General features: G+C 36.8%; 3 protein-coding genes, 3 long non-coding RNA genes and 1 other non-coding gene across 7 annotated transcripts; 2 read left to right on the top strand and 5 right to left on the bottom strand.

The window, feature by feature from the left end:
- Positions 1–7,849: 7,849 nt before the first annotated feature.
- On the bottom strand, positions 7,850–27,766 carry LOC110383688 (atrial natriuretic peptide receptor 2). Its single transcript, XM_021344494.3, has 10 exons — positions 27,646–27,766; positions 24,608–24,736; positions 19,149–19,278; positions 17,191–17,313; positions 11,728–11,817; positions 10,786–10,909; positions 10,399–10,487; positions 9,627–9,756; positions 8,989–9,080; positions 7,850–8,097 (listed from the first exon to the last, which is right to left on the bottom strand). The coding sequence occupies exons 1-10, from the start codon at positions 27,756–27,758 to the stop codon at positions 7,939–7,941; spliced, it is 1,179 nt and encodes a 392-aa protein (XP_021200169.3). The 5' UTR covers positions 27,759–27,766; the 3' UTR covers positions 7,850–7,938.
- Positions 27,767–27,944: 178 nt separating this feature from the next.
- On the bottom strand, positions 27,945–58,646 carry LOC135117201 (uncharacterized). The gene is made up of 7 exons (XM_064035796.1): positions 58,507–58,646; positions 45,388–45,584; positions 43,356–43,453; positions 42,744–42,878; positions 35,417–35,539; positions 28,207–28,320; positions 27,945–28,023 (listed from the first exon to the last, which is right to left on the bottom strand). The coding sequence occupies exons 1-7, from the start codon at positions 58,514–58,516 to the stop codon at positions 27,945–27,947; spliced, it is 756 nt and encodes a 251-aa protein (XP_063891866.1). The 5' UTR covers positions 58,517–58,646.
- Positions 58,647–66,206: 7,560 nt separating this feature from the next.
- Positions 66,207–90,682, bottom strand: LOC110383724 (alkaline phosphatase, tissue-nonspecific isozyme). Its single transcript, XM_021344540.3, has 9 exons — positions 90,432–90,682; positions 72,263–72,342; positions 71,081–71,254; positions 70,488–70,680; positions 69,758–69,921; positions 69,070–69,403; positions 68,442–68,647; positions 67,491–67,602; positions 66,207–66,521 (listed from the first exon to the last, which is right to left on the bottom strand). Exons 1-9 carry the CDS (start codon positions 90,505–90,507, stop codon positions 66,334–66,336), a joined length of 1,527 nt encoding a protein of 508 aa, XP_021200215.1. The 5' UTR covers positions 90,508–90,682; the 3' UTR covers positions 66,207–66,333.
- A 21,129-nt stretch (positions 90,683–111,811) lies between these two features.
- On the top strand, positions 111,812–113,427 carry LOC135117261 (uncharacterized). The gene is made up of 3 exons (XR_010276751.1): positions 111,812–112,134; positions 112,430–112,683; positions 113,265–113,427. It is a non-coding gene; the product is annotated as an uncharacterized LOC135117261 (long non-coding RNA).
- Positions 113,428–118,139: 4,712 nt separating this feature from the next.
- On the top strand, positions 118,140–120,880 carry LOC110383675 (uncharacterized). Its single transcript, XR_010276741.1, has 4 exons — positions 118,140–118,351; positions 118,815–118,980; positions 119,650–119,844; positions 120,321–120,880. It is a non-coding gene; the product is annotated as an uncharacterized LOC110383675 (transcript).
- A 3,651-nt stretch (positions 120,881–124,531) lies between these two features.
- Positions 124,532–131,591, bottom strand: LOC135117259 (uncharacterized). Its single transcript, XR_010276749.1, has 2 exons — positions 131,283–131,591; positions 124,532–125,068 (listed from the first exon to the last, which is right to left on the bottom strand). It is a non-coding gene; the product is annotated as an uncharacterized LOC135117259 (long non-coding RNA).
- Positions 131,592–139,882: 8,291 nt separating this feature from the next.
- LOC110383723 (uncharacterized) lies at positions 139,883–143,754 on the bottom strand. Its single transcript, XR_010276687.1, has 2 exons — positions 140,778–143,754; positions 139,883–140,150 (listed from the first exon to the last, which is right to left on the bottom strand). It is a non-coding gene; the product is annotated as an uncharacterized LOC110383723 (long non-coding RNA).
- Positions 143,755–144,179: the final 425 nt, after the last annotated feature.

Raw genomic sequence — 144,179 nt, 5'->3', positions numbered from 1 at the left:
AAATAATATTTTTTTCCATAAAATATTGATCCTACTATTTCTATTATCGTGATGTCAAAACAAAAAAATACAGTCATCCGAATTCAGAATCTTTTTGGGAAGTCGGTAAAAAATAAAATGGGTATATTTAATGCACTTTTATGCTTTTCTTTGCACTTATAAGAATAGATTATATTTTGGGTTTTATTTTAATCAATTAACTGTGTTTTATTGAACCAATTATAAACAATTAGTAGTCTACGAAAAAAACAAAATTCCCCTCCGGTTTAGTCCCTAAAAAGTCCCTCAGTGCGTAACTATATATGTAGGTATTATATATAAAGCTAGTGAGTAATGGAGACCAAATTGCTTTGTCGAACGTGACGTTGCACTTACGACCTTGAAGCCCATCGAAACATTTTGATGAACACACCCTGATTTCTATAAATCGATTCAATAACATCAATTCCTTCTCCATGAGAATTATAAGAAATATGTAAATTGTCATACTGAAATTGGCTAGAGAAATATTTATCTGTACGATCTATATCTATAAAATAAAAGTTGAAACTATCATTCCTCTATCTATAGATTAGACAAGGAAAAGAATAACTAAGTACAATGAAAAGAACTAATACAATGAAAAGAAAACCTACTCTAAAGGCTCCGAAACTACGAAACCAATTTAAAAAAATCTTCTATTGTATTCAAGCTATCTCTTCCGAACTATAGGGCTATATTTTATTCCAATACAGGCACTAATTCCCACGGGACGCGAGTGAAACCGCGAGAAAACAACTAGTTCAAAATACTTTAAGTGCGGATTTCCTTAAACTGGTTTTTATTAATGATGATTATCTAATTATTGTTGAAGTGTTGTTAAAGGTTTACATAATAGCCTTAGGCGTCAGATTAATTGCTTAATACATTAACTACAATGATTGCCTCTAATAGCTTCTATTCTGTGATTACAGTTATCTTGTCTATTAAATGGTTACCTGTGTACTTGGATTAATTATATACACAGTTTGTGCGAGCAGTGGATGGATCCGGGCTGCTCAGGACCAATGATGAATGGTTTCCGTTCCTTGGGTAGCCTAAGTTCAGCAGTGGACTCTCCACTGCTGAACTTAGCCCACAACCGCATTTCTTGAGCTGCCTTCTCGAATTCTCGTGCATTTGCGCAAACCTTATCAAGAAGTTTTGCTTTGGCGAAAACTATTGCTATTAAATTATATTATGAATTTATCTTACCGAACAAGAGTTAGAAGACAAGCTGGCTCCCAAAATATAGCGATAAAACTTATCCTACCATAAAAATTCAACTCCTATGTACTATCCCTATACGTGAATAGTAAGTATCTCCTACGTGCAAAATAAAAACTATTTATGAATATAAAGGGTCCTCAAGAGTACCTAATATTTAAGGTCAGATCGCTTACAGTTAGTTGAGTAACGTATGGCGTCAGTAGCCCAATAACATCCGGTGAGGAACCGTCACCAAATCACATCTATTGCGATTCTTCAAAGAATGTGTGACAAATAGGACTAATACTTTCATGGTTTTAAATTGGAGCTCAGACACTCTAAAATTGATCATAAGAATGCATAAAACCGTCGTGGCCTAGGGTGCAAAGAACCAACCTCTCAAGAGTATGAGTGTAGGTTCGATTCCAGGTCAGGCAAGCACGAACCCAACTCTTTTAAGTTTGTATGTCTTGGACACCAACGACCGTGTTTCGGAGGGCACAATAAACTTAGGTCCCGGCTGTCATTGAACATCTTTGGCGGTCGTTACGGTTAGGCAGAAGCCAGTAAGTCTGACAATCTGACTTGCCTAGGGGCGTGTTGTATCGGTAACTAGATTGAGCATGAGCAGGTCAGATAGGCAGTCGGTCCTTGCAGGACACTGGTACTCAGCTGTATCCGTCATCATCCATCGTCATCATAGTTGGGAAAAGACTAGGCCGATGATGAGGAAAATATAAAAAATGCTACGATTGATGAATCATGTTTAAGATCCAAGTTCAGTTTTCCTAAAGTCAAAATTCTTAAGAAATTGAACGTAAAACAGTTGTTTTGGGAAAACTGACCTTAACAAAGTTCGTCCGTTGGTCCTTAAGAAACTGTCATGAACTATAAATATGACATGACATATTTGGACACACCACGAGATAAGGAAAGAGTTTGGTTACTTACTAGAACGCGTAGTTTATTTATCAAGAAAGGCTATAAAGCAACTTTTACTGTAGTTTTACATATAGTGTATCCTTACCTTAATTAATTATGTATTAAGAAATGGCTTAAAGTATTAACCACATTGCTTTAGCCGACTATAATGTTGCTAACTTTATTTATATTTTCAACGAAGAAACGGCTGTAAATGTAAACAAGTTGCTATTACGTCGAGATGAGGAAAACATTTCATAAGTATACATAATTATTAACTGCAGATGTAAATAAATACAGTGAACACGCGACCAGTGTGGTATTCCCCTAGAATTTAATCTAATTCAATATAAAACAAAGGGGCAATTTGTAAGTTTGTATATAGTCACGGTACCTTTGGTCCCGGCTGTCATTTGGACATTTTTTGGCAGTCGTTACGGGTGTTCAAAAGCCAGAAAGTCTAACAACCAGTCTTGCCAAGGGTATTGGGTTGCTCGGGTAACTGAGTTGAGGAGGTAAGGTAGGCAGTCGCTCTTTTATAACTCTGTACTTAGCTGCATGCGGTGAGACTGGAAGTCGGCCTCAAAATAGTTGGGAAAAGGCTAGGCAGATTTTTGTAACTGCTGGATCGGTTTTCAAAAGGAAAGTTAGCAAACAGCGAAAATGTTGTCCTCATCACAGTTATCGATATAAGAGAGATGCAATCGAATCAGCTTCATGGTAAATCTTGATACTAATAGGTATTCGATTCATGCTATTTCCTTGAAGTAAGCAGTAAAGACGAGATTGCAGTGGACACGCGACTCATGCATGGTATTCCCCGAACCTAATCATACAATCATCTTACATTATTTTTTTTATTTTTTTTATGTTTTTTTTAGAACACACTCAATATTGAAACACGACAGGAAAGAAAGAATTTTATTTGCAAAGGTAGATTTGCGCTTATTTCTAATGAAATCTCTTCTCTAGTAACCGGTTAAAATACTCTACTTTCTCAGGCTCTATGACAATTATTCTTAGAGTATCGTGGTGAGGAACGTATTATGTCACTTTACCAGCCCCTTGTCATTGCAGAATTCTGGTCTGGTATTAGTAAAATATGACATGTCTTTTCATTTTACTCAAATCTTATAATTTGCAATTTATTCCCACATATACCTGTATGTATACATATATGTGTACATGCCTCTGTGAATATGCGAAATATTTTTTCAAATCGGTCAAGAAGTTTCGAAGTCTATTCTGATCAAACAAATATTCAGTCATTTTATCCGCATACATTCTTGTTTATTTTCTGAACATCTCACAGTTCTCATTATTTACCTACAATGACTAATAAGGAAGCTGTACCTACTTACTATTGAATGAATAAAGTCGTGTCAGGAAAAACTTATAGGAAGTCTATAAATAACTTCATGAATTGATGTATGGGAAGCTGTTCCTATTAATTGTGCTCATGAAGTCACGACTTGGGGTCAAGTTCATAGAAACTTTACTCATGATATGCTTAACCCGTTGTATCTGCGCAAATGCTTGTGCACTATAAAATGTCCTGCGCAGTTGGCTTATCTCCTTACATGAGAACAGCCGCCATAACCAATATTCGGCTAGGAGGACATCATCATCATCAACCCTTTGTACACCGGAGCGCGGATATACGCGAGACATAATTGATTTTCCATTGTTTTATAATTAGCAGTAGGTATACAAGCAGTTAGGCTGCTTTCAAACCAAACTGACAGTCAGCCACCGAATGTCAGCGTATATGCATAATGTATCGTCGGTTAGATGTGAACGAAAAAGTGAATATGTATAATGATATGTATGGAAATACAATAAACTGCGTAACATTTCGCTCACATTTGGCAGCTGACAGTCAGTTTGGTTTGAAATTGAATACAGCCTTTGTAGCTAAGTCACAGCCATACAAGTCAATCAATCATTAGATTAAGCAACGCTTGTCTCGTGGAAGCCATTGATTGAGGGATGGGTGACCATCTTGTCATGGCAAGCACTTCTGTCTTTGAAAGAGCACGTTATGATTCATAATATTATATGGGCTGATTCATAATATTGTAATTAACTTGTCTAGCTAAAAAATCCGGGCACGAGCCAACTGGCTTCTGAGACCACCAGAGGGTATTCCCAATAGCAATGATTGAAAATAAGTTGTGTGTCATGTCAGTTGAGGTGCCCTATTGGGTAAAGAACCAACCTCTCAAGTTTGAATGTGTGGTTCCCATTCCAGGTGGGGCAAGTACCAATGCAACATTTCTAAGTTTGTATGTACTTTCTAAGAATATTTCAGACACCAATGGCTGTGTTTCGGAGGGCACGTTAAACTGCAACTCCCAGCTGTTATTTATACATCCTTGGCAGTTGTTACAGATAGTCAAAAGCCAGAAAGTCTGACAACGAGTCATACAAGAAGATAAAATAAAAAATTATTGGGTTGCCAAATAACATGTGGATTCAGATAAGCAGTTGATCCATGTAAAGCGCCGATAGCCCATGTATATTTTAGGACAAACCAGTTTTGCCTAGGCTCAACTAGTTCTTCTTATAGGCGTTAGGATTAACTAGTATAGCCTAGCCCAAACTAATTTGTCCTAAGCCCGATAGGACGGACCAGTTTAGGCTAGGCAAAACTAGTTGATCCTGATATAAGTACGCACACTCTAGGATAAACTGGTATGGCCTAGTCTAAACAACAATATAACAATAGGAAGAACTAGTTGAGCCTAGGCAAAACTGGTTTGTCCTAAAACCGGGTTCGGCCGGTAACATATACATATAATTTGTAAATACCTAATAGCACCAATCAAATTTTCGGTTGTGATTCACTATTTTGTTTTGCTCAATTCGGTTGCAAAGGCCAATTGATTGACCTCAATTGATTGGCCATATATTCCTATTGGCAGCCATGAGAATTTTTTTGCATATTCCCAGTAAGTTCCCAGAAATGGAGTATTTATGACTGAGTACTTCGAAGAGTACCTAAGTGCACACTGCACCAAATAGTCAGCCGAAAGTTTATCAAGAGTGTGTCAAAAATATTTATTGAAGAAAATCTTGATTCTAATCATGTTTTCAGTCGGTCTAATACCGGCTAAATACTACCATTCATCTTCATGCTGATTTATGAATCCAAACAAACTATCGGCCAACTAAATGTTTAAAGTGTGCTCTTACAGCTATTTTAATATTGGCTGGTTACTGTTATTGGTCAATATATCTATTAACACTATGGGAATGAAATGATCTGTTTATTTCTTCTTTCCCTTAAAATATTCATGGATGCGACAGATTTGGTTTTTCCACTTGCACTATGTCATTGATGATTCAAATAAATTCGTAAAGGTGTACTACTGGAATTCCTATTGGAGACGTTTCACCAACATCCCGAGTTCTGAACGTGCATTTTCCTTTTAATGCATCCTTCAATTTAAAACGTGTTCGTGAATGAATTAAAACCCAAGTTTATGACGCAAACGAGACGTTGTAATAGAGGTAATTTTTTATAAGCTGCCTAGCCTTTTCCTAATTAAGGATATTGGCTAGTTGATAACCTATCTATATGCTGTATAAAATTCATTTAAAATCTTAAGCGGTTTTAGTGAGAAAGCTCGGTAAACAAACAAATATTCTGACTTCTGATTTACCTAATTAAATTAGTTATTTAATAACTATGAAGACATAATTATTACGATACAAATACGTTAATCAAATATGTACGTATTAGGTAATATGAAGGTACCCAGTCCAATTAAATACATTCACATAATTTGTTCATTGACTCAATATAAAACCTTATTAAAATTCATCAAGGTATTTAAATATTGAATAATATTATACATAATTACGTGGAAATACCAAATGTTTTATTTACCTATTGTAGGTAATTATACCACAATAATATCGTAAAAATGTATTTTATTAGTTGGGGCCCAGTGGTAAAGCTCAAGTATTATTGTAGGTTCGATTTCAGATCAGGGAAGTGTCAATGCAATCTTTCTAAGTATGTATGTACTTTCTAAGTATATCCTGAACACCAATGAACTGGAGGGCACAAACTGTAGGTGCCGGTTTTTTTACGAGTAGTCAGAAGCACTGTTTGAAAACCAAGGGGCATTGGGTTGCCCGGGTAACTGGATTGAGGAGGTCAGATAGGTAGTCGCTCCGTGTAAAAACGCTCAGCTGCATTCGGTTAGACTGGAAGCCGACTCCAACATAGCTGAGAAAAGTCTAGGCAGATTATGATAGAGTTCTGTAGAAGACTAGCTAAGACGTTCAGTTTGATCCATCGTCAAAAAATGTTCACGATTTTTATGTTTCCTTAATCCTTCAACTCAACATTATGTTATGAAACAGAAAAACCCGACGTAAGTTAATACAAAAATAAATTCCAAGAGAAGGTAATGCGATTCACCAAAATATGTAATTATAAGTTTAAGTTTGTAAAGTGTTAATCGACATATATTAAACAGCACATTAATGTATTTAATTTAATGTGATTAGGTATGACACACCCGATATACCTTAGTAGTATTCTGTCTTTGTACACATCTTTTATTTTATTTTCGAGATTTGGTTAAGCGGTCTAATCTACTAGGTTTATTGTTCATGTTGTACATTTAAATATGCTTGCAACAGACAGGCTCATTTAGATATCCTATTATAGTTATAAAAAATTGGAGGCAATTATCATAATATGAAAAAAATATCGTAATATTGAATACCTTGAGTTAGAAAGGTGTGTTAGTTATAAGGGCGTTTCCTCGCCAGCTAGTGATGTATATGAAAACATTTTTGGAAGTTTATCCCAGCCTGCAGACGGATATGTGTTGCTCGGGACTTCGTCGTGCCAAAAAAAATACATAGGAAGTGGTGAAGAGTGCACGTTTTGACTTTTGTTTTTGACGTTCAAAAAGCGCTGTTTAGCAGTCAAGTTGCAATAAATGAGTTTGAGTAGACAGTTTGAAATATTGTTCCAATTAACTACGAAAATCTGTGAAAGTCTACGACCATTTAGTATCGACGGTATCAGACACTGAGTCATTATTATGACGTAGGAGCGCACGCGCTTCGTACATATGAATGGAATTCCAACTCACCGTGTTCGTCTCGTGCGACCGGCAATTTATTACCCGGCTCCGTTTAATAGTCTTCAATACCCCTCAAATGAAATATAATGCATAACGCGTTATCATTGAAGACTGTGACAACTTGATTTTAAATATTTTCTTATCCTGTCTGTCAAACAGTTTCCATACTGTTAATCTGCACAGCTATCTCGGTTGATCTGTATATACTACTAGCCGTTTCACCCGCGTCCTATGGGAGCAACTGCCTAAAATACAGACTATTTTATTCAGGAAGAGTGTAGACTTTACAACAGTGAAAGGATTTTCAAATCAGTTCAGAAGTTTCTGCGCTTTTGCATCCAAACAAGTTGTTTTTCCTCTTTATTATATAGAATGGATTGCCGCATACCTGTCGGTAATTAGTCGCACGCGCACACGAGAAACACGTGGTTAGGAATGTCATCTTTAGCCTCTACAACTGCCACTAGAATTTTATACTTAATACTTTTATAAATAGTATGCCTTATATAATAGGCCGATGGCCGTGGTTCCGTTTGCACTCATTTGAGGTAAATAGGATTCAATAGTGTAAAAGAAAATAAAGCCATTGATATACATTGTATTTAAAACGTCACAAGTGCACATTAAGACAATTAAACATAGGACTTATTTGTATGGTAACAAAAGTGATTTTTCTATGACATTAGTGTTTCCGTGGTTTTTCCGTGTGGTATCTGGGTGATCTTTGGGAGTGGATCCTGGCTAGGAAACTCGGAGTACAGTCCAGAGATGAGACAGTAGGCCTTTCGGGGGAAGGCCCAATCCTGCCTTCTAGCCAATGGGTCGTCATCTCGCCTTTGCCCTGTAATAATAAATGTCTTATAATTATATTGATAGGTACTACCTAAATGAAAACCCCCATTGTGCTAAGATAGGGTTTTTCGACTTTAAACAAATGTGTTTGTTATTTGTACAGTTTTGGTAGTTGTTCCTTGTAGTTGCCAGAAACTCTGGCTCCCAGCGTCACCTAATGGTCTCAAAAATCTGATAGATTACTCGATTAACTGTATTTAGAAGGTTAGACCGGCAGTCACTTCATGAAAAACACTGGTACTCAGTAGGTACTCTAAATGGGGTAGAAATTTAACTGGCTTGAAAGTGCCAATTGCGACTTTTTAAAAATGATGAATGACTACACATTTTTGAATGGGTTGATTCGCCCATAGTTAATTTAGTACCGAAAAGTGCCAAAACTGTGTGCGTCATTGTATTTAAATTGAGCAGTGTTGAAGACATAAATGAAGACAGTTAATTGCGGCGCTAGACGGATACGAGAGATTGGCATTTCATTCAATCCAAGCGTGTGCGCTACTACGTCAAAACAATGACTCAGTGTCTGACTCGTGCACGAAGTAAGAAAAGAATAAGCGGAGATCCCATAATGCAGGTGGTCAGGCGCCTTCTTGTAGGTCAAATTCGCACGATGGGCTTGACTAAAATGATTAGTTTAAGTGTGAACTAATGAGGCGTTCGGGTTCTTTGAGGTATCTGTTGACGATTTTTGGTAATACAAAAAATGTTTGGGTCCAAATAAGGCGTAGATATAAAGCCGAGAATAGTAAAATTCTTATGGCACAAGTTGCATACACAAAAAAGTATTATTTTTAAGTCACGAATGGCACTTTCGAGGCTTTTAAATTCGGACAAATTGACTACTAAACCCAAAAGATGTAGTTTGTTAAAGGAAACTTACCTTGACGTCAACAACCCCTCGAGGAGCTGTCAGGAAGAGGCCTGTCTTGTCCAGAGCACGCTTCACATCATCAGATATTTGAATCTTCATCGCTGTAAAAATTTCATCATTATACATTACATTTATCTAGGTACCTATATACTAATATCTAACAGGAAAGATTTGATTGCTTCTTTGTATGTTTGCATAGACAAATCTAGGGTTCTACAGGATTGACTTGAATCATTTTTTGACTTTTAGGAAACTGTACTCTCTGCGCTCAATGTGAGGCTATGTGTGCTCTGTGTTTTATCCGGGAAGAAGTTCCCCCGAGAAGCAAGTGATTAATCAAATGTATCATCTTTAGGTTCTAAATTACTTACATAATCTTTATAGAGTTAGAACAAATAACTATTTTTGAAGCCTTTTTAGATATGTCTTTTAAGAGATAGGTAGTCAGAGAGAGAGTCAGCTAGACTGATAACCTGTTTTACCTATGGACAGTAGGATACCCGGATAACTGGATTGAAGAGGTCAGATAAGCAGTCGCTCCTTGTAAAACACTGGTACTCAGCTGCATCCGGTTAGACTGGAAGCCCACCCCAACTAAATTGGGAAAAGGCTATAGGCAGTTGATGATTAAGATATGGCTAACTTACGTTCTCCCGTACTCTCCATTCTACTGGCTGTGTTGATCGTGTCCCCAAATAGGCAATACCTAGGCATTTTGCTTCCCACAATTCCTGCTACGCAAGGCCCGGTATGGATGCCACTTCTCATGCAAAGAGTCTGAAAAAAACAAAATAGGTTGGTGGCTTTTTGACAACAACTGGCAGGCAATCATGTGACTACAGAAGGGGAAGAGAAAAGAGGAGGAAGAGATGAACGGAGAAGCCATAAGGCAGGTAGATCTGACGCCTTCTTGTAGGTCAAGTAACGTACGGTTTTGATCAGTTAATAGAACAAACGAGGCGTTCTGGTTCCTTGTCAAATCAAGACGAAACAGTCAAAGTTTAGACTCCGCTAGTCATTTTGCCTTTCGTTAAGTGACATTAACGCTTGTCAGGTGATTAAACCTTCAACTTACTATAAGAAGAAGATATAATAACATATTCTAAAAAAACAGCATTACATTGTGACACTGATGATGAAAAATTCAATCACCCAATGTAGGTACTAAGTGTTCGAAGTTACTAAGTATTCAAACTTGAAACTGACCCCATAAGAAAAGGCTAGCCAGATTATGATGATACTTTATGTCTGATTACAAGGGATATGAATTCTTTGAAACTCATTCAAGTTTTAAAAAGAGAACAACGAATAAAGTAAACATGGATATACAAACAAATAGAAGCGCTTAAGCAAGATAAAAGCTGGCTTAATATAGAGCATTGAAGCAAAGACACAGACATATTATTACCTAGAAAGTACCTGATCTGGTCGGTGTGGCAGTCTGCACATTGATGTAGCTTCCAGTAATTCTAGAGCCATACTTGCTATTTCTGTTGCGTGTTTGTTACCTTAAAAAAACATTATAATTACTCAGCTTAACGATTTTTGTTAGATAATTTGTACGGATGGGGTATTAATATTGATTTGCGAGGTCATAAGCAGATGCAAAGTTCTCAGTGAACCAGGGTTTTGGAAAACTATTTCTGGTAATAGTTACAGCCTTTTTATCATCTCACTGCTGGGTACAGGATTCAATTACGATAATACATGAAAAATAAGTATGTCATAAAGACCTAATCCAAAAAATATTGACAAACAAGCAAGGTTTATCTCTGCTAAAAATTTAGTAATATAATCAATACATACCATTTCTTACTGGTAACCCCGAGGCCACCATGTAAGAATCTCCAATGGTTTCAATTTTATAAACGTCATAACATTCGATTTTCTCATCAAATAACTTGTACACTGAATTTAGAAAGCTTATCACCTGAAAGAAAATATTATATTTTAATCAATTTACGGATAGAAATGAAGTGACAAAAAATTCTAATCGCTGTCAGCGGGGATCACACAAAAGGCTAGCGGCATTGCTACGCGGGTTTCAACCCCAAGGGGCTCAAACATGTAATTAATTGCCCATATTTCCTTTCCATCTTCTACAGCATTACAATGCAGATCGTCTGGTCTCTAGCCATCGTCACATGCAAGGTCCTTAATATTTAAATTGGAAAAAGTCTCCGAAATAAGAAAATTATTGAGTTCGAGCTTCCACCTGCTACTTACGAACGCTTTAAGGGGGAGGTAATAAGTGGGTGAAACCGCTGATAGAAGCTAGTCTTAAGGTGAATGATAAATAGATGCATGACTATACTCACTAAATATGAGGCCAAGCACCGTTCAGGGAAAAAATGATGTTATTTATGTCAATGTACAATTGTATTGTTTTATTACGGATTTGACGTAATTATTTCTTGAGAACTTGACGTATGTAGGTATTATTTATTTAGGTGCATTTGTTAAAATTGCACAACAATGCGGTCTTAGTTAATAATTTTATTGTGAACACTATTCCAAGAAACTGCATTCATGTAACTGTCTGGTAGGATATTTGATAAACGCTAAACGTTTTCCCGCAGTTTCGTCCGCATCCCGTGGGGATACAATTTAGCCTATATTAGGTACCTACCTACTCGCAGACAATGGGTTTTTTGTTTGTGAAAGAATTTTAGTTGCTGAGATTAGAGCGTTCAAGCAAGCAAACTGTTTGGCTTTATTATAATATATCTAGATTGTAGATCGATTTACCTGATAAGGCGTAGACACAGCAGCTATAGCTGTAAATCCAACAATATCGCTGAAATACACGGTTACGCTTGCGAAGAATTCCGCTGGCACCTGGAAAAAGAAAACAACTAAATTAGTAAAAAAGATTATCATAATCATTCGGCTCTTCATCATATTTAGCCTAAGTAGTTTAATTAGTATCTAGTGCAGATTATGAGTCTGTAGTTGCAGTCGGCAATTGGCATTCAAAACGTACCAATATCCATGAAATGATTCATGAATAAGTGGCATGCCATATGTTAATAGGGATAGTCTAGAATTTACTGTACACTACGCTAGAAAATTACACTTGATAGCGATAACATGGTTCCATAAGAGGAAGTCAATAATTTAGATTTCTCATACGTAACAAATTGAAGTGTTTTGGTCATGCGTGCCGAGCGAGATGACTCAATCACAAACTATGTATTGCTACCGAATTTGTTAACCACCCAATAATTTGTACTACGAGTATGAATAATATTCATAACCTTCGTCCCTCATCATCTGCGTAGCCTTTCCCTAACTATTCCTGTATTCTTCGGCTTCCAGTCCAAGATGTAACTGAGTACCAGTGTTTTACATTTAACGACCTATTTGCCCAGGTAACTGGGTCGAGGAGGTCAGATAGGTAGTCGCTCGTTATAAAACAGTGGTACTCAGCTGCATCTTGTTACACTAGAAGCCGACCCCAACATAGGAAAAGACTAGGCAGATGATGAATCGCGCCGATTTAAACCTATTTTCAAAATAAATATCACTTATAGATACACCAAATCATTCCAAATCGAAGTGTTACGTGTAATAAATACATAACCTACAAACGGCCTTGATAGCCACTCGTTTGAACTCGACTGAGTTCATTGCGATAACGCATACAGCTGGTGATTTATAAATAGCTCGTTAATCATTGTGTGTGCTTTACAAGCCGCCTCAAGTGTCTTATGAATACTCCGAGTGATGATTTAATCGCTATTAAATTGTTTTATCGTTCAATTGATTGTAGATTTTTTTGTGGTTGATTTCTGAGCTTAATTGGTGGTTTATCTTATGTATTTTTGAGTATATCTTGGATAACAGTGATTGTGTTTCGGAGGGCACGATAAACTGTAGGTCCCGGTTGACATTTGAACATCGTTGGCAGTTGCCAGTCATTTCCAGTTGCCATCGTTGGCAGTTGGCAGTCATTTGACGGTCATCCGGTTAGACTGGAAGCCGACCCCAACATAGTTGGGTAAACGCTCGGCAAATGATAGCTGTATCTAGCTTAAATATCCAGTTCAAATGCCAATAAAACAGTTGAACTGGTACTGAACTTGGCCTATAAACTTGACGTAATAATAATCAAATGTATATAAATAGGCACAACTGGGGCGTGGACCTGATAAATATGGCATGAAACGATAAAGTGTCACGCATTACGTATTGGTTAGATAAGGCAAATATGTATTATTATAGCATTTACATAACAGTACAAATTATGACGATAAACAGACTGGCTGTTTTTCCGCAGTTTCACCCACGGCTCGTGGGAACTACTGCCCGTATCGGGATAAAATATATGCCTATGTTACTTGGGAAGAGTGTAGCTTTCCAACAGTGAAAGAATTGTTCAAATCCGTTTAGTAGTTTCGGAGCCTTAGGGGTACAAACAAAAGAACACATATTAGCATAGTATTATAATAGTCATACATAGAGGTATAGATACCCATAGTTAAAGAGTCAAATGGGTGACGTGGGTGAAACCACGGGCGGAAGCTAGTAATCGTATCAGAGTACAATTTATGACGGTACTTTAAAAGCAGACGTGAGGCAGACATTCATTGATAACATTATACAACATGACTATATTATCACTACAATGAATGAATATTGTACGAGCAAGTTTTGTTTTGAAATTCATATAGCGTACCTACGGACAATAATTTAAACATACGTCTTACATTTGTTTATATGCAAATTCACACGTGTAATACAACTTTTCAAGTTTAAAGTCATCTGAATAATGTATTATTAATAATAAACTATAAGTAATAAAAATAAAGTGATATTATATTTTGATCAAAAGACCTAAAAATCAACAACATATATTTTATTTGCAGGCTATATTGACCCATAGACCCGTTTCTACCTACCTACTGCCCGCACCTGGATAAAATGTAGCGGAATAATGAAGCTTCCCAACAGTAAAAGAATATTTCAAATCGGTTCAGTATTTTCGGATCGTTTAGAGTACAAACAAACAAATCTTTCCTCTGTGTAGTATATTATATTATAGTATTAGATGTTAATGGTGTTTTTTCTAAGCAGTAATGCGCCAACTTATAAAGGCTGATTCATAATATTATTAAAAGACTTCTAGCTAAATAATACAGGGCACGAGCCATACTACTTCTGAGACCATCAGCGGGTATTTCCAATAATAAATATTGAAATTAAATCATGTGTCAGAAACGAATTATTCAAATGTCATAGACGCCACTCTATAAATAGAAAACAATTACAGATTGACAATGATATCACTGTTTGAGTACCAATTAATTATCCTACTAACAGCTAGTTTCTTCATCAAAAGTAAAAGTCAAAGTAATGTCTAAAGTAAAGTAACGGTCAAATTCGTTTTTTCTATTAGTTTTGCTGTCACCAGACTTGAAAAAACGAATTTGACCGTTACTTTTACTTTAGACATTACTTTGACTTTTACTTTTGATGAAGAAACTGGCCGTAAGTGCGTTGTATTTTAGACTTGATCTTTACTAATCATTTATTCAAAGTTGGCTGCCAAACGGCACTTTTTGAATGTCAATTTAAACTGCCCACCCTTCGCCACTTCCTATGTGTTTTGTTGAGAAGAAGAAGTGGCGCAACAAACTCCCCAGCAACACATGTTACAAAGCTGAATAATTTGTCTGGTTGCTTGTTTGATCGCGGTTATCTCTGGAGCTACTACTACGATTTGAAAAATTCTTTAAGTTTTATAAAGTTCAACATTTAGAGGAAGGCTGTAATGCTACTTTTTACCCAGGTGCTTGAAGTAGGTTTACATCAATTTTGATTTAGAGTGAAAAAAAAATAAAATTATTTTCTAAACTTTTTCCTTCATCAATCTTCAAAGTTTTGATGAGTTTGTAAGGTTTCTCTTTTGAAGTACTTAAGTAATTAGTTTTACTGTTCTTACTTCCGCGTGTCGCAATTAAGTTTATTACGAGTTTTTTTTTCAATTTATTCAGACAATTTCAAATAAAATTAAAAGTGACGAGATAAATTATTTAGTCGATTTGATAAAATCTGATTGTCTTTGGTATACAAAGATACACAGATGTTCTACAGCCTGAGAAAAAATATAGGCTGCTTTTTATCCAAATGCGGGAAGTGGTTTATTTTCAGTATCCGGTAATCACGGTGAAAACCTAGTATCATTACTAATTAAGCATAAAATGCATTACATCTCTAAATAGAGTGAAGAGATATAAAAATCACTTGGCTAAAAGGATATGTTTTTGTACGGAATGCGAGGTCAACATATGAATCAATGTCGTTCAATTCAAATCGTTCAGATATACATAACATAATATGATATTAGCAAGATCCATTAAGAATATGTAAGTTATGCCCATTTTCACCAACAAATCCCTTTTAGGGATCCCCTAAGAGCATTTAGGGAACACTTAATACGAATTTCGTTTTCACTAAAGTTAAAGTGTCCCTGATTGTTATGCCTTTAAGTATTGGGGGAGCCCTTATTCTAGGTCACACTTAGTTAAGGAAACGTTAAGAGATTGTTGGTGAAAACGGGCATATAAGTGTTTTATATTTTGAAACGATTTGAAACTTCACAATATTTATGGATCCATTTGGGTGGTCATTGACTAATAATGATTATTCTAATCAGTTTAAGAATTAATATCGATGCAAGGTCAGTCTACAAGATTTTCTTAACATATTTATCTTAAAGGATGTAAAATCGAAAGTTAAATGTCCGGCCAACGATCTCCTGACAACTATGATTCATACATTGAATGAACACGCGTCCAAGACTTTATATGGTCACGGCGCATGACCTTACTCGGCCAACCTGTTTCGTTCTAACCTGCGTTGTTGCCATGGAGACAAAATGACAAGCGGAGGTGCCATAACGGAGAATCGTCTAAGAAAATAGCTCGCCAAAATGTGGGTGAGCCAGGGCGAGGAATGATACTGTTTTCGTTCTTATACGCCTTCTTTGGACCCGACCATTTAATAAATTTAAATGTCTCAAAGAATCGGAACGTGCTATCGTAACTGATCGTTTTGGACATAGTTACAGTACGAATATGACCTAGGACCTAGAAGAAGACGCCTGACCTACTTGTAGGTATTATGGTATCTCCGCTGACCTTTCCTTATTCCGCGGTTGTTAAGAGGTTCCTCCAATGAGGTTCGCTCGGCTTGAGGCGCCACTGTGGTTTCGACAATCTGTTTTATGTACTGTCCATTCATATATATTGAATACCAAAAGCGCTGTAAGTAGCTGATTCATAATATCATTGCTAAATTGTTCCGTTTGTATTTTATCAATGTCAAACAATATGTCCCGTATGCATTACGAGTAGTACAACTGATTCATTCATCTTTAGTCTAAATATGTAGTAGCGCCTTTTACAATTGAAAACAGACTCATTTTGTTCCTGTGTGCTTAAATTGGAAGAGTCCAATTAAGACGTATTATTCATCATAATAATGTGCATCGGATCAAAGCATGGCACGCGACCTGACAAATAGGTAACATGTAGTTCCCAAGACCTTACAGGTGAACATTGAGAGGTTAATTGAGTAGACAATAAAAAAAATACTATTCCATTTTACAAATCTGACGTTTAGGTTACTTGTTTTCACGTCAAATCCAAGTTATCGTTATTTATCCAAGAATTGATGTCGCGAACATTACTAAGAGTGACACGGCTATAAACATTTTCAAACCAAAAACAAAAGTATATCGGAGTGGATGACTCGGCAACTATTGTAGCTACCACATATAGAAACTCACACATACCCACACATGCACACACATGGGTGCACCACGTCGCTTTGCATCGGGAATTAAAAAGTTAATCATTCCCTTTTGATCCCAGTTTGTAATCCAACTTTTGTAGGTACTGTAGGACCGGGAGAGAATTAAGTATCTTGCTCAAAATGAAAAACTGATTCGATATCACGACGTTTATTGTTTGGGCTCGAGAGGTGAAGTGACATACTTCAATATAAAAATTCTAATCTACTATTTTCCATAGAACGCATTTAAAATGATTGTCCGGACAGTATCAAAATAATGAATAAAACCTTACAAATGAAAAAGTTTCTAACTACACTACAGCTGTCAATATACAAAAGTCCTGTAAAACTAACGAGATTTTCGAAGCTTTATTTTTACCCGACTGCCCAAAAAGAGTTACGTTGTGTTCTTACCTGTTGAGTCTGTTTGAGTTGTTTCGCAATACTAGGAGGCAGCATCTGGTACAGCAAGGAATCGCTCAGTTCTTTTTCATACTCCAGTTCACGAGCCTTCTCTGCTAAATTACTGGCGTATACCTGAAAATACACATTAACACTAAGTCAGAAAAAAGCTGTCTAAAACTCATCATCTGCCTAGCCTTTTCCCAACAATGGGGGGATTGGCTGCCAGTCTAATCGGATGCAGCTGAGTACCAGTCTTTTACAAGATCTGACCTCCTCAACCCAGCACTCAGACAATCCGATACCCCTTAGTAACGTCCCCACTCAGAGACATTTAATGATTACGTCATAATGTTAGTAATGTCATACAAATCCTTCACTAAGGAATGGCTTAAGTAACCATTAAATGTCTCTGAATGGGGACGGAAGACTGGTTGTCAAACTTTCTGGCTTCCAACTACTCGTAACTGATCTGATGATTTCCCAGCAAAAAAAAATAAATTCTATCTATTCTTGTGAACATAAGTAACAGAAATACCTCTGTAGGCAAAGACCATAAAATACTTAAGCTGTCATGAAAACGTTTAACTAATAATCATCCTTAATTACTGTTTAATTACGAGAAATTCGCCTTAATACCGCTTTCAGTTAATAGCAAACGAAATTGCACGTTAAAGTTCAAAATAGCGAACATAACAATTTAAATAATTTTCCATTCATGTTTATTGTGAAAGAACGATTTAGTTTTCAGTTTTTCTTCAATACTGGACTCTTAGGACGTTTAACCAGATATGGAATATGGATGGTGACACACTGGTGTAGCCGGGTAATATATATTTATAAAATAACTAGCGACCCGCCCCGGCTTCGCACTTGATAACAGTTTCCCCACTATTTACTGTATATTATTATACATAAAAAAAATCCTCTTGAAACAGTCTATCTGATAAAAAAAAACTGCATGAAAATCCGCTGCGTAGTTTTGAAGATTTAAGCCTACAAAGGGGCATAGGGACAGAAAAAGCGACTTTGTTTTATACTATGTAGTGAAGTCGTATTAAATGCACTATTAGATAAACAATTTATCCGAAAAATGATATTAGAGGCAACTAGCAGGTAGACTTAGGTACACAGAATACATATATTTTGTCTCCTTCCGATCAAATCATCAGGTTTTTCCGAACCCTGAACCCAATAAAAAGATTGCCTACAGATTACAAATTTGAATAGATTGAGCTGTTATATAGCTATCATTAATTCAATTCGCGCCCGTACATTGGCCGCAAACGCGAGACATTGACTTTGGCCGACATAATAATAATATTACTGTTGCAAAATACACGCCAACGATTGTATATTTATCTCACGTCCATTGAGTGGGTATTCTTGGCTCAAGAATTTGTTTGTTTTAGTGTCTGTCGGGACGCGAATATTTCCGGAGTTTCCCGATCCAGAAATAATTTGGTGATCTTCAATTGTTGTTCCTAAACTTGTAATGAGTACATCGGTTGAATTGTTATTATTTAATCTATCTGTAGTATCTGGGGTTACATATGAGCTTTTGGTTTTAACAGCTTCTATAGCTTTAACCGTATTGAGTGCCGCATCAAAATATTCGAAGATTCATGACTTTGGAGTACACTGCAGGCTAAACAATCGGCCAGTTGACAAAAGATTGTTTTAAAGAAAATCTCAATTCCAATCAAATTTTTCAGTCGGTCAAATAACGGCTAAAGACCTGATCTTTGTAATGTGCTTACTACCATTTGTCCTCATGCTGATTTATGAGCCCAAACAAACTATCAACTGACTAAAAGTGTACAATATGCTTTGCACTCTTAGGAGTGCCATATATATCGCGTGTGTAAGCGCGTATCTCTGTCAAAACGAAGTCATGCAGCAGATAAAAACGCTCGGCTATGGCTCTGCTGAAATTAATCAAAACATTAAAAGAATCATTATTTTATTACCTGTATCGTATTGACAGCATTTCGGACTAAAGCTATGATGATGGGCGACACAACGCAGACGAGTATCAAAATTCCTGCGCATACGACCTCCGACCTCCTTGCTTCTGTCAAACTGACTGTCACTCCATCTCTGTAACAATACATTGTAGTTTAGAAAGCAAAATAGCACGCGCTAAGTTAAAGGGCCAACGCATTTGCAGGGAAAGAATATATCATCGACTAGCTTCTGCCAGCGGTTTCACCCGCATCCCGTGGGAACTACATCCCGTACCGGGATAAAAAGCCTATAGCCTATAGCCTTCCTTGATAAATAGGCTATCTAACACTGAAAGAAATATTCAAATCGGACCAGTAGTTCCTGAGATTAGCGCGTTCAAACAAATATAGATAGTTAGTATAGATATAAATAAATTAGCCATGTGAAGCCAGTACAAGTAGGCTTTTAATTATTAATTTCACAATATTCATAAAAACCTAAACAGTGAGTGTAGAGCATATTACAAAACATGGTGTAATTTTCTGCAATAAAATACCGTTGCATACTTCAAACCTACGTAACAGTCTATACTTAACATAATAACGAGGAAAAAAATATTTGTTTGTTTGTATCCTAAAGGCTCCAAAACTACTAAACCGATTTGTAAAATGCTTTAACTGTTGGCAAGCACACTCTTCTCGAGTAACATAGGCTATATTTTATTTCAGTAGAGCAGTAGTTTCCACGGGGAGCGGGTGAAACCGCAGCTAGTAGTGTTATAAATAGAAATCATTTTTTGTTTGTTTATTTGAACCCTAAAAGCCCCAAAACAACTGAACCGATATGAAAAATTATTTCACAGCCGAAAAGCTACACTCTTCTCGAGTAACAAAGGCTATATGATATCCCGGACAAAAGTTGCAAACATAAATGTTGCTAACCAACACAACTTAGGTAGAATTGCATAACTTATATTGCAATAAAATAATTATATTGTTTAATAATTACGTAGTTATTATAAACTGTCACGGTTTTGCGGTCACTAAGTTCATTCAAAGTATTGTTATTTGCGTCATCTGTTTCGTGGTCAAGTGACATCACAAACCCTAGTTAATACCTAGAATGTAGACTTAGCAACTATCCAAGTACCAGTCTAACCAAGTACCAGTCTAACCAAGGGGTATCGGGTTGCCCGGGTAACTGGGTTGAGGAGGTCAGATAGGCAGTCGCTTCTTGTAAAGCACTGGTACAGTCAACTTCAGGTCAGTGGTAACAGTTTTATAGGAAAATCGTACTTATTACTATTGAGTTAAGGTGCATGACAGTTACCACTGATGTGCGGTCTACCGTACTCAGCTGAATCTGGTTAGACTGGAAGCCGACCCCAACATAGTTTGGGAAAAAGGCTCGGAAGATGATGATGATACAGACTTAGCAACTATAGGTCAGCTTACTATGAAGTCATCTGCCTAGCCATTTCTCTGAATAAATATGTATCTAATTCATTCCTGTTTAAGCCTCTATCAATTATTCAATCCCGATCCTCGATTTAATCATTTTCGTTTTTCTTATGTTTCTTATTATTATCAAATTTTCGTTCTATTCATAGAATTTTCTAATATAAGTATTTTTCATTATGCGATATGGCATTAAAACCAGAAGTCGTGTTGAACTTTAAAGGCAATGAAGGCAAAGAAGTGTGAAGATAAGTTGGCCTGGAATTTATAGTTTTCCGTCTTACTAGCACGTGAATGAACATGAACTGAATAAACTATACGTAAATCTATATTTCTATACTAGTAGACTATTATAATAAAGAAGATATTTTTTTGTTTGTTTATACGCAAAAAGCGCCAAAATTACTGAACAGATTTCAACGAATCGTTGGAAAGTTACACTAACAACGAGTAATATGGCTATATTTTCTTTCGATTTTATGGCCAAACTGATAACACAAAGGCATTCTGTAAACAATGGCAAGTTGGACCATAACTGGTTAAATGACACTGCAAACTTTATGTTGGTTTATGTTGTTCTTTAATCAGTACGAACGTGAATGATAGTAAACATGTGATTAGATATTTGTCCGAAATCAGACCGACTGACAACTTTGATTGGAATCGAGAAATTCTTCTTTGGGTACTCTCAATGAACACACATATGAGAATTTAACTATCAACACTGACTGAATAATCCAGTTACACTTCGTTAATCTCAACAAAAAAAAAAAATAGTTATTAGTCACAAGGAACTAAAAAATTAAATCAATCCTCATTCGATCGGATTTTTCTACAACTTTGTCACGGAGTGATTCGTCATACGTTACACAAGAAATCTAAGTCACTATGTTACGTCCGTCTTAGTATATGACGAAGCAAAGCGTGGGTTATCTTACTCTTAGCTTTACTAGATCATTCAAGTTTGTGTGGGAGGAACGTAAGTAGTAAAAGACCTCGTGGTTAAGCTAAAGCCACGCGGATCAATCGATCGTAAAAGTAGAACTAGAAGTCCGTAGATGGTTGACATTCTTGTCATAACTGGCATTGGTATATAAGCACAATTATCTCAAAATTCAGGCTTCTAGAACGTTTCTATGTGTACAGGTTCTCGCAAACTTACCTAATAGATCATTCCGCAAATTAATTCGTTCATGTGTTTAGAGAATGTAATAAAGTCTTTGACTATTATGACTTTACAGCGCTTTGTCACTGTCGTCGCGCGCCTATCAATCCATCAAAAAGCATTATGTTCAAAGTTGAAAACGGCACTTTTCGAACATCAAAATTACATGAGACAGCCCCCAATAACGGCCTCATTTCCTGTGTATTATTAATGGGAAGAAGTTTGCGTGTACGAGGGACGGCAAACAGTTGTCAACTTATACCGGTATGAAACATTATCCCGTGGAGAAAAAAATGACTAGTGGAGGCGCCATAACGAAAAATCGCCTAAGAAAGTAGCGCGCCAAAATACGGGTGTGCGGAGACCGAGGATCGCTACTGTCTTCGCCCTTATACACTTTCTTTAGACCCGACCATTTGTTGTAATACCAAAACTCGTTAAAAATTTTCTTAAAGAACCATCACTCATAATTGATTGTATAGGTGATGCTCGCTCACCATGCGAATTTGACCCAGAAGAAGGTGCCTGACCTACATACACCTACCTACCTACATTATGGCATCTCCGCTCATCTTCCTTACTCCGTCATTTAATCGCACAAAAGCTTGGAATGTGTCATGCGTTTACGCTCGGTGCTTCTTATGCTACATGAGACGAAATTCGCAAGTGTGAAAGCGCCGAAGTGATGTAGCGGCGCCGAACCATATTTCTAATTATAGCAATTACGTAAATTTGACAAATACATGCTTTACTGAATGTATTCACACTTAGAGTTATTTATGGGACATTATTTGTGGCAATTGTGGCATATTCTCTTTGAAGTTTATTACGAAAGGGAAAGTGACTTTGTTTGAGAGTAGCGTAGCAATGCTTCCACTGTAAAACGTCTGATACAATTCATACAATTAAGGAAACTGCTACGCCATTTATGGTAAAGGTCCGGATAATCATCTGCCTAGCCTTTTCCCAGGTATACTAGGTCAGCGTCCACTCTAACCTGATGCAGCCAAATAGGACTAGCTAGCGTGACTCCCGAAAGGACTGCGAAAAGTGTTCTAATGACTGGTGAGATTCGATCCGATTTGATCCGTTAATCGGAGGTTTAATCTCTTGAATGCCGCTAATTAGAGGACAATAGAAAATCAATTATGTCTCGCGTATATACACACCGGCATACAAGGGGATAATTATTCAATTAAACTTTTATGGTTAAAATATATATGAAAGATATATATTAACGTATCACAATTTCTTCAGTAATAACATGGAATATCTTCTGTCTTGGCCATGTTGGTAATTATCAGGTTACACTATTAAGAGCAGTAATTACAGTTTTATCGTGTCTTGTGACGGCGCCAAGCTTGGCTAGACTGCAGTTGCAACCAGATAAAAAGTCGTGGTGGCCTAGTGGGTAAAGAACCAACCTCTCAAGTATGAGTGTGTGTGTTCCGTTCCTAGACAAGCAAGTTCCAATGCAACTTTTCTAAGTTTGTATGTACTTTCTAAGTATATCTTGGACACCATGACTGGTTAAAAAAAGGTGAAGGAAAACAGCTTGAAGAAACCTGGACTATAAAGTTTGAAATCACCAATCTGCATTGAGTAATCGTGGTGGTTAACGACCAATCCTTCTCCGTGTGAGAGGAGGCCTGTGCCTAGCAGTGGGACGATAAAAAGGCTAATAATGATAATGAAGCTTCCATCTGCGATTTTACCCGCATCTCTACTATTCCTTGCACTTGAATAAAAAGAGTACCTAGATTTATACGACATGTAACACTGAAGAAATTTTTCAAATCGGTCCGGTAGTTTCTGAGTTCAGAGCGTTCTAGGAAATAAACTCGTCAGTTTTATAATATTACTAGCTTTTGCCCGCGGCTTCGCTCCCGTCAACTGACTTCTCTACTTTACCCTATTTTTTCTTTCATAAGAACCTTCTCCTGACAATAAAAAACACAACAAAAAAAAGAATTAGCCAAATTGGTCCAGGCGTTGTTGACTTATGCGCTTACCAACACATTTTGCGATTCATTTTTATATTATAGATTATAGAGTCAATTAATTGGGCTTCTTTTCGATTTGTAAATTGAAATAAATACATTATAATTGCACTCTGTTGCGACTTCATTGCAAAAATGAATTGTCTCAATCATCACAAATTTAATTATATAGTAACTGGCATCAATCTTTTAAAGTATCGCATTTTAGCTCTCATATCTGAACAGTTAGAGTTCATTTTTGTTTGCATTGTAATTTTAAATATAAAATGTTAAAGGATTTGACTGAGAATTTGCAGTTCTATTTTGGAAGAAAATAAATAACTATAAAAGCACACTTTTATAAATGTACGTAAAAACCGGTTTCATCATTAGACCTTGAAACCATGGTCGATGTTCATCACAAGACTTTTCTAACAAGTCCAAACGCAGCTATGATACGATGTTCCATCATGAAGTTTCAGTATATAATATTTCGGCCCCATTATCAGATCAGTTCCACAATACCTTGTTATTATACTATCATCTGAATCAGATCTACATACAACTGATCTGTAGATTGTAACTGAATCTATTTTGACCACTCCTACTGCTAAAGTGACTATCTATGGAGAACATTTGAACCGGTTTTTCAACTGGACCTCTGGGACCAATTTCAAAAATATTTAGATTTCGTTTTCAGAGTTCACTACGGAACCCCCTGAAACCCACCGATGGAACTTTAAGTCTAGATCCTAAGAGTGTCCTTGAAATTACTTTAGATTTTATTCCATAGACGTCGACATAATAAAAGCGTTTGAAAGATTAGTGCGTTCAACCAAATCTTTTGTTTTACAATATAGCTTAAATGTAATTTAGCTTACCTAATATATTCTCTTAATTGCTTCTGTACAGCCCGTAGTTTGTCGAGAAAGGTAGCAGTCTGGTCGAAATACTCGATCGCGTCAGCTACGCTCCCATCCTGGTGTTTGTTATCCACAATCTGCTGGTTCCTGATGAAAATCCATTTAAAAACCTATCTTCAAAAGTCAAGTACTAGAAGTAGGAACAAGTACCAGAGAGTCTGCCATTGATAAAGCCTGCCCGGGCTACGGGATTGTTCGAAAGAGTAATCGCAACCCTGGTACATAAAAGGCTTAAGAAAGAAAATGGTGGGTTTTAGTCAGTAAGAGTCTGATACTCCATCACGCTGCAACCACAGCGGGAGGGGTCATTTGATTATTTATTATCCAAAAAAATATTATCAAACCTACCTATATTGTTGAAGAAAATTTCACTTGTGGGATGACATGATGCATTGAATCCAAATAAAATGTTAATAAGGGCAAGATTGAATATTGATAGATAGAAAATTGTAAGAAGGGATGATGACCTTCCCCAAAATAGTCATCTTTCTCTTATAATGTTTCTTGTCAATGTTGTCAACATAAGTATTATATATCGTTTCTAGTGCCATTAACAAACACACAAAAGAAATAAAAATCTCGAGAAAACTAGCCAATATCCAACCGTGGGTCACACCCGGCTTAATTAGATGCATGAGACACCGTGACAAACTACACCTAGAGTGCAAAGCCAACCCTAATGATGCCACCAAACACTTAATTTACACCCGATACAGAAACCACGTATATTTGTTGCTACGAAATCTCAAAACTTTACACAACAAGAAGGAAATAGACGGAAATAAAAACAATCCCAAAAGGCTTTGGACTGCTATAAAAGACATATGTGGAAATAAAAACACCCAAAACAATGCTAGAGAGCTAATTGCATCCAGTTCTTCCCCCGTACAAGCACTTGACAGTTGCAATCAACATTTTGTTAATGTGGGAGAGGAACACGCAGCCAAAATTCTTAATAAACTTGGAATTACACAAAACTTTTTAATAGATTCTTACCGACCTTCACAAACCATCTCACAATCATTTTTCATGAATCCGACTGACGAACAAGAAATCACCGACATTATACGTAATCTGAAAATTGACAGTGCACCTGGTCCCGATCAACTCACGGTACTCCTACTCTCAAAATGTCTAAACAGCTTCATAAAACCTCTAACCCACATTTTCAATTTAAGTTTAGAAAGCGGTGTCTTTCCTGACTCCTGGAAGACGGCATCTGTTACTCCTATTTACAAAACTGGTCCTAAAGACGATCCTAAAAACTACAGACCTATAGCTCTCTTAAGCATAGTTTCAAAAACACTAGAGAAAATTGTTAACAAAAGACTTATAGACTATGTCGACAAAAACCAAATCATTTCAGATCGGCAGTTTGGCTTTCGTCAAGGTAGATCCACTGAAGACGCTGTGGCACTCCTGACAGATCGAGTTTCTCACTATATCGAACACGGAGAATGCTGTATTGGTGTATTCCTCGATCTCGCAAAGGCGTTCGACACAGTATCGACGGGGTTACTACTAAAAAAATTAGAGTTTATAGGCATTAGGGCAACTCTCTGGAATGGTTCCGCAGCTACCTTACATTCCGAAAGCAATATGTTAAAATAGGCTTCCAAAGAAGCAAACTCCTCCCAATCAACTACGGCGTTCCTCAAGGTAGTACCCTCGGTCCTACCTTGTTCACATTGTACATAAATGATATAGTAAGTTTACCCATCAACGGTGCGGAAGTAATTACTTACGCCGACGACACAGCCATTGTCTTCCATGGCAATACTTGGGACGGTGTACGTAACATAGCAGAACGTGGTCTCTCCGAGATTGCGATATCTCTAGACCTTAATCTATTGACACTCAATATTACCAAGAGCAAATTCATTACCTTCTGTAAAACGAATCATACCTGCCCTCCTCGCTCATTTACTATAAAAATACACACATGCACACAAGTAAATAATAATGACCCCCAACAAAGTTGCGCCTGTGATACCCTTGCACGTACTGAAACAATTAAATACCTAGGGATAATCATAGACCACCATCTGAATTACAAAGCACACATCTTCTCACTGTCTGCTAGAGTCCGCAAATTAATACACGTAATGAAAAAACTTAGGGACTGCTCTCCATTAGACGTACTGAGAACTGTTTACTACGCGCTTTGCCAATCCGTCATACAATACTGCATACGTATATGGGGGAGTGCTGGAAAGAGCACCTTCATTATTTTGGAAAGAGCACAACGAGCCTTGATCAAGGTAGCTTTAAAATTGCCTTTCATATTTCCCACGAACTCAGTATATGAAAAGTTTCAAGTACTAAGGGTCCGCCAACTGTACATACTTAAGGCAACGCTCGTCACCCACACACTTGTCAGAAAACGCGCAGACTATCAAGAAATACTCAGGAAACGGGTATTTAGGATTCCTATTCCAACTGCCAACTCCGAACTAGCCAGACGTTGTATAACATTCTCGCATCCAAACACATACAACAAAGTCAACAGGATTTGTAACCTAAGGGACTGTACATTTAAAATGTGTAAAAAGAAATTAACAGCAGCCCTCCTAAAACTCTCATACACGGAAACTGAAGCTCTGTTGTAGCATAAACTCACCCTCACCATCAACACTGACACTCTCACACTGACTTAACACGCCACACACTCTCACCACACACACACACACACACTACATCACACACTCTAAACTAGCAAATAAGCCCGAATACTTTACCCAGTTTTATTTAATTTCGATATGTACCTAAATTTAAGTCCTTCCCTAAAACTCCAAAGATACTATGTAACTTTATACTATTAAGACTAATTATCGCACTCGGAGCCACAAGATACAAGCTGCGCTTAGTTTGTGGCTCAACGACAATGTCAGAGCTATGTAAGGTTACTTATGTCAATAAACATTATTTTATTTTATTTTATTTATTTTATTATTATATTAATCTTCTTGTAAATAAAATAATGTTGTTCTACTTACTTCTTCTCTAGATCCTGATACTCAAAGCTGTCTTCTTTGATGTCTTTATGCAGGGGTATCAACGATGGTACCAAGTTCAAAGTATTGTCCAGCAAATCACGCCCCAAGACCATATGAGCTATATACCTGCGAAAAGTATGAAATCCAAATTAAATTTGAAATCAATCCTTCATAAAAATTACCATTTTTGCTGGCAATTGAAACGTTAGGCAAGAGAAAACACTTACTCGTCAAATGTATGTGGGGAGGAATTATTAAGACATATTATGGCATACCTAGATAATACAATAATTAAATAGCTAACTAGGCACATATAGTCTGACCGTTTTTGTGCCCCTATACTGTAGCGTATATCTGTCTCTCACAGATATATTATACCTGGTAGGAAAAATTTATACACCATTACTTTGACACGGATTTGCCTTTCATCTGTCTGCCCGCCACCCTGACTGGTGAGTGAATCCATGGTTTCACGGTATCCAGCAAATTCCCCCTCATGTGCATGGCAGACTGTTATGAGGACATGATCCGTTTCCTCATTATCATAAATAATAAGCTTACCGTTCATAAGCTCGGGGTTGTAGATAGCCCCTGGCGAAGTAGTTGATGCCCAGTACAGAGCCGATTCCTTTACATTCGATGCTGCGTAACAGATTTTTGAAACCAACGAGATACCTGGAATAAGAAATGACCAATGTAGCATGAAAGACAGTAAAAAATGTATGTAGATGCGTAGCCTATTTCCAACTTTGATGGGGCTTCTTGTCTTAGCGAATACGGGGTGACTACTTATTTGACAGCCAGCACTCTCAGCCGTCTTACCTAGGCCACCTGATACCCTTAAGTATGACTTTTTGTTATACTTTCTGGCTACTGTATCAACTGCCAAAGATGTCAGTCAAATGCATAGGTCTCCCCATGGATAGTCACCATCCATGGGGAGACCTCGCCAAGTTTTGCTTTACTTTATGATTGACCGATCTGATCGGATTACTCATCCATGAGCAGCATTTTCGCAATAAATAGTTAAAATAACCATGAAAAGTTTTCGTATACCTACAGTCATATTGTAGACATTGTCTCTAATCCTCTTTGTACCTCTAGGTGCCTTTTTGAAGTTTAAATAAAAAGGATTTAACTATTCAAGGAGCAACAATGTTGCAAATACGTTTGTTTTCAAGTCTGTATAACAATCAGGGGCACGATTCTCCTAATTTTACTTAAAAACATTCGATTTACGTTCGACTGCGATCCAATCCCGACTCGATTACGATTGAAACGTAAGTGGCATTCCGCTATTTTTTCTTTGAAATAAACGTTTTTATCCTTTTCTGTCATTCAATAATGAATCAATTTGTCTGCAAATGATTAACTATTGCAATATGATTGTAGAGCAAACTACCGTATAAACCAAAATCACCAAAATAGCAGACCAATCGCAAACCAATCAAATGTCAATCGAATACGATTGGTCTTTTATTAGTAGCAGAATGCCCAATATGGTTAAAACTGCTATTACGATCATATTGCGATTCGATTTCTATTAGATTTTGACATTATTAACTTAGGAGAATCGGGCCCCTGAAATTGAACGCGATCGTTACACATGATTTAGATATATGAATATTGTCATTGACTACACTTTTGTAAAAAAACAAATGCATTCGTTGTAAACAATAAGCAATTTAAAATCATTCATTCATCATATACAACGATAGTAATACAAATCTTTTTTCCTCGAAAAATAAACATGACTAATAAGTCAAGAGGAAAAAAAATATTTTCTTTACTTTAATTTTCTGGCCTGTTAACACTAATTACTGTTACAGCCTTTTTATCGTCCCACTGCTGGGCTCAGGCCTCCTCTCACACGGTGAAGGATTGAGCATTAATCACCACGCTTGCTCAATGCGGGTTGGTGATTTCAGACTTTATAGTCCAGGTTTCCTCAAGATGAATTCCGTCATCTTTTTATCAGCCATTGGTGAAACTGCTAAATTGCTAAACCAATATGCTAAAACTGCTAAATTGGTTTAGCAATTTAGCAGTTTGACTTTTGAAAGTTGGCAAATAAAAGACATCTCAATCATTCGTTGTTTACATTTCACTCATCGCAAGGAAAAAAGTATGGATACATGAGTGAGTCACGTTATCATTCAGTAAAATAACGAAAAGATACTGTAATTCAGAGCATTTGTCATCAGACATCATGGTGTTTCATGGTGTTCGATGAATCATCTTTAATTGGTTTCTTAGTCAGCTCTAGTGTTTCCTCAATGTAAGATAACTCTGTTACAGGATAAAATAGTAAAATTGATGACTGTCTCTAACGTAAGAGGATAAAATAAAATATATTTGTTACGTATGACATCACTAAGATTTTTTTTGATTATTAAATTATTTAATTGATTGTTATAGTGGATTTTTGTTGATAAGAAAGACATGATTCATTCGTCAGCGTCATCTGCCTAGACTTTTCCCAAAGTATGGTGGAGTCAGCTTCCAGTCTAAACAGGTGCATCAGAGTATTTTACATGGAGTGACTGACCATCTAATTTCCTCGACACAGTTTTCATACAACTAGATATCCTTTATTTCTTTAAATTTTAGGATTCCGTACCCAAAAGGTAAAACGGAATCCTATTGTTTTCGGTCCTCTGTCCGTCCGTCCGTCTGTCACCAGGCTGTAACTCATGAACCGTGATAGTTAGAGAGCTGAAATTTTCACAGATGATGTATTTCCGTTGCCACTATAACAAAAAAAAACTAAAAACTAGAATTCAATGAATATTTTGAGGGGCTCTCATACAACAAACGTGTTTTTGTCCGTTTTATAAATAATGCTACGGAACCCTTCGTGCGCGAGTCCAACTCGCACTTGGCCGGTTTTTTAAGACTGGTTATCTGATTGCTAAAGAAATTCATAAAAGATAGATAGACAAAAAGTTATCTTTTTCACATACAAACATGAATTACAAAAGCCCGTATTGAACAGGATAAGTCATAAATGAACAAAATAAACTTAATTAAGTTTACCAATAGACTATAACTATAGACTATAGCCGATCGTAACCAAAGGGTTAATCTCTGCTGTTGAACGTTTGCTGTTGGCAAACATAGAAGGGTTAAATGTTATTTCTAACTACGTATTCTATTTAGAACTCTATAGTTGGGACGTCATTAGACTGTAAAATTAACTCGTAAACACTGATTTATTTATAGGTACGAAACTGGCAGTTTCTCCCCACGTAGGTATTCCCTACTTCCCGGCCCTGGATAAAAGTGTAATGATAGTTTAAATAAATTGTTATCTCGGGATATGGGTGAAAGTATAGGGAACAACACATGTTAATAATATCTGATAATGTTATAAGATAAGAATTATAACAAAACTATTGAAATACTTCTAATATTTTTTGTCACGTGCCAAGTTTTTAGCACCACTCAACTTAAAAATTTAAAGAATGCACTGACTCAGTCAAAAAGTATTTAATGTAGAGAACACAAACAAATATTGACTAATACCTCAATAATTTAAAGAAGAAACAATTAACCTTGTAAAGAATTCCAAACTGCAGGAAAAATACTTACCTTATTCAAAGTATCTAGAGGTCAAGAAATTTTTTTCTCGGGATGTGGGTGAAAGTATATAGGGAAAACTAGTGTACGTTATCTATATATATAGTGTAACTATAGAACTTATGTCTGATAAGGTTTTGAGCACTAGAAAGACCAAGGCAGACAAATTGGCGGCAAGATAATTTCAACAATTGTTTCTTTTCATATGTTATGAATTTTCTTAATTTGCTATTGTTAAGCTAAAAATATATTTAACAACAAAAATAACAATACCTACATTGTATATGAATTGAACGCTACGGTCTTTGAAGGTATAGCATGAATCCCGGCCCTTCTAATGTTAAGATAAGAATTGTAACAAAAACTATTGCTAAAATTCTTTTAATTTTTTTTTGTCACGTGCGAAGGTTTTTTTAGGACCTCATTAAACTTATTTATTAATTTTTTTTTTTAAATAATTGCCATTGAAGAATGCACTGACTCAGACGAAGAGTATTTTAATTAGAGAACACAAACAAATATTGACTAATACCTTAATCATTTAAAAAAAGAAACATATAACCTTGAAAAGAATTCCAAAACCACATGAAAAAAAAACAAAAAAATCGAAGTATCTCGAGGTTATAACTGTTAATTTGTCCGGATTTATTTTATTACCTACTACAATTTTTTTCTTTGTTCGTAAAGGAAACTTCTCAACCACTGAGAAATCTTTCATTGTTGGAAAGCTACTATCAATGGGTTCATCTACACGGTGGAAGTAGCTTGCGCATGTTGAGGCACATGCGCAGGTTACATGCATTGAAAAAAAATGCCGGTCTAGCGACTCGCGGATGTACCAAAGCAAAATACCCACCCGCGTGCTCTTATCACTTGCGCATGTTAACTTGCTCCAGCTACATGCACCGTGTAGATGCACCCTAAACTACATTTTTTGAAACCCGATGTGAACCCGATGGCGAAAGCTAGTAGGATGCGCAATAATCGAATTTAGAGCCTCCTTTCTGAACTTGGTTTATGAATCACTCAATGATTCATTGAAGGGATAATTGCGGTTTGTTTAAGATATTTTAAGATTTGACAAAATGCATCACAAATTTGGTATTTCTGAGGTTTAAGTGATAGAAATTCTCTTTGAACATGTCATAATGTGGCATGGTATTTGTATGAGATCATTAGCAGTTTTGTCCAATCAAAAGGACAAAATGTTTACAATAATTTTAGTAGGTACTTTTATGGAATTCAGTCCTACATAAAAAGTTAAAAACATTTTGAATTCTCCCCATTGGCTAACCCGCATAGTACAGTTTCAACACTGGGCCGACAATTGGCTTGACAAAGCATATCTCTTTAGAAATCGTGAATTCATAAAGTTTTCAGTCTAACACTGGCCAAATACCTACCTTTGAATTTTTACTATCATTCAATCTCATAGATAGTGATTTATGAGCCTAAACAAACTATCGATCGACTAAAATGAAAATGGTCGTATGCAGCATGCGTACCACCTACTCTTAGAATTACCGTAAATTAAACGGCTGACAACATAGAAGTACATTGTCATATACATATAATATATTATATATCATGTATCATCTCTCATTAGTCATCTTGACCACATACATAGTTAGTGGAAACGCGTTGATGCAAATGAGTGGCGCGCGCGCAGCGCTTGTGCCGTTAATTTAATGTGGTCGGAGGTGGCTTAGCGGCCTTGTCGTGTGTCCGTCTGAGTCACTCTTTCTCGGGAAATACCTCTGCATTATAGGGCTGGCTCTAAGATAATTTTAATTTTTAATTTCTAATGATAGAAGAGATAAATTGACACACTATTGTAGCATAGTGTCAGCATAGTATTGAACGCAGCTTCATCTCAGTTCCGTGAGCATTACTTCACGCATCAAAAAGATTATAGACCTCCTCCATGAATCGGCTAGTTAATAACTTCAGAATTATTTACTGAAAACGTTAAACTTTCAAAAACCTAAACAAACAGTTTTTACTTTATAATGTTAGGTAACAATATACATATATAGGTACTCAGATTTAAACATTATTTTTAAGTTTGAGGGCTTGAGGAGATCAAATGGGCAGTCGCTCCTTGTAAAACACTGGTACTCAGCTACATCTTGTTATACTAGAAGCCTACCATTGCATCCGATAAGACAGGAAACCATGCCTAACATAGTTAGGAAAAGGCTAGCCAGATGATGATGATGATGCGTTATGTTCTACGTTAATATGTGACTTTTTTTCAGACTTTTATTATAATTAACTTTTATGATATTTTACTAAATTGTTTTAGTTAGCTGCCCTACGTGAAGGATCTTAATTGATGAATCATACGATCCGCATTCCGTTAAGATGTGAAGTGTCGATTTTGAAAACCTTAGGTGGATTCATACTTCTTTATTCTTATAATTCTAATAAATTGCTCGCTCCTGTTTTACTTACTATAGTTCGGCCGTTCAGAGAATGCGTTCCTGACACCTATCAGTTAGTCAGGACTAGTGATGGGCACAACATAACACTGAGTTCGTTACCGTTCCCCCAAAATAAACCGCCGCATTATTTTAAGATTATTTTCTATTTAAATTGGCGGAATCATTTAAAATTTATATTTTAGTTATTTAAGTGGAAACCAAAAAAAGGTAATATTCATATAATAAAATCGTTTTATTTATTCTTTGTTACAAAGTTACAATCTGTATTTCTATGCAATAAAGTAAGTACATTGAATTGAATGTGCGTACAGAATGTTAATCAGACTCCGATTCGCTTGAGGAGGTGGTGTCTTCATCATCATCTTCGCCTACGTGTATATTACGTGTATATTAGGTATTATCAATAACAGAATCAATCCTGATATCTCGGTCAAAATCTTCCAAAATCAGGTTTTTAGAGCTCTACCTCACTGGGACGCCATGGCGACGTCGCCAGCGGCACAGGTCTGGCTACTTCTGGCATCCAAATGTCGCCAAGTCGAGTGGCCATGGCGTCTCGACAGTCAATTGTTTACGTCGTCGCTCAAGATATTGCAAGCTGACTGGCGACCACATTGGCGACTGTGTGAGGGAGGTGCGCTTTACCGTGTACATTATAGTGGCTACTGTGGCCACGTCGCCAAGTTGCCACGGTAGCCAGAAGCCACATAGGGAACTGTAGCTCGTGGCCACGCCTCCAATTTGGCGACGTTACCAAACCGTCGCCAAGTGAGTTAGGTTCCATACATTTCAATACTAACTGCTTGGATACGTAGCCGGCGACGTCGCCATTGGCGTCCTAATGAGGCAGGGCACTTAGTCTTAGCGCACGAAACGACAACAAATGACTATTTAGCGCCACAAAATGACGGCCCATGATGCCATTTGGGGTTACCATTTTCAACCTAAATATAAAAATGCTACTTTCTTTCGCGCGTTCAGTTTGATCATAGTTTTATTTTTATATTTCATAAAAGTTATCCTATAGTCCATTATTTTCAAATTCTTAAAAAGAAAAACAAAACGTATTATTTTATATTATAAGTATAACTGTATAAGAACCATCAACCAGAACAGATTACGATACTTGCCTGTTATTTTTAGCACAGCACTACAAATATAAAGCGCTGACATAACCTTGTAATAGCGCAGTATAGATTTAGAAAAATATTGTTTACCAAGTTATTTGACACTCAATTTGGCACAAAATTACAACATTCATTGATTATTATTGATATAATAATGTTGTTTTAATGCTCAACAATTGTTAAAACGATAAACAACCAGCAAAAATATTTTTATCGTACTGCAACGCCATTACAAAGTTACGTCGTCAGTTCAATCGCGATGTGTCAGAAACGCATTCTCTGAGCGGCCGAACTATAATTAACTACTGACCATCCTGTCATAACGAGTTCTTCCGAGTTTCAGAAGGCACCATAAACTGTAGGTCCCAGCTGCCATTTGAACATCTTTGGCGGTCGTTACGGATAGTCAGAAGCCAGTAAGTCTGACCACCAGTTTTACCAAGTGGTATTGGGTTACCCGGGTAACTGGGTTGAGGAGGTCAGGTAAGCAGTCGCTCCTTGTAAAACACTGGTACTCAGCTGAATCCGGTTAGACTGGAAGCCGACCCCAACATGATTGGGAAAAAGGCTCGGAGGATGAGGATAATGATTAATGTGATAATACGACATAGACGAACATACCTCCATATTGTGCTGCTGTCTGTATCCTTGATTTCCTTGGTGAGATGGCTGAGCAGCGCAGCATTTGCATTGGTGTACCACTCGACAGCTTCAGTCATAGATGTACCAGCGTTTATACCAGCTCTGTGGACAAACAAATATCTATAGTAATATAATAAAGAGGTGAACATTTTTTTGTTTGTAAAGGCTCCGAAATTACAGAAGCGACTTTGAAAAATTATTTCACTGTGTTCAGCATTTTTCTTCTTGCATAATCTTCTATTTGCCGCCCTCTTCCAAGTACCTACCTAACATTATTTCTAGCCATCTCAACTTTCTTACAATAATTCATCTAACGTTCCTTTGGTCGTCCTCTCCAATTATATCCATCCAGATCTGATCTTACTCAATAAATAAATAAATAAAAAAGTCTCCTTAATACAACACCAAAATAAATTAATTTCATCGCTTTTGAATTGTTTATAAACTTAAACTGTGTGTTAATTGTAAACATAATACAAATACTATTCGATCATTGAACTTCTAAGTCAATACATCGAAATCCTGACTCACTATTCCACGCACGGAACAGAGCGTAAATTACATTCTAAATTAAGTTCGGGCCAACATTTGCTTAACAAACATTGGGGCCAACTAACAAGTGCCAATTTTGGCACCAATAAATATTTGGTAAAGCTTCACTGAAACTGTGAAACATATTGGTTTGAAAAGGTAAAAGTTTACGCTATGACAGTCGACGAATGCTTGTAAAGTGCACATTCCCTGTTTTGATTTTATTTTTTTAACACTAACTGTATTTCCTTCAGTTACTATACCTATGTTTTCTAAATCTGATACAAAAATCTATAAAACTAAAGAGTTTATTTGCTCGGACGCGCTAATCTCCAGATCTAGTGTAGCGATTTGAAAAAAATATTTTAGTGTTCGATACTTTATTTGTTGACCGAGCTTGAAAATTTCTAGGTATTATTATAAAATATCGAACTGGGGTTGAAATTCTTGGGTTATGGGATCTGGGAACTCTTTTCGTCGCTTAAGCAATTCAAAGTACCTTGTTAACCTTCTCGTGACCCAAAAGCTGGCTTTTAATTTGTTCAGCAATTATATAAGAATTGTCATCCAACGTGGCAATGCCACCAGCCGACTTCATTTATTAGTTTTAAGTTATGTAATTTTAAGTAAATATAGATTTAGCTTTATTGAAGGTGAAGGAGGTATGTGAATATAAATCAAACTTCCCTCAAGAATTACGTTTCTATCGGTAAGGAAATCCATTGTTTGATAGTAAATATTACCTACGTGCACAGTTTTGGCTTCATAAAAACTTACTAGACTAACAAAAACAAACACTCAGAATTATTTTGGATCAGACACATGCCCGTTGCCCGTGATTCCGCATTGACAAAAATACCAACTTTTTATTTTCATCACCGTGGGATGTCTTTTGGCTGCTCAAAAATAATTTTCTAAATGTACAATATGTAGGTACATAGTTGTTTATTTTTGTACGAAAATCTGGCTCACTTTGAAAGAAAATAGGTTTGTAGTATTTTTCTCCTACATTTTCTCTAGGTAAAAAGTTTACTGCAATTATTCTCAATTAGATTTCCTACCACTTTTCGCTGCAAGATCTCCAGTATGACAGCTTTTCTAAAGGCGTCGAACCGTCATGCAATCGTCATTTGTCTCACTTGCAGTCACCATGAACAGTTTATACTTGATTCCTTTTATTTGATTCTTCATTTTGAATTCAAGGAACGAAAAAACAATGATGCAACACGAGTAATTCGTTGTGAATTATAGCAAGAAAACTATCGTCACTCTTATTTCTGATTGACTCACCTATACGTTTCTGTAATATATATTACTATTTCAATTTTAAAACTGAAGTGTCAGAATACCCAAAGGATCAAAGACAAAGAGGTGGAGCAAAACTCAGGTGGGTGACTATCATAAGGGGCTGCGGGATTGTTCGAAAGAGTTACCGCGGCCCTGGTACATAAAAGGCCTACGACAGAACAGGACGGTTTTTAGTCCGTAAGAGTCTGACACTCCCTCACCGCTGCTAACCCACAGCGGAAGAATTTTGATGATTTTAACGTCGTTAAAAAATTGAGTATCATAAAGAATGATATGGAAAGCTGCGAACTTATAGATGTCTGGATACGGAAAGCTGACACCGTCACAAGTCTTCAAAAGCTGACACCGTCAAAAATCATCGAAATCTAGATGCTAGAAAAACATTTATAAATAGGTATTTCAACCACATGGGAGTGCACCTGTGTCTAGACAAATGCTTGTGCACTATAATATGTCCAGTGCAGTTGGCCGATTTTCAAGAAAAACCGATGTCGCCGACATGTAATCAATTTGATCGCCCTCATGATATGATCGTTATTTAATATCGATATGTATGTACATCATCTATGCCAACTTTCTTCTTTTCCTAAAAAACTATAGGTACATAGGTAATTTTTTCACGTAGAGCATCAATATACCTACGTACCAATTTATTTTCGTTTCGCAGAAATTCATTCGTGGAAAAAAAAAGATGATAGGCAATAGTTTATTCGGAATTGTAACTGCGTCAAAAACATATGTACTTATGTCATACGCCTGCTATTAAATTAGGTACCAACTGTTATTTCTTAGAATACTATACTTAAGCCATTTGAATGGTTTGCGTAAAATACGTCTATTTGTAAATTAACAATGTAAAGTTCTATTAATATAAGTTGGGTAAAACACATCACATTTACGGAAAACGATGACGTTTACTATAATAATACGTTTAATTAATTATATACATTAATTTTATAGTATTTTCTTATTAATAACTAGCCATTTCTCTCCGGTTCACAGGAGTCCTCTCTCACAGAGAAGAATCATCACGCTTGAACAATGCAGTTGAGTGACTTCAGACTTAACGAGTACAGTCCGGGTTTTCACGAGACGTTTTCCTTCGTCTTTAGTCAGTCATTGGTGTCTAAGATAAATCAGGAAAGTACATACTAACTTAGAAAAGTTGCATTGGTACCTGCCTGACCTGGAATCGAACCTACACACTCATACTTGAGAGGTCGGGTCTTCATCCATTAGGCCACCACGACTTTTACTAATATGAATTTATAACTATTTTCTATGTGCATGATCCATTATAGACTATCAGTGGGAAATCCCCTGAAGGTAAAATCGGCTGAAAAACAAATCAAATCGTATGAATAAGCCTAAATTACTAGTAATACTAGTAGAATGATCTAAAACTCCTTATATGTAGGCGTATGATCTCATTTGGTGACTCTACTTTCATACAACCTTGATGTTACTGGTAAACTATGAGCTACGGTAAATCTTAGTATTTCCAGGTAAACCTAAGTTTCACTAAATCATTTAGGTTCAATTCCCACTGAAAAAGCAGCGGCCGGCAGCGGCCGTAAATGCAAGTGATTGAGCGAGGACAATGTAAGAGCGCGAGCGCGGCGCGGCGCCGCGCTCGCGCTCTTACATTGTCCGTGCTCTTACGGCCGCTGCCGGCCGCTTCTCTTTCAGTGGTAATTAACCCTTAATCATAAAACTAACCTCCTAAACTGCCTCCTTTTATAAATAAAAAAAAAATGCTTTTAGAGTTTCATGTCCAAAGGATTAATCCCTATTACTAAGACTTCACAGTCCATCTGTCACTAAGTCATGATAGCAAGACACACACACACGGATGCTGTAACAACGAATACTGATAAATAGTTTTAAATAAGTATTTGAGTATAGTAGATATAGACAAAATATAACAAAACATAGGTTTTTGCAAGTGTTTTAGATAATATTACGGATACCTTTATGCGCGAGTCCGACTCACACTTGGACTGTTTTTTTTTAATTAATCAGCTCAGTAAATTATCAGATCTACCAATATTCGGTCTATTACAGTAACATTATACATACAACGTTTATTTACCTATCACTGACAGTTTTTATGATTCCTTCAATGAATTGCCTATAAAAATTTTACGTTCATTTTATAGTGAAGGTAGGTACATTAATAGCGAATAAAAATCTAGACATTTTGTAATATCGTTCATTATGTCTTTCATAAATATGTTGGCATGTTTTTATGTTTTATCGCAGTAAAACAGTTGAATATTCTGTTTAATTTGGACTTATTATTTTTGCATGTAGAAAGATATAAAAATCTCGAGGTTTTTCTTTGGTTCCGTACTTTATTTGTTGGTACCTACCCTCAACATTCCGAAACGATGACGAACGATATATCTTTTTTTCATTTTTGGGAAACTAGACTATCCTCGAGTACTAATTTACAATATATTTTGTCCGAGTCCAGGAAGAAACCTGTAGCTTTCCAAACGTGAAAGAATTTTTCAAACCAGATCAGTAGTTTCGGAGCCTTTAGGGTACAAATAAAAAAAACCTCTGTATTATATGTAGGTCTGTATAGATCTTCATAAATATAAAATTGTCTACTAACTTTTTCTATAAATACAATAGAATCACCCCTTCGCGATAGCTGTGACAAACACAATATTTGCTAACGATTAGCCCATCTAAAAGAGTGGCAGTTCATGGGTTTTTAACGACCAAACAAACACATTACTAGTAGGAGTGCCAACGATTATAATATCCATTATGGTGTATTAGAAACACCATTAGGACACCATGGTATATTATGGTGCATGTTGCATGCTTGCTGATGTATTACTATGATTATAAAGAGCTTGTTAATTAATTGGAAGAGAAGGCTGTTAGAAACAATTCCATGAAGTTGCATACATTATATATTGAAGGTCATACATTTTTTTCTTCATTTCATGCTTTCGAAGAATACAGGTATGTCATTTTATAGCGAGGCTCACCAGTGCCAAAGCCTGCCGGGGCTGTGGGATTGTTCGAAAGAGTTACCGCGGCCCTGGTACATTAAGGCTTAAGAAGGGACCTGGTGGGTTTTAGTCAGTAAGAGTACGACACTCCCTCACGCTGCACCAATAGCGGGAGTCATTTGATGATTACCCATTAAAAAGGCATGTCAGTTTCGAACCCATATTTAATACTAGCTTCTGCCAGCGGTTTCACCCGCATCCCGTGGGAACCTCGGCACGAACCCGGCTAAAAAGTAGCCTATAGCCTTCCTCGATAAATGGGCTATCTAACACTGAAACTTTTTCAAATCGGGCTAGTGTTCCTGAGATTACCGCGTTCAAGCAAACAAACAAACTCTTCAGCTTTATAATATTAGTATAGATAATAGCAATTTTTGAGAAACAAAAGCAGTATTCGACAAGATAAAATAAAATGCTCTTAGTTAAAGTAGATTGAGTATCTACTTATACAAGAGTAAATAACCTGAGCCAATATAAAGTTTTAAAGTGGTCCATTTGATCGATCGACGCTCAACTTCTGTTCAAGAACATAACTTAGTCTCTGTAGCTTAATTACTTTAGATTTTAGATGCTATAGAAACTATATGAGACTTTACTAATATTATAAATGCTAAAGTAACTCTGTCGGTTTGTCTGTCAAGCTTTTACACCTTAACTACTGAAATGTTTTAAATGGGTACACAGTATGCAGTTCCTCTGGAGTCTGAGAAAGATTTTTAATTTTTAACCACTTGCAAAAACTAGTTCCCACGGGACGAGGTTAGGAGGGGATTCAGCTAGTATGGATATCTTCTATCTATATGTATAAATTAATGTCACTTTTCGTTGTAATTTAAAAACTCAATAACGGGCTTATCCAAACCAAATGTTTAGGCTTTGTTCGGACTATTTACCTAAAGATGGTTTATGTGAAGTTCTCCGTTTATACGTACCGAAGCACTTTCATATTCATATTATTTATTTGCATTCCACAATGTATAGAGTAGATGTTACAATTTGACTTAGAGCTAGGCACAATTGTGGACCCTGATCCTAAAATAATAATTACATACACGTATTAGTTTCCGTAGGAGCTGGATGCGAGAAGCCGAAAATCGATCTCAGTGGCGTGCCTATGTCCAGCAGTGGACTGCGATAGGCTGATGATGATTATATTATAGTTTCCGGCCCACTAGTTTAAATATAAAATATGCGACAAAAAACATATTGTAACAATAATTGGCAGTATGCCCGTTAACTACTGTTTTAATTCAATTTTTTTTTTTCAAATTTTCCCGGAATAACGCGTAGGAAGTAACAAATATATCTTTTGTAAAATTGACCTTCAAAAGTGCAGATTTTTAGCCTACATACATTAAATAAATAGTTTACATACATAAGTATATAATAGACGCCAGTAGTTCATCTTACGAAAATCTGTAAATTTTTACCAACAGGATGAAATTATGTGAAGAGAAAAGATTGTCAATTTCGAAGAAATTTAACAGATTGAAGAATGTTGATGTGAAATTGTCGATACATAAATAAATACATACACTTAGATATTGATTGTTTTCCCTTACTCTCTTTCCAATGAAACGAATTTGGTATTCAAGTGAGTAAGTGAATTATTTAGAAATCTGGTTGAAAAAAAATTGAGAAACATTCAAGATAGCTTTTTTACCATCAACCAAGTCAATGACCTTTCTAAACTTTATTGAAAAGTGTTTATTGGCACACGTAGGGCTCTTAAGCTTCTTTATTTATTTGTAGACACCAAATTGGTTTCATTATTAACGATAAATCGTTTTCAGGTAAACACGGCTACCTCATTGCGTACCGATCACGAGTAATCGAGACAAATTACTATCGATACAGAGAACTTTATTAGTTTTTAATGAAAATCTAGTGCACATTATTTCTGTACAACTAGTTAAATTTATAGAATTCGATTGTTTTCCTATCTTTATTTTTTATTTTAATTAGTTCTCATAATCCTTACTTTCATTCATCCAGTCGCTTCTAGTAAAGCACTGGTACTCAGCTGAATCCGGTTAGACTGGAAACCGACCCCAACATGATTGGGAAAAAGGCTCGGAGGATGGAATCCTTACTTTCATTGTCCTTCTCTGTCCTTATACTCAAATATGAGGACGCCGCAGGATATTTTTTTTCTATACACACAAAATAGGCAACGCTCTTACAATTCAACACAAAACTTGAATCACTTTACTGCCCACGATGCAGGCATAATAGTTATAATTTTAAACCATTAGATTTTTATGAAATCTTTTATATCTCAACACCATTCTAGAGCTTAACAAAAATGCTATAATAAATAAAAATCTGATTATATCCTTAATGAAAGATTTCTTAACTTACGAACGACGTTTCTTCAAATAGTGCAAGAAGAAGATAGTAAAACAAATTTTACTTCACTTAAAACAAGAACAACTTACCTTAACTCTTCAAGCTCAACTCTAAATGCATCACCATCAACAGGTTTCGACCTGTTCTTGAAGACCAGCATCGGTAGGGACCCCATTTGGTCTATAGCTCTGTTGGTCCCCGCGAAACGTTGCGATAAATTTGATCTGAAATATCGAAAAATTGTTAAGAGTTTCAACAGGTCAGATTGGACTTTAAAGGCCGAAATTGCCAATCTACCGTGATAAGCACATTCCTTTTTTGTATCAATTGATGATTTTGGTCTATGCATGCAGCGGGACGATAACAAGACTCAAATACCTACGAACTCAAAAAATATTTATTTAAACTTGGCTGCAACAACAGTTTTTGATCGTCAAGATTTACAAAAGACAGCCCCTAAAGCTCTCACTTTACCACTTTGTATGTGTTTTTGCTGGGAAGAAGAAGAGGCGAGAACAAATTCCACAGCTACACATGTCTATCTGTAGGTTAGAACTGATAATGATGACTGGAAATATTGACAGACTTGGTGTTCAATGGTGCTCTGTACTCGACCATACATTATTTTATATAAATTACAGCAGACATCCAAAGGAATATTCAGTGAATGTTATAATTAATTTGTAGAACGAGGATCTTACCTCAAAGTGCTGCCATTGGTAAATATAAAGAAAGCCACTTCGGATCGTTCTTGCTGCAGTCTCGTCACTAGCTTGCCTAACTCTGTAGCTCTGCTTACCTGGTAACATTCATATTTTATACATATGTAGTTATAGAAAACATTTCAATGCATCAAAATGTATCACCCACATATATACGTAACTAGACTCATTGCCTTCAAAAGTTAAGTAGGTTATACATATTTCCAAACGATTTAATCCAAAATAGTATTGCAAATTTTTCATTTCCACTAAATACCTTTCAGTGATAAACGTATCAAGAAATACCATCAAATAAATTAAGCTAACCAGCGTTACTTTCATAAATATCTATTACCTACAATTTCTTTGCACTTAAGTGTACCAAGAAATTATCAAGACGTAATTGAAGTGACAGCCATCTTCGATAGTACGCAAATCCATAAAAGCAATGAATAAATACGTCTAATAAATGATAACGCTCATTGCACTTTCAAACTTATTGACATATCCATAAGTTTGAAAGTCTAATGAGGAAAACAGATCGATACAAACGTTCAGGACTTGCAGGGATACCGGGTGACCGTTATTTGCACTTCGAGAACCTACCATTTAGTGGGAAAGCACGTAACGCTGGGGTTATGAAAACAGAACCCTAACACTTCGGAAAAATACAGATTCTATCTAAATGTTTCTAAATATACGAGATTTTTTATAGAACTCCAATTTTGTAGGGTGTTTTTTTATCTTTAGCTTAGTGTTTGAAGTAAAAAATTGACTGTCTCCCAGATCGATCAAAGTTGAGATGAAACTGCAGGTCATACAATTATGCACAAATGTTCCGTAGCACTACGAATCTATCGGCCGATGGTTGGCCGACAGTGTAGTTTGATGTTAAACTAGACCCATTATCAGACTGTTTAGTCGACCTGTACCAGAACGTTTTAATGTACATAGCTAATGTGTGTAAATTCTATCCTTAGTATGCAAACCAACAGAAATAGAGTATTGGGAATTACCGTTTCAGTCTGCGGTGGTCATAACACAACAACTGCTTAGAAACATCAGAGTAAACTCCATTCTCAATAATGTGCGAATAAATAAAGAAATGTAATTTATTTCACGTCAAAACCGATAAACTAGCAATTGACTGACAAGCTCATGAAAATGTATGAGTTCGTAGATATTCATATACAACCCTTTAGCCGTCAATGGCTGGTTCTATTTTAAATTATTGTTAGAGAAAATAAATTGCTGCTTAGAGCAAACACTGCAAACTTTTAGTCGGCCGATAGTTTGATTGAGCTCATAAATCTGTATTAAGGTGAAAGAGTTCACATATTACATAGATCAGGTGTTCAGATCAACTGAAAAAGATAGGGAAGCAGATTTAAAAAAAAAAAATTGCCAACTATCGGGTCAAATATCGGTAGACTGTTTAATCTGCAGTCTGCGGGTACTCATTTTTAAATTGACATGGGAAATATCAAGGAAAAAATTTTATCTAGATTACTTAGAAGATTTTTTCATAGATGTCTGTCTGCATTGAAATTGCGTTTAATTTGAATATAATATAGACTGCTAGATAGTTATCAAAAAATGAATCGATTGGGTATTTTTAGTCTACGTCCACAAAGCTTATTTGCAAACAAAACGGTACATTATTGGCATGGGTCTTTGGGCTTTCGATTTATTTTTGACTAAATACAAATTATCTAAATCTATTATAAAAATCAAAGCCGAAGATCGAAAGTCACCACCCTCAAATGTTTAGTCGTTTTTCTTTAGGCCCAGTATTTCACTACGGCATTATCAATTATTTACGAATCTCCTTTTTAAGCAAACTCCATGATTGAGTTCCCAAAGTTTAAATTGGATTATTTATAACCTTGTCTTCAAAATCAGTAAAATCTCTGCCATTGGTAATGCTTCTCTTCAAAGACAATGTGGTCTGGTCTCTAAGCACCAGTATCTAAAGAATGTTCAAAGCAAAAAAGACTCTATAACTGAACCCTCCAAGTCCAAAATGGCTTACCTGTTCTTCAACATCAGCCACATCTCTGCCGTTAGTAATGCTACTCTTCAGAGACAATGTGGTCTGAACAATAAGTGCCAGGATAGGTATGAAGGGTAGAAGCAGTAGTCTCCAAAGTTGGCAGCGTCGACTCCTGCACCATTTCTGCAGCTTTGGGGCACAGCTGGACTGGTCTTCTACTTTGATATTTTCGGGAGCTGCAACAAAAGATAAGTCTGTTTGATAGTTGATAGAATCTTTAGCCAGGGCTGCGGGATTGTTCGAAAGAGTTACCGCGGCCCTGGTACATAAAAGGCCTACGACGGAACACGACGGTTTTAAGTCAGTAAGAGTCTGACACTCCCTCACCGCTGCTAACCCACAGCGGGAAAAGTTGATGATTTTTGCGATCGTTAAAAAAAGGGTTGATAGAGAATCTTCTTTGACTTAGAGACACTGTAAACTTTTTAGTCGGTAGTATCGAGATATAAGGAAGTGAAACACAACAACGATCAGGGTTTCCTCGGCTATCAGAAAAAATTGCTGACGGCCAACTTCTTAGATAGTCGGTTGTGTTTTCAATATTATTGAATCAGAAAGAGTTCTAAATATTTTCATGAAGCTATGTATGCTAACGCTTCATGATAAGGGTTCTTCACTTTTTTTAATCCCTGTTCACATCCATTTCCTGGCTATTTCTGGGAACCAATTCCACTGGTTTTTATAAGGATTATTCTACCTATTGCGTATGATTTATACAAAATCAAAAAGAGCAAACAATAGTAGTGAAATTCGTATTGCAAATACCTTTTCATGGACTCGCCAATATTTTGTTGGCCATTTGTTTTTTTTGATATCACTTAAAACAATGCCTGGGAGTAACAATTAATTTTATTTGCAAACAAAAGGAAAAATAAATTCGTTATCCTGAAAAAGCGTCCACTTAATTTTAATTCGATACAATTTTGTGCAACATCCAATACAATCCATTATTTTAAGTGTACCTTCCAGTAAAAAAATATTTCCACATTTTAAAAAAATATTTCTGACATAACAATAAAACAATAATTGGGATCAGTGCGAAGTTTTTAACATAAAACCCATCATGTCATCATCTGTCTAGTCTTTTCCAACTATGTCGAGGTTGGCTTCTAGCTTCTCCTGATACAGCTAAGTATCAGTGTTTTATATTGAGCGACTGCCTAGCTGAACATAAAACACATAATGAGGAATTCCTCGACGACCTCGTTGACACAATAATGGTCACTATGCCAGACTGCCGAAAAGATGTTCCCAGATTCGAAATATGTATCTAAATATTTACAGATATAATATGATATGTAACTTTATGTAGTATGATATTAACATGTATAAGTATGATACTAACATAAGCCAACAAATAGCATACCCACTAACCGACAGTATGTGAAGGTGTCGCTATATTTATTTATTTTATATTCCACCACCTCTATATATTTTCTTCTTTCTCAGTACACCTAGCTAAAGGAATTCATACATTGAATAAAGGTGAAGGCAATGAGAAACGTGAGCAAGCGATAGCACTTCGCTGCTCGCGTGAAAACATTTAGGCTCTTCACACACGAACGACTGCCCGTAACGTGAGTAGCGAAGAACAAGATGGCGATTCGTCACTGTATTGTCATCAATGCTAGAAGAACTAGGTTTATATAAAGCTTCGCGTAGACATATTGTTTTGGTAAATTATTGTTTTTATAATATCTTGCTTTATTATGACCAGTATATTAGTCAGTGCATTTGTTTCCAACTTTTCTTTAAGTATAAGATCTTAACTTGAAAGTTTACTTACTAAAAATAATTGTATTGACATTTTTGACATCGCTATGTATATTTTTACTATGTATTTTTTGAAAATAAAGATTTTATAGAACGTGGGGCGAAAAAGGTTCATATTTAAACTTTAAATGATCCCGTGATGCCGTGTGCGGAAAGCCTTAATTCCACGCGGCTCATATGAAAACATAGAAATGCATTTCATTTGGATCGACGCTTGACTATTTCCTTTTGGTTAAGTTTTTCCAGCGTTTTAAAGACTGAGTAGTTCTTAAGTTTTTGTTTGAATTAAAAAAAAATGTCCACACCCTATTTAAAGATCTATCTAGGCGGCTAGTTGACGCTTTTCGCGACCAAAAGGCTATATGTATTAGGTACCTCGGACATAGGATTAGCACGGCGTTTTTAGTTTTATTTATTTTTACTAAGATATTTTTTTTATCATATAACAATAATGTAAATATATTTCCTTTAATTGAATAAGAATGACTTTACTACTGAATATTTATTTGTAAAAAAAATCTTTGGTAAAATACTAAGTTTATTTTCGAGGCTTTTGATACCAGAGCGGTCGACAAGTCAACAATCTACGTATATGTTGAAGATGCCCTGTGGAGAGGCGAAATACATGTCGAGCACCAAAAGCCTCCATTAACTGTCACACAGAAATAAACGCTACATATTTTTAGAAACATATTTATTTCTGCTTTACACACGATGTTGTAAATTATGAAAACGAAAAGTGACTCCCGTGGCTAAACTACTGAATGGATTAGGTTATTTATAATATATTATTTTGTGATACGATTTAATGTGATTAGGTACGACACACCTGATGTATTCTACACTAGTCGTTTTCCCTCGGTTTCAACCGCGTCCTGTGGAACCTCCGCCCTTACCTAGATAAGATATAGCCTATATTTCTCGGGAAGAGTGTAGCTTCACAACAGTGAAAGAATTTTTCATATCAGTTTAGTCGTTTCGAAGTCCATCAATAAAAAAACATTTCCTCTTTATTATATTAGCATTATTTAGTATAGATTATTATATAAGTATAGACGAGAATTCCTCGAAGAAAATTGACATATGAATCGTGAAATGTGAGCTGAAGGATCCTTTGGGTCAAAGAAGCGTTTGCGATTTCACATCTGTGTAAAATTACTAAAAAGGATTTTCTGTCAGAGAGGTAATTCTACATCTTGCTATCGTCTATACATATACAGAGCTGTATAGTTTGTTTGTTTTTTTGAACTTGCTAATTTCAGGAACTACAGGACAGGATTTGTTGTGTTTTGAACTAGCCTATTCATCAAAGAAGGCTTTTTTTGCGGTAGCCAATATCCGTGGGTTGAAACCAGTTTGGCAGAATATTACTATTTCATGATTTTGAAATGACATTTATAGGTAACTTTGATGTATTATGAAAGCGTGCCCGAGAGATGAAGAAAATGCGGGGGTGACTTTGTGACAGCAATTTTGATGCACTCCATAAAATCTGTCTATATATATTTTATGTAGCAAGTATAAGTATCTAAAGTAAATATTGGAAAGCACAGTAACCCAGATAATCGAGTATTTCTCTGATATTAATTTTTCTAATTTATAAACCCTCATTCAAATGAACGAGTAACATGATAAAAACATTTGACAGTCAATTATAATCCGGGCGTTCCAAAAGGTTTCATATAAAACCACAACGAGCGTCGTGCCAAAAATTTTAAGTGATGCATATGTAATGTTCTACATAATCATATATACTAGATATGTTGGTTTGTGGTTTCATCGTAAAACTGATACATTAATTCATTACATTAATAAAAGTTGTGGTCTGAGGTTTTTCTTCTTAAAATGTTATTCACCAGTACGCGCACACTACAATATTTTAGTCGACCGAAATCAATATGAAGATGAATAAAAGTAAACACGTAACAACGACCAGGTATTTTTCGGTGTCAGACCAACTAAAAACTTTGATTGGATTCACAATAAAAAACAACCACTGGGTCAAAGTTGTCCGACTGTTTAGTCTGCAGTGTATGCGTAAGCTTAGTATATGAAAGAAAGTCGTGTTCTTGACACTACTTCTGTTTTAAGAACGGTTGAACCGACTTGGCTGAAAATTAGCAAGAAGGTAGCTTAGAACCAGGAGGTGGACAATGGCCTCCAAATGATTCTATTCTAATGATCTAATGGACTTTAATCCCCATTCGGGAACTTTTTCCCTCAGGATGCGGGTTAAAATCGCATAATTAATAGCGTAGTCTGATGAACAGACAACAAAGTATTAGTAATAAGATCCCGTTTCTACCCTTTGATTGCAGATCCTTTGAAATATTACTAACTTGCATATAATTTTTGCTACAAAACGTAACTTGAGTGAAAATAAAAATGACCTGAACCAGACGTGACCTGAACCTTTTTTTAGATTAATTGGTTGTATCATATTATTTTGGGACGTAAGTTGAGCAATTTTTATTGCGATTTACATGCATACAAATGATTATCAGTTTAAAATGAGGGTCAGCAGAAAATATGAGCATGTTTGTTGACTATTAAAATATGTAACTATGTATAAATATAAATGTAACCATATGAAATTTATCAGTTGTGTTAGCATCCATTTCACATAAATAGCTTACCATGGGGCTTATCAATCGTGTGTGATATTCAAAAAAGGTGTATTTTGATAAAGACTGTTTGGTATGCATTTCCAATAAAAATATATTGGTCACAGGAGTGTTTTCGAAATAAAGAAACTGCAACTTGTTATGGGTAGACAAGTGCAATACTTAAAAGTTTTTAAAACCACCAGACCATTTTCAATCAAAACAATAATACTTAGTAATCATATAAATTTCCTCTATAAGAAAATATTCAATCTTCATAACCGTCAGTAAGTTTATTTGTCCCACAGATAAGCTAAGCTATTAGACTAATAACTCGAGGGGAGGTTGCAACACGCTTTGCAAATAAAACGATAGACTGTTTACTTCCTAAGTAAGGCAAGGAAACTCGATTGAAATATTCGCAAAAAAAAATGTGGAAAATAGAAATATTGATTGAAAACTTTTCTAGAATACAGTGTAAGTACATATGTTTTCGCAATATTCGTATATTTGTTTTACCAGTGAAACTGAATCAAGCCTGTAGCCTCCATCAGCAAATTGTCATACTGGAATTTTTTTTCAAATTGGACCAGCAATTCCTGAGATTTGTGCATGTAAGCAAACAAAAAAATATATAAACGATCTAACGTTTCATTATATTAAAAACCAATTCGTAGTTATATTTACTTTAGGGTTATCATTAATTTATCAATTACTAGCCGCTTTTCCGCGGTTTCACTCGCGTCCCAGGGGAACTACTGTCCTTACTAGATTATGTTACTCAAGAAAAGTGTAGCGTTCCAACAGTGAAAGTACACACGGTGTACAGTTTTTCAAATAGATTCAGTAGTTTCGGTGCCTTTAGGATAGAAAGAAACAAACAAAAGATGTTTCTACTTTATTATATTAGTTTAGTTAGATAACTGTAGTTCATGTGGATTCTTCATCTACATTGTCCCTCTTTGCAAATTTACATATCTACACACTATTATAAGCTTCAGGCTGAAAGTGTAAAAGCTAGACTCTGCGGAATATTGAATAGTAATGAGGTTACACTCACAGGCAGGTACTTTAAGTTATCCAGGAGCAAAAGGATCCATTTTATATTAAAGCACACGAAGAAGCCTTATGACATTTTAAAATTGGATGAAATATTAGCTTTAAAAGGTATTCAATGCCTTTGGCAGCATATTTCTTGATCTTTCCTCACGTCGTATGTTAGTATTAATACTTCAATTTTAATAGAATATTTTTAGTATTTTATTTCAATGTATCTTTCTACCTCTGGCATTGGGTACAGCGTAAGGGAGTGTCAGACTCTTACTGCCTAAAACCCGCCATGTTCCTTGTTAAGCCTTTTATGTACCAGGGCCGCAGTAACTCTTTTGAACAATAGCGCAGCCTCAGCAGGCTTTGGCCCTGGTGCGGCAAACCAGTCAATCAAAACCCCAGCGGGGTTTGCTGACACAATGAGTAGTGAAAAAAAAAAACCAGAGGTACATTGAATACTCAATTATAATATACGGCTTCATTGAAGTGAGAGATATTGTAGTCATTAAAACAAACAATAAAATCTCGAACAGAATGTGTCGTATACGAGACAAATGCCGTAAAAATGTTTTCCGTAAGCTCGTAAAGTTACCTTTTTCGTGTATATAGGTAGCTGTGAGAGAAATTAGGTTAGTATGTCTATTACTTATGTTTTTATTTTACTGTTACGGCCGATTTTGGCGGCATTGGCAGCTGCGCAGAACATATTATAGTGCATAAGAATTTGCGCAGACACAGGTGCACTCACTATTCCTTCACTCTCATAGCCCGATGGGACGGCAATCCGACACCACCGGAGAGAGATCAGGGAGAGATTTTAATATTAAATATATTTAGTTATGTTCAGATGATGATGATGATGATGATGATGATGATGATGATGATGATATTTAGTTATGGTTTTCGTCATAGACCGTCCACATTGTTTAGCAAACTGAAGAATTTGTTTGATAACTTATTTTATCGTGGAAGGAAGGATGTAAGCTATTTTTATCCGAGTAGTTTCCATGGGGTTCAGGGTGAACATTTAGGGTTCTCGATGACACATATACTACCTCGTCATAATATATCAAACTTTACATTATCTTGTCTGTACAAATTAAATAAAAATAGAAAAAAACAAAAGAAACTCTTTTATTACGAGCACAATAACTCATAAAATGTCAACCTCATTGTAAAAAAGACCGGCCAAGTGCGAGTCGGACTCGCGCACGAATTGTTCCGTACCATTATTTATAAAACGGACAACAAAATTACGTTTGGTTGTATGGGAGCCCCCCAATATATCTAGTTTTTAGTATTTGTTGTTATAGCGGCAACAGAAATAAATCATCTGTGAAAATTTCAGCTCTCTAATTATCACGGTTCATGAGATACAGCCTGGTGACAGACGGACGGAGGGACGGACGGACAGAGGAGCGAAAACAACAGGGTCCCGTTTTACCCTTTAGATACGGAACCCTAAATCACGTATAAATAAGTACCAGTTTCAGTATTCAGGGAAAACGGCTCGTTCAAGTAAGTAAGTAATAAAAATGTCCGTTCTGAAGTTCCCTCGTACGTAAACTTCCTTAATGAGCTAATTAACAATTTGAGACGAAAATCTAGAGCGAAAATGTACGAAGAAGACTCTTTGCGAATAAGTTAATTTATTTAAAAGCTGAAGCTACTTATTTGACTTGGTCTATTTCAGGACATAATTTATTACTATGTGTGTACATGAAAATTAACTCTTACATACATACTACTTAGAGTACCATACTGCAAAGTTTAGTCAGCCGTATAAAAAGTTTGGATTCAAGATTGCCTTCACAATTAAATGTCAATCAATACACCAACGACTTTCTATTTTTATTTAATTTGTACAGACAAGATAATGTAAAGTTTGATATATTATGACGAGGTAGTATATGTGTCATCGAGAACCCTAAATGTTCACCCTGAACCCCATGGAAACTACTCGGATAAAAATAGCTTACATCCTTCCTTCCACGATAAAATAAGTTATCAAACAAATTCTTCAGTTTGCTAAACAATGTGGACGGTCTATGACGAAAACCATAACTAAATATCATCATCATCATCATCATCATCATCATCATCATCATCATCTGAACATAACTAAATATATTTAATATTAAAATCTCTCCCTGATCTCTCTCCGGTGGTGTCGGATTGCCGTCCCATCGGGCTATGAGAGTGAAGGAATAGTGAGTGCACCTGTGTCTGCGCAAATTAATAGAATCATACTTAAGTAATAGGCTTCAATGCACAGAAATTTCAAGAATTTGCCCAAAAGACAAATCTGAAAAAGTTTATGTATCAGAAGCTAGGTATGTAAAATACGGCGTCCCGCAAGGTAGCGTACTAGGACCGCTACTTTTCCTAGTATACATCAACGATCTTCCAAAAATAACAAAAAACAAAATGATTCTTTTTGCAGACGACAGTACGGCCGTAGTAAAGTGTACAAACAAAATTATTTATGAGCATGACATAAATACTTGTCTGCATGAAATTATAAATTGGCTACATAATAATAATTTAGTAATTAACCTAAATAAGACCAAAGTTATGCACTTTCATCAGCGCAACAAACACCCAGACGTAAGCATTGCCCACCAAGGTTCCTCTATTGAAGAGGCTAATACAGCTAAGTTTTTGGGTATACTTATTGATAATAAACTCTCATGGAAACCTCACATTGAAGAACTATGTAAGAGACTTAGTAAGTCCGCATATGCACTTTTTCAACTATCCAAAAAAGTGAACAGGCAGGCTTTATTAACGGCGTACTATGGTTTGGTTGACTCTGTTTTGCGGTATGGTATTATTTTCTGGGGGCAGTCTACTGATAGGGAGCTGGTATTTAGAATGCAAAAAAGGTGTATAAGGTCGATGTGTGGTATTAAGACAACAGATAGCTGTCTTCCTATTTTAAATCATTACAAATTTTAACATTTCCATCTTTGTATATTTTAGAAACAGCTTTATTTGTTAAAAATAATCCAAACTTATTTCAGAAATTGTCAGAAACTAGAAAAAATCCAACACGATCTCAGTATGTCGATAAATTATGTCAACCGAAATGTAATACTGCACTAATGAAAAAAAGCTTTTTTGGAATTGCCCCACGCATTTATAATAAAATACCTAATGCTATAAAACAATTACCTGTATTAAAATTTAAAAAGATGTTAAAAAATATTCTGATTGAAAAATGTTACTACGCAATTGACGACTTCCTGAATGATAAATCATTGACTAATTAACGTTACCTATATTTTGACATTTAATTCCATTTGACATTATAATTTGTAATTATTTCTCTTTTTATTATTATTTCTGCAGTATGTTGTCAATTATTTATCACTCTATTAATTTTTATTATTACTTTATTTGAATGATATGTTTCTATTTTTTTTTCCTATTAATTCTGAAACTGTTTTATATAATTTGCATGCCCATGTGACGGTAGAATATGGAGAACTTTTAAAAACCTAACACCTGTACCTGTACCCATGTTTGCAAATAATAAATGACTTTGACTTTGACTTTGACTTTGATTTATTGCACGATAGTGTATTCAATTTCGCTCATGGAATAGTTACTTTGAACAGCCTTAACATATCATATAGGTTTATTTATATGATAGCTGTTACCCGCAGTTTAACTCGCATTTAGGGTTCTAATGATACAACCATAGATAGACATGGTTGAGGACGTGGTATTATAATATAGTGGTAGCAATTATTAAAATATGCAAATGCTTACCTAAAACGGTTGCCCATCTATGTATTGATCCATAGAGCTGTTTAAGAGATAGCCCACTCAACTAAAATAACTGTACTACCAAAGAAACAAGAGAAAATAGTTTAAGTCAACCATTTGGCCTTACTCCAAAGGATAAAAAGGACTACTTTAAGTTGACCCCTAAGTTTAAAAAAATCGGTGTAAATGTGAGGTCATGAAAAATTGGTTATTCTAGTGATGAATGTGCTGTCGATCGGGATTTTCTTAATATTGTACAAAAAAGGCAATGTAAACAGCCCTCTTTTTGTGCCTTTGGGGTTATTTGGTCAGAAGGGCTTATATCAATTTATGGCAAGCGTAATATTATGAAGGGATCCCATATTATATCATCTATAGATGAATATCTATTAATAGATAAATACCAATTAATCTTCTCTGCAATATTGCATACAGTGAATATCAAAGGGGTTTAAGGGGGAAAACTAACATCGTTCTGCCCCAATCGCCAACTTCACCAGCCCGGGGCCTTGGTGTGACTAGTGGTGGTATAAACACCACACAATACCAGGTGGGATATTGAATGATTTGCTTGGATATGGGCAGCAGTATCTCCGAAGCTAAAAACACGCATGCCCAGCGCGGTGAGTAGGAGCAAATCCGAGCTTAATGTAGGCTTTTGTCCACCTGTGGCCGTTCCTAGACTGTGATGAATGCCAATAAAATAAGCTATAGTAGGTACATACCTTCAAACAAATAATATACCCAAGAAATTTTCCAAATTATGTCGTTACGAGAGTAATCAAAAATTAATTGTAGGGTTAGATAATATTTGAAAGTGTCGACCTAAAATAACAGTGGATATTTTTATAGGCAAAATGAAGTGCCATAATAATTCATTTTGTCGTGTTTTCAGTAAACATTTTCAAGGAAACGGTACTTTATTTGGTTCGAAAAAATAGACAAAAAATCTAAATATATTTGGTTCTAGGAATTGGGCCAGTTAATGCTTCATTGGTCTTTTCAAGTATCCTCCGGTTGTCCTTGAGCCAAAAAAACTTACTAGCTTTCGCCCATGGTTTCACCCACGTCTGGGAACTACTCCCATCACCCAAATGGAAAGTAGCCTATGTAACCAGGGTAACACCCATCTATGTGCCCTTACCTCAAATGTAACTACCCACTTAAGTTTGGTTTAAGCATGACGGTAAGTTTATGCTACAGTGGCTTAACCAGCTACACACAGAAATATTTTGAATATTAGTATGGATTTCGAGTTTTTTGCCTGATTCCCAGGATACTTCATTCATTGCTATTTTGATTACAACTTTATCCACTAGTAAACTCCGTAAGGTCAGGCAAGTACCAATGCAACTTTTCTAAGTTTGTATGTACTTTCTAAGTATATCTTAGACACCATTGGCTGTGTTTCGGATGGCACGTTAAACTGTAGGTCCCGGCTGTCATTGAACATCCTTGGCAGTCGTTACGGGTAGTCAGAAGCCAGTAAGTCTGACACCAGTCTAACCAAGGGGTATCGGGTTGCCCGCGTTACTGGGTTGAGGAGGTCAGATAGGCAGTCGCTTCTTGTAAAGCACTGGTACTCAGCTGAATCCGGTTAGACTGGAAGCCGACCCCAACATGATTGGGAAAAAGGCTCGGAGGATGATGAGTATGGATTTCGAGTTTTTTGCCTGATTCCCAGGATACTTCATTCATTGCTATTTTGATTACAACTTTATCCACTAGTAAACTCCGTGGTTATTTTTTGTTTTTGTATTTGGGTCATCAAAAATGCCAATACACATACCATGACCCTTTTTGGTACAGTTGACAATTTCGCCAGTCAATACAAAAATGACAGCTGTCAACTGTACAAAACGTTCGTTACGTTACCCCTATAAAATAAACTGGCATGTGCGGCAGTCACTTAACAAGTAACTTAGCATCTACAATTATTACTTGAAATCATTACTTGAAAGTTTTATTTGACAAGTCAGATAGAAGTTACGAATGTGATTGAGTTGTTACAATTGGCTGAACTAATTTCGAAAAAGTACCTATGTTTTTGTTCAAGTGTAGTGCACGTAGTATATACTATGTAAGAAGATAATTTTATATAAAAACTTAGTTCAAGATAGTAGGACTTGTATCTCTTTTAGTCCATGCACTTTCGTGACTTTGAGAAACTTTAGAATTTATGTAGTTTTTTACTTTATCTTTGATACTGACTGAAGGAGAATTTTGAGATGAAATATTAAAAGCTGAACTATGATAGCTGTATTTTCGTTAGCATGTTGAAAAAATTTATGCATCGGAGAAAAAGGAATAAAACTATTTTCCAAAACGCAATTAATGTATACTAATATTATAAAGAGGAAAACTTTGTTTGTTTGGTTGTAATGGATAAACTCAAAAACTACTGGACCGATTTTAAATATTTTTTCACCATTAGAAAACCATATTATCTGCGAGTAACATAGGCTATATTTTAGCAGTAGCTCCCACGGACGCGGGTGAGACCGCGGGAAAATGGCTAGTACCAATATAAAGAGGTTATATTTTTTAGTTTGTTTACACCCTAAAGGCTTCTTCCCAACACTACACTTCTCCCGAGTGACATAGGCTATATGAGGCGAAACTGCACGAAAGCTGCTAGAACTAATTTGCAAGCGCTGTAATATTTTTGATAAAACTTTGCTGTAATACATGCTTATATTATGTACACCATAATAATACACAGGCTTTATAGATAAAACTAGTGCGACATACTTGCGAAGTCTTTCTGTCTGTGTGAAGTTATCCCACGAATTTTAATATGAATGTCACACACATCATGTTTATTACATCTTTTATCCTTTTGAGTAATGTAATTTCATGTCTGAGTGGAGAAATGAGAAACTTTGACTTATAAAGTACTCTGAGATTATTATCGATAGAGAGCCGTTTCAAGTATGGTCTAAATTGCTATTAGATACTGTATTATTTATTAGTACGAGAAAAAATTTTTTTTCAAGTATTTTCAGTTGATATACTCATATTTACTACGTTTCATCCCGACTTCGCTTGTCTTGTGGTAGCTACTACATATACTGCATGTACCCAACGTAGCCTATACCTTCTCAATTATATTCTTCAATAAATGGGCCAATGAGCTTCAATGAAAATAAGAACCATCCGGACTAGTGCTTCCCGAGAATATACGATTTACTAATCAAACGAACAAACTAACTTTATGATATTGATATTAATAAGTAGGTAGCTATTGGAAAGATAACTGCCTTATCAAACTAATTTTGTCTGCTTGATTCGTCTCATTTGCGAAATAACCAGCATTCAAATAGGGCATTTTCTCAAGACTTATTAGTTATCTACCAATATTAAGGAATAATGTAGGTAATACAAAAGTCCAGAATAAATTCTTGTAGCTTTTCGGCTAATACGAGATTTTGGATTTTCAAAAGCGAACGTCATAAGTAAAATTATCTCAATACCGCACTTATCTTACTAAAACTATTTTGATGTACCTAATTAAATTAAAAATATAGGTAACACTGGTAATTCGTTGGAAAAAGAAACCAATACTTGTTACAGTATCATTTCACGTTCATTTAACCTCTCTCAGAATGCAAATAAAAATCGCGGGGAAAAAGCTATTGCCATAAAAAAAACTTGACCTTATTTACTGCACTTCCGATCATTGCACAGGTACCCAATAATCTGCATTACGGTGCAACGAACCTTACATAAGCCGAAAACCTCGAATGCAGCTATCCGCAACAAGTCCCCAACATGCACTCTATAGAAACGCATACAAAATATGAATACAAAATACAGCTTCAATAACTTATCTTCAAAGTCCTCACGCAAAAGAAAAACGTGCGAACGCCAATTTACTTTTGTAATCAAAAATAACACTTACCCATATTCATTTAAAGTTGGGAATAGTAAATCACAGTTGTGTTAAATACGCGATTATTTGAATGTGTAAGGGTAAGTTCACGCGACAACCACCCCCCACAAGGGTGAGATTTCAACTGAGGCGAACGCCTAGCGTCAGGCTCGACCAAACTGTTGCTTGCTACAATAATATAACCTGGAATATTAATGCCCCTGAAACTTGTGAAACTCGAAATTGCTTATTCTAATGTGATGGTATTTTTTGGTTATTTTTCTTTTGTGTACTTGTTTGTGTAGTTATATTGGGATGTTCTAGAAGACCCGTAAAAATATATTTTGTTATAAGCATTTCTGTTTGCCCTCAAAAATGGTAGATATACATAAAAAAATGTGTTTAGATATGAGACAAAAATCTTTTAATATAGCTCACTTATTTGTAAAGCCAGGCTTTTTATTCGGGTGAGTTGTTCTCACAGGACACAACATTTGAAACCATTACTAGAAGCTCGTGGTAGAATAAATATGAAATACACAATTCTAGGCTAACACTAATACAAGCCTAAAATAATATAAGACCGTACAATGTAAAGTATCAAAAATACGAAACATGCGGTCGACCCAAAAACGTTAACCATCCAACCCCTTTAAATAATGTAGTGGAAAACGTAATATTTCTTAACAAATATTGTAACTACAATAGCAGGGCTCGAGAGGTCAACGACCTATATTTTGTATGAACAACGCTCGTCGCGAAGGATCTAATTTGTAAACAAGAGCTTGCGAAAGGCTTATATAAGCATTCTGTTTGTTTCAGGAACTGGATATTTTCATAAGTGTTTTCATAAGCTAGAGAATTAGTAGCTGTCGGACCTTCGTAATTTGATGAAGGCGGACTTTTTGCATGGGCAAATCTACATTCTATATTTACCCTATCCTACATTGGGTACTGTAGGTAGAGGTTCTGACCTCAACGTTTAAAATTCAATGCTGGCTAAAATCCACCGAATTAGTTAAAGATATTTAGCCAATCTTCTGCCAGCTGCCCTAAGAATATAAGCATAAAGTTGAAGTTCTTGAAGAGTTTTCTTTAAGTACGACAGATTCCTGGATTCCTAAGATAAGGGCAGCTGGATGAGATTCCTGGATTCATAATCTTCAATCTATCGATACACAGTTTTATGGAAAAACGTCAAATGACCCCTCTGTGGGTGCAGCGTGAGGGAGTGCTAGACTAAAAGCCATCATGTTCCATCTTAAGCCCTTTATGTACCAGGGTCGCGGTAACTCTTTCGAACAATCTCGCAGCCCCAGCAGGCTTTGGCACCGGTCGGCCCCTTGTATTTTACTGTGGGCTATGTCACCACCATAAAGCATCCAGTAGTTCCTGGTTACCACAGAACCCACTACAGGCAGTCAGATACTATTATCTTACATCAAATATTAATTAATACTTATAATCAAACCGTGTATGTGTGTTGTAACCACAGTATTTGAATATTTATGTCCCATTAAAGTGTATGTAAATTTCTGTCCTAAGGGACACATGGGTTATTAATAAATTAATACCAATGAAAAGGCAAATACATACGATATTAATTAATGATAAACCAGGGACTTCATAAACTATATTATCTTTTCTAAAGGTGTATGTAATATGTAATCATCATCTGGCTAGTTTTTTCTCAACTATGTTGAGATTAACTTCCAATCTAATTAGATGCAGCTGAGTACTGGCGTTTTACATGGAGCGACTGACTATCTGACCTCTTCAAAGTAAGACTAATTGTCAGATTTTCTAGCTACTGACTATCCGTACCGACTGCGATTTGTTAAACTATTACAATCTCTACATCTGCGCGGCTTTGAATTAGTGTACACTGATTTACCTATACAATACAACTACAATAAAATATTGGTCCAGACTGTAATACAAAGCACTTTTCTGCATTTTTGAAAAATAAGCTCTGCTAAATAAACTAGCACTTATTCAGTTAAAGTAATGCGTTTCTGCATGGGCACAGCAAGTCCCAGGTGTAATAAATGTAACTTTGTTCTGTACTAACCTTTTATTTCCTACTAACTTCTGTTTCAACGCAATTGTATGGAATTCCTAGGAAAACGTGGCTTTATTCGAGTTTAGCGGAAATTGTTGAGTAATTCAGTTTTTCAGCTTTAGATTTTCTGGATTTTAGGGTTCCGTACCCAAATGGTAAAACGGGACCCTATTGCTTTCGCTCCTCTGTCCGTCCGTCCGTCCGTCCGTCCGTCCGTCCGTCCATCCGTCCGTCTGTCACCAGGCTGTATCTCATGAAACGTGATAGTTAGAGAGTTGACATTTACACAGATGATTTATTTCTGTGGCCACCATAACGACAAATACTGAAAACTAGAATAAGATAAATATTTTGGGGGCTCCCATACAAACACCGTGATTTTTTGCTCATTTTATAAATAATGGTACGGAACCCTTCGTGCGCCAGTCTGACTCGCACTTGGCCGGTTTTTCTAGGAAAAAATGGAGCTTGCATAGTCCATTTATGTGACTGTCTGTTCGTATAATATAGATGTTCATTCATCTATAGATCAAGCCGTCAATTGTTGCTTAGCCTAATGATCGATTGACTCGTTCAGCTGTTACTTAGCTACAGGCTCCTTTTTACTATCACTATTTATGGAACTATGGATGGATGGGACCACGGGTAATAAAGTAACCCCAATTACTTGACCCACTGAAAATGTTTTAAAGATAACTTTCTAATACTCTCTATGTATTATAGTCAACCCTGATTATAGCCGTCCCTGAGACACTAAGAAAATATACAAACAAACAAGTTAATCTACGTTTTCCTATATAATAAATACTAACGAGCCAAGTCTAAAAAAACACCTTTTATATAAAACTACGTTTGATGTCATTTAATCACAAAGACAGAATCGTTCTCTGTTGCAAATCCTATCCAGCTATATCCTATCCTAATCCAGAATGCATTGCAGGTGTGCATTGCACAAAAACCAATGGTATCCTTTTCGAGAAGTCAAAAGAGTTGACCTGCCAACGTCAGCTTCTGCGCTAAGCAAGTGTTCTTAATAGTACCATCAGAATTACATTCATCGTTGAATGAGGTGAATAAATTTTCAGAAACCACAATAACAGTAGGAGCCAAAGCGTATTATCGCTTCATAGAGCTCTGATTGGCCCCAGGTGACCAAGTCAGGTCTGATTTGTTCGTTCATCAGATCTTTGAAAGTGTTTCGGTGGATACTACTGTCGTCCTGTTTACGTGTGACACAAAATATGGTATATAAACGTCCTCCGCAAGAGCGAAATTTTCCCGGTGTGCGGCAGTGACGCACAGTATACAACACTTATGTTTCTTTTGATTTGCTGGCTCCACCAAGAAATGACAAATTGCGAGCGTACATTTTGAAAATCTTGGCAAAACTGCAGGTTTCAAGTACGAACACATGAAGTGGACTCTCACAGATACGTACATTTTGCCTATTCGTGAACTAATGCAAACATTTCGGTGGAGTCTCGGCTTAGGCCACCACATTAGGCGTGCGCGATCCTCGGGCGTGTGAGTAGCGCGGACGCCGCGCGTGCGTCGCGAGCGCGCTGCGTGAGCGTCGCGTTTTGCTGCCCTGCGGCATTTGCAGCGCGCTCGCGACGCGCACGCGCTCTCCTTGACGTTTAACTGCTAAGGCGTTTAGCGGGCGGCGGGGATAGCGGGCGAAGGGGTGAGAACGCAACTCATGCCTTCACACATGCCGCAGGGCAACAAAACGCGACGTTCACGCAGCGCGCTCGCGACGCCCGCGCTACTCACACGCCCGAGGATCACGCACGCCTAATGTCGCACGCCTAATTTTCTGTCACACAGCCACACACACAGACCCACACACACACACACACACACGTGCGTTTTTTGTCTGCACAGAAAATCCCCAAGTCATACAAGTGTTTCTCCCCAGTAGTGAAACTATCCTACCCTATGCGCCTGCTGATGATGATGACTCATTTTATCATCCATCCAGCTATTCCCCAACTATGTTGGTGTTGGCTTCCAGTTACAGAATCTTTTTGAGTACCAATATTTTGCTTGGAGCGACTACCTATCTACCTATCTTCAATCCAGTCAACTACACAAGACGATATCCCTGGTAAGACTGACAGACTTTCTGGCTTCTGATTAGTCGCAGCAGCTGCAGAAAATGTACAAATGACAGCTTTGTCAGACTCAAAGCATATAGACATAGATTATAGCTGTTTCCTGTGAAAATTACTTACGTAATAATTTTCCAAATTGGCTGTCTAGATCCAGAGATTTCCACAACGTCACAAACTTTACTTCTTTTGTTTAGATAAATGGTCACATCCACAACACAACCTTGGTCAATGAATCTATGCGACTGCTATGTGCTAATCCTAATTATACTGTCACGTGAAAGAATGCACCTACGGGATAAGTAGTATTTTGACTATTCTATATTGCCCACGCAGACGAAGTTGCGGGCAACAGCTAGTAAATACTAATATATAATGTAACATTTATATTTATTTTGTGTATATTTGAAAAAAGCTGTAATGTTGTAATGCCTACTGTTGTAACACACATTATTGTACCTACCTGTAAGCCTCTTCGACATCTTCAACATTATCTAAAGCAAATAAATATATGAATATTAATCGGTGTACCTACCTACTTTCTAAAGGATACCTATCTATCTAAAATTCTAACGCTAATCCTCTGTACCGCATTACCACAAACTATCCTTCCACTATCCCCAGAGAATCCCCGCTGGTTAACACTGAAATTCAGTTAATCAATTACACATACAAATGTCATTGCTTTCGATCAAAGGAAGGAATGAGCTGACCTCGTTGACCCGAATCTATTACGACTATATCTAAAGTTCTCGAACTTCCGCTAAACTATCGTTTGGGGGAGCTATTCTTGTTGTCAATTTTAGCAAAATATTGTTACTTTTGTTTAGGGCATTTGAGATAAGAGTACCTAGTCTTTTATAATTCTCTCCTGACTTAATCCCATGGTTGCATTGGGAGTACGTAAATAATAGCTTGCCTTTTATTTCAAACTAGCTTCCGCCCGCGGTTGCACCCTCTCTCCGAGATAACTGCTTCCCGCAGCCGGATGGCGATACAAGCTACCATCTACTCTACCGGGTCTTTTTCCCGGGTCTAACCTACTAATTTTTAGCTTAAATGGTTCTGCCATTCACGCGTGATGACTGGACCAAGGGATATAGGTATTCATTTTTATATAGGTATTTCGAATAGGCCTCTGTCGTCAAAAAGGTATTTCATCTTTCACTGACCTATGAGGTTTACTATATAGAGGTACTATTAACTACATTGCGAATTGCAATTTTGACATTAGCTACATATATAGTCCTCCTTATCGTTTTCGATAACGGCGACCTATGGCAAGTTCACCTCCTAGCATGAGCCCTGATGTGACTGGCGAAACCGAGTTTGGATTTAAAGACCCGGTCGCAAGTGCTGCAGAATAACTGACCCGCACTATTGAGAGTATAGTTGTATGAAGGCTTAGGTCTCTCTTTTCGTATCTGGCGCTTTTCGTCTAAAGCCTCGAGTCTTTTTTCTTCGAATAACTTGACGTTTTCATAGATCGTTTTGCGCCAAGATGACCTATTTAAAGCAAGCCTCTCCCAATCTGTAGGGTGGATACCACACGCTTTCAGATGTCTTTTGAACACGTCCTTGTAGCGAAGATATTGTCCTCCTTGCTTGCGTTTACCTTCTGCCATCTCGGAATAGAAGATCGCTTTAGGTAGACGGTGGTTGTCCATGCGAAGGACGTGTCCACACCACCTGAGTTGTCGTTGCATTAACAACGCCTCCATTCCATACATATTAGACCGTCGGAGAACCTCCGTGTTGGAAACGCGATCTTGCCACTTTATTCTTAAGATCGACCTCAGACACCTAAGATGGAATGTGTCGAGTTTTTTTACATCTGACTTATATAGGCACCACGTCTCCGCGCCATACATAAGCGGAGGCAACACTAGTGCTTTGTAAAGGTCAATTTTAGTTTGCAGCTTTATGTCATGGGATCTCCAGACACGGTCATTGAGTCGTCCAAATGTTGCAGCCGCGTTTGCGATGCGTAGAGGTATCTCTGAAGCTAGGGTGTTATCATTTCTGATATTGCTTCCAAGGTATTTAAAATGAGTTACTTCCTCTAGTGGCTTGCCATCCACTTTTACAGTCTCCTTGTCTAGTTCGTGTCCACGTGACGGTTGTTTGAGGATCTGTGTCTTAGCGATGCTTATGATTAGTCATAAGCATCGCTAAGACACAGATCTTATGCAGGACTGATGTAATGATTAGCTACATACTAGTAATAACAAAACTCCTATCTGTAGGACGCATATTGTGAATAGGTAGACAGGTTATTATTATGTGCCATAAGTATATCATTTTATTAATTAAAACGTAGTACAGGTAGGACTTAAATAAAAAGCGCTACCTATTTAATAACCGCAATTTATTATTTCATATCAAATTCTGGTACAAAAATATAAAACTTTACAAACACTTATTACAATTATTTAACTTTATTACATCAACTCCTAAATTAATTAAAACATAATTTAATTTTAAATAACACTTGTAAAAAATATATTTAAAACAAGCCGTGGTCTAGACTCCGAAGGAATGAGTAACTTTGCGGTCAAGATTTTCGACCTTATTATTGAAGCAGTAAGGTCGAAAATAGTCAACCGAGAAGTTACTTTACATCCGAATTACTTATTCCAATTTTATCAGGTTATGAGCTTATACTTAAAAATTATTATAAATTATAATAAATAACAAAGGCAGTGAACCCTTAAGATCTTAAAATTAATTTATTGATTGCTTATTTAACATCAAATAACAATACTTGACATAAATTACAAATAATGTCAAAGTTCCTAATTATAATTATTTACAAATTATTGCGATTTTGAACCTTAAAACTGCATCTATAAAGAACACTTTTTATGATGATTGTAATTGTGAAATTAAATGCGATATTTAAAGGACATCTAAAACTCAATTATTATTAAATGACTTCCCAAAAAGGATGAGGTTCTTAATTCTTCGAAATCTTTGTTTTTTTTTTCTTATTACAGAAAAAAGTTGTTTTGAATAGGCAAAAATGAGGTAAGAATTAAATACAGATTTTTCTGTGAATAATATTGAATTACTATAAATTATTTGGTACCATTTTCACAGAACTGTTTGTATGATAATTAAATTCGATATTACGAGAATTTCAATTAAAAATATTTGCACAACTCTATTTAAGGTATTTCATTTCAGTTTCGATCGAAAAATTGGGAATTAAAGCGCAATACAGCAACTAGAGGAAAAAATTGGAACGAAAATTGATTCAAAAATTGATTCGAAAATTGCATGAGAATGTGAAGAGAATGTTTGGTGTTACGCGAATGGATAGAGTGAGGAATGAGTAGGTATATAAGAGGATATTTGAAAGTGGTACCGGTAACAGAAAACCTGCCTGTAAACCGACTGTCATGGTATCCTCATCACATCATGTCCACATGTGATGAGGGGGAATGAAAGTCACGTTGTGAGGAAGGTGATGAGCATGAATGTGGATGGATATAGTAGAAGGAGACGATCAAGGAAACAATAGATAGATAGTGTGAAAGATACCATATCGAGGTAAGAAAGAATGTTGTATGCTTATTAGATGACGGCAGACAGAAGAGTATGGAAGAAGAAAACATGCTGCAAATAAAAAATTGGGATAAGGGCAGGATGATGATGATTTTTTGTACATTATTGAACTGGCTGCTATTTACAACTGGTAAGTCCTGGTCCCATGCAAGCAGCATATGCTATAGCATGAGGTAAGAAGTTCTGTTCATAGTTGCCAGTGAACAAATGTGCCCAAGGACCTCTGGCGAAGACCGCCACGTCTTCACCTCCGTGAGTCTCCCGAGCGATAGGCACTAATGCTGGGTACGTGTAGTTTATGTGGCCTGAAATTAAATCATACATTAATATTTTTAACTGGATTCTAGCTTTTCGCGAGCGGTTTCGTTAGCTGCCTGAAGGAACTACCTCCCGGTTAAACAGAATTCTCATTATTCTGATCTGAGTTTCATTAAAATCCGTTAAGCAGTTCATGCGTGTACAAGTAATAAACATACACACACAGACACATTCAGAATCTTTCGCCTCTATAATTATTAGTGTGATAAGTGACTTAGTGTGATGTCTTGGTAGAAAAAAAAATCTGTATTAGTGTATAAGGTTCAGCTATGTCATGCACTAAAGTGAAAAGAATTGAACCTGTTCAAAAGTACTATCTACTGATGGGGATTGTATAATATCCTGGTACGAAAAAGTTATCTGAGGACGCGAGTGAACGAAACCGCGTGAAACACTTAGTGACTTATAATGACAACTATATAACAGTGTACGAGAAAGATGCAAAAGAATTGTGGCATCTCAGTGAGATATTAAATAAAAAATATATTTTCTATTGTTGCACTTGAAAGCTCAGTATTTTCAAGTCAGTTTCTTTAGAATATTTTAAATGCTGGGGCACATGGTAAAAAAAATAGGTCACTGGGTATATTAAAATACATTCTTTTGTTACATCTCTCTCTGAGGTCGGTAAAAGTGTTTCTAAGTTTTTGTCTGATGAAATACAGACGTTAGTTTTGTACAGTATTGGCAAATTATTTTGAGTTTACAGAGGTACACTTCTTAGTAAGCCATTTGTTTTATTGGTACAGTGGAATAAATGATTTGAGTCTTTTTAATTAATTTTTACGGAACTTTAATTGGACCACTATGTTTTTTTTTGTATTGCTTTTCTCGCGATTCCACTCGCGTCCCGAGAAAACTACTTAACTTTTAAAAAGTCGCATATGTTCTTGCAGACATAGACACAGCTACTTTCAGACTTACAATATTAGTAAGGAAATAAGGATTATACTTACTTAAGTTATCGAAAGCTAAGTTATGTCTCTTCTGGTGCTGATCATCAGGTTTGTACCCTGGACCGTTGGCGTAGCTCAGGATGGTGTACGGCATATTATCTGAACCATTCATCTGTAAGGCAAGCAAATTAAGTTTATTGAAACTGAAGTAACTATTTGAATATACCTAAGAAACTTTGGTGATTCCTAAATATTTTTAACACCAGTATAATATACACGTACGTACAATAAGTACCTACGACAGATATTTAAGCAACCAATTAAATGGCTACCGCAATTTTTTTTTTTGCTTAATTAATCAGCAGTTATATTTCCTTTCAGCTATTAACTAACCACCTTGTTATAAACCGTGGTTTTAAGAAGTACCTATCCCTTTTAGTAATAGGTTTAGTACACTAACTTTCCTGATATAAAAGCTGGTACTTCTTTAAAACCACGTGTTATAATAAGGTAGCATAAGTTTATCTACAATATTATTATTATTTCGTATATAAATTGATGCAGAGGAAAATTATTACATGGATCAAACTATCCGCGTTCTGTGAGGGTTCGGATAATTTTGAATACACGTCATTGTTTTGGTTTCGTAATAATAGAAACTTACATACCTATACAAAATAATGTTTTGATAAGGGTTGGCTTTTGTCTATTAAAGGTACACAAAACACATTGTAACTTGAATACAATTATGTGTACTCCTAGAGAGATAATTTTAGTTAATTTAATCAAATCTGTGTCTTTAATTATACGCAATGAATTAAAATTAATATAATTAAATTAATTACCCTGACCACATTAAAAATGTTAATTACCTACATTAATCCATCATCTAGTAAACATTATATGTATTCGTATAACTAACCATTGACACAGAAAGAAACCAGTCAAACAAATATTCAATCCTCCTAAAAAACATTTCAGAAATACTTTCCATATAAAAAATATAAATACCTTATTAGCAAGTCCCAATATATCAGTTCCTCGTTTACTATAACCATTGTACGTCATGGTATGGCTATGGTCTGAGGTCACAACTACTAAGGTCTCTTGCAAGTCCACTAATCTTAAAGCAGCTTCAACCGCTTTAGCGAATTCAGCCGTCTCATCGAGCGCTTTACGAGTCTTCGTTTCATGGTGAGCTGTGTCTATTCTTCCTCCTGAAATAAACAATTTGATTTGAATAACAAGTTAAGTAGATATTTTTAGTTGGAAGATAACAAAAGGGTAACTGAGTTGAGGAGATCAGATAGGCAGTCGCTCCGTATTAAACACTGATATTCAGCTGCATCTGGTTAGACTGCAAGCGGACCCTAACACAGTTGGAAAAAGGCTAGGCAGATGATGGTAATTTATGCGAATCTGGAAAAAAATATATATTTGAAAATCCCTTCGAAATTGATGCGCAGTTTGCAAGATTAGTAGAAACGTGGTTCACTATGATGGGGCAAGATGTTAACATTTCTTTATAGAAGAAATTCCGAGTTGTAGACTAGACTATTTTCGAGTACCTACATAACCTTGTAGTTCCTGACATTTATCAAAATAAAACAAAATTATGAGTCCCAAAACAACATTTTACCTTCAACAAACAAGAAGAAACCATTCTTTTTCTTCTTCAAAATCTGTATCGCTTTCTGCGTCATCTCACTCAGAGTAGGATCATCATCTCCCGCTTCCAAATGATAAGGCATATGGTCCGGAGAAAACAGGCCTAAGACTGAGTTATAATGATTCTCATCGAGGCTTAGAAGACCAGCTTTGTGATACACGTATTTTGGGGAGACTCCAAGAGCCTCTTTCTTAAGTTTCCATTCTCTGATCAAGTCTACTCCGTCGCTTCTGTAGCCGTTGTATCCTTCAATGTCTTTTTGGTTTTTGGAGAAGAAGTTTCGGCGACCACCTCCTAATATGACCTGTAAAGTTAAATTTTACATTAGAAACATCTGTTTTCATTAGTCAGAACAACGCACTGTTAGATTTTACATTTAATATGGTGTGAAAAAGTTCGGAGGTTACTTTTTTTTGTAAACCTTAATGTGACTTTTTTGGTGGGAAATCATCAAATTACCTTTCACGCTGAGGGTGCAAGGTGCCCGTCAGGGAGAGTCACTGTCTGACTCACGAAAACCCTCCATGTTCCTTTTTAAGCCCTTCATGTACCAGGGCCGCGGTAACTCTTTCGAACAATCCCACAGCCCCGGCTTACATATAGCATCAATTTCAGATTCCAGTTCAATTTAGTGAAACGTCTTCAAAAATAAACTTACATCAATTTTGCTGCCAACCTGTCCCTTGACCAGCTGCGTGGCTATATCCTCACAGCGCAGCCCTTTCTTCGGCAGGTCACTATCGGCTTCCCACCGTCTGTCTGCTGAGTGAGCATACGACGCCGCTGGGGTCGCGTGCGTCACTCTTGTGGTGGTCACGAAACCTGGAGTCATTCCAAATTAGATATCTTTATCCATATAACCAAGTATCATGGTCCTGGAAATCCAGGAGGTAGACGTCAGATAGTGCCAATGAATTTTTTTCATTAGAAATATAAAAATATTTGTGGAAAGATTCATAAAAATATTATTTTCCTTCATGAATTACAGACCTTGTTTGCAATATGGGTCTATTGCCAGAATAAATATAACTGGAATGTTTGATAGACTGGCTCCACATTTACAGCTTAGCCATAGAATAATATAGCTATAAAATAAATAGTAAAATATCTTTAAAATCATAGATCTACGTCGAGAGAGCGATTAGCTCACAATATGCTTACACGTTTGGTGACAATATACCATTGTTAAAACCTATCTATCCATTTGTATATTAGCGATTAGATATTTTATTTTGACATAAGCTTAATTTATACTATGTCCAATCTCTAATCGTAAAACAACTGTTATACTCAATTCTTTGTTAGCATTCCATGCGTTATATAAGTGATGTTATAGAGTAATCGGAACAAATAATATGCATTTATCCCTTAATCCAAGCATTACTCACCAGTGCCCTTCCCCGCTTTCTGGGCCCAGTCCATGAGGCCCGTGACGGAATGTATGCCATCTCTTTGGCCCTTACAGTCCCCACGTTTGACGGCCGCGCTCAGGCCCACAGTCCCGCTGTTGGCCTTCACTCCAGTCAGGTAAGCAGTGCCACTGCATGCGGAGTCAGCTACGTTGTGGTCTACGCAGTACGTCTGAAATTTAATGTAATTAATGTAATTGGTCATTTCAACACAGGAGAAACACAAGATACCTACAATTATAAGTAATCAGAATTGATATGGAATAATAGTGTGATGCTAAACCTGTGCTGATAGTTTAGCTATGGTAGGTGGCAAAACGGGCGAGGTAATATTATACCTAAATCACAATGACATAATATATCTATGAAATCATGAACTATGTCATTGTTTAGTTACAACATAATAAAAAATATTTGAAGGCACTAGGCAGTTTCATATTATATAACGTTATTTCATGAGATTATTAAATTCAAAATCTCTATTGCGAACTTAGTAGGCAAATAATGAACTTTGTCTGTAAAATAAACATGAAAAAATAATTGAATAAAATGGGATCTTAAATCCAAGGTACCTTTGCTAATCCTGTGTAAGGAAAAGCTTCAAAGCTCAGCTTCAGCTCTTCACCAAGATGTCCATACTTCTGGCCGAGGTACACCCTGGTGGCTGCCAGTGTGGTGATACTCATGCCATCTCCAAGAAATAGGATCACGTTCTTTGCAACCTTCGTGTTTAGAGGACTGGCTAACTGTAATGTTAATAAACTTAAATAAGTATTATGAGCAATATGAGTATGAATATGGAACGATGGGGAGGCAGACGTAGATCGAAAAAAGATGGATTGATTCCTCAATCCTTCCAATCCTTCTCCGTGTAAGAGGAGGCCCGTGCCCAGCAGTGGGACGATAAAAAGGCTGTAACGATTGTCTGTTAGAAGACATGAAGCAGAAGCGAGTGGATGTTAACATGCCGTCTGAAATTTGTTACCACGCTTTTTCAAATCGGTTCAGTAGTGGGGCCTTTCGGGAAACAAAGTAATCCTCCTCATTATATAAGTGTAGATAAAAAGATCATAGGGACTTTTTTAATACCATCCTTCATCTTTTTTTAAGGATACCATTCCTTAAACTTTTACTCGAATTTAAGGATTATAAGAATATTCTGCAACTGGGTCAAGTATTCCTGCTATAATTTGAAAACTTAAATTGTGTTGGTCCTCAGGTATTCGGGAGTTACTTTTTGGGTATAATACTTTATGAAAAGATTTAAGAAAAGTTATCTGATTTACCTATATTGTGCTTGATTTTGTTTTCTTAATAATTTAAAGAAAGTAGATATCTTCCTTTAGACGCAAAAGCTTCGCAAGGCGACGGTCCTTATAACTTTGAGAAGAGGTAATTTTCTTAAAAGAAATTCTTAAAATATAGTTTATCTAAGTCACCTTAGCTGCACTCTTCACCTCTTCAACATTTGCTTTTTCAAACTTTTTTGTTAATGCGAAAATGTTTTTTTTTTGTTTTCGATGGTTTTTGATACACACATGATTATTAGCTACTTGTGACTTACAAAGTTATAAGGGCAAAGTAATAAGGAGGATAAACTATACATTAAGAATTTCTTTTAAGAAAATTAAGAAATTCTTAATATATAGTTTATCTAAGTCACCTTATGACTAAGATAAACTATATATTAAGAATTTCTTATCAAGTAAAATAATTACCTACTATTAATGACTATAATACGTTTTTGTATCTACCTTTGTTCGTAATATCCATTGCGCTTGCAAATTCCAATGATCCCTATTCTTTTCGTCGAATGTCGGCGTTTCTGAATTACCTGTAAAAAAATATATATAAAGGTAATTAATTTCAAAACAGAAAATGACACAATACTTAGTAAGTATGTACATATGTATTATTATTTTAAACGTAAATTCCTTCTATTCTTATCATTTCTTAATAAATTTTCTTTAGATAGTAAAAGCCGTACATAACAATGAACGCTATGTATTAAATAATTCATATTAAAAAAAACAAATGATCATCGGAAACTAGCCATACCTAATCTAAAAAATAAGTGTGCGAGAATCGAACTCTGCCCATGATCTAAAAAACCATTCAATAGATTATTGGGTCAGCGTTACTCAATAAACGGGTTCCATGAATAATATTAACCCGTTTAAGTTAACTAGTACGGTTAAAGATTGATTGAAACACTATGATGCAGCAAAGACTTATTTTATTAAGTTAGTAATAAGCATTTGCAAGAATTATTAAAAAAACCGGCTAACAGAGTGTAGGGCCATGTTCAGTGTAGGCATTTTTTAAACTTGAAGTTAAAAGAAAATCTTTTAATTTTAATTTATTTCAGGGTTTATCTTATTTAAATGAAAAAAACGTGTAACAATGAAGTCAATAGATGGGTTTTCCACACGAATGATTTAACTATCGTATTTTTAATTCCTTTTATCTCTAAACGAAACGTGTTTCTAATAATATGCAGTCACAAAAAAGTGGTTTTATTATGTGATTTATTAAAAACATAGATGATATTTGAAGTCTCATATTAGTAACAATTAGATAATCGGGGGAATTCTATAGCCGGACGGCAATTAAGTTAAATCATCGACTTGAATGCACTCTTAACTGTAAATGCCAAATATATTCATCATTTGATTTCTTAGAACCTTTGTCTGGTTATTTAGCTGCAATTTTATTTTACGTGCAATATTGGAAATACCGTTATTTGTAGCTGTGTATAGAGGTTGATTCATGTATACTTATACGTATATTCGAGTACCTAAAAAAGTGGAAAGATTTCTTCCTTTGTTTGTTTGTACCCAAAAAGCTATGAAATCCACTAAACCGATCTGAAAAAATATTTCACTGTTGGAAAGCTTCACTCTGCCCGAGTAATCCCGATGAAAAAAAAATCTAATCGGTTCAGTAGCTTCGGAGCCTTTGGGGTACAAACATACAAAGAGAAAAAAATGTTTAATCTTTTTTAAGTATATTAGTATAGATAAATCCAACATTATTCACAGCTAGAAATAACGTGATTTCCATTATTGCGTGCAAAATAAAACTGGAGCAAAATTGGCAGCAGCAAAGTTCTGAGAAATTAAATGATGAATATTTGGGAATTGCAGTCTAAAGTGCGTTCAAGGAAATGATTTACTTTATATCCGTTCAGCTATGGGAGTTCCCCGATTACCTAATTCTTATCATGCACAGCATTATGCACAGTATTTTCCAGAAATTGGAGTTATACCTCATCGCATCTCACTGTGCCCTGAAACTTGCTCCCGGGAGGACCTAAAGAGCGCATCCGGCCGTGCTCTCTCTGTGGCGGCATATTGGGCTGACAAAGTGTAGTCTAACTATAGGACATGTCATAGACACGAAAGAAGAAGAAGAGTTATAAATCACACCGTGACATTTTTATATAACACAAATTTTCAAGACGTTTCATCTCTGTTTAAATGTTTTAGCCACGCAAATTATCTGGTAGATAGGCACTTAAAGAAAATTTATGGATTCTTGGGCTACGTTAAACTATTAATAATTATGACAGTTTATATCCATTACTTTCAAAGAAGTGAGTCAGATGTCATTTGTACCACGACGGCGCGGCGCATGCGCCAGTTGCAATGATGTTACGGGATTTCCCAACCACACCTCAAAATCTCTTTAGATTTCTAGAAATTGTTTATTATTTGTTTCTTTATATCTTGTTATTCATATGATCATCTTACTTGTGGGGCATTTGTTACACTATTATATTTAGATAGGATCATATAGAAAATGATGATAGCGTTTTTAAGAGCTGTTTTCAGAAAGAGCTCATTTTCAACCTGTTTTATCATCAATCTCATTTGCAACCTACGTAGATTTTTTTTTAATCTTTTGCTACAAGGAAAGTATATAATTTCGTACCTACTCTATGGATTTATAACAATCACACCTTTGTTAGAACGCCTGCCTGACCTCACCACCTCAATAGTTTTTTGGTTCCTCAACACTTCCTCAACACGCTTAGTACCTAGTAAAGCATATGTTTTAAGCAATGCGCAAAAAAAGTGTGATTCAGAATCAGTAACACCACACTTTTTTGTACCAAAACATCAAAGTAAGTATAGTTGTAAGGCACTTTGCCAAAACAAAAAATACAGCTGTTCAGACAATGATGACGCTGAAGAAAGTGTGTATATGTTTACATATGTAAATACTGACTATTTACACTGGCCACCCATCAACATAAAAACCGCGACGCGAATCTATATAATAATAAATAAAAAATAATTTTATTCATGACTAGCCGTTTTCCCGCGATTTCACCCGCGTCCCGTGGGACCTACTGCCCACACCGGGATAAAATATCTATCTATGTTACTTGCAGATAATGTAACTTTCTAATGGTGAAAGAATTTTTGGGATAGGTTAAGCAGTTTTTGAGTTTTTACAAACAAAAAAAAAAACACAGTTTTCTTCTTTATGATATTAATAAACATAGTAAAGATACCGTGTTTTATCGTGCGCTGCCAAATTTTAGAAAAACGGAAATGCCAATGGAAACGTTTGGCTTTTTGACAAATAAATTATGTAGTAAAATCTTCAAGTATTTAAGGATGACAACGTGTATATGTTACTGTAAAAGTTCAAACTACGGTAAATCTTAAGATTTTCCAGTACCTACAATCTTAGAATAGTAGTTATACCGTAGTTCAAGATTTTACAGTTACATATACTTACATTGATTTGATTTTCATATTACAAATACTTAAGTAAAACAGTGCTTAGCAGTGGAAAACCTAAATCATGCTCGTTGGATCCCACTTTTAGATCTATTTTAATATTTGTGGCGTTGGATCCCACAAAACATTATTTTATATTCCTGTTTTAATTGATCATATACACGTTCATAGTATATAGTGCCGACTCAGCACCTCGACATGTTCCAAGAACAGTTTTGGCCGAAAGGTGTCGTTTTCCGGCGATTCCGCGGGAGACTACGCGACACCACGCAGTGCAACACGACATCGCCTATTCGTGTTAACAAATAGAAAATGATGATTGTTTTTATTTTTGTATGTATTAGTTTATAATTATTTTAATGTTAATTGTTATTTGTGTATTGTATTTTCTATGGGGCCCTAGTTGCCTGAATTAAAGGAATAAATAAAAAAAAATAAAAATAATCTATCTACCTTAGTATCTAATTTTTATTATAGAAAATAGTTCTTTTTTAAACTAAAAAAAAACGCTTTTACCATTCACTTAAATGATGATAAGTATGTGGTGATGGATGTGTGAGGTTACAAGAATGGATAAAGTGAGGTATGATTACATTAGAGGAAGTCTGAAAGTATATAGCGCCAGTTACAGAAAATATGAGAAGTAGAATATTGCCATGGTATGGGCATGTAATGAGGAGTGATAATAAGCATGCAACAAAGTGTGTGCTAAGTATGAATGAAGATGGATGGAGAGGAAGAGGAAGACCTAAGAAAAGATGGATGGATTGCCTGAAAGATTACATGAATAGGAAGGGAGTGAGTGTCAGTATGACGAGTGACAGGGGAGAATGACATAGGTTGACATATTGCAAAGACCCCAAATAAAATTGGGAACAGTGCAGGAAAAAGAAGAAGAGTTTTGCATACGCATTTTTAATCGCAACATAGGCAGCTCATAAAACCGTAGCATTCTATACTTCACCCGTAACTTAGCATACGTCAGAAAGGCACAAAAATAGCACAAATTACACGCTTTTGTTACCTTTTCCTTCCACACTGAAAAAAATATCTCATCATAACAGCTCAAAGTTTTTATGTAATGGACCAAAAACAATCGTGTTAGTTCAAACTTTGACATTGACATCACCAATTACTAAAAATCAAATGAGTAATTGACATCTTCACACGACACTAAATGAATCACTTATGTGGCACGTGTATAACCAATTAATTATTTTTTTCTTGTGCCAAAGAAACCTAAATGGTAAAAACCCACCCATAAATGGAAACCCAATCTGTGATTAAATGTATCTTATAGCTGTCTATTCATTCACGCTATAAACCTAGGTACTTAATCATCTAATTTATTACCTTTTTATTACATACGATTGTCAAGTTTTGTTTATGAAATTGAATGATGTTCATTGCAAATAAGAAACTGTAACTTACTAGATTAGGTATACTCGCGTCCCGAGGGCACTACGTCCCGCATCTGGATAAAACTTCTATGTACATAACACTGCAAAAATGTGGGATATCGGAATAGTAGTCCCTCAGATTAGACGGTTTAAGCAAACAAACAAGACCTAGAACTTTTTACATCTATATCTATAAAAGAAAGTCATGTTGGTTGTCAATGGCTGAACCATTTAAGCTGAAAATAAGGGGAGAAAGGTCCCCAGTTTAGACACGGTAGAAGGACGTTGCTACGGGAAGCTTTTATCGCTTTTGGCTGAAGCTAGCATTGGTATAGATTAGTAACTAAAGTTATTCCAGCTAGTTCCAATTAGAAGAACCCTTTGACCTTGATATTACCAACCATTACCTACTCAACTTAAAATCAGGTGAGCAATTGACTTACTTTAATATGTATGAATCATTTTAGTGGCACGAGTATAATAACCAATTAACAAAGTCGTGTGCAAAATACCTTAAACGGGAGTATAATAACCAATTAATATCGTGTGCAAAATACTTCAAATGGTAAAAACCGACCACACTTAAAATGAAGTTAAAAGTATGCTCATTCTATAATAATATCATAATAAAAAAAATATCTTCTTCAGTTCGCAACAAGTCAAAAAATAGTTCCCATCAGAGTTAATAATCGGACTTAATAAATGGACGAACCCCAGAATCTTCTTTTTCTTTTATATTATATCTTTTACCTTTTTGTTGTCGCTGGGCTAAAATGCTATTACGCATCCCCTTCCCGTCGGGGACGAGAGGGTATGTGGGACTCCCCGGTAAAGACGTTCCCGGTATACCCACTAAAAAGGCCCAGCGGCACTCCGACCTCGCCTGAGTGGAGGGGGTCTGGGAATCTATGGCGTCCAGTCCCCCTCCGGCGATTGCCCGCCTCACGACAGGCCCCTCATGCCTCCTCCCAGTGAGGACGGGTCCCTATGATGGCCGGAGCACAAGGGGCGATCCTTGTAATGCAGGCGGTGGCACCCCCGCGCCTGTCGCCCGCTGATCACCCCCCAGGGCGGATGGAGACGGGCGTTGTATTCGCCGTCTTCCACCCCTTCTTCGTCTGCGGTGCGCTTTTACCTACTATATTAATCATTTATGTGACACAATTTAATAGCTTGCCAATTAATACAGGCGTATGCCAAAAAACCCGGAGTGGTAAAAACCATACCTACTACAAGCCAATCTTTCACGGTTCATCTATCATCAGCTAATTGCCGACTTGCATCTTCCGACGTGTGACATTCTAATATGGAAATATTTGAATATCATTTGTTTTTGTTTTAAATATTAGAACACATTATTTGGATTTAAAAATAATGCACCTAAGTATCGTCAATTGGTTATTATGATGTACTTTACCTGTACTGTATCTTTAAACAAGGTCCATCGTCATATACCTATGTAATTTTAAATTAATTACATCTTTGCATTCGGCAAGTTTTACAAGCATTTATTCCTATCCTCATATTAGAATTAAAGGTATCCTTACATGTAATTTTAACAAGGATTTTTCATGTTTAGGGCACGTGCGTACGTGACATTACTTGCCTTCAAATAAATCTGATTCATCATTGGACAAGTTTTTTAATAGCTCACAAAAAATGCATGGGAAAAACAAACGTTGATATTTAATAATATAGGTAATTATAGTATATTTGACTAAGTGTTTCGACTGCAATTATATTGTTTGGATTATGATTCATGCTAAATTGATAGGTGATCTATTCTTAGATGTGCATTCTAAAATCTGCAATTTAACATACTAAATTCTAAAATATTGGATTGCAACACTAAAATACAAACAAAAACTAAAATAAATAAAACTAATCTCCGGCATAATTTTTCATTACTTTTTGCCACTATTGGCATTTAAATATTTTTAAGCAAAATTTATAAACGTGTTTTCAAAAGAACGTCAGTATCAAGTCGACTAAAAGTCAAGACTTCATAGTTATTCCGTCATCCAAAGACTGATGACGGTTTCCACAAGATTTTATAAACAGGATTTAAAGTAGATTTATTACTCACAAATATTTTTCCATATTTTTTTTAAAAGCACGACCTTGCTGCACTTGAACTATGGAACTTAAAATTTAAAGTACATAACAGTATATTTTAATGAATATATATGGTTCAATGAATACACATCGTCAAAAGATTACGTATTAAATACAGTTTAGCTCTCAAGAACATTTTTTGTTACCCAGGTTGAGTGGATAGAAAATATCATCATCCCCCGAGCCTTTTCCCAATCATGTTGGGGTCGGCTTCCAGTCTAACCGGATTCAGCTGAGTACCAGTGCTTTACAAGAAGCGACTGCCTATCTGACCTCCTCAACCCAGTTACCCGGGCAACCCGATACCCCTTGGTTAGACTGGTGTCAGACTTACTGGCTTCTGACTACCCGTAACGACTGCCAAATATGTTCAATGACAGTGGATAGAAAATAAATAGTCCTCTAATGTGAAAGATTAATATGACATGCTGCAGATTTTAAGAATGAATTTCCTAGTATTGTTTCTTAAGATTCCAAGTCATTTTAACTGTAAAAAACGTGACGGGCGATTAATTTATTGATATGCATTTACACATTAAGCGTACATTATCTATTATGCTATAGTTAGTACCTAATGTTGATTCATTACATTACGCGCAAGGAGAACAATTCATCCAGGTTGACGTTTAGTAAAAACCTGGTCCCTTCTGAGAAAATTACCTACGTGTAATTCATGTGCACTACTGCACTGCATATATTCATGAATACGTATTGGCAGCAGAAGTTTTACATTACAAGTCAAAGTCATTTAGACCTTTACAACCACTGAAAAAAGTGTGGTCAGCAATTAGTTAAAAATTGCAAACCAAATGAAACTAAATTCAATAAAAAATACTAGAATAAATAAAATCAAGTCCAATCGTTTTACAATACAAAAAAAACACAGTATATTATTCATAAAACTAAACATAAAATAGATTTATGTCCTTAACATATATTATAATGGCTCCTAAGCATGTGCCTGCGCAAGCACGTGATTTGCATAACAACACGACATAAACACTACGTATAGTGGTATATCTGTGACGTTTCTTACTCGACGGTTGTATGAATGACACGTGAACGTCATTGACTTGTTAGACATGTGCATTGCCATCAAAATAATGTCCTTTGATAATTGCACAAATCTAGCATATGATCACGCAGACAAGATCCTGAGAAGCCTGCTCAAACACAAACCCAAAAATGTCAAGTTCATGCGTGATGGTGTGACTAATGGACACACTCAGAGACATTTAGTGGTTACTTAAGCCGTTTCTTAGTGCAGAATTTCTATAAGAATCTGTCACTAAGGAGTGACTTAATTAAGTAATGAGTGCGGGGTTAAGGGATACAGGGATTTATTTTTATATACATAGATTTAAGCAATATGATATCATAGGTCAGAAAGGGATCTTTAGTAACAGTTGACAGATACCGTCGATTTAATTCTTTGTTTTTGATATCGGTTAAAAATAGAATCAGAATTTTACATTAGGTATGCAAGCAGCATAAAACTTATACAACATTATGTTATTTATAACTTAAATAAATCAATAGGCATACGGATTTAGATAGAACCATAGTCCTTGTTTTGAATTCTTGTTACGATTTTCGTGAGAAGAATACAAAGTCATGTTATGTCATTCAAACAGCCTTCGGAAACGTCTTATGAATTTGAAATTGTGTCTACAAATATGTTTTGACTGTACTGTTTTGTTCGGAATATGGGTACAAAGAACTCCTTTATGCTAATCTTAGGTTGGTGCTGCCTCTATATTCAGCTTAAGTCTGAAAGTCTGAAAGCTGAAAGATGTTCCTCATCATGAATTTCCAGATCATATCTTCTAGCTCTAACATAAGATCAATTGGAAAGTACCATATTGTTGCATTGTCATCAGAACTACCTATATACAGCTACTAATTTTCATGACCCTTCTATCCTTTAAATTCCATTACATAGCTACATACAGCTCGACCTAATAAAAACCTGTTAAAAGCAACAAAAACAAAACACTTTCGCTTTTTAATACAATAGTACTCAGTGTAACATATTACACACTTCATTAATAATCAGTCAATAAACTTAAAAACCGCTAACAACCAGAGATAAATGTCCGATTACCAAAACAACCTTCGCTTAAATACCAAACAGGTTTGAAACACGTTTAACCTCCTTACACGAGACTTGAATACGTAAGAAAGAGGTTTTTCTCACGCATGCATCTAAACCGTGACGTCACGAAACGTCACAAAACGTCATTATCTTGTCCGCAATAACAAGTCAAGTATACAAGAAACAGGTTATGCAAAATATGCAAATTACCTCTATATTTGCGTGGAAAACCGGAGGTGGTAAATAAATTATGCAAATGCCAATTTATTTATGAATCTCCTTTAGAATACTGTTTTGGTGTTAAAAGTTTCACTTTAATTTCGGATGTTAGTGTATTGATTTGAATATACCTATTGGTCCACACGATACTGTATAAGTTAAGTTTGTACAAATATCTGTATGAACTTGAAGTTTTTTTGACCCACCATTATACAGACTTTAGTATGCGCTGATTTGTCGCGAAAACAAACTATAAAAGAACTCTCACGCTGGGTTTGCGTGTTGATAAGCAATAGGTGTAACAGTGTTAAAATAGAACAAAGATAATTAGAATAGCTCGATGGATTGTGGAGTGAAAATGGAATAACAGGTAATAAATTACAAGTATTCCATAAACCAAACCACTTTTGTCACTTTAAATATAAAACGTCATTAATTAAATTACACAACTTAATATGTACAAGGATAGTTAAAGACACTTAAGTACAATGTGGTGACTGGTGATACCTTCTCTTTTCGTGTGGTTTTAAAACGAATTAATACGTCAACGATAAATCATTTGGCTATGCACCTACTTGGTGTAATTAACTTGTTTGTGTTGGCATGCCAACAAAATTAACTATAATATTGTTTCCATTTATTTAAGTGTATAATAGCTACTTTATTAAAATAAATAAAACACGTCATTACAAAAAGGAATGTGCCTACAACCTTCCTCGATAAATAGGCTGTCTTACACTTTGTCAATTCCGTCAAGTATTTTCCCAAGATTATCACGATTGAACAAAATAAATATTTCAGTTTTATAATATCAGTAGGATAAATCACAGATTTGCTAACGAGACGAGTATAAGTTATAACCATGACTCATAAAACCTTAAGTTATAACGCCGGTAAAAAGTCGTCTACATATTTGAGAAGAGAGTCATATTTATGCCCATATCGGCTATAATATTTTGTTTTGTAACAAACTGGTCACATTCTTACTGTCTGTCTCACCGCTAAGCTATGGGTGAGACATCGTACCGGCTATGCATCTGTGTACACCATAGGTAATAGCTATCATAGAAGTACCAATGGTTTACGTTTAATGGTATAGCAACGCACCAAAATGGTCTTTAAGAAAAAAATCATTGGTCGCGGTCGCGGTAGCACCGACCTTAGTTTCATTAAAAAACTATTATAATTATTAGTAAGCCTCAAGTATAGTCGACGTAATAAACTATCTCCCGCCTCTTGGCTTGCCTTCATCGGCCGGTCAGAGTGGAGTCGCTAGAGCAAGGTTAGTCCTGCTCGGAGGGTAGGTGCCTCGTGGTAAGTGGCGAGTGGGCCGGTGATGCTGGACCCACAGGGAGCGCGTGATCTGCGTTTAAAGTCCGCCGAGGTATCCTCACCCTTCTCAGCCGCTCATGTCCCTGTTGCCATCTTGTTGCTTTTCAGTGACTGATTCCCGGGGGCCCAGTAAGTGAGTTGGCGAGTCTCCCACCTGCCACTTTAACATGTATTAAATACATTGTCATCGGCAGGTGCCATAGTTCCCGTAGTTTCCCCATTCCTAGTCCATTAGCATCCCATCACAATAGCCCAAGGAGTTTTCATCCATAATTAGCAATAGTTTAGCACAGAACCGGGGATTGTCCTTGGGTACATTTCTATAGTGTATACAGGGATAATCGTCGGTTTTGTGTCACCATTTCATTAAAGTTGTCTGAAAAGGGCTTCAGCGTGTTGGCTTCGGCCCCACGTTCGCCTCCCAAAAATCCGGGACTCTATAGTCCCGAGGTCTGGAAGAGACATACATTTACAATAATAATATAATTAATGCTAAAATCCATTTCAAATAAACGTGATTGCTAAACTGGTTGAATAAAATATAAAATTATAGATTACGTTTAAGTATGTATCTTAGCATCTTACCGCGTCCTTCGGAAACTTTGTGCACCCAATAAGAAGTAGCCTTTCTTTTTCTCGGTAAAGCGTATAATGCCTTGTTTTCAAATCGAGCTTTTAGTTCCTGAGTTTAGTTTAGTTCATTCAAACAAGCAATCCCTTTATAATAATATTATAAATATCTAGGTCCCTATGCAATAACCAGAGTTTTGGGATAGGTATAGATAGGATATAGGTATAGGACCATGATTTTTTTCCAAAAGTGTGTAATGTATTTACTTATTGTACCTCCTAAGTACGGGTTTACCGTTAACCATATTAAGCGTAATGACTCATTTACCTACCTTAAGAAATTACCACTACTTCCTTAAGGTAAATATTAAAGTTTTGCAAAACGATCACTTATAACGGCCACTTGACAATTTAAATATCACTTAATGACGTCATAAGATTTTATATTTGCGCACGAGTGAAACCGTATACGTCACTAACTTGTTTTAAATCTGATTTTGTAATTAATGTTGATTATCGTACGCAAGTTAGTAATACCGTGCGGTTTAAGAGGATAATAATTTGAATGAGTAAGGCAATAGGCATTTTCCTTTATGCACACCTTTTTTATGGGAAATTATCAAATGACCTCTTCCGCTTTGGGTTAGCAGCGGTGACGGAGTGTCAGACTCTTACTTACAAAACCCACCATGTTCCTTCCTCCTTTTTTGTACCAAAGCCGCAGTAACTCGTTTGTTTAAAATATTGTAAGCACTTCTTTTTTTACGTTATTATCGTATGTACCTATCAATATATACCTACCAATTATGTTTTAAAAAGAGTAGGTAACCATAGAGTTTCTTGCCCGTTCTTCTCCGTAGGAAGCTACTTTTGGAATGGACAACTAGAATCAAACTTATTTATTATTTTTGACGTTCATAAGTTCTTGTAAAGGCCTAAATGAAATAATCGTAAATGTAATACTAATTAGCACTAAATAAAGATACACTAGATCTGCACTTTTCACACGTAAAACATGCACCTTTATGCAACTGCAACGTCATAGAAGTCAATGACACTATAACGCGGTCAAGGTAAAACAGCCAGTCAACCGACTTTCGGTCAATAAGATCACGTAACCACAATAAATGGCCGTTTAGCAACCGATATCATTTGAATAAAGAATAAACCAACCTTGCTCTATGAGTCTAGGGAATGAAAACAGGTCTAATAAAAAGTTTATGCTTGTTTTTGGTCGCGAAAAAAGTAATCTAGATTTTCAGTGATTGTCTTTACTAGATCATTTTGTTTTTGAGTAACTTAGGAAAAAATATGATAAGAAGTCTTAACAAGATATAAATGATTTATTTATTGATCTACTTAATTTATTTAATAATTACTCACTACTGGCTAGGTTTCGTGCAAAATGATAGTCGCGTGCCAAGTGAAATAAAATGAAGTTTACCTTAGAAGTTCTTGGCACAATAAATTACCAACTGTACCTATTTAGCAGACACATTTCTTTTTATTATTTACTTTTTTTGTCATTTGTCTTGTGTTGTGCCAATAAATATTCACTAAAGCGTAAAATAAATAAGTCTTTAGGTACATACATAGCTGTAGAAATGGTTATCTTTAAGTTTCTTCTATATTTATGTTGCCACCGACGAACATCTATAGGTACTAATATACTAAAGAGGAAACTTTTTACACGCTTTTTATTAGCTTCACCTGTATGTTTGTATGTTTGTAGGTTTGTAACCGACTTCTTTGGGCGCGATTTTGACCCACTTTAAACGGCCAGATTTCGTTCAAACTTTGTAGATTTATTGAGGACCGATGACAATACACTAATTTGATAAAATTATTCCATTTTTAACCGACTTCCCAAAAAGGAGGAGGTTACATACACATCGATTACTCCGAGGTTTATAGACCGATTTACGTGATTCTTTTTTTGTTCGACTCGGAATAGCTGCCAGTTGGTTCCATAGTCATCAGGTCAGGATCTGATGATGGAAACCCTGAGAAATCGAGGGCAACCTTCGAAAGTTGTAGGCATACATAGGGTAAAAACTTGACACTCAGGTGTACGTCTAAAAGCACTATTCAACTGTGAAGGTTTGGAGCTGACCTGATGATGGAGACCAGAGAAAGTCGAGGGAACTCGACAACTGAATATGTAAACTACCTCGTGTTTGGGCTTAAATTGTTTGTATTGACAAGACCTATGCAACAGTGAAAGTTTGGAGCTGACCTGATGATGGAGACCAGAGAAAGTCGAGGGAACTCGACAACTGAATATGTAAACTACCTCGTGTTTGGGCTTGAATTATTTGTATTGACAAGACCTATGCAACAGTGAAGGTTGGGAGCTGACCTAATGATGGAGACCAGAGAAAGTCGAGAGAACTCGAAAACTGAATATGTAAAATACCTCGTTTGGTTTGGTTTATTTATATTCTTTGTATTGATGAGAACTTCCCACTTGTATGGATAGTGACAACTATTCGTATCACTGAAAAGCTTTAAACAAAAAAAACTAAAAAGTAGAAAATAAATAATAGTTTAAAAAAAACTAAAAAACACGCTTTTTATAGAAAACCGAACTAAAAAATAGAAAATAAATTTAAATTAAGAAAATAGTGTTCAAAATTTCAATGAATATAAATTAATAATAGTGTGAATACAAAAAATATATTTAAAAAAAAGCGTGGGGTGCATAGTGTCAATAGTTATAAATATTTTATTGACAGATATGAGTAGAGTGATTTTCATTTCGATAATACGATAATACCTTAAAAAGCACCCCACGCTTTTTTTAAATATTTTTTTTGTATTCACACTATTATTAATTTATATTCATTGAAATTTTGAACACTATTTTCTTAATTTAAATTTATTTTCTATTTTTTAGTTCGGTTTTCTATAAAAAGCGTGTTTTTTAGTTTTTTTTAAACTATTATTTATTTTTGTTTGAACCCTAAAGGCTACGTAGCTACTAAATCGATTTGAAAAATTCTTTCACTGCTGAAAAGCTACACTCTCCCCGAGTAACATAGTAGGTTATATTTTATCCCGGTGCAGGCAGTACTTCCCTCAAAACGCGGATGAAAATGCGGAAAAACGATTAGTCTAGTATAACTAGGTTACCGTTGAGCTTTAAGAAGAATTTGACTAATATTATAAATTCGTAACTATGTAGGCTTGTATGTCTAACTATACCCGGCTTATGTAGGTATATTGTGAGATTAAGCGCTGTGTAATCCGCTTGGGAACATATGCATGGCTAAATAGATAGGTATCTAAAGCTCAGCAATTTAATTCACCTGTGTACCCGAAAAAACATAGGCTCAAAATCTATACTAGTATAAAAAAGAGGAAACTTTTTTGATAATTTGTTTGCACCCTAAAGGCTCCGAAACTACTGAACCGATTTGAAAAATGCATTTACTGTTGGTAAGCTATACTATCCCTGAGTAACAAAGTCTATATTTTGTCCCGGTATACACCTAAAATCAACTAGTATAAGTTCAATTTCACAAAAAAAAAATATATCAAACGGACTATCAAGTATTGCATAGGTACATTTTATCAGGATTTGCGTCATAAATACAGTCATAGCTGATCGAATACCCGAAAGTGGTAAGTTTCAATATAAAATTGAGGTTGGAAAACCCTTCAAGCCCACATATCGTGCCTACCTAAATGTAATTACCCGATTGCATATAGCGATGTAAGCTGATACAGTCATTGGTGAGTGTGCTAAGTCGATACCCTTTTAAGGTCATTAGATTTTGAGTACAGGTTGAATAATCTAGTGCAAGATAGCCTATTTTTTGCAGAAGGCTGTAGGCTACTTTTTATCTGGGTGCGTGAAGTAGTTCACCCGGGGTAAAAGCGCTAGTTCCAATCTAAAGTTGAGGTCAGAAAACCCTTGAGCCGGAGCTGCGGGATTGTTCGAAAGACTTACCGCGGCCCTGGTTCATGGAGGGCTCCAGAAGGAACATGGTATGTTTTAGTCAGTAAGAGTCTGAGACTCCCTCAAGCTACACCCACAGAGGGGTCATTTGATGGTTTCTCTGCACGTCATGTGTCTATGTAAATACCCATATAGGTTGCATAAGGCGATGCAATCTGATGCAATCATTGATCAGTGTGTCAAGTCGATACCCTATTGAGGTCATTGAACTTAAATAGGCTTCAGCTACACTACTGGTTTGTATGTATTTTATGTGCAGTCGCCCCCAGATATCGACCGTTTTCATGCAGTCGCTGCAAGTGCAGTTGGCAGTTGCAGTCGGCAGGTCGCATTCAAAACGCAACTTTTAGATTTGCAGTTTGTAACTCTGTGTCAAATGACGTTTATTCTTTAACGATTACCAAGTAGCCTTGACAACTAGTAATTGTATACAGAATGACGTATTTATTTGCGGTTCCCGAAGTACCTTTGTACGTACATTTCAATATTTGTCCTTCCTTGACGCGAAAATGACGTGGATGGCATTGAAATTGACTAATTAGGGAAAGGGACTGTCCTACCTGTATGTACGTTCTCTACCGTCATTCAGAGAAGAATAACTAATCGTGTTTGACTGTGTATTTTTCGAGTTCCACACCCTAAGGGAAAAACATGACCCTATTACTAAGAATTCGCTGTCCATCTGATTATCTACTACAAAGCTGGAATTGCTAAACGTCAAATATATTCATTATGCTGGCCATACACGATCCTTACTATGATCCAATTATCATGATGATGCCAATTCCATCAATTACAATTGACCGTGTATGGTCTGTGATTGTAATGACTATCATAACTGTCATACAGACAGGAAGGACCGTCTATGGTCGGCATTATATGAGACCCCCTAGAACTCTGTCGCTATAATTAATCATTCCTTTTGTTAATAGCCTTTCATGCATCTTTAGTGCCGTCCGTCTCGCGTTAAGCTACTTACGTATGTATGTACAATTGTATGACACGAGTTGCTTGACATTTTGTCTACTAATTAATGAGCTTTAGTATCTTTTAAGCATGAATTTGCAAAATAACAACTGCTTGATCTTTTCCCAAATATGTTGGTGTCAGCTTTCAGTTTAACTAGTTGTAGCTAAGTACTAGAGCAGTGGTTTATCTAGCCTCCTTTGCTTAGTGACAAAGGCAAGACTTTGTATCTACATAAGTACGACTTGAATCGAAAAGAAGAAGATGTCATATTCTTATACAAACATGTCCTTCCCGTACGATTAATGACCAAATAAACCTTTCAATTGTCTTTGAGAAAGATTGCGTCAATACTTGTAAGTAGGAACAAGATATAACAATCAAACTTAATTGTATTTACTTATCACGAAACCGGTAACCAATTGTACAAATAATATGACAAAATAACAATTAAAAAACATTATGTTTTATTTTGAGGATCGGCCAGAAGAATGATGGGAACTCCATTAAATGTAACACGGTGTTACAGAGTACATTCTTTTGTTTTTCTCATAACAATTTAACAATTGTTTTTATTTTTAATAAATTTTGTTGCAGTCACATTTTCTTGTTTGTTAACTTAAGGCTTATGTAATGTCCTGTTAAGGGTTCGAGATCGTTCGAAAGAGTTACCGCGGCCCTGGTACATGAAGGGCTTAAGATGGAACATGATAGGCTTTAGTTAGTAATAGTCTGACACTTCCTCTGAACCCGCAGAGAGATTTCGATGATTCGATGGTTTCCATTAAAAAAGCTTACATAATATAGTAACTACAATAAAGTATAAAAAAGTCCAAGTTCACCGACAACGTAACCGTCAGTTTTTCTTAACACAACTGTTTACTATTAATGTTCTCGTTGTAGTTTCAAAGTAAACAGTTAAGAAAACTAACGTCTACACGTCTTGTCGGTGGACTGTGCCTACCTATACCAAATGTATATCAGTAGTACAGTAACAAGCATGACAAGACAAAATAACAAAAGCGTTATAGTAATTTATGCTACCACAACTCGGTCCCCAAGATTCACGCATAGCCTAGTTTGGGGACCACTGAAATACTCATGTACCACTAACGCGTTCTTTTAGTTACAGTGATTTACTCTAATACTAGTAAGTAGCCATTTTCCCGTAATTTTACCCGCCTCCTGGGGGAATTTCTTACCGTATGTGGACAAAATATAGCCAATGTTACTCGGGTGTAACTTGCCAACAGTGCATGAATTCTTCAAATCCTTGAGAAAAAGTAGTTTCGGTGTCTTCAGAATACAACAAAAAATTTTTCTACTTTATTGTGTTGATTTAGATTATGAGGGCCCCGTATGAATTTTGTGACAATTGAACAAACAAATCAAATTATCCTTAAATATTCTAGCTTCCGCCAGCGCTTTCATCAGCGTAAGAACTACTTTACGCATCCAGATAAAAAGTAGCCTATAGGCTTCGTCAAAAAACTACCTAACACTGAAAGTTTTTTTTATTTCATTCAGTCCAATAGTTCCTGAGATAAACTCGTCAAGTAAATACTTAAATACTGTTTTTTTTTAATTACCCTGCCTGCGTTTTACCCGCGTTCGGTGAAATCTACTACGCGTACTCGGATAGTACCCTATAACCTTCCACGATAAATCGGCTATATAACAGTGAAAGAATTTATCAAATCGGTTGTAGTTTCTGAGATTATTGTGTTCAAATAAACTCTTCAACTTTATAATATTAGTACATGTAGGTAAATGCTTAGAAAAACAAAAATCAGTAAGGAGGTACGTACTTTAAATATAAATACATTCTCTTCACAAACACAGTTCCGTTTGCTTTTATAGGTTATTTACGCATTGATTGCAATTTTACTATGAGTATAAAAATTTAAAACGTTATATCAAACAATATCACTATGTATTTTCTAAAGAGATAAATTAGGTACGATATACTCGAACTCAAACTAATGTATTCAAACTTAGGTGCTAAACAGCACTTTTTGAACGCCAAAATTAATAAAAGACGGGCCCCAAAACAACTTAAAAACACACCGCAAACTTTTAGTCGATCAACAGTTTGTTTGGTATAAATCATTATGAAGATGAATGTAGTACGCACATTACTAGGTAAGATCAGCCGGCATCAGACCATCTCAAAAAAAATATTGGAACCAAGGTCCAAAATGCCGACCATTGGGTGAACTGTCAGCTGCCTTTAGTTTGCAAGCTGTGTGTGGGTACTCTAATAGTAATTATAGCTTGTCAAATATAGAAAGCGGTTCCTAAATCATAAGTAATCAATTACCTAGAAATCGTTAACTATAAAGATATCGGCAATTAACGTAATGTTGCCTAATGTTTAACTTTATTTAGGTATCTGAGTAATAATTATTATTTACTTTTACCCACAACTTATAAACCGTTTGGTAGATTGAGAGCTTGGTTACATAGTTATTCATTTCTGTAATTATATTTGCAAATAAAAATTAAAACACTTACTTTTATGTATACTCCTTGTACTAACGTACAATAACGTCACCACATACAAAAAACAAACTGTCAAAAATTGCGCCATTTTGTCCGTCAAAATTTAAAATAAAAAAAAAACACAAAAAAACTGTCACTGGTCGTAAATTAATTCAGACATTCAAAAATGGAATACATTTTAAAAATGGAATGTTTCTGAGCACAATGATCACGGCGCTAAAGTCTCGATACAACTGTTTGGGAATTACTTTTAGTAATGATTTAAAAAGTGCAATTCAGACAAGACATTGAGCGCCGTGGAGTGGTCAACTGTGCTATATTTTTTTGCCTTGAACTCAACCTTGACAGTGCGTGTAGAAAATGCATTCCTCATAATATTAGACCCTTTGCGACAATAGAATTAAATTACACAGAGTAATTTAAAACGTGTTAGTAATTTGTGTCAATAAGATCATTGTGCAATGTTTTGGTACTTAGGTTATTTGTAAAGATAGTGAATATTGAATTATGATTAATGTCACGTGTTCTCTTAGGTATGAAAAATCCTTATATATAAGGAGACTCCGAAAATTACGTTAAATGACGACAATTCACGAACTTCCGTGTTGAAGGCTTATTGACCAATTTACTTTGGATTAGATCTATTTGCATGATCAAAATTATTATTTAAGTAACTAGCCAAAAGTTTGAGAGCGATTATAAACCCGCTTTAAGACGACAAAATATACTGTTAGATGTATACAGGTTTTACTTAATTTCAAAATATATTGCCTATGCCTTATTTACTTTATTATGGATATTTAAATTAGTTGCTTTCTATAAAATAATAGTAAATAAGTGATTTTTTTCTCACAGCCCAGGTAAATTACAAAATCAATACGAATTACACATGTATTTGCTTTATAATTTCACATTACAATTTAAATTTTTAAATGTTATTGCCTTTAGCAATATTCATACGTTTTGTTTTACTGAATAAATTTGGGATAGTACGAAACAATAGTTAACCTTTATACGCAGGTCAACCTGTTAGCATGTGTTGCTTCACGCGACCGTGATAGATTCATTAATGGGCCAAAATTTGTAACGTATGAGTGAATATTTTTAACCGACTTCGAATAAAAGTGGTTCCCAGTTTGACCTGTATGTATGTATGTTTTATCTTGTTCTGGTTTTTAGCATGGTATTTATCAGATTTAAAGGATGTAGGTACATATTTATATTATTGAAGTAGGTCTTATTTTTTGAAAAAAAAACTAAAAAACCTAAATTGAGTGAAGTAAGCATAAAGCAAATGCATGTCTAATTATGCGTAGGTATATGATCGATATTTGTACCCTTTATATTTGTTTCATTATAAAAATAAGTACACTAATTACTTTTAATCTAAGGGCACAGAAACGTCAATACAATACATAAGTACATTGACCCTAAAGATAGCAGTTATAATCTGAGTAAGTACAAAAACATTATGGATCACAAGGTAATCTATACTTCTATACTAATATTATAAAGCTGAAGAGTTTGTTTGTTTGTTTGTTTGAACGCGTTAATCTCAGGAACTACTGGTCCGATTTGAAAATTTCTTTCAGTGGTAGATAGCCCATTTATCGAGGAAGGCTATAGGCTATAGGCTTCTTATCCCGGTACGGGAAGTAGTTCCCACGGGATGCGGGTGAAACCGCTGGCAGAAGCTAGTATTTTATATGGCTGTAAAAATTAAACAACAGGAAATTATACCTATTAATTTACATAATTACACAAAAAGTTGTTTAATTTAGAGCAAGATTAAACCGCTAATAAAGTTTAGTACTTAATATGTAGGTAAATTGGTTTTATGGAGGAATTCGTTAATTATAATGGAAATGTTATTTTATAACATTATCCTTGTTCATTGAGATCAGAGTATTTTAACTATTCCCCACGGTTTTACCTTTCAAAGATAATCTATAGTAAGTATTAATAGCTATATTAGGCAATCCTCACAGCTTGGTAGTTATTCCATGAAATGGTTTCTTAAACACAAGATATATGGCCGAACCAAGCACTCATGTATGTATATCATAACCTAATATTATATAGAATTAATTTGTCATTCGTTTTTGTAGCCGAAGGTCTTTGGAACGTCTTTGTAATTAAGTATGGTTTTATAGTAAAATCTCCATGGAATTTAGTACCCGGATTCTTAAAACAAATACTTTAAAATACACTCTTACATAAATCTTACAAAAATAAAAAATGACGTCACAAAATCAGAACAAAAATCCAAACTTTTTTTTTAATTAAATAAAATTAACATCGTTCGACTCCACTGGCGTCGCTATTCGGCCTTGCCTTATCGATATTGTCAATATTCACAGAGACTCGACAACGAATCTGTGTGCGTTTGGTCTTATTTATTTGTTTTACTTTTATAATTGTGTCTGGCCAAGACACTGATATGTAAGTTTGTTATATTATAACAGTTAGTTGCATCAAACTTCACCTAATTTATGAGAATAAAATATAGGTATAGGTCATAGTTAGGCATCAGATTGTATGCACGATCAAAATGCCAAAATGGGTAAATAAATAGGTACTCAAAACATTCTAGGTATAGGATAGTATTGGCCTCCACAACTTTGTAAATAATCCATGGAGAAATAAATAATAGGTGTACTTTCTTTAAAATGGTGAATCTATTTTCAGCTGATTTCGTGAAAAACGCCATCCTCACAAGACAAAACTGCAAATAACTTTAAATGGCTTAAAAAATTTTAATCAAGTATTCCACTGGGTTTCATCTACAAAAACCGCATCGAAATCGGTTAATCCCTTGAATAGCTACAGAACGACACATAGGTACCTAAAGGATTAGGTATGATACCTACATAACAGTTTAACATTACCAATCTGTCGTGAATTAAATTGTTTTATTATTCACCGATTAGGGATATCCCTTCAGGGCCGCGCCGCCCCTGTGTGCGAAGTGTGCGGCGCACACAGGCGCCAAGACAATAGGGGCGCCGCGCCGCCACTGCCACCTAAATTATTTTTGTTACCTATATGATTGTTTTTTGTAGTGGAGTATCGACAAGTAGGTACAATACGCGCAACATAGGCCTTGTATACTACAAAACATCTATAACGCTTATTGAACAAGTCTCTCAATATTTAATGTTTATTATTATTCACGTTTATGGTTTCATTTTACGTTTAGGGTTTTAGTTTACATTCCTTACGAGCTCAACGTTAAAACGGCGGCAGTTCTTTGAACCAGAATAATACTACGAACCAGAATAATTCTATATAAATAATACTACGATCCGTTGCGTGCGATACGTCCGTTGCGTACGATACCGACAAGTGGACGCTTAGCTTTAACAAACAATTTTAAAAAATTCGCGCTCGCTACGCTCGCGGCTGTTCACTTGTCAGTGCCTACCGTTCATTCTAAAACCCAAAGTCCCAAAACTCAAAAATTTTCGCGCTCGCTACGCTCGCGGCTGTTCGCTTGTCAATATAGTTCTTTCTAACATGATTAGAGTACTTTTATGTCCCAAAAGTCAAAAATTTTCGCGCTCGCTGCGCTCGCGGCTGTTCGCTTGTCGGTACCGTTCCTTCTAACATGATTAGAGTACTTTTATGTCCCAAAACTCAAAAATTTTCGCGCTCGCTGCGCTCGCGACTGCACCTTGCACCGTTCTTTACTATACAAGTTTAGGTGTTTTAGTGACCCAAAGCTCAAAAATTTTTGCGCTCGCTACGCTCTGCTTTATTTTCCACTTCTTTTATTTTTTCAATCCTTTTTTAGCCGAACCTAGAAGGTAGCGCCGCTTGTAAGTCCTTTTATTAACAAGAAAATAACTCCTAGCTCACAACAGACTTTTCACGTAGAACAAAGGGCCTCGCATAGACGCACGTAGCCTCGCAATGGCTAGGGCCGCCGCTGACTGGAGAACATTTATTTCAGTCAAATTTAACAATAAAAATATTCATTCAAAAATTAAATTCGTTTTATGATGATTCGTTAAAAAAGAGGCGCTTCATAGGTTTCGCACACAGGCGCTGCCGGGGGTCGGCGCGGCCCTGTATCCCTTTACATACGTAGTAACATTGTAATTTGTGCCAACAACCATTTTGACGTACGTGAAAGTTCAAAGTACAGGCCCTTGCTCGATTGATTGATTGAATGAAATTGATTTATTTATTTGCCAGAACATACCTATACATTATAATATGGTCAATACAATACAAATATGGTCTCACTATACCTACCTATTCGACTTGTAGTTTGGTCATGCAAATGTTTTAAGTAGGTACCTACTTGGAGCGAGGGGTTTCAATTCAAGGGTTCTATGTCGTTATTAATTTCGAGCTATTTTCTGAAAACCGTGGGTTCTAAAGTGTGTTTAAAAGTATACATAAATTTGTTCAAATAAAAACAATCCTTTTGGGCACTATTTGCATATATGCTACATACATAGGTAAAAGGATGCAATAAAGTAGAAATTAATCTTACAGATACTTTTAAATTAAAAATACTTCTTCATTACATTAAAAATAAATACTGCTAGCGACCTCTGTGTGTTTTTGTGCTAACTTATAACTACTAGACTAGTTCGTGTTTATGCATGCAGATGGCAGTCTAATCGCTGATGTCATCTATGTACGTACAATGTGCTCGATGACAATGTGCTTCTTCTTAAATAAATAAAATCATACTTATAGTAAACCGACTGTTCCAATAGTGTTTAAGACAACTAATTCCGAACTTGGATAAAAAGTTTATAGTCTCACACTTTAGGCTATCTGTGTACCAAATTACATCTATATCCAGTTCCTTAGTTGATAATATTTATCCGGACAAACAAAGTGAGCTACTTTCTACATTTTTTGTAAGTCTCTTAAAAAAGATGTTTTTGCTGAAATAAGTTATGCATAAATCCATTATTTTCCATCGTTTTGCAAATAAAGTAAATGCCTGAAAAAAACATAGTACGAAACACGTAAACGTTATTTGCATTAAGTAGTAATCAAGGCGCTTAACAACAATTTATTTGGATGCTTTAAATAATATTATGTTAAATTGCCTGGTAACCAAGGACCTAACCAAGGAATAGTTACTGGGTTGAGGAGGTCAGATAGGCAGTCGCCCCTTGTAAAAACTGGTACTCAGCTGCATCCGGTTAGACTGGAAGCCGACCTCAACATAGTTGGGAAAAAGGCTCGGAGGATGATATTCATTCATATTTCATTTCATATTTAAATGTTTTATTTACGTAATTGCAATACTCAACGCCTGACAAAAAAAATACATACAGTGTTAAATAGATGTTACTTATTTACACAATGCTAGGAACTAAGCAACTTTTACTTTTTAGTAGGTACCTAATTGATGGTTAATATTGGATTCATTTATACAATTTCAAGTACCAGTCTTACCAAATGGTATTGGGTTGCCCGGGGATCAGGGTTGAGGTCAGATAGGCAGTCACTCGTTGTAAAACCTGTGGTACTCAGCTGCATTCAGTTAGCCGTTGCTTGCGGAACGAGTAATAATGGCGTCCACGGCCGATTTCGGCCACGGCGGCTGTTCTCATTTAAGAAGATCAGCCAGCTGCGCAGGACATATTATAGTGCACGAGCATTTGCGCAGACACAGGTGCACTCCCTATTCCTTCACTCTCATAACCCGATGGGACGGCAATCCGACACGACCGGAAAGAGATCAGGCGCAGGACCGACATTAACGTGCTCTCCGATGCACGGGTGAATCAATCACCAACTTCCAGACTACGGGCTGCTTTGTGAAAGCTTAAGAAAACCCACAAAGCGATTTCGGCCCAACCCTGGAATCGAACCCGAGACCTCGAGCACAGCAGCCGCGCTTGCGATCACTAGACCAACGAGGCAGTCAAAGATAACGATAGTCAGGAACGAGTATAAGTCACATAAAATAGTCCATATCTCTTACCAACGTAAACTTATCATCTGCGGCCGCTCCCAATATTCGATCCATCCCTTGTTTTGCTAACTAGAGATAGGAAGTTACTGATGTCAACATTCTATCTCTAGATAACAAATCAACAGATAGATAGGATATGGGGAACAGTTGTTCCACTCTGGATCACCTTTCCGGCGCAACGCTACAGTGATGTTAAACTATTCATTTAAGTATGTATTTAACCTATAATGTCGAGTTTTTATTAATAGAAATATTTGAACTACATAATTAAAATTTAGTACTTTTCTTGCCATCTACAAACAACAGTATGAACTTGTCCGTGCTTTAGTTTGCACGAAGGAACATAGATGTTGCTAGCGGGCAAGCACTATCAGTATGAATGTATAATACGAGTACTTTTCTATCTGCCGAATACTGAGATTGCTCAAACATCAATCTATATCTGTCATATTTAAAGTGAATTTCTTTGACGGATATACTTTTAAGTAGGACTTAACCTAAAGTTAAGTAACGTTCGAGTATTTCGATGTGAGTCACCCGATGACAATTTTTCAGCTGACTGAAAGAGCTGTTACATTTTGTTGATTCATGTTATCATCGTCTGTCTAGCCTTGTTGGGGTCGGCTTCCAGTCTAACCGGAAGCAGCTGAATACCAGAGTTTTACAAAATGATGTTTAAACCAACATAAACGTTTAGGTATATTTTGACATCCTGTAGTATTTATAAATAAATTGAAATCTTGTTTATTGCAGTGTTTCTTTTATTTTTTATTTTATATTGTAATTTCCTAAAAATACAACTTTGTTATTTTTCATTTGCTGTTCTGTAGTAGTCAGAAATGAGATACGATACTCTCTGTGCTTGCGTAGGTACATAACAGGTACGTTTTGGAAGCGCGCACGTGCCGCAGCTACACAAGTTTGTATGTATTCATATGAAATTTTCGCCATCAGATGTTGCCCGATTTCACGCAGTCGCAATCGGCAGCTCGCTTCCAGAACGTACCTTTATCTGCATCATATTGTTGCCACGCAGCAATCTTAATGACTCAATGCAGGTGTTATCAATAAAACTTACAACTGACTTAGGCAAAAGTACACAAAATTCATGATTCATTCATCACTTGGAATGCAAAAACTGTAACTCATTTACAGTTCACATTCTCTGATTTCCAGGTATTTTTTCTGTTGTTGTTGTAAATTTTGTTGTTCATTTTCAATATTGTTTGAGTTTCATGTATTTTGCTGACTGACCTTTGATTTTGTATGCCTATCGGCGGGACATGGTCTGTACATAAATCTGTAAAAACACTTGTAATCACCCCTGTTTCACAAAATGAATAAATGAATTGAATTAAATTGATTTAGCAAGTTTTTCAAACAACATTTTTTATTTCTTCAGGTAAATCTTAGGTATCACATTTTATTGCAACGCACAATTCAACATGTATGTAACTGAATATGTATTTATAAGAAAACTTTGACCCAATTCCCAATACCTTTTCTACCTCTATGTGATGACACAATATCCACGAACACTATAATTTATGCAAATAAAAAAACAGTAGGTACTAATTAGCATTCTCTCTGGTCATCTAAAACCGAATTCCAAAATAAAATATATGCAAGTTGTGGTTTTATTTTAAATCGTTTTTTTCAAGCGAACATACCTATTGACCTATCTATATAGACTGGGTAATATTAATATTCGTGATGTGGACATGGAAGCATGTGTCAACTTGAAACTCTTTAAAATTTTAATTAGGTATGTTGGTTATTAAGTTATTGGTTAATATTAAAGGACTAAATTATCTATCAAGTAAATATTATAATAAAACAAATTACGGGTACCGCGTTCTAATGTAAAATGGTTCGTCTCAAAGTGCATCACTTGTGGAGAATAATTGAGAATAAGTGCTTTCTAAATTACTTCTGCCCCTGAAAAAGCTACGAACTAGCCCAGTGTTAAAAGCGATGGTGCTTTTGTGTGGTGTCTTCAAGCATCTGGCAACGGGTTTGATTTTACGTCACGCAAATATCAATGTAGCTTTTTTAAGTTGTAATATGCTTTCTATATCTTATCTCACTTTGCCTAACTGCTTACCATATAATATTTTCCTTTCCGTCTCAATCCATCCGGAGGCAGTCTGGATGAGATCGTTCTTACCAATAAACTGCCCATTATGTCACCTACTTAATGTATCTCATAAAGTACATAATTATATCCACCTATCTACATCTACCTTAGACACCAATGACTGAGTAAAGGTGACGGAAAATAACTAGACGGACATTATTAGTCTGAAATCACCTAACTGCTGTATGGTATACTTATAGGTGGATATGTAGATAATACATATGTATGTACACTCAAAAAACATGACCCTCGTTCTTATGCGGTCAGGAAAAAATATTAAGATATTGTCTGTACCTACGTTTAAAAAAACCTATTGTGTGGGGTCCCGTGCAATTCTACTGATTGGTGACTCAACGTACGTTTTCGTGTATCGCTGTCGACTCCTTGACGTGAAGAAAGGTCGTGTTAAAGCTACCACTAGCTGTATAACGCGGTTTCACCCGCGTCCTTAGGAATTAACTTTTCTTTGTATTTTATCTTATCCTGGTACGTGGTAAGCAGTTGTATCGATGCAAAGAAACTATCGAATCTTTCCTCTTTATTCATTTCTTAGTATAGTTATAGATACGGATTGCATACCATGACTAGTACTAGTAGTCTTGGACTTTGAGGTTTGTTTTTGTCATTGATTTCGGAAACTTTGTCCGTATTAAATTAAGTAATTAATTGTGGTCTTACTGCGGTTTCACACCAGATCAGAGTTCTGTTATCAAGAGGAAAATTCATTAATTTCAGTTCTTAGTAAGGCACGGTAATACGAGTTACAGTAAACACTTGAAAATTGCCGGTGCAAATGATGCCATCAGGCACCGAGCGACCGATTTTTCTCCGCTATTCTGACTAGATTTTAAGATTCGCAATATGAAACCGCTATAATGCTCGGGGGCTATACTTACCTACTCGCGCAATGAGTCATGTTTTCGTCTTTAAGATTTTTGTGGCAAGTCAATGTGGGTTCAAGGTAAATTCTCCACACAAAACTTTCTAAAACAAATGAGGAACGTCTGTTTAGCTTCTTTGTAGTAAGACCAATAAGGTCTTTATTGGCATGAAAGCAGCATTGCAAAGACCGGACGGCAAACACCAGACCCGCGATATACACACATTCGACACGATATATACGACACAGACCACAGGCATGTGTTCTTAGTATGCACTATACGAACCTTCAAATGTTTACAAAAAAGTTAACAAACAAAAGATGGTCTTCAGAAGTCCTTAAGGTGCATCTACACGGAACATGCGCAGATTACATGCATTTTATAAATGTGCGGATCTAGCGACTCGTGCATGTACCAAAGCAAAATTCCCACCAGCGTGATCTATTGTCATTTGCGCATGTTAACTTGCTCCAGCTATACAACCTAAGGGTGCTTCTATGCAAGTCTTCGGTGCAAGTGCTTTGGTAAATACGCGAGACGCTAGATCGGCACGTTTTAAAATGCATGTATTCGCGCATGTCGCTCAACATGCGCAAGCTACTTGTACCGTGTAACTGCAGCCTTAGTATCCGTTATTTGAACCTTCATATATTTGCAGTCCGTTATTTTATTTCAACATCGTCTGGGTATTGCCGACAAGAGTTTTTTTTTGTTTTTTTTTTCAAGAACGCGCGCTTCTCTTTCCTGTCTGTCTGATCTATGTGTGATAAATATGAATGTGTGATTCTGTCGTCTGTCAGACCTCGTCCCTCGCTCCCCGCATCTGGTGTTGCCCTTAGATCATCACAGTGGCTAACGTTGCTGACCTGTCGCCAACAAAGACCCTATTGATCTTACTACAAAGAAGTAAAACAGATGTTCGTCATGTGTTTTACAATTGTATGGAGATTTTCCTTGAACCCACACTGACTAACGTCTGTTTTACTCTTTTTTACAAAGACCAATACGATCCCTGTTGGCTACAAATCAGCACCGTCTGTGGAATCCAAACGCACTCAAATGAATACCTGCATAATTTGCAACATTATTGTGAATTAGTATTTTTACCGCTGATCAAACCGACGGTCCAAGTTCAATGCCAATATAGACGTCAGTTTTCTTAGATCAGCTGTCCTACTATGAATTTTCAAGTAATTTCAAAGAATACAGTTGTTGTCAAAAAAACCGCAATTATGCCGTCGGTGTACTTAGAACTTAGATTTACAATCCTGGTTAATGTAAGTTTCAGAGCTCCGACACACTGCAAACTTTTAGTCGGCCAATATTTTGTTGGGGCTCATAAATCAGTATGAAGATGAATGGTACGCACATTACATAAACCAGGTATTTAACCTCTAGGCTAGGTATCAGACCGAATGCAAGCATTGAATTGAAATCAAGATTTTCTTTGAAAACAATATTTTAGCTAATCATCGGGGGTCAACTGTCGGCCTACACTGCAGTCTATAGTCTGTGGAACGATTAAAAAAAATCATTTACTTACAAAAGATTAAAAAAAATTACAAAAGACAGCACCCAAAACCCCTTCACCATTTCCTATGTGATTTTGCTGGGACGAAGAAGTGCGCAACAAACTCCCCAGCAACACATGATTAGTCTATTCTATATCGTTCACGATGACGCGACTCACGTCTTCAATGAGATAATGAATTGTGCGAAATGAATATTAGTAGGTAGACTACATGTAGACTCAGACAGAGAAGAACACTCAGAGACTTGTTTATCATGGCAGATCAAATAAGTTTGGGCTTTTCCGTTTTGCAAATGATGCATAGGAAGTGATGTTATTGGGATGCATACAGATAATATGATTTAATTTTATCTACATATTTATGTATGTAGATACATTTATGTATGTAGTATTTTCTATGGGCCTTGATGTCTGATTCAAATAAATAAATAAAAAATATATTATTGTACTAGCTTTTGCCCGCGACTTCGTTCGCATGGAATAGTGACTTCCGGCATATTTTTGGTTTGACCAATAGATGGCGCTATATGTCCGGATTTTTTTTTTTTTTTTTTGAAATAAAAACTATCCCATGTCCTTTCTCAAGTTCCAAACCATGTCTGTACCAAATTTCACACAAATCGGTTCAGTAGTTTAGGCGTGACGAAAAGACAGACAGACAGACAGACAGACAGACAGAGTTACTTTCACATGTATAATATTAGTTAGAATTGAGCATGTGAATGATATCTGTGTTCGGCAGCACGCCTACGTTCGATAGTCGGTGACCGATTTTTTGTAGGTGAAAAACAGAACACACTGATAGCAATAATGCAACGCATAGGTACGTCTTACAAAAAGTTATAGGGGCGACGACAACACACTTAATGGAACCACAGCCTTAAGGCGCTGACAACGCCCAAGTTGACCTGTCTCAAATAATTTTCTACAAAAGAATAAATTAAGCATGAGCCGCTCGGGCGCGCGCGAGAGCATCGAAGAGCATGCGCGCGCATCTTTTGTAGACCGTATGTCAAGATTTTAAGGTTTATATTAAATTGTTGTCTTCAAATGCGCTCCGACGCGCTACCCGCGGTATGCGCTGGGCCTTCTCTTTCGAACGTATTTGGTTTTGGGTGCTGATAGATTTTTTTGCGACTTATGTCAGCTGACCATTTATGTACTGCTCTTCGTAGCGAGATTTTCTTGGTAAAGTGATAATGACTAATTACCAGATTCATCGTTTATCGACTACGTCAGCAAGAATCGTAATTCGTGAACGAGTCATGTTTGGGTGAGTATAGACTATAACATTTTCTCGAGCATTTCTGTGTAATGTAACATTCTAGCGAATGGTAGAATACAGGCAAAAGCTCAGAAATAGAAATAGAAATCGTTTATTTGCTGAAAATGTATGTTACAGATAATGGTGATAAATTAATTTATACCTATTGTCTCAATACATTTCGCCTTACGGCATGCAAAGAATTTGTTGACGTTGACAATTTAACTTAATTATATTAAAAACTTATAATATTACACATTTTTAAGTTAAAATTCTACCCAAACTCTAAATAAAAATAAAAATCGACAAAACTAAAATACAAAAAATTCTAAATAGAAAAAAAAAAAAAAAACTTAATGAATACAAAATAAAAAACTAAATAAGACTTACATAAAATTTCAAAAGTAAACTCTACAATAAACTCATAACTTACTATTTACAGTAACAAATTTTAATCTAATTCATCATTTAGGAAAGTCGTCTCCAAAGCATTTCCATGTAATGTAACGTTCGTGCGAATGCGCGGCGTTATGTTACGGGTAAATGCTCACAGCGAGCGAGTCTTTCGTCCCTCTCCTTCCGCGTCACCCCGCAACCGCGCATCGCTCGCACTTGGCTCGACGAAATGTTACACCAATACGCTCGACGAAATGTTATACCAATATGCTCGTTGGTTTGTAACAAACAGGCGAGCGTGCTCGACGTTTTGTTCGTAAAAGGATGATACACTCGAACATCTCATAGAGCGGCTCGTTGTTGTATTACAAGTTAATGTTGTAGTCTATACTCGTTTTCCTATCCCACTTTGACCAATAACATAAATGCCCATATTTTTCTGAAAACAACGGTTTACTTGTATGTCAAAATTGAAAACAATTTATTTGGAGGTGAACCAACGTCTACGCTTTCGTGCTCATGTTCACCATTTTTTTTAAGGGAAATCATCAAATAACCCCTCCCGCTGTGGGTTAGCAGACTCTTACTCTTACTTAGCTCTTAGTGACTAAAACCCACCATGTTCCTTCTTACATAAAGGGCTTACCGTTACGTACTCTTTCGAACAATCCCGCGACCCCGGGTGAACGGCTTACGTGATGAACGCATGCATGAATGAACATACTGAGTTTACGCTTCGTGCAATTTGTCACTGTACAATCATATCCTTTTATTGATCTTACGATACACTCATGACGAGTTCGGACTATTTGATAAATATCATACTGAGTCATTATGAGTGTGCTTTGAGGTTATGACACACACCGGTTAAACGTTGTATACATTACCTTTTTTTTTACTAAAGTTTTCGAAGACGTCTGGACTAACGCCTGGACTTCTTTATATGAACGCCGACTTACCATTACCATGGGTCCTTTTGTCATCAAATCAGGATCTTCTGGTCTGAGAGTTTCCATCCATATAAATCAAGAAAAACCTTAAAAATCAGGTATGCATCGGGTGGAAACTTCGGGTGACATTCGTATGTACAGTTACAGTTATATCTCTGCCTCGTTGGTCTAGCTGTCGCAAGCGCTGCTGCTGACCACGAGGTCTCGGGTCCGATTCCCGGCCCGGAACCTGGTCGGTGATTGATATGCCCGTCCATTGGAGAGCACGTAATGTCAGTCCTGTGAAGGATCCCTCTCCGGTCGTATCGGATTGCCGTCCTATGGGACTATGAGAGAGAAAGAATTGTGAGTGCACCAGTGTCTACGGAAATGCTCGTGCACGATAATATGTCCTGCGCAGCTGGCTGATCTCCTGATATGAGAACAGCCGCCGTGGTTGAAATCGGCCGTGGACGCCATTATAAGATGAGGTCGCTCCTTGTTAAACTCGGGTAGAGTTCCATCCAGTTATTGATAGCCGACTCCAAGGTAGTTGGGAAAAGGCTAGGCTTTTACTTAAATATATTAGAAGTTTCTCTAATTAAAATAAGTGCTAAACGGGTAGCGTTTGTGGTATCGATATGGGTAGCGTTATAAAAACATGAAGATGATTTTATACAGAATCCTTTATATCGTCATATTATAACCACTCTTTATTGAAAAAAGTGGACAACCGTATTGGTCAGTTATCTGGATTGAGGAATTTAGATTGGAAGTGACTAGATGAAAAGTAATTATAAGCAGTAGGATACAGTGCTCTAATAAGATTCAGAGTATGCATTGTATAAACATTTTGCTTTCGTGGAATTCCCAATTGTGGGAGCGCTCATATATAAATTATGATTGTAGCTGCTTGAAGAGAGTCATTCATTCTTTAGATTTTTTACCAAGCAGTCGTGTCGTAAGCAAAATTCAAAATGAGTACTTCAAAACTTATTATATTTTTTTGTGTTGCCGCATTAGTCGAGCTATGTTCGGCACAACCAATTGCCGACTCGGCAGTCGAACCAGGAACTTTAAATCATTTAATTTTCAAAAGACACTTAATCAGTCGGTGTCTTTGCCCAAGTGATGAGGTGTTTATCTCCGGGTTATGCGTGAGTTGTGAAAAGTGAGTAAAATTTATTATTTTCATAATTCAATCAAAATTAAATTATTTTGACCAATCGAGAGCTAAGCAGATAGCACAAATTGGGCTTTAGATGAGGGACTTTTATTATTATTTTTTGAAGCCGCGTTAAACTGTAGGTCCCAAGAGACATCTGTATTTTTTATAGATACGTAGCCAGAAACAATTCGAAATATTATTATGTTTGTATTATGTAATTATATAAGGATAGGAGTTGTTTAGGGAGGCACGAATCGGGCCCCCAAAGGAGATTGGGCAAGAATGTATGAAGTTTGGTCCAAATTTCCACCACGAATGAGATAATTAAATAGTCCGCTTAATTTAGAGTAACTTTTGCTAAAAAGTAAAAAAAAAAAACAATGCCAAAAAAAAGTTATAGCCAAAAAAATCTATTCTTAATTTTCGGTAGTTTTTGTATGTAATCATTATCATTTTTTATTTTATTCCACTTCCATTTCCGCACTTTATCTAAAACTAAGATGAGTAAGACACATTTGCATATAAACAGCCCATATTTTTTTGCCCAATGGATGTACTAATCACTAACCAATTGAGGCGCGAGAAGTACTTAAAATATACTCAGCGGTTCCTGGATCTAAGAAAGTTCGATGTAAGTGGTGGTGTCATCTCTCTAATAATGAACAATTCCATTTCGTCAGAAGTTACAGAAAGTACGAAAATCGAACATCACGAACAGTAATTGGAAAAATGAATAGGATGTTTTATTTGATTTTGCTAAAACTTTTTTCTGGCATTATTTTTTTTTTACTTTCATAACAAAAAATGTTCTATATTTAACTGGCTGTCTCTAGCCATATAGGTCTCGTTCGTGATGGACATTTGGACCGGAATTGCCCATTGTCCTTAAGTTTACTTTAAGGTTATAAGGGACACCTTAACTTTAGTTAAAACTAAATTCTTATCAAGCGTACCGAAAATGCTCTTAAGAGATCCCCAAATTTAGGTATTTTTTGGTGAAAATGGGCAGTCTACCTCAAGAATATTTGTGTATGCTTCCTGTCTAACCTTCCCATTTCTTAATTTACAGATTTTTAGACTTTCAATATATTCTCTTCCTTTAAATATTTTTTTGTTTTGGGGAATTATCAAATGCCCCTCTTGCTGTTGGTACAGCGAGAGCGAATGAGTTATTTTTACGTAGTTTTGAGCTGGAATTTTGAAGAAGATTATTAATTAAAAGTACCTATCGTCGTCTTAGAATGAAAACCTCGGAAATGCAATATTTTTTTATTGCATTTCTTGGAAGATAATCGTAAAAAATATCGAATACTAATCCTTATCCTGAAAATTTATTTTTCTGCACTAACGAGGTTTTCACTCTAAGGCGTCGCTATAGTTATCGGCACGGATATTGAGCTCTCGGCGGAAGAGTGGGGATCGCTTTGCGCACTGTACACATAAGGCAATAAACCAATAAATCGCTTCTGCGCAGGTGAAGGTCAGGGCTCAATATCCGTGCCGATAACTATACCTAGGTACTTGATTTCTAATATCCTTCTGTTTTTGTTTTAGATATAAAATACTCACAGATACCGACGAGTGTCCACCAACCTGCAATTAATTTCGGGCCTAAGGGTTATGGCACAGTATAGCGGCACCGCAACAGCACGGCTCCACACCAGCATTTAAGTTGTCATTCAATTTAAAGCATTAAATCGTGTATATTATAATATATTTTGTAATGTCAATATGAAAAAGCCAACGGCGAGCAGTCAGCGCGCTTGCCGCTACCACACAACTCGGCTCGCAGCCCGCGTGCTGCAAGCGAGCGGACCTCATGCGTACAGCGCGCCGACGGCATGCTCATTACGCGCCGACTCCGAGTCGGCAGCGAAACAACGTCATTACGTCGTGTTCAATCATAACTGTCTTAAAATAATATTAAGTTTGCGGTGACAGCAAGCTTACACCTCGCGGCCAGCGCGCGGGCGGCGAGCTGGCCGTAGTCTTAATTCGAGGCGTCGCCGTGCCGCAGCCGTGCTGTTGCCGTGCCGCTATAATGTGCCATGACCTTAAGTCCCTCGTACTTCTGAGTCCAGCTTCGTGCTGCAATCATCGGCTTCGTACAAACGCGACTGGGATCGGACTGGGACTGGGACTGGGACTGGGACGCGACGCTGGGCACAAACGGGCGACTGAACACTGATTCCAGTGTTTTCTATCGCTGTCTTTCATCTTACCGTCACTTTTACCATACACCACATTATACCTTCATTTATTAGTACACGAGCGCAGTCAAAACACCTACATAAATATTGTAGCTAGCAGTGCGTTGATCTGCGAAAAAAGTTGTCTCTCGCAATTGAGTGTAGATAACGTAACCCAGTACAGATGCTATATAGTGCAATAACAAGTCTTTAATAGATATTCTACTTTATCTCTGAAGTTATAAGGTTGACTTTAATAAAGAAAAATATTCCCTGGTCCTACGGTGACCATAGATATTGTAGCTAAAAGCGACATTAAGCGGCACAGAGTACATTTTTTTATAGGGTATTTAGTGGTGAGTTACACACTGGTGGATTTTGTGCTCGCTTTTTCTTATCTAAAACGCTTGGTTTGTACGGGATTTACCTATACAAATTTGACATTTAGAACCGTGCGACAGATTATTGCCACTCAGAATATGTCACGCGTAGGTATACCTACGCTCAGTTTTGCTGCGAAAGGTAAAACCGAGCGAGAAATCCGCTAGTGTGAACACTGTTACACACATACAAAGTTGTGTTACGTTGCAAATGCGTGGAAATTCCATTAAAAAAAATACATGGGTATTTAAATTATGCTTAAACAGCTCGTCTGTCTGATGTGTGCAGTAGATGACTCACTTGCCACTTCTATAGCTACTTCAATAAAGATGAATAATCTTGATACTTAGGACTTTAACACAAATACAAATGAATGTTCTGCTATAAAAAATGTTACAACTAATTCAGTAATGTAGTCGTTATAATTTCAATTTACTTTACTTTTAAACTGAGTTTACAAATACTTCAACTGTCAAGATTGTTTATTATCTTTAGTTTAAGAAGGTATTAAAAAAACTAGATATAAAGAAAGGATTTCACAATTGACAAAACAATGAGGAAAATAGAATACCTAATTATAATATTAGAGGATAGCCAAATATTTTTGCAAAAAAAAACTAATTCTGTGTGTATACATGTGTTTAGCATTTAAGAATGATTTTATAAATAGTTCAGTTTTAATATTTACATAAGTATTTAAATATGCATAAGCAAACCAAATAGATCAGTATTAATAAATATTTCAAGTTACTAGAAACTGCTACTTCTAGAATCTAATGATTAATATGTGATAATAAAACTTAATTTGCATTTTTTAAAGTATTGTGTTATTATTATTTATTTATTTATTTATTAGAAAAATACACAGTAAACTTAAGAACTAATTACAATGTCCCACAAAACTGTAAAAGCAGTTTGACTGTGGGATCAACTTATATTTATTATCTAATTAAAATACAATTTATTTTAACAAATGAAGTGCTTAGTTATATGTACTATAATATTACAAATCAATGTTTAGGGTAAATTATGCAAGAGATGTTTTTTTAACTTACTTTTAAATCTACTTTTTTTGGTTTCATTTCTTATGTCCTCAGGTAATCCGTTGAGTATGTATGGAATACGTTTCCTTAGTGTGTTAGGGACAACGAACTTACCCGAGGTCATAGCCCTCGTGGTACACTTATTGTTGACCCTTGTTAATGAGTTATACTCTCGATTGCCATGGTTGTTAATTGCAATAAGGTATTTATGTTTCTTACTAACAGGTAAAATTTTACATATTTTAAACAACTTATAGTAATCATTTTTATATTTATTTTTAGTTTTCCTATCTACAAGCAGTTTAATAAATCTAATTTGAATATCTTCTAGCTTATCAATGTATGATTTAAATGTGAGACCATAGCAATCGAGGGCATAGTCCAGAATTGATTCAACCATAGTAGTATATACCTAATAGTTGTAGGCGGCATAGACTGGAAGCCGATCCCAACATAGTTGGGAAAAAGGCTCGAAGGATGATGTTGTAGGAGGCAAAGGCTGTTTGCAGTTCCCATAAGGTATTTCTCCATGGGCCATTGATGCCTGATAATAAAGTTTAAATAAAAAAAATAATAAGCCAGACGGTCGCTCGTTCAGAACCATCAATTCCAAGCACTCTTGGACGTCAATCCTGACTGCGATTTGCTTGCGGACGATAGCAAGGCGATACCGTCGGTATATCTAGAATACTGGGATATGAGCGTCATCATCCTCATTCTCCGAGCCTTTTTCCCAACCATGTTTGGGGTCGGCTTCCAGTCTAACCCGATTCAGCTGGGTAAATACCAGTGCTTTACAAGAAGCGACTGCCTCTTCAACCCAGTTACCCGGGCAACCCAATACCCCTTGGTTAGACTGGCGTCAGACTTACTGGCTTCTGACTACCCGTAACGACTGCCAAGGGTGTTCAATGACAGCCGGGACCTACAGTTTAACGTGCCATCCGAAACACAGTCGTTGGTGTCTAAGATATAGGTACTTAGAAAGTACATACAAACTTAGAAAAGTTGCATTGGTACTCGCCTGACCTGGAATCGAACCCGCGCCCTCACACTTGAGAGGTTGGTTCTTTACCCACTAGGCCACCACGACTTCACTACTGGGATATGAGCGTGTGAATGATATATTTTTTCAACAAATGTAACCGGCATTTCGCCATTTTTGTTGACAAGAAATAAATACAATCATCATCATATAGACATGATCATCATCATGTGACGCAACAAACGATATGAAATAGATAGATTATACCTATAAATTGCCAAACACAGAAGCTGGAAAATATTTAGGTTTATATTGTTTAGTTATTAGGGAAAATTTAATTGTTAACTATCACCTAATAACTAAGCTGCTTATTGTATTCTTGTGACATTAAATCATTTGAATTAAATTAAACAGTATTAATAAACGGCTTATGTTTAACTGATCACCAGATATAGTAACAAACAGCAGACAAAAATAGTAAATGATCACCAAAATGAAACTCGCATTTTAATGTAAAACTATCACCAAAGTTTTAACACTTTGCTATCCTATTTAAGTGAAATTACTCCAAAATAAATCATGCGTAAGCCAAAAATAGTAAATGATCACCAAAATTAAACCACCATTTTAAAGTAAGATTATAACCAAAGTTTTTAAATTTTGCTATCCTATTTAAGCAAAATGAGTCCAAAAAAAATCATTGTTATCCCAAAAGTAGTAAATGATCACCAAAAGTAGTAAAAGATCATCAAAAAAGTTTTTACATCTTGCTATCCTGTTTAAGTAAACTGACTCCAAAAAAATAAGTTCGGCCTGATAAAATAAATGTAATAACATTATGGGGACCCTTTTCCTGCACTAGCCTGGAAAATTGTCTATTGCATGCCTCTAAACAGTGCGATAAGAGTGTATTGAGAAACACATTCTTCTTCTTCTTTCTCCTGCCCTGTTCCCAATTTTACTTGGCGTCGGCGCAATATGTCATTTTCTTCCATTTTCCCCTGTCACTCGTCATACTGACACTCACGCATGCATTGCAAGCCGGACACATAACTTAATATGACATCATAATACTTTATTTGGTAATAAGCCTACATTTTATGGCAATCACAGTGACTTATTTAGGCAAAAATAATACATTAATTTGGTCGTCAAAAGTTGGTGATCATTTACTAAATTTGGTGGTCGAATACAATTTAAAGTGAAGTCGTGACTAAAATAGCTGGTACTATTACATTTTTAGACTTTATTTTTCTGGTGTTCAGTAGATATTTCTGGTTACAAAACTTAGGGTATCAAAGCATTTTATGGTGGTCATTATATTTGTTCCCTTAATAAACTAAGTTTACTACTCAATTACTATAGTGTTTCATTTATTCCGTGGTATCCTTTTACTATTAAATATTGAAAATATAAATACTGTTACAGCCTTTTTATCGTCCCATTGCTGGGCTAAGGCCTCCTCTCATACGGAGAAGGATTGAGCATTAATCACCACGCTTGCTCAATGCGGGTTGATGATTTCAGACTATATGGTCCAGGTTTCCTCAAGATGTTTTCCTTCACCTTCTTATCAGCCATTGATGTCCAAGATATACTTAGAAGTTGCATTGGTACTTGCCTGAACTGGAATCGAACCCACACCCTCATACTCGAGAGATTGGTTCTTTACCCACTAGGCCACCTCGACTTTTAAATATAAATAAAAATATAAAAAAGAAAATATAAATGACGAATAACAAAAAGCCCCTATGAAGGAGCTTGAGCATTTTGCTCAGACGCGCTTGCTCGTATAAATCTGTAAGGCGCAGTTTCACTGGGATTCATTCCTAAATATGTGGTGTGGACTGCGTTTTAATTGAAAGGGAACGTACATATATTATGAAGGACTAGTAAGGAATGGATGAGTAAATTAAGGATCGGTTCATATCTAACGGAATATGCGTCGCGTTTTATCGGTCGCATAACGCCAGAACTGACAAATAAGTATAGGTAAAACATTCAATCATTCACACCTAACCGATGATGCGTTAGTGCGTCGATCATACATTTATGATACGCTAGTCGCATTTTCTGTCAGATATGAACCGACCCTAAGAGTGAACGACGACCGAATGAAAAGACTGGAAGACAAGACGGAAGAAGTCGGATTGAGATTGCGATCAGTCGAAGATATTTTCTAACTATTTTATTGTGCTACTTCCTAAGAGGACTAAATAAACTAATTTCCACCACGATCGGAGTATCGTTTTATCATAAAATTTCCCCCATATAAAACTACATAGGAATTATAATCATTCCAGAAAAGCACTTACTTCTCAGCCCCGGCAAGCAGCTAGTGTGTAATAAGGTGATTCTAAAACTTAAACAGGAAAAGTGAGGAAAAAACTGACCACCACAAATTATTCTAACAAATGGAACTCATTCAAAACATGTTCAACGCAAATACTTTTGAGACTATTCAAATTACTAATACAACTACAATCTGTCTAGCAGGTTCTATTGACATTTGATAATAATACAATAGTCTCTACAAGAAAACTGTCCGTAACGGTCGTGTGAAACTACCTTTTGTTATCCTTGTACTAAAATGTGGTATAGTGATGTTACCTTATCACTGTTTGTGTTAAGTCACCTCTTCATTACGAGTTATTGCGGTATACCAGTGCTGCAAATGTTTCGGAGTAACAAATACAATTTGAAAAGACCTAACGAAGTAAAGCCCTATTATTGGCATGATTACGAAATCAGTAGCTCTGAAGAGGATTACAGTTATTTTGAATACGATGATATCGATGACAAAATATTACAATATGCCAACATTCATACACGGCATCCTCAGTTTCTCAGTCCCAAACTATACGGTTAGTTCACAACACAGCTTGAAAGACTTTAGGCAAGCCCAGCTCAGAACCTGCCTACATATCTATTTAGTTGACTTAAAAGGGTAGCAAAGAATTAAAGTACATACTTTTATTTATTTATATAGATATTATATATTTTGGGCTGATTTTTTTGTTGTTTGTGTGAAATTGGTAGCACAGGCTATCACGGACCGAGATCACAGAGCACCACCACTAGTTCTCCGTAATCCGTATGAAATGATCAACTCAATGTGATAATATCTAGCAAATAAAGACAATGAATGCAATTTTACAGATCGTTCGAAGGGTTTATGTCCAAACAACAGAACATGTGCCAGAAAGTGCTGTTACCACTCACTGGGGTTCAACCAGACAACAAACAGATGCACTCGTTTAAGGACGCAAGACGAGTTTAACCCTCCAGTGTGGCAAGGGTATAAACTGATGAAAGGTATCAACGCAGGAAATGAACTCTATTTTTTGTATGGCTATGTAAACTGTGGATCAGAGGAACCGGTTATACCGAATACAGGCGTACGGTTACAGTCGGTAAGTTTTTAATGCTTTCACACTGGCGTATTTGTCGCGCGTTATAAAGCCAAGCTTGTACGCATGACACTTTCCGCTTGCTCAGTTTTGGGCTGCCTTCAAACCAAGTTGTCCAGTGTCATCAAATTCCATCTTAATATAGTTTTAGTAGGTGTGTGTTATATTAAAAAAATATACTCACATACGTATGACAGACTTATAAATTTTCGCATTTAGGTTGTAGGCATGATTATGTAGAATTGATAGGATTAGAAAAAAAGTGTGCCACTTGTTATTTCTGTGATTAACTTTAATTTTAACTTAACTTTACTTAATTTTAACACCTTATGTAACAATACCTATAGTTTGTAAACATATAGCCGTGTTTAAAAAAATAAATTATCTATTATCCAATATGGCGTTATTGGACATAACGCCATATTGAAAAGAGTTAAGATAACATAAACGCTTTACTTCATCAAACTAAATGTCTGAATTGTTTTTTAGTTTTTATTGCTTGATAAAAGCGTGTTTTATATTTTTTTGGTTAAAACTTTCAAAGGCGTATCTCATATTTACAGTTTAATCAATTATTTTTTCAGGATGGCACCATAATGGTAGAGACGACTTCAGCTATGGGCCCCGAGCTGGTCTTCAAAGTAAACGAGTATTGTTTGGACTTGTTCATTACAGAAGATAATGAAATCCAATTAAATGCCTTGGTTTGTCATCTGAGGACTCGCAGAGAAAGGAGGCATTTTTATATAATCACTAGCTGTTGCCCGCAACTTCGTCTGCGTGGGCAATATAGAATAGTCAAAATACTACTTATCCCGTAGGTGCATTCTTTCACGTGACAGTATAATTAGGATTACCACTTAGCAGTCGCATAAATTCATTGATCAAGGTTGTGTTGTGGATGTGACCATTTATCTAAACAAAAGAAGTAAAGTTTGTGACGTTGTGAATATCTCTGGATCTAGTCAGCCAATTTGGAAAATTATTACGTATGGTGCGTAAGTAGTTTTCACAGGAAACAGTTATAATCTACATATGTCTATATGCTTTGAGTCTGACAAAGCTGTCATTTGTACATTTTCTGCAGCTGCTGCGACTAATCAGAAGCCAGAAAGTCTGTCAGTCTTACCATGGATGTCGGCTTGTGTAGTTGACTGGATTGAAGATAGGTAGATAGGTTGGTAGGCTCCAAGCAAAATATTGGTACCTACTCAAACAGATTCGGTGACTGGAAGCCAACACCAACATAGTTGGGGAATAGCTGGATGGATGATAAAATGAGTCATCATCATCAGCAGGCGCATAGGGTAGGATAGTTTCACTACTGGGGAGAAACACTTGTATGACGGGGATTTTCTGTGCACTTACTCACTATGGTAAGGCTGACCCCACATTAGGCGTGCGCGATCCTCGGGCGTGTGAGTAGCGCGGGCGTCGCGAGCGCGCTGCGTGAACGTCGCGTTTTGCTGCCCTGCGGCATGTGTGAAGAGTGCAAGCGACGCGCTCGCGGCGAGCACGCGGCGCTCGAGTTGCGTTCTTACCCCTTCGCCCGCTATCCCCGCCGCCCGCTAAACGCCTTAGCAGTTAAACGTCAAGTCGAGCGCGCTGCAAATGCCGCAGGGCAGCAAAACGCGACGCTCACGCAGCGTGCCCGCGACGCACGCGCTACTCACACGCCCGAGGATCGCGCACGCCTAATGTGGGGGAGGCCTAAGCCGGGACTCCACCGAAATGTTTGCATTAGTTCACGAATAGGCAAAATGTACGTATCTGTGAGAGTCCACTTCATGTGTTCGTACTTGAAACCTGCAGTTTTGCCAAGATTTTCAAAATATACGCTTGCAATTTGTCATTTATTGGTGGAGCCAGCAAATCGAAAGAAACAGAAGTGTTGTATATTGTGCGTTACTACCGCACACCGGGAAAATTTCGCTCTTGCGGAGGACGTTTATATACCATATTTTGTGTCACACAGGACGACAGTAAGTATCCACCGAAACACTTTCAAAGATCTGATGAACGAACAAATCAGACCTGACTTGGTCACCTGGGGCCAATCAGAGCTCTATGAAGCGATCATATGCTTTGGCTCCTACTGTTATTGTGGTTTCTGAAAATTTATTTACCTCATTCAACGATGAATGTAATTCTGATGGTACTATTAAGAACACTTGCTTAGTGCAGAAGCTGACGTTGGCAGGTCGACTCTTTTGACTTCTCGAATACCATTTACCATTTACCAGGTTACCATTGGTTTTTGTGCAATGCACACCTGCAAAGCATGCTGGATTAGGATAGGATACAGGTGGATAGGATTTGCAACAGAAAACAATTCTGTCTTTGTGATTGAATGACATCAAACGTAGTTTTATATAAAAGGTGTTTTTTTAGACTTGGCTCGGGTCTTACTGAGACTGTTCGTAATCGTGACCAGTGTATTTGCGATCAGAAGTTGAAAGTAAGCATGTCTCTGGTATGCGACGCGCAATTTGTACGTTTTCAGACGCATAAAGCATTTTACGTGTGTATGGTATTAAATCGAGAAAGCTCCCATTTCTTATCTGCACTTTGTATCTGGGCTTGTTCTTAAAGCTACAGAATCCTACATTACCTACCTACCTCACGCTTAGCAGCGCTTGCGAGAGACAGATCCTCCTTTCTTCTAGGATTAAGTTTACATATTTTGCATCAGAAAAAAATAATGAAGGTCTACTTAATACTACTCACTCAAAGTAATTTGTTTTAAGGCCACCACATTAGTGGAAGATAAGCTAAACTATGTTTATGAAAAAATCCTGATATAAACTCCATCTGTAACTTTAAATGATAATTAATTGTTATACTAAAGTCATCATTTTTGACATAATGTTCAAAAAATAATTTAGATGGCACCGTTTTAAATTTGGCTGAGAACTATTATTTTCCTTTCATCAAGGTAATAATTATAATTGGATTTTGATGTGGCACGGCAAACTGACAAACACTATTGAAATGTCTATCGAAAAATTACACTACGTGTTAAAATATGGTGAATTACGGAAAATACACAACTCCATCTGTTGAAATAATAATCCTCTATAAAGAATGTATGGTAATTTATTGTCATTTACTACCTCGCTCCTTTGACAAATTTTATGTATTTTATTTAACACAGATTACCACAGATGGAGCTACTTTAACCTTGGCTAAACACAATTTTCATATTTTTTTTCTTCCGAAGTTACTTATGAAGGTGTGATTTTCTGTGTAAAGGTTAATAATAGGCCGATCAACTAATATAAGTACAACATTCAAATGTACAGTTTTGACAAACAGATTGCGTGTCGTAATATTTTACATCTTGAATTCACAAAATTAATCATATCTTTTGATAGAGTGAATCGATTTCGATGAAACAAAAACTAAGTAATACCCCAAGTTACGTAGAATTTTTGTATATAAGCATTGTCTGCATTGAATTCGTAGATTTTACGTGAATCCCGAACAAACAAACAGATAAACAGACAAACAGACAAACAGACAAAAATGACAAAAATGATGGAAATGGGTTCTGTTAGTTATCCTTTAACATGCTGGCTATTTTTTTTTGCAAATTTCTTCAATGTACAAAAATTACTTTTCTACAGATTTATTATATGTATAGATAACATGTAACTACACACAACTTTACTTTAAAATAAAACTTTTGTTGATAGGAATTTCCTCTTTATAAATAGACTGCATTTTAGAACTAGTTTGTAGACTAACTGGTTTATTGAAACAAGTTTTTTCAACTTTTCTATCGTCTAACAATAAAATAAACTCAAAAAGGTTAATTCGAAGGTCATCTGCCGAGCATTTTTCCACCATGTTGAGGTCGGATTCCAGTCTAAACGTAGGCATCTAAGTACCTAGACTTTTCATGGAGCATGAAAACCTGCCTGTCTGATCTCCTCAACTCAATTACCAGAGCAACGTAATCCATTAAGGACTGGTTGTAGACTTTCTCAATGTTATGTCATCATCTTCCAAGCCTTTTTCCCTAATAAATGTCGGCTTCCAGTCTAACATGACATGCAGCTGACATGAACTCCTCAACCTTGTTACCCGGGCATCCCAATACCCCTTGATACTAGTGTCAGTCTCACTGGCTTCTGACTACCCGTAACGACTGCCAGGTCCTAGGTACAGTTTGACGTGCCCTCCGAAAAACAATCATTGCTATCCAAGATACCTATACTAAGAAAGTACGTACAAACTTAGAAAAGTTGCTGTGGTACCTACTTGCCTGACCTGGTATCGAACCCACGCACTCGTACTTGTCAGATTGGTTCTTTACCCACTAGGCCACTTCTTAGACTTCAATTATATTTTCTAATTTCTACTTTTTCAGGTTTGGTGATCAGCTGTGTCTTCATGGTATTGAATGTGATCGTGTATGGATTGTTACCGGAGCTAAGACCCCGCCACAAGTTGCTAATCATAGCTTACCTGATCAGTTTCCTACTATGTGCCATAGTAAAATTCGTTGAGATCATTTTTATAATGAGGGAGAAAGCCAATCGGAATATGTGCCTTTACTTCAGTAAGTATATTAGGATACTAGCCTACGGGAACTACAGCCCTTACCTGGATAAAGTATAGCCTATGTTACTCGGAAAGAGTGTAGCTTTCCAACAGTGAATGAATTTTAAAGTCGGTCCGGTAGTTTCTGTATTTTTTTTTTCCTGTTTATAGTATTAGTACAGATTAGAGTTTTACAACGTTGATACTTAATCCATACCGTACTAATTCCCTTTTTGTAGGGACTCTGTTCTGTTCTCTGTTAAATCCCACCTGGCTAAAATAATTTTATTCGAATGGGATTTAATATTTCAGATTACATCTAGTCTTTCTACGTTGTGGGTCACACCCATCGAGCTTAGAATTATAGTCACACCACTCAAGATTCTTTTGTCTGACAGATTTTTTAATCTTTTTTACAAAAAGAAGGACTGTTTACAAGAGTAAAGTTGCATCATTACTTTTTCTTCTGAAATAAGCAACTGTAATAGACATGTAGATTTTGAATTTTAAGGTCATCTTTTTGTAAGTTAATGCAAATTCTCTATATCTAATTCTTCTTACTCTGAGGTTTCTTTTTTCAGCGTTCCTGTACTATTTCTTCTTTCTATTGAGTTTCTTCTGGCGAAACATTATGTGTTACGATATGTGGTGGACTATCAGGTTAGTAATAATATAATTAACGAAGGTACCTACGACGGTTTAAAAAAATTCATGAGTAGATTCATTGTTTAGGAATGAAGGAAATAGGTAACAGCTATTTTTAACCAACTTAAAAAAGAAGTTTTATTTTGTACCTATCGTGCGCGATTATGTCACGTTTCGCTAAACCGATTGAGATGCGGTTTTCAGCGTAGTATTTTTGGACATAGAAGAAGGTGTAGGTATAATATAGAAGTCGGTTTCATTTTGTTTGTTAAATGTTTTTTCCTACGATTCCGCAGTAGCAGCAGGCCCATGTCAGGACATGGCTTACAATCCCGCATTCGCTTGTTTCTCTACTTCGTGTACGGGATTGGTATGCCGGCATCACTGACTGTCTTGCTTGCTTCGCTCGAGTTCTCCGAGTTCAAGAAAGACAACGAACTGATGCCAAACATACAAAATGAAGGATGCAATGCTTTACGTGGTATGCATTGTATTTGTTGCTCTTTTTTCTATTATGTAGGTACTTAAAAGTCAAACGGAACGGGTAGTCAGAAGCCTGTCTAACCAAGGGGTATTGAGTTGCCTTGGAAACTGATTTGAGGTGGTCAGACAAGCAGACGCTCCTTGTAAAGCACTGGTACTCAGCTGCATCCAGTTAGTCTGGGAGCCGACCCCAACATAGTTGGGAAAAAGACTCGGAAGATGATGACTTACTTAGCCCAAGACCGGGATGGTTGGAGGTCGATGAGGGCCTAAGTTGATGATGATGACGATTATTTACTGTTTTAGGCGGTTTTGACAGCGTCCTTTTTTGCCAAATGTAGCCTAAAGACGCCATAATCCTAAAAGCTTACCATACTCACTTCACTTACTCCGTCAATTCTGTATTACAATATTTCCCTGCGAAAATGACTCTTTGTAATATTAAAATGTTTTATGTCCAGGTTACAGCAAAGCAATTTATCAGTACGGGCCCGTGTGCTTTTTATTAGTTATAAATTTGATAATATTTGGACTAACAATCCGAAAGATTCACAAAATTAAAAAGCAGACCAGCGTAGTACTTCAAGCTGAAGATAGTAATACCCATGTTAATAAGGAAGAGCAATGGTAGGTGTTAAATGTTATGTTATATTACAGCCTTTTTATCGTCCCACTGCTAGGCACAGGCCTGCTCTCACACGGAGAAGGATTGAGCATTAATCATCACGCTCGCTTAATGCGGGTTGGTGATTTCAGACTTTATAGTCCAGGTTTCCTCAAGATGTTTTCCTTCACCTTTTTATCAGCCATTGGTGTCTAAGATAGGCTTAGAAAGTACATACAAACTTAGAAAAGTTGCATTGGTACTTTCCTGACCTGGAATCGAAACCACGCCCTCATACTCGAGAGGTTGGTTCTTTACCCACTAGGCTACCACGACTAATGGCAGGTGTTACAAATGTTAAAATTAAAATTTTATATAGGGTGACTGGTAATTAGAGACCGATACTTGAACACGTGATTTTACCCATGATTACAACAACTTTCTCAAAGAAACTTTATTTTTAATTCTCATTATTTTTTCACAAGATTATTAAATCAGCTATTTCAAACTTTGCTTGTTTGTTATAGGTACTATAATATTGTGATTAAATATGAACTCTCATAACTAATGCAAATAGAAAAAAGTTTTCTTTGTAAAATAGTTTCCTCCACCTTACCAGTCAACTTACTATTTTTAACTCAATAACTTTGCATAGCCTGATAAGTTACTTATAAATTATTCTTTTGTTTCAGGGTCCATATCTATGTGAAGATATTCGTTGTAATGTTACTTGCAGAGATGAATTTCACCCTTGATTTCATGTCAAAGCTTTTTCCTTATTATGAACTGTTTAGCTACTACAGTGACCTTCACTATCTGACCTTCCCTTTTATTCTCTACTTGAATTTTAAGTGTCAAGGGCATTCATGGAGAAATTTAATTAAAAGGTTTGTATTTTTGTATCTCTTTTTAAACTACTTAGGGTGCATCTACACGGTGCAAGTAGCTTGTGCATGTTAAGGAACATGCGCAGGTTACATATATTTTAAAAACGTGCAGGTTCAGCGCGTGCTCTTGTCACTTGTCACTTGCGCATGGTAGCTTGCTCCAGCTACATGCACCGTGTAGACGCACCCTTATAATGTTGTAAAAGGTGATCGGTCACTCTGACTACCTAATTTCGCACGACTTTTTGGTTTGAATGCATCTTTAGCCGCAAGAAAAAATAGTGTTACCGCAATGATCATCATTTATAAAACGCGCAGCCGCGCAAAACTGCAGCGCTATAGTCACTTTTTTTTCTAAGAATTAACTTTATATGTACAGTCTTAATCAATTCAGCTGCTTTATTATTTTTAATTAAAGGTTTATCAAGTAATATAGGTACCTAAAGAGTTAATAAATGTTTTCTTCTTGCGTACAGATATATATTAAAATGGCCGACATCAGAAAACACGGTGAGCACGACAGTACGAAGCCAGGAGAGCTCGCAAAAAGTCGACTATTGTCGGAACAATTCAGAAGTTGGGAGTCAGACGAACTCACGCGCACCCATGAGCAATATAGAGATTATAAAGTGCTAACTTCGCATCTAGAGTCTAATTGGTCTGGTATTACAGGGGCTTGATTCTGCTAAGTGTTACTTAAGCGACATTACGATTGATATTCAATTAAGATTCACTTACCATTGAAGCGTATGTGGCATTGGGCTATTTTTTTTTTATAAACGTAGTATCCTTTTCTGTGATTCAGTAATGAGTCATATTGTCTGCAAATGTTTTACAACCCTATAGACCAAATGTCAGAAGAACGGCAAGTCATTGAAATACGATTCTTATATTAGTCTTAAATTAGTAGCAGAATGTCCGCTAAGGTTAAAATATGTATTGAGTTATCCTGTTAATTTAATTAAGTTATGAACTTAGCAGAATCAAGCTACTGATCTGTCGATACCAAGCGTCATTAGAACCTCGTTACCCACCGCCTACCCTGATAAAAAGTAGCCTGTAGCCTTCCTGCATAAACGGGCTACTACACAGAAATACTATTTTCAAATCAAGCCAGTAGTTTCTGAGATTAGTGAACAAAATCTCTTCAGCCTTTTAGCATAAGTATAGTGTAAAAGTTGGTAGATATATTTTGTTAAATTGCTAATTTCAAAAATAGGAGGATAGATAGTAGATACAGGACTTCTATATACAACGTATTACGAAACGTCTTTGTAATAAAAACGTAAACGTGTTTGTATTAAAAAATAATAATAATATTATCATAGCCAAAAATATCGGCAACACGTTCAAAATGTCATATCATTCAAATATGAAAAAGGTAGATTATTGCACAGTCACTTTTACAGTTTTTTGTTACCAATTTTTTTGTTTTTATTTCGTGATAATAAACTATTTAAAATAAGGACTGTTTACACGGAACAATTTTTTATATAAAAGATAAAACAAATTGTTGTACTTGTTATGAGGTTACTATTGAAATGATGTTTCTTTATACATCCCCATCATAGAGCTTTTGATTAATAATAAGTTATTCACTATTATACTGACGCAACACAAGACGACAAAATTATTATTTGTCTAGGTTTAAAGTATTAATTTTGAGATATTTAAATAAATTACTAGTCTTTTATATTTTTTAGTGTGTAATATTAAATAGCTTTAAAACTTCAACAGCGTGAGTTTTATTAAACGGTTTTATTTAGCTCACCCCGTTTGTTTTATTATTTATTCATTCTTTCTTGGGTCAAATTTAGTAATTCAAATTTCACCCTCTTCCTGTCAACCGATTAATCTGAAATTTTGTATACACCTTTAATTCCGATGACAATACAATATAGTAATATCAATAACATTGTATATCCAATATGGCCGCCGGCACAAAATGGCGCATAACGTAGATTTTATCAATCCCATCAATATGGGTATCAAATGAAAGGGCTCAACAAGCAGAATACAATATACTATAAAAAATTGAAATCCAAGATGGCGGCCGCTACAAAATGGCGGATAACGTAGGTTTTATCAATCCCATCAATATGGGTATCAAATGAAAGTTCTCAACCAGTAGAATACAATGTACTATATAAAATTAAAATCCAAGATGGCGGCCTCTAAAAAATGGCAGATAACTTAGGTTTTATAAATCCCATCAACATGGGTATCAAATGAAAGGTCTCAACAAGTAGAATACAATTTACTATGCAAAATTGAAATCTAAGATGGCGGATAACGTAGGTTTTATCAATCCCATCAATATAGGTATCAAATGAAAGTTCTCAACCAGTAGAATACAATGTACTATATAAAATTAAAATCCAAGATGGCGGCCTCTACAAAATGGCGGATAACTTAGGTTTTATAAATCCCATCAACATGGGTATCAAATGAAGGGTCTCAACAAGTAGAATACAATTTACTATGCAAAATTGAAATCTAAGATGGCCGCCGCTACCAAATGGCTGATAACAATTTTTTATCAATTCCACCAATATGGGTATCAAATGAAAGGGCTTCACAACTAGAAAACTGTCAGTAACTCCAGCGGGGCCCAACAGGGCCAAGGCTTGCCTGGGCTGCGAGATTGTTCGAAAGAGTTACCGCGGCCCTGGTACATAAAGGCCTACGACGGAACAAAACGATTTTTAGTCAAGAGTCTGGCACTCCCTCACCGCTGCTGACCCACAGCAGGAGAGGTCATGTGATGATTTTTGGGGTCGTTAAAAAAAAAAGTATCTGGAAGGGCTATGTATTGAGGAATTAGATTGTAATAACTTGTCAGGTAAGAGACCGTGTAATAATGATGCACTAAATGAATTAGATAGAATGAGGAATATTCGGTAGGCATTTTCATTTGATACTAAAAACTAGAAAATAAAAAATCGGTAAAAAAACTTTTAAGTTAAACGGTTTCATCTTATGTGCACTGAAAACTAGAAAATAAAAAAATAGTTACTTACCTGTCAACCTACGTAGGTGGTCCCGGTCATATTAGACTAAAATAAAAACGTGGGGCCCCTGTGAAATCCTACCTATGGCAAAGCATATCTTTATACTTTGGTAGATCATGAGCTCGGCGTCCGCTGGTGAAGCCGCTAAGGCTGATTATTGATTGTCAAAATCTCCAGTTACGATTATAGTAAGTCGATGCAATCCACACCTATTATACCTCTAGAAGAAAGTACTACAGCAATAGTTAATGGGCCCCACGTTTTTATTTTAGTCTAATATGTCCGGGACCACCTACGTAGGTTGACAGGTAAGTAACTATTTTTTTATTTTCTAGTTTTCAGTGCACATAAGATGAAACCGTTTAACTTAAAAGTTTTTTTACCGATTTTTTTTTAGTTAACAATAATCACCTAAACTAAGAAACCAGTAAGCCTGACGCCAATCTACCCAAGGGGTATCGGGTTGCCCGGGTAGCTGAGTTGAGGAGGTGATATAGGCAGTCGCTCCTTGTAAAGCACTGGTACTCAGCTGAATCCAGTTAGACTGGAAGCCGACCCCAACATAGTTGGGAAAAAGGCTCGGAGGATGAATCACTTAAACTGTCAGTTAGTTTAGATGTCAACTAAAGGTACGTTTTGAATTCTTGCTGCGTCTGCCGACCATGAATTTGGCAGCTGCTGCACTTCTGGCAGAACTACTGCAGAGCTGCAGTTGACTTCATGCCGCCGCAGCATGTGAGGTCGGCAGTGGCAGAAGCAGCAAGAATTCAAAACGTACCTTAATATATTAAGTTCACACAGCTTACAGTGATACATACCCATGAGCTATTTTATGTACAAAATAACTAACCACCGTTACGTTATAATAGAACTTTATATTAGCTGAATATTATTCTATTACCAATTCCACTCGTCCAAACGTCCACTGCTGGACAAAGGCCTCCACCAAGCTTGGGGGATTTAGTAAACGATTTACCATACTCAACGCGCTGGGCATGCGCAGCGTGGGGTATCTTTAGCTTCGGCGATTCTGCTACCCACCCCCAAGCAAAGAATTTCATGACTCACTTGGTGCTGTGTTTTGGTTTACTACAAGCAGTCGCCAAACCAAGAACTTGCCTTTTTTCAAATTGCTTGTATTTTGTTCCTATAGTTTTTTGTATGCAATCAGTTACAGTGCATTATGTTGCTCTTGCTAAAATAATTTGATAGGAGATCCTAGTATAAGCAATCAAGAATTTACCAGAATGTTCCACTGAGCAATCTGTTTATAACGCATTCACAGAATTGTTACTTATTTTTTATGTGGGCTTCTTCTTATTAAGTAAGCTGCAGGTTTAATTTTCATTTTCTCAAATCTGCCTGACGGGTGAAGTATTGGGGGACGCCAGCTTTACGCGCCCTCCCAGACACGGGGGTGTAACGCTGCCAACTCCCAGACTCCGAGTTGTTTTGTGAAAGTTTCTGAGCCCATAAAACGACTTCGGCCTGTACCGGGAATCGAACCCAGACACAACAGACGTAGATTTTTATTAACCGTGTGAGCAAGAGGTGAATACTCTTACAAGGGTAATGAGGCAGGGATAAGTATGATTGACATGTGACTTTTATTTATTTAAAAAAATAACATAATTTATTCGATAGAATTGAAACAAATGATATATTGTTTTACAATTATTTATTGCGTTTTTCAACTATCGGCTGACTGTTTAGTCTGTAGTATAAGGGTAATCATAAACGTCATCTCTCGACTAGGGGTGCCTTAAAGAAACAGGTTGCCAGTACAGACAAACCTGTACGGGTAGGTATTATACCTGCACTGATTGGTACCTCATGTTTATTTTATATAAGTTTAGTTAGATTTATTATAGTTTTAGTAAGTCTATAATATAATGATTAATGTAACTACACTAACTAGATTTTACCTAGTTTTAGGTACTAATTATATCAGTACGCTCTACGAGCAGGGCATAGTGAAACTTAATATTCTATACTAACACCTTTGTAACCTATGCACAATATAATAATTTAATAAGCGGTGTCACTCCAAAAACCAGTCTTACAACCGGTGTGAACATTTGTGATGTTTTCGGTGTCCAGTTCTCTTCTCGTGTGATGATCCACTTCGAGCCTTTTTCGCCTCGTGTCTAGTTGGGTCATGAAGTTGTGGTTGCTTCTTCCAAGGACACTCGTCGCCGAGATAGGTTTCAAAACTGAAAAAAGAAAATGGTTCCTGTAGATTTACCTGTAGACATTTTGAACGTAAACACTAGATTGTTATGACAGCCTGCTTAAAATCGCATGAAGGGCAAACCAATCTTAAGCAACGTCTGTCTTTTTTTTTAAGTCCTATAAATACCAGAGCCGCGGTAACCGTTTCGAACAATCTCGCAGCCCTGATGGGTCCCGCTAGGGTTTGCTGACTCTCCTTGAGGAGTGCGACACGGGCCTGTTGTCTCCTTGGAGACGGAAGGATGATGAGCTACTCGAAACACACCGCCCACAGACTCATACCGGAAATCAGTCTTACGATGGAATCTTGAATGGTTTCTTTTAATTTTAATGAATCGAGACGATTACCTCACATACAAAAAAATAAGGAAAATTTACAAGGTCATATCATTATTCATGCATCTGGTCAGGATGGGCACCGCAGGCGGGGTAGACCCCGGAAGAGATGGCGTGACGAATTAGACGCCTACTGTCGAGACTGGTGGACTCGGTCGAAGGATCGGGAAGTGTGGAAGCGAGATGGGGAGGCCTTTGCCCAGCAGTGGGACATTATAGGCTAGTAATAATAATAACCACCTTGCCGCGGTGGGGGGGCTTAGAGGAGGCATGAGCAATTAATCCCCCCCAAGGGACCACCTTGCCGCGGTGGGGGGGCTTAGAGGAGGCATGAGCAATTAACCCCCCCAAGGGACCACCTTGCCGCGGTGGGGGGGCTTAGAGGAGGCATGAGCAATTAACCCCCCCAAGGGACCACCTTGCCGCGGTGGGGGGGCTTAGAGGAGGCATGAGCAATTAATCCCCCCCAAGGGACCACCTTGCCGCGGTGGGGGGGCTTAGAGGAGGCATGAGCAATTAATCCCCCCCAAGGGACCACCTTGCCGCGGTGGGGGGGCTTAGAGGAGGCATGAGCAATTAACCCCCCCAAGGGACCACCTTGCCGCGGTGGGGGGGCTTAGAGGAGGCATGAGCAATTAATATAGAGGTCCTAACAACTAGACCCAACCCTGGAATATAGCCAGGAGGTACGAAATCAGTCACTAACACCTTGACACACCCTTCCAACTAACGGTCCCAAACCAACCCCTCCAATATGGAAACCAGATCTAGAAAGAAACGTATAGGGCCGCTGCCCGGGGGCGATCGCCGGGGCACACCTGGAGCTGACGCTGGGTGTCTCAGCATGCGATCCGTCAGTGGTGAGGAGTTGAGCAGGCGGGCTCCCACCATGCAATATGCTACAGCCGACGAAGAAGTAGATAGGATAAATAGCCCATTAGAACCATTCAGTCCAAGCACCGCTTCTTATGTCCCGTCACTATCATCATCCCCCTCCACAGTTAGTTTAAATGCCGAAAGTATAGTTTTTCATCAACATGTATCATCTGATACGCCCACGCCTGAGGATGTTGTGCAGGAGGCACTCGCCACTGAGCTTGCACCCGCCCCAGGCACAAGTCGTGCGCGCAAACGATGGTCAGAAGAAATGAATAAGTTCATCTGGCGCACGTACCTAATAGCTACAAAACTGAATACAAATAAAATTTATCTCCAACAACTCCATACCGAATTCTCGTTAAAATTCCCTGATATGCAAGCATCTAGACAAAGACTCGACCAAATAAGGGAAGAAGTCACAACTCATCTACAAACAAACAGCACACTACAAACTCACACAGAAACAAACACACAAATACACACAAACACTCAGCAAGTGGGTGGACAGAGACGAAGATGGACTACTGAACAAAATGAATCAATTATTAGACACTACTACAAAATAACAGCGATGGAACAAAATAGATCAGCTTATCGTCAACCTCTCCATCAGGCAGTCATAACAGAACATCCAGAACTAAGTGGTGTAACAGAACAGAGAATCTCAGACCAACTACGGGTAATATTGAATAACAAAATGATAACCGACCGGAGGCTCGACGAAATACGAAGTGAGATTGCCCAGGAAATTAACTCTTACAATAACGAAAATATCACGCTGCCAACAACGCAAAACGGAACACACACATCTCAGTCAGAAGACACCCAAGAAACACAAATGCACTTGTTACAAAATATACCTTCACATGAATTGAATCTATCAATACACACGCAGTCACATTCCCTCCCAACAGATAGTCAGAACCCAGAACTTCATCAAAATCAATTACCTGATACCGATGATTTAGAGAAAATTAAAGATCAATTCAAAAACACTTTTGATAGGTTTCGTAACACTAGTCCTACCGACCGACCTTATATTCCAAAGCAAAAAACCTCTCGAAGACTAGCTGCTATTGTAGATGTAATAAACACCAAAATACTTCCTCAATACATTGCAAGAGATCAAGATTTCGAAACAACACATACAATCACCTATTGTGCAGCCTACACAGCTGCTATCTGTAACGGAGCTAAAATCAGAGAATCTGTTCTACCTACCCAGCCCACACAAACAAGAAAACCCGCGTGGCAGAAGAGACTAGAGAAAAAGATAGAGTCTCTGAGAAGAGATATTGCTAGGCTGTCTGAATATGCAAGGGGAACTAGAAGCAATAGACTAATCTTACTAATAGAGATAATAAAAAACAAATATCGTATACACTCCCAACATGAAGAACCCAACTTAAGCAATGATGATTATCTCGACACACTCAAACAAAAACTTAATGCAGCTTGTAGTAGATTAAAAAGATATGTTACCTGTACTTTACGAAAGAAACAAAACTCCCGATTTGTTAATAATGAAAAGCAATTCTATAGAACACTCGCATCAAACACACAGAATAACACAAGCACAGAGGCACAAGAGATACTAACACCACCCGCAGAGGAACTTCATAGGTTTTGGTCAGGGATCTGGGCAGAGCCAGTACAACATAATGCAGACGCTGAATGGTTAGACGCAGACGCTGACATAGTTGATAAAATTACACCGATGCAATTTGATCATATACCAATAGATGTATTCGTGACAGTTCTTTGTAAAGCTCATAACTGGAAAGCACCTGGTAGTGATCGAATACACAACTATTGGTATAAGAAACTTACAATCCTACACCCTTTACTCCACAACCACATAAATAATTTCGTTCAGACTCCAAATTCTATGCCCCACTTTGTCACGCAAGGCTTAACTTACCTGATACCAAAGGATAGCGACTACCAAAATCCAGCAAAATATCGTCCCATAACCTGCCTACAAACAATATATAAAATACTTACAGGATGCATTGCAGAACTTTTACACCAACATATCACTATAGATAATAACATTCTCGCAGAGGAGCAAAAAGGCTGCCGCAAGAGTAGCCAGGGTTGTAAAGAACAGTTAATAATAGATTCCGTTGCCATGAAAACTGCCTTCAGCAAGAAGAAGAATATAAACACAATGTATATTGATTACAAGAAAGCTTTTGATTCCGTTCCGCATAGCTGGCTTTTAAACATCCTTCATCGCTATAAAATACACCCACAAATAACCAACTTCCTTGAGAACTCCATGAAATATTGGACCACGACCTTAAAAACATTAGGACCTAACAATACGGCTACAAACGACATTCCGATACGTAGGGGCATTTTCCAAGGGGATGCCCTGAGCCCTCTGTGGTTTTGCCTTGCACTAAATCCGCTCTCCCATATGCTGAATAAATCTCAAATCGGTTACACCATTAAGACACCACAAAAACACACCAATCTTACTCACCTCATGTACATGGACGACATAAAACAATACAGTGACACAACACACTCGCTACATCGCCTTGCAGACATCACTCAATCTTTCTCCAACGATATACACATGGAATTCGGAATCGATAAATGCAAGACCTTCTCTGTCAGCAGCGGCAAAATAACCGAAAACAGTTACACTCTAGATTCAGGCAACATAATCGAACCGTTAGAACCACACACAACATACAAATATTTAGGCTTCCAACAAGCTAGACAGATCAACCAAAAAGAAACAAAAGACAACCTGAAAAAGAAATTTAAGCACCGCCTAAATACCATAAGCAGATCTCAATTAAATTCACGCAACTCATCTAAAGCCATTAATAGCTTCGCTATCCCCGTCCTCACCTACTCGTTTGGGATAATCAACTGGTCCCAAGGCGACCTACTTAACCTGCAAAGAGTCATAAACACCACTCTCACAGCTCACCGGAAGCACCATCCAAGATCTTGTGTGCAAAGGATGACTCTCCCAAGACGTGAAGGCGGAAGGGGAATCATAGACGTTGTTAATCTACACAATAGACAGATCACCAATCTTAGACAATATTTCTACCATCATTCAGAACACTCTACACTACACGAAACTGTAACCCTCGCTGATACCCACCTAACTCCCTTGAATCTAGCCGATCGAAACCCGCAGAAGAATGAGAAAATTACCGATGCAAAGGAGAAGATCGCCACATGGAGGCAGAAGTCTCTACACGGGCGGCACTACCACGACCTGCAGCAACCCCATGTCGACAAGAATGCGTCGAACGCCTGGCTGCAGCGTGGTGAGCTGTTCCCTGAGACGGAAGCCTTCATGATGGCAATCCAAGACCAGGTCATCGATACCCGCAATTACCAAAAACACATAATGCGAGTCCGTAACCTCCCCACAGATGCATGCCGACACTGCCACTCATCCCCTGAAACCATTCAACACATTACGTCTGCCTGCAGATCTCTGGAGCAAACAGATTATAAACACCGTCATGATCAAGTAGCATCAATAGTCCACCAGCATCTCGCTCATAAACTTAAATTCATTGACAAAAAAATAGCCTATTACAAGTACAAACCAAACACAATATTCGAGAACAATAACCACAGACTTTATTGGGACAGAACCATCATCACTGACAAAACCATACATTTTAATAGACCTGACATCACATTATACGATAAAATCAATAGAATTGCCTACCTTATCGACATAGCCATCCCAAATACACATAACGTACAATCTACAATATCTGATAAACTGACCAAATACCAAGATCTAGCAATAGAATTAAAACGCCAATGGCAAGCGCTAACCATCCACATTGTCCCAATAGTCATTTCATCAACGGGGGTTGTGCCAAAAAGCCTAAAACGCAGTCTTGACATTTTACAGATCCCACAACACGTATCCCAAACCATACAGAAAGCTGTTCTACTAAACACCTGCCGAATTACAAGAAAATTTTTAACTACATCTTCCGTTTCATCTACATATTCAATAACTTAATCCCCTAATCACGCTTGGCCACGGCCCGTGTGGTTAGATTTTCATTACCCCTTCAAAGGGAGACAAAAAGAGAATACCAATATAATAATAATAATAAAAACACATTGCAGTCTAAATCGTGAATTTAATTAAAGTTTTTAGTCTGTCTGATGCCGGACAATACCTGATCGTTCTTACGTGTGTACTTCCATTCATCTTTATACTGATTTATGAGCCCAAACCAACTATCGTTCGACTAAGCACCGGTCCACACGGCGATACTCTAGTGCCATCACACACAGACGCTGAGTCATCGCAATGTTAAGTACTACTTCACAGTCTTATCAGCTGACCGGCACTAAAAGTTTTTAGTGTGCGCGTACTCTAAGGTCAACATCATCTCAGCCATAGAGCGTCCACTGCTGAATTTAGGTTCTCGTTAGATTTCCACAAATAACGGTTGGAAGCGACTTGCGTCGCGCATTCCGGCGACCTTTATGAGGTCGTCTGTCCATCTTGTTGGTGGACGTCCTATGTTGCGCTTGCTGATCCGTGGTCCCTACTCAAGCACTTGTCGACCCGTATAAAATACATATAATATGGGATACCCATTGCCACTTCAGCTTGCTAATTCGATGGGCTATATGGTGGTATAGGTGGCTTGGGCTATGGGATAGGTGACTTTAGATCACGTAGAGAAATACCGAGCATAGCCCCCTCCATAGCTCGTTGAGCGACTTTTAGCTTTGAGATGAACCCTAAGGGTCAATCCCCACTGAAAGAGCAGCGGCCGGCAGCGGCCGTAAATGCAAGTGATTGAGCGCGAGCGCGGCGGGCCTAATCTATAATTTTAATTTTTCAATGAAGATGGAGGATTTTTCAAAAACAAAGTGAGGGATGCTTCTTGAACATCACATAAGGAAATGAACAATTGAAAATTTTTCTTAAACTTTTGTGACTAATGTAATAAATACAGAAATACTTACAATTCACAAGTAACACAATTGCCAAACACTCTTACTTCACCCGTTGGACACCAATCGTGTTTAATAAAATGTCTCTTGACTCGTTTAACTTTCAGCCCCGGATTTATCATTGCAGAAAGAACGTCAGCCTTAGCATCTTCTGGATTGAGAGTAACAAAAAATCTAGAATCTTCTGTTGTAGCTACACCAACATTGCCGGTATTAATGTCAATCAATATACGAGATACACTGTCCCCTGCGACTGTGCACATCACAACAAAAAATGTAGCACGATGCATTTTTCCCGCCAATGCTTCACGTTCGACAACTTAGCAGTGACTGAGGTTAAACTTAAACTTTGATATTATAATATCACACATGATCTCATTCACAGCCACCGATGACGCTTAAGAGTCCGTTCACACAGACCGGCTTAGACACGAGGGCAAATTCTTATCACATTAGAAATAGAGTTTTTAGAATTTGTAGTAAGGTTTATTTTTGACTCAAATTTCATGCTCTTAACGCTCACGCAGCCGATCGGCTACGAATGTGTGCTCTTTCTCGCTTGCAAAATAAAACTTGGAATAGGTACTGGTACTGCATTTGTAGTGTATTTTAGTTTATTTCCATAAGTAATTACTGTTTTAGTGCAGGATATAGGTACTTACTATGTGTTTTTAAATGGTTTGTTGCTTTTGGGCTACCTGGGCTATTTAGAGATCAGGCGCAGGACCGACATTAACGTGCTCTTCAATGCACGGGTGTATCAATCACCAACTTCCAGGGTCCGGGCTGCTTTATGAAAGTCTTCTAAAACCCACAAAGCGATTTCGGCCCGACTCGGGAATCGAACCCGAGACCTCATGCTTAGGGCACGACACCATAGTGGCGGTTAGTCCCCTCTTTGAAGAGTGGCTCGTTAGGAGTCATGGCGCCCTCACGTACCGCATGACGCAGGTCCTCACCGGACACGGTTGTTTCGGGAAGTACCTGCATCGAATCGGTCATGATCATCGAAGCCCCGAAGATACGGCGGACCACACAGTCCAGGAGTGCCCTGCGTGGGCAGGGCACCGCCGGTTGTCGTCGAAGCTTTAGGCGGCGGCGACCTCTCGCGTCCGGCCCTGGTTCAGGCCAGAATGGGATGCCGCCTCCTCCTTCTTAGAAAACTCTCCCTTGAGGAAATACCTCGGTTATGTCTCATCATCATGATTTTAATTAAATAAAATAAAAATATAAAATAAGCCTTTATTGCTGCTAGAGTTTAACTTAAACAACTACTAACTTATATAACTATACATTGCATTAAAAGATAAAGGTACCTAACAATAAAACATTTTAACTAAGATATACTCTCGGCATTCGGTTTGTCTCTCCTCTTAACAGCTTGTCTTTCGACAAAGGCCTCCTCTAAGGATTTCCACTTGCTTCTATCCTTTGCTGTACGTAACCATTCTGGTCCAGCCACTTGCTTCAAATCGTCTTCCCATCGCTTAGGTTGTCTTCCTCGACTTCTACTGCTTTCTCTAGGATACCATTCCGTTATTATTCTGGTCCATTTCTCTCTCCTTTCTCTCAGCATATGTCCTGCCCAGCGCCATTTTAATTTTCTGCAGACTGTTTGAACTTTTCCGAACTTAGTCCTTCCTTTGATATTTTTAATTGTATTTTATCCCTTCTTCTTACTCCCAATACGTTTCTCTCTATCCCATTCTGACAAATATTTAATTTATTTTGTTGTTGTTCGGTTAAGGCCCAAGTTTGGCATCCATATGTGAGGCAAGGCAGTATGCAAGCATTGAAGACCTTTCGTTTCTCTGACATAGGCATTTCTTTATTTTTCATTATTTCGCTCAACGACCAGAATCTTCTAAAAGTGTTTGCTATTCTCCTTTCTATTTCTTTCTGCATGCTCTGTATCGGTGACACCAACTGCCCCAAATAAATGTACTCGTTTACGTATTCTAACTGATGATCATTGACTGTGATAGCATTTTTTTGTGGAGAATTGCTCATTACCTTCGTTTTTGATAAATTCACTGTAAGTCCTGCCTTTGCACTTTCGTCTGATAATTGCTGTAGCATTTTTTCTAAGGTCATCGGGCATTCGGAGAAAAGTATTAGATCATCAGCGAATCTCAGATGACTCAGTTTCTCTCCGTTTACATTGAGTCCGAAACTATCCCAACCCAGTCTCCTAAAGATCAACTCCAACACAGCTGAAAATATCTTTGGCGAAATAGGATCACCCTGACGCACACCTCTTTCTATAGGGAACTCTTCCCCTGCCTTTTCCAGTTTTATTTGAGCTGTGCTTTTCCCATAAATGATTTTTAGTATTCGAATGTACTTTTTATGGACCCCTTGTTGTTCTAATGATTCCCATATGTAATGGTGTTCCAGTGAATCAAACGCCTTGTTGTTATCATGTTATCATCGCCATCATCATGATTTTAATTAAACAATCAAGAATTACCTGCGTCATCATGAGTCAGATGTAATTATAGTATAGGTATAGTATGTACCTACACTATACTTTTTTTATAAATTCATGGAATGACTGATAATCGATTACCAATAGGTATAGGATATTATATCAACAGCAGCCTTTTTATCATCCCACTGCTGGGCACAGGCCTCGTCTCTAAGAAAAGGATTTAGCGTTTGTCACTACGCTTGCAATGCGGGTTGGATGGGGTTCATATCTTAAAGTCCAGGTTCCCCTCGAGATGTTTTCCTTCACCTTTGATCAGGCATTGATATCCGAGATATATTTTAGAAAGAACATACAAACTTATACGTAAAAGTCACCACGCTTTTGTTGCATTGGCATAGTCTGCCCTGGAATTGAACGTATGCACTCATACCGTAAGAGGTTGGTTCTTTATCGAAAACAACTAGTTTGTAATAATAATCGTCGTTTTTTAATACCCGAATGCCAAGAAGGTTTATTTGTTATTATTTTATTTTTGTAAATAGTTAGACGGGTGCCTTGCTAGCATTAGATTGTAACTGTAATGTTAGTGATAAGGTTGATGAATAAATAAATAAAGTGTCGACGCTACTGCTCACTACATAGGTACAAGGACAACATAACTTTTTTTTTGAAGACCTCAAAAATCGTCAAATGGGTTAGCAGCCCCCGCTGTGGGTTAGCAGCGGTGAAGCAGTGAGGAAGTGTCAGACTCTTACTGACTAAAAACCGTCGTGTTCTGTCGTAGGCCTTTTATGTACCAGGGCCGCGGTAACTCTTTTGAACAATCCCGCAGCCCGGACAGGAGAATCCCGCAGCCACGACAGAGTCTGCAGTCTCTTATTGACAACAATTTCCTTTAGCGTTTTTAATCGGGTTTATTTCAAACTTGACTCGTTCACAATTAATGATGCTTCTTGATGACGTAGTCGATAAACAATGAATCTGGTAATTAGTCATCCTCTTCACTTTACCAAAAAAATCTCGAAGTCCTGCTACGAAGAGCAGTACATAAATACAACTTAGGTACATGACATCATAACTAAGTTATGTCATGATGTTATGATACATGACCATACCAATAACCCAGTATTAACGCTACTGCTCACCATATACCAGGACAGCATAGAATAAACGAAGTTATTCCCTCGGGACGCGGGTACAATCCTACTAATCCTAATAATATTATAAATGTGCCCCGCAGGGCATCTGAGGCGGATGACGGGGAGTAGCGACCCCGCGGGGCTATATATCCGAGTGCTCCAGGGAGAGTATACTGTCCCCCATCTCCGGTCTGCCGGAGTGAAGCATGACGGGGGATAGGTCTCCCACCTCTTGGCTTGCCTTTATCGGCCGGTCAGAGTGGAGTTGCTTGAGTATTGTTAGCAGCCCGCTCGGAGGGTAGATGCCTCGTGGTAAGTGGCGAGTGGGCCGGTGATGCTGGACCCACAGGGAGCGCGTGATCTGCGTTTAAAGTCCGCCGAGGTATCCTCCCCCTTCAGCCGCTCATGTACCTGTTGCCCTCTTGTTGCGATTTAGCGACTGATTCCCAGGGGCCCAGTAAGTGAGCTGGCGAGTCTCCACCTGCCATTTTTACATGTATTCATTACATTGTCATCGGCAGGTGCCATAGTTCCCGTAGTTTCCCCATTCCTAGTCCATTAGCATCCCATCACAATAGCCCAAGCAGTGCCGTAACTAGGGCGGTGCCAGCGGTGCCCAGGCACAGGGCGCAGACCCTGGAGGGGCGCAGAAATGACCAGACCAGTATCTAGTTTTGTTTCATGCATGGTAGTTAGTAGGTACATTTTGTTTTATTGCGAATATGGTGTAGACGCGCCCTCTGTACTATCTATATCTTTATGGAATTTTTCAAGCGATCTTGAAACAACAACACTTGTAAAGGTGGTTTTATATTTGTCTGATGTGTCGTGACGTGACGCGTCAGAACGGTATCGGTTTCATACATTTAGTACTAGCTGGTGCCCGCGACTTCGTCTGCGCAGGATTAGTATTTCGAACAATATGTTTATAAATTGTAGCCAGTAGCGGCTTTAGGGTAGGGCGCGGTTGGGTGACGGCCCAGAGCGCCGGACATAAGGGGCGCCGCAGGCGCCCCCACCCAATCCTTGATCAGAATTTTACTCCTATTTTTGTTTTAATTTTCATCAAAGATCGCAACTTACAAGAACTGTATCCAAATGTATGGATAGCATCAGGGCCGCCTTAACCTATGGTGCATGGTGTGCGAATAACCCGGGCGCCGCGGTACGCTCCTGGACCAAGAAATTTCAATTAAATTAATGTATTGTCATACAATGCCGGGCGCGTTAGATACACTACTTTTATGTCCCAAAACTCAAAAAAATTCGCGCTCCCTTCGCTCGCGGCTTCTTCACTTCACAGTCGCCTTTTATTATATATGTTAAGGACTTTTAGTGATCCAAATCTCAAAAAAGCTTTTTCGGGCTTGCTTCACTTTATAGTTGTTTTTATTTTTCAACATTTTTTTGTCTACCCTAGCAAAAAGGTAGCGTCGTTTTTAAGTCCTTTTATCAATTAGAAAGGAACTTCTAGTTTATATTTATGGTACTACTTTAAGTCCCAAAATTTTAATTCATAGGCGCCAGCACCAACAAACAGTTATCTACGTTTGGGCAACATTTTAAGTCATTTTTGTTTTGAGTTCTAAAATATAACAAAAAATTTCGCGCTCGCTTCGTTCGCGCAATCATAACCTGTGTTCCCGTGTTTTTGCATTCACCAACCGACAATAACTTATGTACGATTGGGCTACATTTTAGGTAATTTTTGCTTGGACTTGTGAACTATGAAAAAAAATTCGCGCTCGCTTCGCTCGCGCAATCGGTAACTACATACCTATAATATGTCTCTGTTTTTCGTATGGGTTTGAATTGCAGTTGGGGCGCCGTAGAAATCTCGCCCAGGGCGCTAGTAGAATTAAAGCCGGCACTGAGCCCAAGTAGTTTTCATCCATAGTTAGCAATAGTTTAGCACAGAACCGGGGATTGTCCTTGGGTACATTTCTATAGTGTATACAGGGATAATCGTCGGTTTTGTGTCACCATTTCATTAAAGTCGACTCAAAAGGGCTTCAGCGTGTTGGCCCCACGTTCGCCTCCCAAAAATCCGGGACTCTATAGTCCCGAGGTCTGGTAGACATACAAGGTTATAAATGTGAATGTATTTCACGCAAAAACGGCTTAACCGATTTGGTTGAAATTTGGGGTGTAGATAGGGGATACCCTGGACTAGCATATAGGCAACTTTTTATCAACACACTACACGGATGAAGCCGCGTGCGGAAGCTAGTCATCCATAAAAACTAGAGTCCTTATAATACGGCTGAATCACGGGTCAAATCAATTTTAAGACTACACTTATTGGGAGTCGGATGCAAAAAAAAACTGTTCTTGGGTAAAACCTTTTACATTTTTCATTAACATTTACCCTCATAAGACACGTGTTATCGTAATAATATTGAGTTATCGGTACTCAGCTGCTACGACGAACAGACCAACGGTGAATTAGTTTTCGGAGACAACCGTTGAATGTATTATCAAAGATATGGAAAACTGTTGCTGTTTCTTATGTATTTTGTTTGATCTTAAAATAAAATTGACGGCGAATTCTCCATAGATGGAGAAGTCTTTTGTTAAAGGTGTTGTAAGTTTATCGAATCCTTTATCCTTGTAAAAACAGTGGTACTCAGCCGCATCCGGTTAGACTGGAAGCTTATCCCAACATAGTTGGGAAAAGGCTCTTGATATGATGAGTGGTAAGTTTGTCGATTCGATCTTCGCAGAACGGTTGCGGAGTCCATATGTAGATCTATTTATTTTACACCACATAGGTACAGGTATACTACGGTAACATAATTTTCCAAATAGGTTTAGTAGCGTTCTGAGCTTTTACGGTACAAACAAACAAAATACTGTTTCTTCTTTATTTTAGATTATGGAAAAATAAATACGGGAAACTATATACTATAACATCATACCTACGATTTTAGTAGCACCCTACCGACCCAATCATCATCATCTGCCATCTGCCTAGCCTTTTCCCAACTATGTTGGGGTCGGCTTCCAGTCTAACCGGATGCAGCTGTGTACCAGGGTTTTACAAGGAGCGACTGCCTATCTGACCTCCTCAACCCAGTTACCTGGGCAACCCGATACCCCTTGGTAAGACTGGTTGTCAGACTTTCTGGCTTCTGACTACCCGTAACGACTACCAAAGATGTTTAAATGGCAGCCGGGACCTACAGTTTATCGTGCCATCCGAAACACGGAAGAACTCAGTATGACAAGATGGTCACCCATCCACGGACCGACCGCGCCAAGCGTTGCTTAACCTTATGATCGATCGATCCGCGCGGCTTTGACTTAGCCACGAGCTCTTCCGACCCAATCATATATTTTATTTTTACTACTTATGAATTATTTCATAGGAACTACTCATGTTTTTATTCATAAGGCGTTGCATCGAAGTATTCCTGTTATTGATAATTTATTTACCTTATTAAATTATCAATTCGTATTAAAATTTAATTCTTGAATTTTGAACCGATTCTATGAATTCTTTTATTTATATAAATTAGTTTAGGCTACTCAATTAGATGGATTATTTCCATGATCTTAAACCAAAAATTATTGGTGTTAGGTACTTTACAAACATCTTGTCAGGCAATGGTCGGGGCAACTATCTACCAGTAGATTAATCTGCTGTTTAGGTACAGTGGCTGTAACACTAAGATAATGTTATGTACGGTAAACTGCACATCAGTGCTAACTGTCATGCACCTTAACTTAATAGTAATAAGTACGATTTTCCTATAAAACTGTTACCACTGACCTGAAGTTGACTGTACCAAACTTATCTTTTATCCTATATGTAAAAAACATGCTTATAAAATTATGTTAATTTCACTTTACAAAGATCGGTAAGAGTATAGTACTGCAAAGATCAGCTGGTATCTGAACGACTGAAACTTTAATTTTAATCAAGGTTTTATTGAAAAAAAAATTGCCAACCAATCATCAACTGTCGGCCGATTGTTTCGATTCCAAGTTGATCATAGGCTTAACCGCGTGAGTTAATTTTAATGATCATTTGAGCAATCATGGCGGTTTAAACAAGAAAAAACCCGCCAATCATCCCGCCCGGCACCGTATTGGTCTACCCACAGAAATAGATTTCTCAGAATGAAACAAACGTACAAAGTACTTAGGTATAGGATTAGCCTACGTGCACACTGCAAACTAAACAGTCGGCCGACTGTTGGCCTAGTGCTCATTTTACGTATAGTTCGGTGTACGTACCTATAGCTATAGAACCAATGAGCTGAAACGTGTAATATATCGTATACACTCGCGAGCAAAAAAATGGAATCATCTTTCAATCATCAGAATCAGGCTTTCAAACGAGATCATAAACATTCAACTGTAAATATTGTATCATTGGCAATCGTTATATTTGTAAGTAAAGCGCAAGGAGGCGATTCCATTTTTTTGCTCGGGAGTGTATATCGTATCGTAGTGGTTAGAAACTATATCGGGTGTGTCGTTCATAATCACATTAAATGAAATGCGTTAATATACTGGTTAATATATGTCGATTAACACAAAGGAAAAATAAAAATACACAAAAATAAAAAAATGAATTTTTCGAACAAAGTAAATAGAATAAAAATGTGCGAAAATTAGAACACCATATACATGTCAGTCATTACAAACAACTGAAATTCTCCCTTGAAAACTGACAGCTGTCAATTGATCAAAACATTCGATATGCCTAACTTTATCTCTGCTTTACACATGATGTTGTAAATTATAAAAACGAAAAATGACTCCTGTGGCTAAACCACTGAATGGATAAGGTTATTTCTTTTACAATTCGCCATAGAATATCATAAAGTATATGTGGTAGGATTTAATGTGATTAGGTACGACACACCCTGTATATCAATGGGTAAAAAAAGATCCAGTTTTACCAAGGAGTATTCGGTTGCCCTGGTAACTGGGTTAAGCTGGAAAACACTGGTACTCAGCTGCATATACTTAGACTGGAAGACTACCCCAACATAGTTGAGAGAAGGCTATTCTAGGGTAACAAAAACATGATGTCATGGTTTCAAATTATTTAATAAAATTATGTTTACAATACATTGCATAAAGTCATCGAACATGGTTCTCGGCTGAATATTTCCAGCTAACTGCGATAGGGATTAAGCATTTGTCGTCCATTGTAAGTTTTCAGTCCTGTACTTGTATAAAATATTGGATAATACTACATACATATGTACATACCTATACCTATGTATGCAGAGATTATTATATTACTTTTTATTCATATTAGAAACCGGGCAATCTTTCTCCATGATTAATTTGTACCTGAAAACAATAAACACAATTTGTTTATTATCACGACAGAGTAATGAAAGATAAGCACAGAATGATGTCACAGTGCAGGTAGGTCTGTCGCCTTCTAGGTCAAATACTCACGGTGGGCATGACTGAAACGATTAATTACGAGTGAACTAACGAGGCGTTCGCATTATTTTATAGCCTCTCAACGATTTTTGGTATTTAAAAAATGGGCGGGTTCAAAAGAAGTGTAGCTAGGGCGGAGACAGTAACATTCCTCATCCCTCGGACACCTTCATTTTGATTTCCTTCTGTTTGTCTTTTTTATAACATCAAAAAATATGTCTCAAGACTATAACTTATACTAAAATCCAGTTTTATAATATATGAAATAAAATATGTTTCGGGATTCAGAAGGCATTAAAATACTTATCGATTTCCTAGAAATAGCACCTGCACTAGATTATCTAACATCAACATAAACAACTTCTGGCTGTAATATTGAGGTCATTCGAGAATTTTCCAAAATCTTAGAAATTCGCGTTAAAAATATGAAATGGCTCTTAGTGCAAATAACTCTGTCAAACATATTATCTGTCTAAAGATTTTTCACAAATTCGAACGCTTAGTAGAGAATAAGATATGTATACTCACAGTTCACAAGGAAGGCATTGGTTGAAGAAATATATTTGATTACTGGGACACCAATGTTTTAAGGCTTTGTCACATAGAACACAGACTAGCCGCTTGATCCGTATATTCACTGGCTTTTCTCGTTGTTCGAATAGTGCGTTGTCGTCAATTGGTTGCGCTTGTATTGAACAGTATGCGACTATTAGCGCTAAGCTCACGAACATAATGAAATAAATGCCCTTCATATTGACGCGTCTTGACTGCTCGACTATTGAAACTTCAATGACAAACAGACGTTTATAGCGTCAAAATATATGGGTAAATAATATGTATGGGCAACTGCCCCACTCTTATTTTATCGGGGGGAAACCCTCGTGGTCTTCATCCGTTTGGGGAGAGGCGGTGGGGCGTGCTGGACTCTTACTGGCTATCCCCACCACTTGCACGTGGGTGCAGGGCCGCGGGAATCCAAATTCTTCCGCAGCCCAAAAGTTACCCTTTTAGACTTAGAAGTTAACCTGGCTACGCTCATGATGGTATATATGATGGTTAGTTTGGCATGGCTTTTCATATCGTATGAAAGTTATTTATTTATTTATTTGATTTACACGACTTCAAAAGTCACTTACTTACATAAATCAGAGTAATTAAATTTCTAACAAAGGAAACTTAAAAATAAAGAAAATTGAAAAAAAAAGATAACAAAGAAAATTGTAACAACATAAAACTTTATAATAACTAAGTAACAATTAGGTTTGTACTATTTAACCTATTATATGTAAGTATATTGATTGTTCGATCGTTCATTGATCGTCGAATCAATGAAATTGCGAAATATTACGAATTGTGCAAAATGGACTTTGTAGCGTTGAAATTGAAGATCGCGCAATGATGTTTAGGGAAAACTTTTTAATTGCACAATATTGGATAATGTCATTGTAGGTCGTCATGTCAGCCGAGAGACAGCCATTGCTGGTCAAAGGCCTCTTCTTTTATCTAAAAAGAAGTCTTGTTAGTTACACATTGTAATACTCAAGAATGGCTAAAACATTTAAGCTGAAAATTACACATAAGACATAGTTTAGACCCGGGAGAAGAACATAGGATACCAAACCATAGAAGAACATAGGTTTTTGTCACCATCCGGCGACAGAAAGAAGTTTCCCTGGGACGGGGGTGATTCGTCAAAAACCAACTTCAGAATGAGGCCGAAACACAAAAAAGATAATTACCTACTAAGATAGCATGAATTATGATTGAATTATTATTATTTCCTTATGAACTTTTGTATAACAAAAATGACAATTAATAAATCAAAGTATTAGTACAATAGTTAAAAATATTTATTATTTTCCTTCAATTATTAAAATGCTTAGTAACGCTGACTCAAAATACCATCACCTAACTACGTAAGAATTTTTATCAGAAAGCTTTGTTTTAAGCACGTACCGACCACGTTAAGGTCAACTCACACCAAAAGAGTTTCGCTCTTGTCGCTTATTTGTGAACACGGTGAAATACTTTTATTTTATTATTTTAATATTTACGTTAGAACTATGGCTGGATTTTGTACCAACCTAGATCTTTTTGTGAAATTAAGAAGTGGTGGTGATCTGAAAAATTATATGTTTCTATATGAAAGTATAATTTCTGTTTTGAATACCACAGTTTCTGAAGAAGACAAAAACCTAATCAAGGAGTTCTGTCGGCTTTTTTGTGTAAGTCTAAATAAAAAGTGGATAGAGTCAAGTAGAAGTCAAAAAACTTTTATGAATCGTATAAATAATCGCAATTGGTTGGAAAAAAATATCAACTGGCCTGTTTGTGACAGTGTAGACCTGAGAAGTGAGTTGGGCTTTTCGGACGCAGACTTATCTGAGCCAGTGGATGTGAATTCCCATGTTCCAATCTTGCGGTATGTACTATGGAAGCGGGAACATCTACAGAAAAGGAGCACAGAAAACCGTTCGAAGACTTAAGTAATAAGCAAAAAAAGACGTTCTACTTCCATAGTAGAAGAAAATTCAGAGGAAGAGTTGCAGCACTAGTCCTTAACAAAATTGAAAGACAACGGCAAAACGAATCTGGCAAAAGTAGTCGAATACCTTTCTAGTAATCCAGAAACACTATCCCAAGTACACGAGCGACTATTCAAAAAGCAGAGCCTAAGTACCGTCTCTGAAGATAAGTGCTTAGCTCTTTATACCTCACTTGCGCTCTCGAGATGGAAGTACTTACTTAAGACTTCAGAAACGTCAGAGAGACAAACTCGGAAAACGGACAGAACAGCAACAAACGAAGACATCCTCCATGGACTTCTAATAAGCTCTGATCCCCACATATCCTACATAAGGCCTAAAATAACGAAACAGGTTCATGGTGAGTTGTTGCCTGAAGCAATTCAGTTGTTACAGACTACCGAGCCTCCCTGTGATAGCGAGATTATGGAGGAAGAAGAATGCCTCATAGCAGAGTCCGAAAATTTGCCGGACCCACTTCTGGAATAAGAAATAAAGTGATCCGGGTCTAGACTGTTCCCACAAAAGCCTATCAGGGCTGGTATGACAAACAGCCCTTTTCAAGGCTACAATAATTTCACAATGTTCTTTCGATCATACGTACGATAACTTATACTATACTTTACATACGCTTGATTATGTAGATAATGATTATCAACGTCTTGCCCATAAAAAATCCATCTATTTCACCTATATTAGACAAATAATATTTATTTTACAGGTTGCAGATAGTAAAAAAATTACAGGCAATCAGAGACGAGCATTTTTCGATGACTAATTAGTTATGCGCTTAGACGAGAGCACACACAAATAAGTCATCAATCACAATGCAAGTGCCACCGATAACATGCAATAATAACAAAACCTCTGCTAGAATTACTAGTTGTGAGTACCTATGTGCCATTAAAACTATATATTTAACCAAAAATAAGGTGAAAACAGCCAAGTGAGGCAGAAAATATACTTTGAATTGATCTTAAAAGGCAAAAAATGTCATAGAAAATATTATTTTTTTACCGAATGATTACTCGCGCGGCTGCAGATGGCCGGCGCTGATATATTTTTTCTTGGATAGAGAATGACCCTAGGTATCATATACTCACGCCACAGACCTAACATATTCGTACAATTGAAGAAAAAAAAAATAAACGTGATTCGCTCCATACAAAAAAATCTAATTTATTTTTTTTCAGACAAACGATCAACTTTAGAAGAAATTTCACAAGAGTAAAAGTTGTCTGGAATATCATGAAGAATCACATAAAAAAATATGGAATCGATATTGGAACTTTGTTGCCTATGTCCACTATTTTTCAATTTGGATCCACTGTGCGCCGCTGGTATTACGGCGAATTCCATAAACGGAGCCGTGCTTTCTCATGCGATAATAAATATTATATCTTTT

The sequence above is a fragment of the Helicoverpa armigera genome, chromosome 8 (assembly GCF_030705265.1).
Source record: "Helicoverpa armigera isolate CAAS_96S chromosome 8, ASM3070526v1, whole genome shotgun sequence".
NCBI lineage: Eukaryota > Metazoa > Arthropoda > Insecta > Lepidoptera > Noctuidae > Helicoverpa > Helicoverpa armigera.
Note: the sequence above shows the minus strand (reverse complement) of the source record. Positions and strands in the feature narration are given on the sequence as shown.

Coding starts and splice junctions, on each gene's coding strand:
- LOC110383688 (XM_021344494.3), bottom strand. CDS start 27,758: ATGGTCTTGGGGCGTGATTTGCTGGACAATACTTTGAACTTGGTACCA. Junction 19,279..24,607: donor CAATTAAGAGAATATATTAG/GTAAGCTAAATT, acceptor GTATTGTTACAG/AGATGGAGTGACAGTCAGTT. Junction 10,488..10,785: donor GGGGTTACCAGTAAGAAATG/GTATGTATTGAT, acceptor TGTTTTTTTAAG/GTAACAAACACGCAACAGAA.
- LOC135117201 (XM_064035796.1), bottom strand. Junction 43,454..45,387: donor TGGCTGATGTTGAAGAACAG/GTAAGCCATTTT, acceptor GAATGTTACCAG/GTAAGCAGAGCTACAGAGTT. Junction 35,540..42,743: donor GTTGAGCTTGAAGAGTTAAG/GTAAGTTGTTCT, acceptor GTTTGTCCACAG/AGCTGGTATAAACGCTGGTA.
- LOC110383724 (XM_021344540.3), bottom strand. CDS start 90,507: ATGGCGCAATTTTTGACAGTTTGTTTTTTGTATGTGGTGACGTTATTG. Junction 71,255..72,262: donor AATGGATATTACGAACAAAG/GTAGATACAAAA, acceptor TTAACATTACAG/TTAGCCAGTCCTCTAAACAC. Junction 69,922..70,487: donor GAAAGCGGGGAAGGGCACTG/GTGAGTAATGCT, acceptor GAATGACTCCAG/GTTTCGTGACCACCACAAGA.